General features: G+C 47.7%; 9 protein-coding genes and 1 non-coding gene across 12 annotated transcripts; 6 read left to right on the top strand and 4 right to left on the bottom strand.

Moving 5' to 3' along the window:
- The first annotated feature begins 27,094 nt into the window (after positions 1-27,094).
- LOC132083943 (cbp/p300-interacting transactivator 3) lies at positions 27,095-29,148 on the top strand. The gene has a single exon (XM_059488923.1). It carries the CDS (start codon positions 27,319-27,321, stop codon positions 27,934-27,936), a length of 618 nt encoding a protein of 205 aa, XP_059344906.1. The 5' UTR covers positions 27,095-27,318; the 3' UTR covers positions 27,937-29,148.
- A 10,113-nt stretch (positions 29,149-39,261) lies between these two features.
- STX12 (syntaxin 12) lies at positions 39,262-53,097 on the top strand. The gene is made up of 9 exons (XM_059488526.1): positions 39,262-39,419; positions 42,418-42,487; positions 44,214-44,313; positions 46,408-46,545; positions 47,583-47,626; positions 49,410-49,515; positions 49,936-50,008; positions 50,165-50,247; positions 51,659-53,097. Exons 1-9 carry the CDS (start codon positions 39,305-39,307, stop codon positions 51,746-51,748), a joined length of 819 nt encoding a protein of 272 aa, XP_059344509.1. The 5' UTR covers positions 39,262-39,304; the 3' UTR covers positions 51,749-53,097.
- A 2,114-nt stretch (positions 53,098-55,211) lies between these two features.
- On the top strand, positions 55,212-68,966 carry PPP1R8 (protein phosphatase 1 regulatory subunit 8). The gene is made up of 7 exons (XM_059488523.1): positions 55,212-55,291; positions 62,238-62,298; positions 64,420-64,573; positions 65,164-65,384; positions 66,178-66,322; positions 66,602-66,666; positions 68,413-68,966. Exons 1-7 carry the CDS (start codon positions 55,236-55,238, stop codon positions 68,764-68,766), a joined length of 1,056 nt encoding a protein of 351 aa, XP_059344506.1. The 5' UTR covers positions 55,212-55,235; the 3' UTR covers positions 68,767-68,966.
- On the top strand, positions 63,867-64,002 carry LOC132083961 (small Cajal body-specific RNA 1). The gene has a single exon (XR_009420020.1). It is a non-coding gene; the product is annotated as a small Cajal body-specific RNA 1 (non-coding RNA).
- Positions 68,967-71,148: 2,182 nt separating the features above from the next.
- LOC132083699 (acid sphingomyelinase-like phosphodiesterase 3b) lies at positions 71,149-75,222 on the bottom strand. The gene is made up of 6 exons (XM_059488524.1): positions 75,051-75,222; positions 74,729-74,872; positions 74,033-74,205; positions 73,722-73,902; positions 73,054-73,187; positions 71,149-72,074 (listed from the first exon to the last, which is right to left on the bottom strand). Exons 2-6 carry the CDS (start codon positions 74,850-74,852, stop codon positions 71,691-71,693), a joined length of 996 nt encoding a protein of 331 aa, XP_059344507.1. The 5' UTR covers positions 74,853-74,872; positions 75,051-75,222; the 3' UTR covers positions 71,149-71,690.
- LOC132083692 (acid sphingomyelinase-like phosphodiesterase 3b) lies at positions 74,849-76,809 on the bottom strand. Its single transcript, XM_059488514.1, has 2 exons — positions 76,517-76,809; positions 74,849-75,148 (listed from the first exon to the last, which is right to left on the bottom strand). Exons 1-2 carry the CDS (start codon positions 76,807-76,809, stop codon positions 75,040-75,042), a joined length of 402 nt encoding a protein of 133 aa, XP_059344497.1. The 3' UTR covers positions 74,849-75,039.
- A 576-nt stretch (positions 76,810-77,385) lies between these two features.
- On the top strand, positions 77,386-81,332 carry RPA2 (replication protein A2). Of its 2 annotated transcripts, none has more exons than XM_059488684.1 (9): positions 77,386-77,420; positions 77,529-77,641; positions 77,719-77,820; positions 77,892-78,005; positions 78,515-78,589; positions 79,310-79,423; positions 79,713-79,823; positions 79,908-80,002; positions 80,719-81,332. In XM_059488684.1, the coding sequence occupies exons 1-9, from the start codon at positions 77,405-77,407 to the stop codon at positions 80,801-80,803; spliced, it is 825 nt and encodes a 274-aa protein (XP_059344667.1). In that variant the 5' UTR covers positions 77,386-77,404; the 3' UTR covers positions 80,804-81,332. The 2 variants fall into 2 exon arrangements, with proteins under 2 accessions (XP_059344667.1, XP_059344668.1); XM_059488685.1 differs by having other exon boundaries at positions 77,387-77,420; positions 77,928-78,005.
- A 1,144-nt stretch (positions 81,333-82,476) lies between these two features.
- XKR8 (XK related 8) lies at positions 82,477-85,811 on the top strand. The gene is made up of 3 exons (XM_059488773.1): positions 82,477-82,914; positions 83,441-83,637; positions 84,778-85,811. The coding sequence occupies exons 1-3, from the start codon at positions 82,619-82,621 to the stop codon at positions 85,521-85,523; spliced, it is 1,239 nt and encodes a 412-aa protein (XP_059344756.1). The 5' UTR covers positions 82,477-82,618; the 3' UTR covers positions 85,524-85,811.
- A 911-nt stretch (positions 85,812-86,722) lies between these two features.
- On the bottom strand, positions 86,723-129,317 carry EYA3 (EYA transcriptional coactivator and phosphatase 3). 2 transcript variants are annotated; one of them, XM_059488725.1, is made up of 18 exons: positions 129,233-129,317; positions 118,563-118,660; positions 116,657-116,700; positions 114,585-114,664; positions 111,787-111,853; positions 110,885-111,027; positions 106,296-106,433; positions 100,975-101,057; positions 99,002-99,188; positions 97,697-97,836; positions 96,601-96,684; positions 95,948-96,037; positions 95,440-95,498; positions 93,951-94,108; positions 92,051-92,165; positions 91,588-91,709; positions 91,254-91,354; positions 86,723-89,890 (listed from the first exon to the last, which is right to left on the bottom strand). In XM_059488725.1, the coding sequence occupies exons 2-18, from the start codon at positions 118,593-118,595 to the stop codon at positions 89,810-89,812; spliced, it is 1,725 nt and encodes a 574-aa protein (XP_059344708.1). In that variant the 5' UTR covers positions 118,596-118,660; positions 129,233-129,317; the 3' UTR covers positions 86,723-89,809. The 2 variants fall into 2 exon arrangements, with proteins under 2 accessions (XP_059344708.1, XP_059344709.1); XM_059488726.1 differs by lacking the exon at positions 106,296-106,433.
- Positions 129,318-129,944: 627 nt separating this feature from the next.
- PTAFR (platelet activating factor receptor) lies at positions 129,945-136,821 on the bottom strand. Its single transcript, XM_059488927.1, has 2 exons — positions 136,298-136,821; positions 129,945-133,353 (listed from the first exon to the last, which is right to left on the bottom strand). Exon 2 carries the CDS (start codon positions 133,297-133,299, stop codon positions 132,232-132,234), a length of 1,068 nt encoding a protein of 355 aa, XP_059344910.1. The 5' UTR covers positions 133,300-133,353; positions 136,298-136,821; the 3' UTR covers positions 129,945-132,231.
- Between the last annotated feature and the right edge of the window lie 2,131 nt (positions 136,822-138,952).

Raw genomic sequence — 138,952 nt, 5'->3', positions numbered from 1 at the left:
TCCCGTGGGTTTTGCCTAACCCCACCACAGAGGGCTTGGAAATCTCCTTCTATCTTATCTCATGCACATGCACCAACTGGCTGGAGGAAAAAGCAGCAAAACAACCCAGCTGCCCGTGCTCCTGAGGCTGTTCCTAGCTTGGCAACCTGCATCCCACAGCAGCTCTGTGACCCCCCATTCCTCCCAAAATGCTGCATTTATTGGGGAAACTTGGAAAGAGAAAGGAACGTGGGGAGTGCATCTCATGGGGCTTGGTGCCCTGTGGTTCTGGGCCCTCTGAAGGCTGCACATCACAGCACCAGGAGTTGTAAATATGGCTTTATTTCTTGGAGGGAGGGAGGAGGATACACCCAGCATAGCAGAAATGTGACCTCTCCCTCCTGCACTCTGCCCTACTTGGAGACAGACAAGATTCATTCTAGTGACTCCTGCTTTCAGCTCCTTCTGACTCCCAGCTCCTTTTGCTCCTGTTCTGCAGCTCCTGCTGACTCCAAGCTCCTTCTCCTGCTCTCAGCTTCTACTGACTCCCTTCTTCTGCTCTGCAGCTCATTCTGACCCCCAGCTCCTTCTGCTCCTGTTGTCCAGCTCCTTCTGACTCCAGCTCCTTCTGCTCCTGTCCTCCAGCTCCTACTGACTCCTGCTTCTTCTTCTCCTGCTCTGCAGCTCCTTCTGTCTCCCAGCTCCTTTTGCTCCTTTTCTGCAGCTCTTACACTCTCCTTCTCCTGCTCTGCAGCTCATTCTGACCCCCAGCTCCTTCTGCTCCTGTTCTCCAGCTCCTACTGACTCCTGCTTCTTCTTCTCCTGCTCTGCAGCTCCTTCTGACCCCCAGCTCCTTCTTCTGCTCTCAGCTCCTACTGACCCCCAGCTCCTTCTTCTCCTGCTCTGCAGCTCCTTCTGACTCCTGCCCCTTCTCCTGCTCTGCATTTTCTCAGGCTGCCACACCAACACCCAGCAGTTCTGCACTGCCTGCTCATCCCCAGCTGCACAAGGCTGGCCTCAGAGGAGCTGTGAGATCCCTGCAGCTTTTAGCTCAACCACCTTCCAAACCACACAAGGATGAGCCCCACCACTGGGGATGGAGCAGGGCTCAGTCACGGGAGCTGCCAGATGGTTTTATGCTGGTTTCCAGGAAATGTTCTGGACAGTCAGGGTCCCTGAACCCCTTCAGAGGGGCAAAGACAGGAGCTTGAAGGGTGTCAGACACTTCCCACCCAGGACAGGTTGCTGATGACTGAGGGATTGAAAATTTTGGTTGAGGTGGGACCTGTCCCTGCCCTATGAGTGCTGTGCATTTCTGAAAACTCAAGATCAGTGAAAAAACCCATTTTCCTGCCCCTCACTGGTGCCTCTGCTTCCCAAAAGGACAGTGAAAAAAATCCCCATTTTCCTGTCCCTCACTTGGTACCTCTGCTTCCCAAATGGACAATGAAAATCCCCATTTTCCTGCACCTCACTGGTGCTTCTTCTTCCCAAAAGGACAGTGAAAAACCCCATTTTCCTGCCCCTCACTGGTGCCTCTGCCTCCCAAGAGGCTCCTGTCCCCTCCTGGCTTCACCTGATGAACAGCTGCCCCTTTCCTCTCTGCTCCTCAGCAGCACAAGGACAGCAGATGATTTGTAATAAAGGAATTAAGGACAACATTTTTGAGTGAGCCAGAGGGAATTCCCAATCCACAATCCACTGCTGTTCAGACCTGTTGCTTTCAAGCAGAAAAGTCCCTTCAGCAGCACCAGAACCGTGTCTGAGTGATGAAAAGAAGCCCTTTGCTTTGCCCAGGAGGGTCAGTCCCATCCACAGCTACACCCCAAGTTGTGTAAATGGGGTTCAACTGTGCCCAACTTGTGCCAAGTGCATTCAAAACCCACATGATAAAAGGTTTAGATGTCATGCTCTGCTGCATTACATCACATTAAGTCATGAGTTGCCACCCCCAAAGCAGCTGGGTCCTGGTGACTCAGTCGTTCAGGCTGAAATACTGTCCCCTGTCTCCAGACATTCATGTCTGGGTGACATCTGAACAACACATCATATTCTGTAATTCCCTCAGTAACTGCTTTCTAGGTGTAAAAATGAAATTTATGAAAATTTACTAGAAAATTATTTATTAGCACATGAGATAACATTGACACAGAGAATACCCATGATAAAAGTGGTGTCAGGGAGGGTCTCCACCACTGACCCCATCAATGAAACAGCACACACTCTCAGCCTCTGATACAGATGAAATTCTCTAAAATCTCAGGGAGACATCACATTTCAAGAATACTTTCTCAGAAATAAGAGGTCTTTCTGCCTCTGGCACTTGAAATTTCCTTCTGCAACAGCTCTCAGTGCTCCTGGCATTCACAGATGTGTCACTCCTTATTCTCAACTGGCATGAAACCATGGCACTGTTGTTGGGAAAACTCTTCTCTCAGAAGGGTCACTGCAATTTAAACCTAACTTTACCCCTGACTTTCCCATTTGCTACAACTGAGTATAAATAACTTCTGAAAATGTTTTATCATCAATTTTTGATTCTGGACACCCCATCTAAGCAGACTTTCCTGGCTGCTCCCCATCCAGGAGTGTTTGCATCCCTGCTGTTGGCTCTGGCCTGTGCATTGCTGCCCTCACAGGTGGGGTTACCTGTGGGCAGGTGAGAGTTGCTCATTTTTCACATGCTGCAGCAGAGCTGCCTGAGCACAGCCAAGCACCACTGGCGCTGCTGATGAGCTGGGAAAGAGTCACAAAGCTGATTATAGTCTGTCAGCTTCCCTAACCACTTCCAGCAATTAGATTTAAGGACTTTCTTACTAAATTTGCAGAAATTGCTTCCTTTCCCCCTGGTCCTCTGAGCAAAACGAGCAGAGATCCCAGACTGCCCACTTGCATTGTCAGGACAAACAGTCCCAATTACCCTGGTCAAACCACACTCCCAGACTGCTCAGACCCAGCACCAGCTCCCCAGGACCCTGACCTTTACAATAACCCAAAAAGAGAGAGCAGGGATATTTACCTTCCAGCCAGGTGCGTGTCATTCAGCAGCTGGAGCAGCCTCAGCTCACGGGCAGTGGGTCAGGGACTGCTTGGATCAATCCCAGCCAGCTCTGGGGATTTGTGGGCTCATTTATTCCCCTTTCTCCTCAACCCCATGCAGGCCTTCCAGCAATTTAAACCCCTCTAATTCTGCCAAGGCAGGCCCTGCCTCCCCAGCCCCTTCCCTTGCGCCAGGCACTGTCTCTGGCCACACAAACAGCTGATTTGGCCCGGCACAAAGCACATTTGCAAGGTTATTTTTCCCTGAATTAGCTCAGCCAGCACTGGCACAGGGGCAAGCAGGAGCCCTGGCAGGGTCATGGAAGCCTCCACTGAGATTAACTCCAGCCACGGAGGGAAATGGGTGCATGACAGAGAAGATCTGTGCAGGGGACAGTTCATCCCCTGCCTGCCACACTCAGTGTTCCTTCCCTTCCCCCTGTCCTTGGCATAGCACAAGCTGTACCTTTCCACTGCAGAACACTTTATTTTTTTTTTCCTCTTGCAAAGAAGCAGGCAGCCCTGTGACACCAGGCAGAGCTGTACCAGAGCCCTTGTTTCCCAGAGAGACAGACAAGCTGGAGAGTGCAATCCATGGTGTGTCCTTTGTACATCACACACAGGGAATGAAGACAGAGCTTCTAGAAACATTCCCAAATCACAGGGATGGCAGAAACCTACCCAGAGGCTGAGTGGATGAACAGGGACATGCACAGGAAGGAGTTTTGGGGACCTTTTGGGCTGGAGAGAATAGGTAGAAACCTAAAGGTCTGTCCTCCTGCTGTTTTCTCCCAAACAAAACTTCAAGGTTAACAAAGCTATCTCTCGGTTTCTTGCAAGCCAAGTGGGAGCCCAGGAGGGATTTCTCATGCTCTATTTTGCCATTATCTACTCTGCAAAGCAGAGGCAAAGGATGTCTGAGAAATGAGGCTGTGTGTGCAGGGCAGAGCAAGTGCTGCGCCCACCCAACAGAGAACTCGAACTGCAGCAGTTCCCATTATTTGCTTTTTACTGTTTTACTTAGCACACATGTTCAGCTGGCAGGAAAGCTCTCCTGTTATCACAGAGCAACTTCCCTCAGTGATGGGCTCAGAAAAGCTCCCATCCTCTGATCCAAACACAAGAAAACACTCACATTTTCCTTCTGTCTCTTCAGCTTTCCCTCAGAGGGAACTTGGTCAGTGGAAGAGTTCTGGATGGTTTCCTCATACCTCCCTGGCTCCTGTCCCCATCCTACACATTTTTCCCTATTCTCTATACAATTTTCCCTTTTTTCCCCTCTTCATGGGGAAGCACAATCAAGCTGGCATAGCCAAGACTGAATCCCCAGCACAGGAGCCTTCTCCCCATGCTGTGGAGCAGCTTTTGTCTCTCTGTGACACCTCCCCATGTTCCTTTGTCTTAGGAAATGCACTACTCACAATTTAGAAACATTCTGTCAACACATATCAATTTTGGCAGTTTTTCAATTTAAAAATCTGTCACCTGCCCCCCTCCCCTCCACCTCACCTGATCCCTGCTTCCATGTCAAGGCTGCTTTCTAGCTGTAAATACAATTCTGCCACTTCCAGTCAAACAAAAATATCCTCCATAGCCTCAAATTGGTTTAAAGATAATTTAGAGCATAATTTTTAAAAATTATGGGGAAATTAGCTTGGTGTGCTTTGCCATCTATTCTTGAGCCTGGAAAGGTTCATTTCTGTCCAAGCGCCTCCACCCAAGACCCTTTTTCCAAGGTGACAGCTGAGGCTCAGCCTGGCATCTGCTCTGCATGATCTTCCTTGGGGACCAGAGCTTGCATGAGTTCAGATTTTGTTTTCAGGTTGGGCCCTGGGGCTTCCCAAATGCAAAACCTCAGGCAAGTTCCTCTCACAATGGCATGCAACATCAGCTGGCTCCTTCCTTGTGACTCGGGCTCTGCCTGGTGTAGGAGAGCACTGAGCACACCCATGCAAATGTGCCAAACCTTAGACTGGAGATGAGATGTGCCTGGCAGGCTGAGGAAAGGGATTTTCTGCCCTGTGTGAGGCTACACCTGGGATATGGGGAGCTGTGGCCCCCAGTTCATGAGGAAACTGAGCAGAGCCAGGTCCCAGGAGCCTGGAGGAAGAGGCTGAGCCAGAACGGCAAAGAGAAGGGTGAGGGCAACCTAGCCTGGAAAGGGAGATCTTCATCCCATCCTCATCTCAGAATTTTTCAAAACTAAGACAGGCAGACACAGCCAGCTCAACCCAGTGCTGGGAATTGCCTGCTGTGGACAGCCCTGCTCCAAGTGTGAGGCTGGGCTGAAGTGTGGAATTTGCAGGCAACCGCAACAGGGGAAGAGATGAGAATCTTGACTCCATTTTCCAGAAGGCTGATTTATTATTTTATAGATATATATAATAGATAAATAATAGATATATAAATAATATATAATTAATAGATATATATTATATTAAAAGAAAATTATGTATTAAAACTACACTGAAAGAATAGAGAAATTATTTCATCAGAAGGCTTGAAAGGAATAGAAAGGATTGAGGAAGAATTGGATTGAAGAAAGGATTGATCGAAGAATTGAAAGAAATAGAAATAGAAATAGAAATAGAAATAGAAATAGAAATAGAAATAGAAATAGAAATATTATTAGAAATAGAAATATATAAACATATATATTTTTATATTTATTATATTTATACAATATATAAATATTTATATAAAATATACAAATATTTATATATTAATATCATATCATATAAAATATTTTAATATGTATATATAAATATGTCTATATTTATATATTTATTATAATGATAATAAAATCTTGTGGCTGCTCACAGCCTCAACACAGGTGGCTGTCATTGGTCATCAAGTAAAAACAATTTCACATGCTGGGTAAACAATTCTCCAGAACACATTCCAAAGCAGCAAAAGATGGAGAAGCTGAAGCTTCTCAGCTTCTCAGGAGGAAAGATCCTAATGAAAGGATTTTTCACAAAATATGTCTGTGACACTGAAGAGCTTCAGACATCTGCCACCAGCACTTGAGTGGTTCTGCAAGCCTCCTTCCCTGCTCTGAGCCACTCAGCCACCCCTGGCACTTGGCCTGTTCCTGCCTGGGTGCAATGTTTCCTTGAGGGCTCTCAGAGGCACCAGCAAGCCAAACCCTCTGCAGCCACCCTAAAAACCTCTCCAGGAGTGCCACCATTCAAAGCAGCATCCTCTGACCCAACACCCCTCAGGCAGACAAGGGCTGGGACAGCCCCAGCAGAGCCCTGAATGCTCACCTTGCTCCTCCTCCTCATCCTGCCTGGACTCCCAGGAAGCCCCCATGGCTTCTCCACATGCTGCTTTCTAGAAATGCTGAAATATCCAGTCCAACGTGGAGCATTGGGCCTGTGACCGTGTTCGCAGGGGTCTGAGGGTGAGGGAACAGATGAGGATCTGACTCCATGTTTCAGAAGGCTGATTTATTATTTTATGATATGTATTACATTAAAACTATACTAAAAGAATAGAAGAAAGGATTTCATCAGAAGGCTAGTTAAGAATAGAATAGGAAAGAATTATAACAAAGGCTTTTGGCTCTGACTCTCTGTCCAAGCCAGCTGACTGTGATTGGCCATTAATTAGAAACAACCACACGAAACCAATCAGATGCACCTGTTGCATTCCACAGCAGCAGATAACCATTGTTTGCATTTTGTTCCTGAGGCCTCCCAGCTTCTCAGGATGAAAAATCCTAAGGAAAGGATTTTCCATAAAAGATGTCTGTGACAAGCCCGGCTGCGCCACCTGGGCTGGACGGGAGCAGCCAGCCCTGCCTGGGGCTCGGGGGGGCCATGGCACAATGTGCCCCAATCCCTGCCCCCCAACACACACTGCCTGCACCCTGAGGTGCTGCTGCCTCCTCCTCAGCTTCCTCCTGACAGAGCCCACAGGAAGCACCGAGGTATTTATAGAGCCCTGAGAGCGCCGCGCACAAACTCGGGGAAAAACCTGCGCTCGGTCAAAAACAACCTCCTGCACCAGAGCTGCTGCCTCAGGACGTGTTCCCAGCACTCTGCTGGGCCCTCAGGCTCAGGAGAACCTAGAAGGAGGTTGTAGGACCTCTTTCACCACAGAGATGGGGTATGGAGCATTTCCAGGAGTATTTCTGATCTTCTCTGCTGTCTCCTCCCCATGTGTCTCCTTCCATCTCCCACCTTTTTAGTCATGTTCCTCCCTCTTCCATCTTTCTCTTCCTTTCTGCTCATGATCTGTGTGATCAGAGCTGCTCCCACCTGGCCACATGCACTGTAAATAACGGGGAATATGAGCAAGGAAAGCAACCAGCAAAACACAGAGGATTCTGCTGCACAGGACAAGAGAGCAAACCTGCTGCCCTGCATGGGGGAAGAAAAGCAGAAGAGTCAGAGCTGCTCACTGACATGTGCTCATCTCTCTATAAGTGGCTCAGAGTGCAAGGACCCCTTCCACCAGGAATTTCAAGATGTCAGAGTTTGACTTTCATCTCAATCTTTTGGAAACAAAACTTTGCATTCGTTATTTTAGAGAATTCCAAGTTTCCGTTTCTGTTCGGAGCCTGAGATCATTTTCTGCTGTCACAAGCAGCAGGAAAACATTGAGATTTCCAAATATCCACTTCAAAAGGAAACCTGGAAGTGTTTCATTCTGAAAGAGCTCTGAAATGGGTTCAATTACAGCCCTGAACTTTTCTTTCCTGAATGAATTCTGATTCACCTGGCCCAGTTCCATGACTTCTAAGTAAGTTTGTATAAACTGAGGCAACAGCAGCTCCAGGAAATTTTTCCCAGCCACTTCTGGCCCTAACATGAAGTCCACTTCCAAGCCCAGTAATGTTCATTTCCATCTGAGCTGTGTCCTGCAGTCAGCCTCTGGGCAGCCCAGGAGACACAATGGGTGATGATCTTCAAACATCTCACTGCAAGACCCCAGCAGTGATTTTGCTCCCCTTCTCTCAGTCCTGCAGCTAGCCAAGAGTGCCCAGCAAAGCTTTCCTGTGGCTGGGAGAGGCACAGAGCCAAGATTATCCATCCAGAGGGATGCAGGGGCACACAGAGCCCAGCTGGATGTGCTCAGAGCAGAGGGCCCTTGCAGGAGAAAAACTGAGATTATCCACCTCCCACTCCAGAGGGATGCAGGGGCACACAGAACCCTTGAAGGGCTGGATGTGCTCAGAGCAGAGGGCCCTTGCAGGAAATAAAATTCCTGGACCCTTCCCAAGATGTCCCTCTCCAGGGAAGCTGAGCCAGAGGTGCCCCACTGGCACTGGCTGGGCTGAATCAGGCTGCAAGTGCTGCTGGTACCTAAAAATCATCTCATGGAGCCAGTGCTGCCTCAGGCACAGGAAAGTAGAGCCTTGCTGCATTACTCAGCTGAGGGCAAAGTGGTTTTATTCCTTATTCCACTTCTTCCTTGCTCCTCCACTGGGAATGGGGAGTTGGCTCTCCCAGCTGGGCTGGAAATGGTCAGCAGGGACTGGGTCCCCTGAAGCCATGGGCCTTCCTGAGCTGCTCCACTGCAAGCAGACACATTTGTAAGGACAGGCAGGTTCTCATGTTTAACAAACCTGCTGTGGCTGAAAATTTAGTCCACCAGAAAAGTGTTCTTTGCTTATCTCTCCTGTGTCCTTGCTGCAGCAGCACAGGGAGAGCAGGAAACCCTGAGGCTCGTGCTGCTTCAGAGAAAGGAGGTGGCAGATGACACAGTCCATCTTCACTCTATTCCCTCATCCCATCCCACCCCATCCCATCCCACCCCATCCCATCCCACCCCATCCCAATATCCTATCCCATCCCATCTGTAGTTTCAGGCACACAAACAAGGAAATCTAGAAGAACTACATGAAATAGGATTTTACTTTACAGGCACAATGCATGAAATATATATATAAAATCTGTGTACAGCTCCATGTCCAGGACTTTTTTTGGATTTGCAGAACCCATTGTCATAACTGCCATGAGCTGTCAGTTCCAAAATACCAGTGGGGAACATGGAGAAGATTTTTGATGTGACAGAACTCAAACTGGCATGGATTTTGCCATTTTGCTAGTGCCATTCCTCAAAGCTGAGCCCACAGGGACTGGAAACAAACACACCACACACCCTCCTTTAGCCTGGTGCCCTTCTCTCTGTGTGTTTGTGTGTGTAAAACTCCTGCTTGCATCTGGAATGCAGAAGGTGAAGCACTGGAGAGCAGGAGCGGCTCCCATGAGCCCAGGTTGTGCTGGCAGGGTGCTGAGAAGATCCACCTTGGCCTGTAAACCATTCTCTCCCCACCCTCTCTGGGAGGCCCAGGCTGTGGCAGCACCTTGGAGACAACTTCTAACAGAGGAATATTTGCACATCTCTCTCTCCTGGAGCCAGGCCCAGCTGCCTGTAGTTTGTGGCCAGCAATTACCAACCTTGCAGCAGAAGACAGTGTTTGTTTAGGTGCTTGTGCTGTCAGGGCTGCAGCTTGCAAAGCCAGAGCTGGCAACGTGCTGGAAATCATCTCTGCTTGCAGCAAGAGCTGGTTACCTGCCAGGTGGGACTGTGCCAGGCTGCACTGCTCTGGGGACAGGGGCCATGGCATGGCATGGCATGGCATGGCATGGCTTCAGCAGAAGCTTCTGCACCTCAGGCCTTGCCTTGTGGAAGCCCAGAGCTCTGGGGATCAGTCCATGGGATCTGGCTGTGGGACAGTCCATGAGCCAGGCTGCTCCTATCTGTCACAGACATCTTTTATGGAAAATCCTTTCCTTAGGATTTTTCCCCCTGAGAAGCTGAGAGGCCTCAGGAACAGAATGCAAACATTGATTATCTGCTGCTGTGGAATGCAACAGGTGCATCTGTGATTGGTCTCATGTTGGTTGTTTCTAATTAATGGCCAATCACTCTGTCCAAGCCACAAACCTTTGTTATAATTCTTTCCTATTCTATTCTTAGCCAGCCTTCTGATGAAATCCTTTCTTCTATTCTTTTAGTATAGTTTTAATACCATATATATCATAAAATAATAAATCAGCCTTCTGAAACATGGAGTCAGATCCTCGTCTCTTCCCTCATCCTCACACCCCTGTGAACACCATCACACCTATCAAGGTTCAACAACCCCCAGGACACATGACCTTCTCAAAATGCAAGCAATGACAAGTTTTGGGTGGCACAGCTATCCACACAGACATTTTTTCCTGCCCACAAGGAAGCTGCTTCAGGATGCTCCACACGGCACCAAGCAGCTTGGTCCTCTCTTGGCCTGAGCTGTGAAACTGCACACAAGGAGCTGCAAAGGGCAAATGCTCCACCCTGGACACTCAGCACACCCTGACAGGCACCCTACAGACCACAGAACCTCATAGGCTGGATGTGGCATCACCTTGAGACTAGAAGGGACTTTGGATGAAGACAGCCCTGCCCTCCTGACAATGCTCAGCTATCCTTGCATTGTCCTCTTTTAAAGCTCTTACAAGATAAAGCGCTGTCTCCAAGGAGGAAGATCTTCCCTGAGTCTCACCTGAATCCTCCTCCCTGCAGCTGAAGCCTCTTAGAGGACCATGGCAGAAAGATCCATCCTCCACCTTCTCTGTGGATTTGGAGATTTCTCCTGCCCTCCTCTGCTGTCTGTTCTCCAGGGTAAACTTCAGCACCTCCAGCTCTCAGGGCTGTGCTGATGACTGCATGTCTCAAAACACTTTCCAGTCCAGGAGATCCATATCTCACTTTCCAAAGTGCTGGAGCTTCAGGAATTCCCTTCCTGAGGGCTTCCCCATTCACAGCCACCCTGTCAGATCTGCTCCTCTGTGCCAGGACAGCACTGAACCAGAAATGCCCACACATGTTTGGGGGTTCCAGCACAGTTTGGGCCAGGTTCATACCCAGAAGCTCCAGAACAGGGCTGACCCACTGGCCAAGGGTGAACTGTGAGAAAACCTCCAGCAGACATCCCTGCGCTCATTTCAGCTCCTGCTATCTTGCTGAAGGTTTCCTCAGCATCTGGCTGAGGCAGAGCACAGATCCAGGTGGAATGTTGTCCACTGGTGTTAGTGCAAAGCCCTGGAATGGCACAGGCTGCAGAAGCAGAGGGAACCAGGAGCTGGGTGTTTTCTGGTGCAGCAGGTGTGGCAGGTTGCTGCTATAGGACATGAAAGAACACAAGCTCACACCGCTGTTCTCAAGGTGAAGGAAAAGGGAAGTTTATTTTCTGACTCCAGCATTTATAGTTTTCCAAAAGTGACAGCAGATTGGAGGGTGACAGTGCCACCTCTCCAATGACACTGGACAGACCAACAGCCCATCAACTTTCTCCTCCTCCATAAAGGAATGCAAAACAATGAGTTATTTACAGAAAGTGTGTGAGAAAGTTTGCTACAAGAATGTCAACCTCAGAAGGCTTAGAAAATCTTTAAAAACCAGGGCGACAGCAGCTAACTGTGGCTGTGGGCTCTTGCAGGCAGGTTGGGAATGGTGGAGCCTGAGAATTCAAGAAGCTTTTGGACAACACTCTCAGGCACAGGGTGGGATTCTCTTGGTCCTCTCTTGGCCTGAATTTGTGATTCTTAGGCCTGTCCTGGGCAGGGCCAGGAGTTGGACTCGATGATGCTTGTGGGTCCCTTCCAGCTCAGGAGAATCTCTGATTCTAGAAGGGTTCTAGAAGAATCTCTGGTTCTAGGAAGGGCCAGGCAGCCCCTTGCAGCCGAGGCCCTGACTCTGCACTGCATTACCATGGCCTGCTTTGCAGCCCAGTTCCCCTTTCCTCTCTGTGAAAGGCTTCAGGTTTCTTCCTGTGATGGCTCGAGTTCGTTGTGAACCAGAACTGAGGCGTTGAGCTGGTCAAGCTGCTGGTTTCATTGCTCCTCAGAATAGCAGCTCCATTTCCTAAGCCTTATTTATAAACTGCTGCTGTTTGGGGTTTTTCTGACAAAGATAGTGAGCTCAGGAAATCAGCAGTGGTTTCTGTTATCTGGAGCACAGCCACACGAAAGAGGGAAGAGAGTGTCATGCTCCAGGAGCCTATTCATGGAAACCAGTATCTCACAGCTCTGCCCCTGGAGAGCCAGATATTTATAATCCCTCACACTTCCCCTTCCTGCTCCTCGCTGTCACCAGCTCCTAAACCTGCTCATGCTTTTCACCCCACAAAAGGACTGGCAGGGGAAGGCCAGCTCTCCCCACTTCCTGCACTTCCACGTGTAATTCACTGCTCACACATTGCACAGAACAGCACAGAACAGTTGCAGCACCTCAAGCTGACCTTCCCACCTACTGCTGTGCTTTGGCCTGGCCTTGGGAGTCCCATGGGGGCTAATGCAGCTCCCTAATGCAGGTTGCAAAGATAACAGGGAGACAGCAGCAGCACAACACTCCAAGGCATCCCCAAAGGTGCTTGGAAGCCCAAGGAGATGTCAAGACCTCCAAGGGGCAGTGTCCAGAAATTGCTGCACAAACTGCAGTTCAGAAAGCATGTGGAGTTACTGGAGCAGACAGGGCCAGAAAATGAAGGGGTTGGAGCATCTTCTACATCACGAGAGGCTGAGATGGGACCCTGCAGGTCCAAAAGGTGTCCAGTCCCTGTGGCACAGAGCTGATGAGGACAGAGGATCTCCTGGCCCAAGGGAGCAGCCCATGGATGTGATGGTGTTCACAGGGGTCTTGGGATGAGGGAAAAGACAAGGATCTGACTCCCTGTTTCAGAAGGCTTGATTTATTATTTTATTATTTATATTATATTATATTACATTACATTATATTATATTATATTACATTACATTATATTACATTATATTATATCACATTACATTACATTACATTATTTATATTATACATTATAATTATATATTATTTATATTATACATTATAATTATATATTATTTATTATTTTATTATATATATTACATTAAAACTATACTAAAATAATAGAAGAAAGAATTTCATCAGAAGGCTGGCTAAGAATAGAAAAAGAATGATAACAAAAGCTTGAGACAGTCTGGACAGCTGAACTGTGATTGGCCATTAATTAGAAACAACCACATGAGACCAATCACAGATGCACCTGTTGCATTCCACAGCAGCAGATAATCAATGTTTACATTTTGTTCCTGAGGCCTCTCAGCTTCTCAGGAGGAAAAAATCCTAAGGAAAGGATTTCTCGACAAATATCATGGCTACACATGGAGGCAAAGACAAGGCAGGGATGCCTCAGCAAGGTTTGTCAGGCTGGAAGATTTGAAGGCTCAGAGCAGGCTGCCTCTGCCTGTGAGACCTGTGCTCCCCGTCCTGCCCTCAGTGAGCAGGGCAGACCTCTGCCGTGATTCAGCCCTTGATCTGCAGGTTTGGAGCAGCTTTGTTCTGACACAATGCTCCGGCCAGACCACTCCAGGGTGCAGCCACAGACTTCACCACATCCCAGGTACAATATCTTGAGGCAGCTGCTCTGGGGACAACATTTGAGTAGAGAGAGAGAGCAGCAAGTGCTTTCACCAGAAAAGCCACCTGTGCACAGATCCCCTCACCTGCCTCATCCTTGTCCTTCCTTTCCCCCAGTATCACCTGGTCCAGCACACACCCAAAGCTCAGGGACCCAAATTCTGCAGAATCCAAAACATGGGCAGCACCTGCCACATTCCTGAGCAGTGACACTGGGTCACCTGTCCCAGCTCAGAGGCATTCCCCTGTGGCCATGGAGCACAGGCTGTGAAACACATGTCCCAATCTAGGTGAGGCCATGGAACACATGCATCCCCACGCTGTCCCCATGGATGGTGATCATTCCAGGAGTGCCTGCAGAGTCTGTGTGCTGTGTCACCTGCTCCCACACCTTGAGGAGGCAGCTGCATTGCTCATAGGACTTTGGGAAGGGGAATCTGAGCTGGGAATGCTGCAGAAACCTGTGCAGCTTGGATCAGCTATGTGGGGAGAGCAGCAGCAGCTCTCTGTCCCCCTGGGCTCATTTGCAGGGCCCACATCCATGATGGACCTTTCCAGTCCTCTTGAGTCCAAGCCCAGTCCAAATCCTCCTACCTGACAATATCCAGCTGAAAATGCCCAGAGGAGGTCCCAGACACTGCTGGGGCTGCACTGCCCTGCACAGTTTCTCCTCCTGGTTGCTCCAGCCCTGCTCCTCTTTGCTCAGCTCTGGGGGAGCTCAGCTCCTGAGGCACAAAGCCCTCTGAACCTTCTCATGGAGACTCTCTGAAGCACAGCTGGCAGGGGACTGAGGCCACCAAGGTGGAAGCTTAAAGCTGGTCCAGATTGCTCTCCAGGGTTGAGAGGGCCTCACATGATTAATGTGATTAATGTGACCAGATTAATGCCACATATCCATAGCAAGAAGAAGACCTTCCTTCCCAGCCCTTCTTCTCTGCTTATCAAGAGCTCCAGCACTAGATGAGGTCCTGTGTGAGATGCTGGAAGTCCCTAAAGCATCAGAAACCACAGCAGTGAGAAGGAAACTCGGCTGCCTGCAAAATGGCAGCCATGGAGCACAGTTCTGTGTGCTGTGTCCTCAGGACAGCACTAACACAGCCACCTCACCCCAAGCCAGGGGAATGCTTTCACAGTGCAGCACAACCAAGCCACAGCCAGGAGCACAGGAAGAGTTGTGGTGGCCCAAATCTCACCCAAAACCTCCAACTTTGTCCCAGGTGAGAGGTCTGTAACTCCACATCCCCCGGCCTTATACTGGAGTCTCCCAGGGACTGCAGATTTTTAATGTGGTTTTTCCCATTTCAGACCTTCAGCTTTTCCCTAAACTCATTTCATGCTCTCAACTTTACAGCCCAACCTTGCCAAGGCCAGATATGGCAGCACTTGTGGTCACTGGCATCAGTAAATGAGATATTTAAAGGATGTAAAGGATGTAAACACATGTAAAGGATGACAACACATGACTGGCACCATCTCATGTCTGCTGGTGCTTCAGGGAGACCTCAGTGACAGAATTTGAGTCTGGCCTTGGCCACTTCCTCACTGAGAATAACAGCAGAACCCCTTGAGACAACCATAGATTGTCTCCAACAGAGAACCATCATGTACAACCACAGATTCATAGATTCAGCAGCAGAGAGAGATGGATGGGGCAGGTGGAGGAGGGAGGGAGAGGAAAGAGGGAGAGGAAAGAGGGAGATGAGGGTAGGAGAGGAGGGAGAGATGCTGCTCCCAGCCCTCCTGCACCCCCATACCCACAGCACCAACTCTCCCAACACCATGCAGAGTGCGGAGCTGCAAACCTTCCCCAAGCCCACAGCATGGCCCTGGCAGCAGCAGGAGGGTTTCTCTCCCCACCTGACAGTCATCTACTTCCACCAGCTTGTTCCTTACACAACAGATGCCTTCAGCAGTCAGTGTTCCCAAAAAGGGCAGTTGAGTTTTAATCCTGACAATGGCAGCAGCAACACGAGCTGTTTTCCTGCCATCACACATGCCAATAACTCCCATGGATTTCAGTGGATAGCGGCCAGCAACGTGCATTTTTGGATAGCACACATTTCCAGTTTACTCCCAATAAATGAATAATTCACTTAAGCATCCAGACAATTTTCTTCCTGCAAAAAAAAACCTAAAAAGAAAACCTGTCCACATAAGACCTGGCCTTCTGTGGGCACAAACCCCTTTGTTTTGGCTGATTTCCACACGTGCTGCTCTGACACACTGCCCTGGTGACACGACAAGATCACCAAAGCCCAGGCAGGCAGCAGCAGCAGGGCTGCTCAGTGAGATAGGCACAGCTCTGCTTCTCCCACCACAAACACCAACAGATGTTTTCTGCTGTATTTCTAAGATCACAAGCAGCTCCTGCTCCCTCTCAGCTTTTACCGCGATAAAAAGGAGAATGCATGACGCAAGAAGAAAAAAAAATTGTTTCTTTATTTCTTCAGAGCAAAACAAATATTTTCATGGGACTGGTTTGCTATTATGCAAAAAGTTACCTATCAGTGAAATCCCTGGCTTAGCTGGCAGGTTTTTCTGCTTAATCTTGGTGTAAGAAGAAATGCTCCAAAAAGACATTGTTGGAAATGAAGGAAGCAGTGTCCCACCACAAGTACCTTCTCCTCAGACCTGTCTGCAGCCTGCCAAGGCTCTTCAGGCTCTGTCACCAGCCTGTTGCCAGCTCTTTCTCCTCTCTCTGTACCCAGCAGTTTCTCACACAGCAGTGACTCTGTCCTGTCCTACCCCAGCCCAGTGGTGACTCAGGGACCATCACCAGCCCAGAGCCTGAGCCAGGGGCCAGCAGAGCTCACCTGTGCTGCAGGAGAGCAAAACCCAGGGGTTTTTGTCCCAAAGCCCAGTGAAGGATATGGAGGAGAAGCAATATGAGGAGTAGCTGAGGTCACTTGACTTGTTCAGCTGGACCAGAGGAGAATGAAGGCAGAGCACACTGAGAGCTACTCAAAAGGGGCAGTGGAGGGGCAGCTCCCATCCCTGCTCTGGGACAGGGACAGCAGCCAGGGAACGGCTGGAGCTGGGCCAGGGCAGCTCAGGCTGGAGCTCAGGGCAAGGCTCTTCCCCCAGAGGGTGCTGGCACTGCCCAGGCTGCCCAGGCAATGGGCACGGCCCCGAGGCTGCCAGAGCTCCAGGGATGCCCAGGCTGGGCTTGCTGGGGGCTCTGGGCAGGGTTTGGCTTTGGCATTGATCATCCCTGTGGGTCCCTTCCAGCTCAGCACATTCCATGATTGTGTGAGAGTGAGGGATGGGGGAGATGAAGGATGGGGGAGAAATTTGGATATTGCTGCAGGGATGGCCAGGGTGGGGTTGTTGGGGGCTCTGGGCAGGACTCCATCATCCTTGGTCCCTTCCAGCTCAGAATATTCCATAATTCTACAACCCTACACCATTTCTATTCTCACTTTCCCTCAGCATCCTGAGCATGGCACTGGAACGATGACAGCAAATCCTAAAGGAAAAAGCCTCATGGATTATGGGGCACACAGATCCCAGCTGTGCCATGGCTTGTCTGCAGCCCAGTCCAGGGCACAGGCACTAAAACTGGGCATTCCAGCTTTTATTTCTATTTTCTGGGCAGGTCCTGGGGTTGGGCTCCATGATCCTTATGGGGTCCCTTCCATCTCAGGAAGGTTCTACAGTTCCATGAACAGCCTGCAGCCACCACGCACCAAACCCAGGCACACATGAGAGTCTGAAAGTCTCTGACAGCAAAGGCTGTGGTGCTTTGCCCCGGCTTTGGAGGAGCAGGACAGGTCCCCAGGCAACACCAGAGCTGTTCCAGGGGCAGGAGGAGCTGCTGGGGCTGCAGGCAGGCACAGGGCTGAGCTGGGATCCAGCCACCCAAACAGGCTCCCCACGCGGGACACTCTCCGCGCTCTGACGCCTGCGATGCCAATCAGGTGACAACAACACAATTTGTTTTCAGGAATACTGAGCCAGTGAATAACAAATATAGGAACCTGACAAACAGGTCCCAGCGACCTGGATCCCAGGCAGCTCTCCCAGGACAGAACTTTCAGTTGCCCTGAGTCACCAGCCCTGATCCTCCCCGGCCACGCGAAGCAGAGCTGTCAGCACCCAGCCCATTCACAAGCCTGCATCTTCCCAGGGCTTTGCTGTACTCCCTGCTCAACACCTGGACTCATAAATGGAGTGGAAAAGTACTTGGGGATCCTAATGCAGTCAGAGAGGGGCAGGTGTGACAGTGGATGTTACAGTCATGAGGGTCTAGAAATACCAGCAAGAGTTTTGTTGCTACATCAGCCCTGGAGTAACAACCACTGACAGCTCAAAAGGAGGTTGCATAACACGAAGGGAAGAGAAGGCAGATAAACAGCAACAGATATTCCTGTGATAATGAAAGAAACACCATTCTACAGCCCCCACAGAGACTGACCACCACAGCCCCGACTACCCCAACCTCCAAATGCAAGTCAGTTGCATGAGGCAACAGCAGAGCAGAGAAACGGCCACAGCTAATCTGCCCCAGCACAGCAGCAGGGCAGGAGCCTGCAGATAACAACAAATAACCCCAAACCTCTCTGGCTGCCTGCCCCAGAGAACAATGGGTCTCACAGAGGCAGCACTGGAGTGAGAAAGCCCCAGTGCTGTCCATCTCCACGGAGCCCACCACCACAGCAGGTCCTGGGAGGAGTGGGCATGGTAGGGGACCCAAGAAGAGGAAATCTTGACCCATGATGGGACAGGACACAGCAGGCTTCTTTCCAGAGGAACCACAGCCTGCTCTGTCCACCTGTGCCTCAAATCCAGCCTAAGGGAAATTGTGGTGACCAGGACACCCAGAAAGGCCATGCAGTGATGACCACAATGGGCAGTGATGGGAGCCAGGCCTTGGGCAAAGCCTCCTTACCCCAAAGCAGATCTGTGGGTCACTCACAGGAGAAGGGCTGACTCCTTGGCTTGCTTTAGGAGGGAAAGAACATGCTGGGGGCCTGGACAGGACAGCCATGGTGCTGAGGGCACTGTGCAGGAGCAGAGCCCCATGACCTGGGGAGTGGAACCTCCCTTGGACACCAGAGCCAGCTCATTCATTGTCTGGGGACCTGTCACAGACATCTTTTATGGAAAATAATTTCTTTAGGATTTTTCCTCCTGAGAAGCTGAGAGGCCTCAGGAACAAAATGTAAACAATTATTATCTGCTGCTGTGGAATGCAACAGGTGCATCTGTGATTGGTCTCATGTGGTTGTTTCTAATTAATGGCCAATCACAGTCAGCTGGCTCGGACAGAGAGCCGAACCACAAACCTTTGTTATCATTCTTTCCTATTCTATTCTTAGCTAGCCTTCTGATGAAACCTTTTCTTCTATTCTTTTAATATAGTTTCAATATAATATATATCATAAAATAATAAATCAGCCTTCTGAAACATGGAGTCAGATCCTCGTCTCTTCCCCAGTCTGAAAACCCCTGTGAACACCGTCACAGGGACCAGAGACTCCATACAGAAACATGGAAAACCCAGCTGGAAAGGAAGAACAGAAGTGGGAAACACCAACAGAGCACAGGCCTGTGCAGGGTGGTGGCTCAGCTGTGGCCACAGGGTCAGTGCCTCAGTTTCCCTGGCTGCAGCAAGCCACAGATCTGTGCTGGGGAGGGATGCCAGCACAGGGAAGGGTTGAGTGGTGACACGTGCACCACCCTGCTGAGGCACAAGCTGGTGGCACTGAGGGCCCTGTGGCATGTCACAGGCTGTGCTGGCAGACTGGTCTGGCAGGCTGCCTGTCCTGCCACGCTCACAGCAGCACCTGGAGGAGCCCTCTGGGCCGGGCTCAGGCTGCACATCCATGGCTGAGGGTGCTTGGGCTGCCAGCCCTCTCCACACAGGACAGATTTTCTGTTGTCAGACCCTATAGGGAGGTCTCTGAGGGCTTGAGGGGCAATAAGTGGAATCTCTGGGCAGGGATGGGACAGGGATGGGCTGGGGCTTAGGTACCACACACCTGTACTGGGTTTGGCTCTGCCACAGGACAAGAACCCCTCTGGGCCTTTGAGGCTGACGTGCAGCCCACGCCAGCCATGGTACAGGACATGGCACAGGCCTAAACCCAAAGCAGCTGGCCTGGAATAAGCCAGGATGCAGAGCAGGAGCTCAGCAAGTGCCAGCCCCACTCTGCAGGGCATCAGTGAGGAGAGCCCAGAGCCCGCTGCCCCTTCTGATGCCTGCCAGCATCCCAGCCCACAGGGACATCCAGGCAAGCACAAGGATTGCAGGAAATCGGGGACTCTTGAACAACTGACTAATATGATTAAGTAGAAGCTGTTTATTGTTCACATTATACATATATATTTATAGATTTTACAAACTACTAAGTGCACACTTCTTGATTGGTGCCTTTGTCTTGTTCACTCATTTTTGAGTATATGATTGGTTATAGTTATGTGTTTCATAATTTTCTGTTATTTAGTTCTTGTGGTCTTGATATTCAGTTTCTCAGCCTCTTCTTTCTTAATTTAGTACAATTTATGACTCCTGAACAACTGACTAATATGATTAAATAGAAGCCGTTTATTGTTTACATTTCACACACATATTTATAGATTGTACAAACTACTAAGTGCACACTTCTTGATTGGTGCCTTTGTCTTGTTCACTCATTTTCTGCCTGAATTTCTCAGAGTATATGATTGGTTATAGTTTAGATGTTTTGTAGTTTTCTGTTATTTAGTTCTTGTGGTCTTGGTATTCAGTTTCTCAGCCTCTCTTAATTTAGCACAATTTATGACTCTTGAACAACTGAGTAATATGATTAAGCAGAAGCTGTTTATTGTTTACATTACACACATATATTTATAGATTTTACAAACTACTAAGCACACACTTCTTGATTGGTGCCTTTCTCTTGTTCATTCATTTTCTGCCTGAATTTCTCAGAGTATATGATTGGTTATAGTTTAGATGTTTCATAGTTTTGTGTTATTTAGTTCTTGTCTTGATATTCGGTTCCTCAGCCTCTTCTTTCCTAATTTAGCACAATTTATGTTCTAACATCTTTGACAAATTTTTGAGGCTTAGATAATAAAATTAGAAGCAGGCTGGCTGGTGCACACCCCTGCAAATACATGCAAGAACAAGGGGGTGCTGAGCTTGCTCTGGTCACTGTCCAGGAGACCAGGAACCAGAAGCAGTGAGCAGAGCAGGAAGCAGCCCCAGAGGAAAGCAAACAAGAGAAAGCAATTGAGGAAGCTCGTGTGTCTCATTCATGTGCGCCTCAGCCAAAGTCCAAAGCAGGAGGCTCTTGCAAAGGACACTGGAAAAATTCCAGCGATGCTATCTGCCCCCACAGAGCAAGATTAGCCCAGAGGGGAAAAAAAAAAAAAAAAAAAAAAAAAGTTGTTTACAACCTGGGCAAGCCAGCTTGGTGGTTGGAGCACATACACGGGGCACTGGGATCAGCTGTGCTGCCACTCCTCAGCAGCACCAGCCCCTCCTGCCTGGCTCTGCCCCAGCCACCTTTGCACCCTTGGGTGGCCCTGGTGGGTGAGATGCTGCTGAGGGGCCACCGGGCCCACAGGAAGCCTGTGCAAGCAGATTGCACGCCTGCACGTTTGGCAGGCTCCCACAGGCTGCGAGGAAGCTCAGCCTTCCCATCCTCGGCGTCCCAGCAGGGTCATGGCTGGGGCTGCAGAGCAGTCCCTGCACCCAGTGGGGCTCTGAGGGCTCAATCCATCCTTTCCCCTCTCCCATGGGCTGTTTGCACCCCTTGGCCCTGCCTAGCAATGTCACTATAGGGCACGAAAGAACACAAGCTCACACTGCTGTTCTCAAGGTGAAGGAAAAGGGAAGTTTATTTTCTGACTCCAACATTTATAGTTTTCCAAGAGTGACAGTGGCAGTGCCACCTCTCCAACGACACTGGACAAACCAAGAGTCCATCAACTTTCTCCTCCTCCATAAAGGAATGCAAAACAATGAGTTATTTACAGAAAGTGTGTGAGAAAGTTCATTACAAGAATGTCAACATCAGAAAGCTTAGAAAAACTTAAAAAAACAAAGTAACATAGCACCTCCTGCTTTTCATGAAGTGTTTCCATCTAAATGCAGGAGAGAATCACAGGAGATTCTGCTCTCCTGGAGGAGCCTTTTAGCAGGCAGAAATCAGGGAGAGGAGATGCAGGGCTGCTGCTGGGTGTGGCTGTGCAGTTGCTGGTGCCCAGAGAGGAGCCACATCTGAGCTCTTTGCTTTTCCTCCTTAATATCTAGGCGTTTTTAAAATCCTAATGAAAAGCTTTTCCTGCTGCACACCCACAGCTGCTCTCAGAGAAATGAGAAATGGGAAAAGCCAGACTCATCCCCTCTCTCTCATCCAAGAGGCATTTGCTCAAGGAAGTTCCATGAGCCTGTTCCTGCCCCACATGAGCTGAGGGATGGCACAGCACCATGACTGTGCTGGGCAAAGTCCTTCCCTGCAATTCACCTCAGCTCCACAGACCATCACCAGGCAGGCAGTGTCTGGGGCACCTTCCCAGGCAGGAGATGTTGCTCTGCCCCACTCACAGCCCCCAGATCCACCACAGCTCCTTGCTGGGCCATGCTGGCACCCATGGCCCTGGTGGAACCACAGATTCCCCACACCCTGCCCAGTGAATGCTGGTTGTCACCTTAATTGGCCATGGCAGACCCATCTGGGGACAAGAAATAGGTGTGGGGTACCAGGGTGTCTCAAATAATTTGCTTTTGGCCAGTTCTCTTTGTCAGAGACATCTGTAAGTGTAACTTGGTATAAAGAAAATTAATATTTAATTAAACTTCTAAATCTTGGCTTGACATACCTATTTACCTTGACATACCTAGATTGACATACCTCTTTAAAGCCAAACTGAAGAAATTCCATCAGAATTTGCTCCTAGTTCAGTATTTATAGCACCATAGTCTCTGCTGGACTTCTCACCTCCAGAGCTGAGGTTTGCAAAGTGCCATGGTCCTTAAACAAATGAAAAATAAATGTATTGCACCTCCTTCTCATCTCCTGGTTGTCAATAAACAAATCTGCTGGGAAAGCATTAGATGTGCAGCAGAACTCCCTAAGATCCTTCCAGATCTGGTACAGAGACCTTCAGCAGTTGATGGTGAATATCTGATTAAAGTGGATGTCCCAAGAAATCAAACATTAGGTAGAAAAACTTTCAACCCCTTGGCAGTGCAGGGAGAGGCAGCAGAGGTGTCCCCAGGCAGGATTTGAAGGGGTCAGATGCACCAGGAAGGAAAAAGCAGACCCTGTGGGGTGGGCAGTGTGGGCCCTGGGACCCTCCAAGTCCATCAGATCTGTTTGGCCTTCCTCTCCCTGGCAGTGTGCTTTAATCAGATTGGTCTCTGGAGGGAGGATTTAAAGGATTTTACTGGTATAGTAAAGGAACATAAATCATATTCATTGTATCTGAAAAAAAAAATAAATAAACCTACTATTTATCTTAGAATAAGTAATTGTTGTGATCTACAGAAAAATAGGTCAAAGATCAGTATTGCCAAGGAGAACTTCTCAGATCATGCAGGGTGCCTGAGTTTATTTTGGATTCTCACAGCAAAAGAAAATGAGATAACACATGACATGGACCAAATCCATTGCATTTCCTCTGTAGCTTTCTTCCCAGGAGCCTGAGCCACCAGCAAGGAGCTGGTGAACCCTGCAAGATGAAAATCGTAGAGAAAGCACGTGGCAATGCTACCTCTCATCCCTGGGGAGCTCAGGGCAGGAATTTACCCCTGGAATTCCACTGGAGCTGCACAGTCAATGCATGAGATCAGGCATCAAACACGTGGAGGGGACACCTCACCTACACAAAATCATGGGGGCGCAGAGCTGTGGATCAGGCTGACTCCTAAGAGGGGAAAGAAAAGATTTGCAAAGTGCTGGTGGTCAGATCCCTGACCCCAACCACATGGATGCCCTGACCTGGGACAAAGACATCACCAAGGCAAACTGGTGCCACTGGAGCAACAACCTGACTAATTCCCAGCCTGGGTAATGCACCCTGATAACACAGGGCTGATGGTACCAGTACAGTAGAGACCTGGGTGTCTCAGTGTGGAGACAAATTCAGGAGAAAACACTCTGAAATGAGTGTTTCCTCTAAAGAGAAGGGTTCCAGTAATCTCTTTTTTTTTCAATGAGAAATGAATACCAGTGGGTGAAAGTGAAAAAAAAACCCAACAAAACTGTTTATTAACAAAAACAAAAAGCAAAGCGAAAAACAAAGGGGTGCCTCTAAGACACAGGAAAGGAATGAACAAATGCTAAATATCAAAATTTCAAAATCTTAACCCCCACCCTGGACTGTGTGGATGGCAGCTGCCCCCCTTTGTCTCAGGGAAAAGGGAGAACAGGAGCTCACACAGAGCTTGGGCAGAATAAATGGGAACATTGCTGGCGTGGGTCTCCTCACAGCAGGCAAAGCTGGTGGGTTCCAGTGTCCTTTCTCATGTTGGTTCAGATTCTCCAAGGTCTCAGGTTCAGGGTGGCAGCTGTCAGCTCCCCAGATAGACCAAAAAAAGGTAAAATAATCAAAGCTGAAACAGTTCAAGGACAAAAACCCAAAAGCTGCCAAGAGGATTCCCAATACAGCCTCCAGGCTAGGGGAAGGAAAAAAACCCAAAACTTCTTGCTTCAAGCTAGAAAAACTAATCCAGCAAAAGGAACAATGAAGTGTTCTGGTCCACACCACAGCCTGAGCACACTGGAGAGAAAGAGGATTTGAGCCAAACCACACAGGAGCCCAAGGCTCCTCACCTCACCCTGGTCCATCATAAAGCTACAGCAGCCATTCCTGGGCACAAAACAAACAATTATGGAATAAAGTATCACCATAAAATCACCCCACGACATTGGGAAGCCCCATGTCAGGAAGGCATGACTGACACACTGATGGAGGTGCTGATGTGGTGACTTCAATCAGGGCTCACTGACCAAGAGCCCTGGATCTGGCAGTTTATCTGCCTTCCCAGAAAGGCCAGCCTGTCCTTGGGCTGGTGACAGAGGGCAGGGCAGAGACACAAGCCTGGGGTTAGATGGGTCACACACAGTGTTTGTAAATAGGGCTGCAGAGGTTTGGGTCTTTAATCCTCAAGACCTGAGCACAGCAAGGACCCACTGGTTGTTCTGGGCCAAAAAGGGCAGAGAAGGATGCTAGCAGAACTGGTCACCTTCTCCCAGCTCTGCTCCCCAGCCAGCAGCTGGGGCAGTGTGAATTGCAGCACACTGTCTAAGCTTCTCCCTGTAAAATAAAATATTCCTGGTTCAAGGACAGGGAGCCCTGAGGACACAGAGCACAGGGAATTGGCACACACGTGGCAAACATGGAAGCTGTGGCTCTCTGCACACCTCTGCTCACTGCAATGCCTCCCACCATCCCATCCCCTGTGCCCTTCCCTTCCTGCAGGCACTGGCTCTTCTCAAACACCCCAGGTCATGTTGGGGAAATAGTTAGGGACAATGGCACAAAACTGGCACACAACTCCATTTCTGGTGAAATTCTTCTCAGGCTGGATGAGCAGCTGATTGGTGTTACCCTTGCAGGAGAAGGGGCATGAGCAAAGACAGAGATAGAGGGGACCTTCCCATTTGTGTTCAGCAAGAATGTTCTGTCATCTGCAGATGTGTTTCCAAAATGAAGAGCAATTTACCATCTTTGTGGTCTCCAGTAATGCAAATGCTGTAGAGAGCCCTTTCCCACCTCTTACTCCTGTCCAAGAATCCCTGCCCCTGCCCAGGTCTTGCAGGACACACCACACCTCTCCTCCAAGTGAGAGATGTTTTCATGGCTGGATGCCTCTGAAAAGACCAGGGCAGACACTCCCCTGGCATCTGTTCCTCACCTGGGTGTGCATCTCCATGTGAACTCGTAGGCAGGCAGGTCTATGTATGTGAGCGTGTGTTTATGAGTACCAAAAAGTCATTTGTCAAAATCTCTAGAGTTAAAAAACAATCATTACGTAATTATAATGAACAATTAACCAACTGATTCATCAGCTAGAGGCTCACCAACAACACCTGAAGCCTATCCCAGCCACCTAACCAGGCAGAAGGTGGCACAAACAAATGCAGCTCCCACAGTGTCCTGGAGATTTATGGCCCTGTGCTCTGTCCAGATAAGAGAAGACACTTTCCATTCCTGGCTGCTGGTGTCTTGGAGCTGAAGGCTCCCAGGTGTTCTCTGCTCTGAGCTGCTGGTTTAAAGTGTTTTGATAAGAAATATTCATTAAAAATAACCCTTTGGGTCAGTACCATTGCTCAGAACTCCCCTAAGGTGCCCATGCTGCCTGACTTAGACCTTTCCTCTGCTCACAGGTCTGTGAGTACCCTGAATATGCAGAACACTTAAAACTCCACAAATAACCTATTCCAAGCCAGCAGAAAAGTTTTGTCTGTCACCACCAGTGCCACGGTCTGTAATGCTGTGGTTAAGAGATGTCTGGGAGAGGACAGAAACAAAGAATGAAGTTGGGGAAGCAAGCTGAACTGTGTCATTCCGTGCCTTCCAAGCAGGTAACTATGCAACACTAATATAAGTTCCTTTTATAAGGAAGTCTCTCAGTTCCTTCAACAAAGCAGACAAGGAAGATCACTGCTGTTCTTTCATACTGGAATGCACCACGTCCTGAAGAGAGCACCAGAGCTGCTGTGCTCTACACCCATGGTGATATAATTTGGCTAGCAAAGCTCAGTGGGTGGGCACAGGAGACAGAGCCTGTGACAGTGTTCACAGGGGTCTGAGGATGAGGGAAGAGACGAGGATCTGACTCCATGTTTCAGAAGGCTGATCTATTATTTTATTATATATATTATATTAAGACTATACTAAAAGAATAGAAGAAAGGATTTCATCAGAAGGCTACCTAAGAATAGAAAAGGAAAGAATGATAACAAAAGCTTGTGTCTCAGACAGAGAGTCTGAGCCAGCTGACTGTGATCGGTCATTAATTAGAAACAACCACATGAGACCAATCACAGATGCACCTGTTGCATTCCACAGCAGCAGATAATCAATGTTTACATTTTGTTCCTGAGGCCTTTCAGCTTCTCAGGAGGACAAAATCCTAAGGAAAGGATTTTTCCAGAAAATATCAGGGCTACAAGAGCTCACCTCAGAGGTGACAAAGACACTGCTGCAGTTACACCAGCAAACCCCTGTGTGTACAACAGCCTCAGTACCACCTGTGTTTGGAAGCTTGGCGCATCCTTGCTAGGAAGATGCTTCTGAGCGAGTAACCAACCACGCAGGTGATGCCACAAGCTGTTCTCAGCCACGGGAGCACCTGACAAAGGTGCATAATTCAGAGCGAACAGGGAGCTCAGCACAAACCCCGCAGTGGCACTTGAGGCTCAGAGTGTCAGTGACTTGGGCAGTGGCACTGAGAGGAGGAAGGCAGCGGGGAGGTGACTGCAGAGAGCTGCTCGCAGTGCCAGAGGGATGCAGCGGCGGGACTATCGAGCTGTGCAGAGCCGGGACCGAGCCCGCCGCGCCTCCCTCCTTCCCGCCCGCGGGGCCGGGCCGCCCGCCCGCGCTCCAATGGGCGCCGGGGCCGCCCCCTCCGGCCGCGCTATAAGAGCGGGAGCGGAGCGCTCAGTCCCGGCCAGCCCAGCCCGCGGAGCTCGGCACGGCTCGGCACAGCCAGCGCTGCTGGAGACAGAGCCGGAGCGGCGGACACCGCGCAGCACAGCCCGGCTCCCGGCCGCGGCTCCCCCGCCAGCGGACCCGGCGGAGCGGCGCCTTCCCCCGGCAGCAGCAGCAGCAGCAGGAGGAGGTGGGAGCTCGCCGCGATCTTCTGTGGCAGCCGGCTCGGCGGGAGCGGGACGCGGAGCCGGCCCCGGGAGCCGTGGCCGAGCCGCTGTCATCTCCTGGGGACCCGGAGGCATGGCCGAGCACATGATGATGCCGATGAGCCACGGCGGCGCCGGGCTGCAGGGCTACCGCATGGGGGTGAGCGGGCTGCAGGGACCCCCGCAGCACGGGCAGCATGTGCTCAGGACGCTGCCCAGCGCCGCTCAGATGATGCCCTACGGAGGGGCTGGCATGGACGGGGCCATGAGGCCGAGGGCCAGCCTCAGCGGACAGATGGGCCACCACCAGATGCAGAACGCGATGATGTTCAATGGGCCGGGGCAGCAGCAGCAGCAGTACGTGGGGCCGGTGGGCACGCAGCAGCTCATGGCCAGCATGCACCTACAAAAACTCAACACCCAGTACCAGGGGCACCCGCTGGGCATGAGCAACGGGCCCATGGGAGCGGGGGGCCAGCAGTACAGAGTGGGGCCGGGCCAGCACCCGGGCATGCAGCACATGCCCTCACCGGCGCTGACTTTGAATGTTATGGACACTGACCTTATAGACGAGGAGGTCTTGACGTCCCTTGTCCTGGAACTGGGCTTGGACCGGATTCAGGAGCTGCCAGAGTTATTCTTGGGACAGAACGAGTTCGACTTCATTTCAGACTTTGTTAGCAAACAGCAACCCAGTGCCATCAGCTGCTGAGGGGCTTTGAGCTCCTCCTTGTGTCTTGGTGGTTTTGAGTTTGTTTCTAACTTTTCCCCACCTGCCATCCTCCTCCCTTCCCCTGCCTTGCCCTCTCCCGGATTCCTGCCCTCCCCAAAGGGACAATCATCGGACACTGGCTTGCAATGGATTGCTTTTCTCTTCTGTGTGTGTTTTTTTTTTTTTCTGTGTGGGAGTTTCTGGAGAGGGGGTTGGTGCGCCCCAAACAGAGAGCAGATCAAGAGCTCCTGCTGTAGAACTGCCTCTAAATGACATTAACAGGATTTCTGGCTTAAGTAGAAATAATGGACTTACGACTTTCCTCAACCAGGCTTGGAGCACAAGAAGCCATAGGCAGCTGGTAGCTGCATTTGCTCGTGGAATCCGTGGTGCCAGTGGAGTTGAAGGATCCTGAGAGAGAATTGTCTCCCTGGTGCATGGTTTGAACCAGTTTTCCCTTGCAACCGTGGGTGGGGTTAGTTATTTGTTGGGATGTTTTACTGTGACAGTAAATAGGTCTTCAGTCGTGTCTGTTCAGCTCGGGAAGGGGCACTTCCCCATAGCAGGCTTTTTTGCTAACTCGCAAAAATAAAGTATGCCTTGGGGAAGGGTGTGCGCGTTTGTGCCTAAATGTTCATCTCCGTGGAACTTCAGATCTCGGACCTGTACTGCTAATCAGCTGTAAAATTTACCAAGTGTTTGAGGTTGATTCAGGCATGAGGCTTAAAGCTGCAGTCGGGCTCCACTTTTTTCCACCTCTGAAACCAAATAAAGACCATGTAACTGTATATTTCAGTTCTAATCTTATTTATTTTCCTTTGATTATTTATTTGCAAGGGCTCCTTTTGTTATTTGGCTTTGGGACCGCTGGGAAAGATGCCTGGAGAGTACTGCAGCTTTAAGATGCTGGCTTTGGGCAAAGCGAGCCGGGGATAGTTTTCAAGCTGCTCTGCAGAATAGTCGCTTCAGCTCGAGGTGGTTATGCTGAACGCGCAGGACTCTAAATCCAACACCTCTGTGAATGTGATAAAGATGACTCGATTTCCAATTCCCTTGCTCGGAGAAGGTGAGATGCAGAAGGGGTTCTGTTTCCTGCGCTGGCTCCTGTTTCCAGCGCTCCGGTGACTCCGGGCTGCTGCTGCCCCCTGGTGCTGCCGGGCCCTGGGCGAGTCGGAATGTACGGATGGATTTGCAAATAAAAGCTGAAACATCTCCCGTGTGCATTTGTTCGGTGCCCGTGCGGTGTGAACCGCTGCGAGAGGCGTTGCCTTTGCTCCTGCTGGTGGGGCTGTAGGTCCTGTCACTTGTGTCCTGTCACTTGTGTGCCCCACCGGATACTCGAGTTGGAAGGATTGGGCTTCTAGTTCTAAGTCCTTGAAGTGTGGCTGGGCGGATGAGATGCTCCTTTTCCGTACTGAGGAGGAATTACAGATGTGGATGGTGTTGTTCTGTTACAGAATGGTTGCTTTTGCTGGCTGAGCCAGGTGATAGAATCATAGAGTGGTTGAAAAGGAGTTAAAAGATGTAGATTTAAAGGACTTTTATGGACTTAAAGATTATGAGTTGCTTGGACAAGTGGGTGGTGATTCCTTCCAGCACCTCTAACAGCTGAGTTGCAGCTCTCTGCTGTTTTCTATACCACAAAGGCTCTAAAAATCAAGACATCCATTGCTCTCCTACTCTTACAGGGCCTGGATTTTCCTTTATAAAAGGTTTCCAGCCAGTTTCTTTGCAGAGTTGAGGGACATACCCAAGCGTTCCTTTCCTGCCCTGTAGTAATGGGGCTGTGGATGCTGTTATTGCAATGGGTGAACCACTTTGAGCTGTCGGTGTCCCCTGGTCTTGTTCCTTGCACAACTCAAGACCAGTTGTTAAAGTCCTGTTCTTTTGGTGATTATGCCCATACAGTCTGGAGACCTGGTCAAAAAATAGCTGCTGGGGCTTTTGTTGAAGGTGGGAGAGCCCTGCTTAGGCTGTCCTCTCTGTGGCAATGGGCTGTTGGAGACCTGGGAGAACTTTGTTGTCTCTGTGTAGCTGCAGGTTGTAGGTAAGCAGTGAAGAGTTGGCAACCTCAGAATAAAAGTAATTCAACTGCAAGATAAGCATTTTCTAGGCTGTCAGTTCTTTTTGAGGGGGGTGTAAGCTCTGTGGTACACACCACAGTGACCTGCAGTGTCCCAGTTACAAGTGGGGAGCTGTGTCCACCCCACAGATGAGGACTATCAACTCAGCAATTTCTGCAGAGCTTCACCAGGAGCAGGTTTCTGTGTGATGAGCACTTTGCACCTGATGGCCAGAGGAACCTGTCTGTGCATCCTCTCTGAGGGCTCTGCCCTGGGAAAGGTGATGCTGATTTAAGTCAGAGTACAGGAACTGATAATACCAGAGATGTGGAGTGACTGGGGGTTCACAGTCAGGATTTTCTTGGGAGTCTGTCCCAGCAGGCTCAGTTGAGATTATTTCAATGCTTTTTCAGTATGTCACCCCAATTTCCCAAAAGACCCTGTTAACTGTGGTCAGTTTGTGATTTTCTAGAAAACCCAGGTCAAAACCACTTATTTCTGCTAGGGGCTTGTTTTTTTTTTTGTTTGTTTTTTTTTTTGTTTTTTTGTTTTGTTTTGTTTTTGTTTTTTTTTTTTTTGTCTGGGCTAGATTGGCCAAGTGCTGTGATCATTTCCTTTGTAAAGCTTTCTTAGTTCAGGTGCAGTTTGCCCCCTGCACCTTCGTGCTGCAGGCTCTGAAAGCCTTGTTCAGGCACACAGGACCTGTACAGATGCAGCTTGGACAGCTCAGCTCTCCCTCTGCACACAGCTGTGTGGTCTAGCAGGGTGACTGGCCCCACACTGCGAACAGAGGTGCCAGGTGGCACAATGGGACAGCCCAGCTACCTGGGTCTGCAGGTGAGGTCCTCAAAGGCCATCAAAAATATAGCAGGGCTGAGTTCTGCTTTTGCCAGGCAGCTGACACTGATCTCTGTGTCCCAGAGCAGGCAGGAGGGCAGCAGGGTGACCCCCAAAGCTCTGGTGGGGACTGAGAGGGAGGTTCTCAAACCCCACCCTGTCCCCTCACCTCGGCTGGATCCTCTGTAAATCTCCAAATAGGTTTTGTAGCTCTTTGTGTGGTGTCCAGGGCTTGAGGCAGCCTCTGGAGCATGAGTGTGAAAGCACAGAAAGACAAGGCCTTTTTCCACATGCCTGTCTCTGGCCACGTGCTCCTGGGGTGATGAAGTTTGTTGATAGCTCAGGGTGATGTAGAGTTGCAAAGGTGAAAGTCTGGTGCAGAATCTAACAGTGAGTGGCCAGGCAATAATATGAGCAATGCCTGGTAAATACAAAATAATGACTAGAAGTTTACCTCCTCCTTGACTTCACACAGTGCTGGGCTCTAAACTAGCCACACTCAGCAAAGATCTTACTGTGACAATTAATGTTTCTATGAAAAATCTCAGCTTGCTGTTCAGGACAAGCCAGACAAGCAAAAGAAATGAGAAGATGAATGAAAAGTAAAATCAAATGGTGAATGCCCTACAGAACCAACAGAGAATTCAGACCTATGATGATGAATTGTGAAAAATTCTAGTTTGTTTATAGAAAACTGATAATGGGAAAAAATTAGTAAAACTAGAAAAATGGGAGAGAAAGAAGAAATAACTGAAGCAAAGTAATGTTTCTCAAAAGAAGCCACAGAATAGCTTGGGACTCCTCAGTCAGGAAGAAGCTGGGCAACAGAATTTTATAATGTAAGTGAAAGGAGAAGGTGACAGGGGATTCTTTTTCCTTTGTGTGGTGGGAGATATCTGCTGATCTCTGCAAGTTTAGCAGAGGGTCAAACCTGAGTGAATAGAGGTGTTTCTGCAGGCAATGTGTAGCTCATTGAAGCTCTTTCTGACAGTATAGGAGCTACATGGACACTTGGGGGTACCTGAACATTTCTGTATGGCCAAAACCACTGACCTGTGGCTCAAAAGATCTCCTGAATCAAAGGTTCCTGACTCAGAAACAGGGGGATGTTTGTTTTGTTTTGGGGTTTTTTTTTTGGGGGGGGGGGTAATTTTTGTTGAGTTTTTTGTTTGGTTGGGTTTGTTTGCTTGCTTGTAATTCATAGACACATTTTCCTTCAGTGATGTCTTGTGCCAATAAAATCCACAGGGGAGAAATCAAGGTCTTTGTAAGAAGCTTAAGCTCTCTAAGCTCCTCTTCATTTTAAACCTGCCACCCCCTCACTTTGTTCTGTGTCCCCAAATTCCCAATCATTTCTTGTTCATCTTCTCCACATTAGTAATGATTTTGGAGCTCCTGAGATGTTCCCTCTTGAGAGTCTCCCTGTCCAAGAACCACTGTGTGTTGTAGATTGTGATCCCCTTTTTCTGCCCCGTTTCTAGCTTTATGGGATGGGGGAGGGAACAGCGCCGGTTTAAGCTCTAGATGGATGTGTCATGGATTTTGCCAATGCTATAATTAGGTCTGGTTGTTCTATATTTCAAACATCCATCACAGAACCACAGAAATATTTAGACTGGAAGGGACCTTTTGAGGTCACTCAGCCCAATCCCCTGCTCCAAGTAGGACTGCATTCAAAGGCAGGGCAGGCTGCCCAGGGCTTTGTCCAGGCAGATTTTGAAAACTTTAGGGGATGGGATTTATTTGGAGCCTTGTTTTAGTTTTAGGGCTCTGTTTCTTCATTTTTTTTTAACCTTGTATTGCTGGGTTTGCATTTGCCTCAAAAGTTTGGAGTGAGGAGCCCCATCTGCTCCTCTTCCTCATGGTGCCATCTTGGGACCTCAGTTTCTGCACCACTGTCTCCTCAAGTCTCTAGAGAAAAGCATGAGTTTCCTTGATCAGGGGGAAGTTTTGCTCTGTTTCTCTGCAGCACACTTCTGGGGATGGTTTGTTCCTACTCGAAACAGCCAAAGAATACAGTTTGTTCTTGTGACATCTTGACTTTGCCCATGAATCCTCTGGACTTCCACAGGGGTGAGGAAGAAAGGGGATTTTACAATTTACCTCACCCTAAAACTCCAAAACACAGTTACTAAGAAATATTCAAATAGCTTTCACATTCTTGGCTACAGAACTGTCACAGATGTGGTTTTCTCCTCTAGAAAACGGGAGATGTTCCTCATCAAACACTGACAACTTATAAAAATAAAACTATGGCTGTGCCTGAGGTCATCCTGTGCAGTTCCCAAAACAAGTCACATCCTCAAATACAAGCTGGCTGCTGAGGATACCCATCCCACAAACACTGGCACCTGCAGCAGAGTCCAGGGAATGCTCTGCACATCAGCTCCAGTCCTTCTTACAGGTGAGTCCCTCCCTATGTCCCAGCACTGCTCCTGGGGTACATGGCAAGAGGGAGGTGGCAGCTCCCAAGGAAAGCATGATTCCACCACCTCCAACTCCATCCCACTCTGCTTTTGGACAGCACTGAGCCCCTTGATTCTTGCCTGTTAGCATGAGCTCCCTGACAACCACACTGCCAGGGAAAAGGAGCAATTTGGATTCAAGAAGCCAATGGCAAAGATGAGACAGAGTGCCACAATGAGGCAGAATACTTTCAGATGAGGGGACCAGGCATGGCATCCCATGTACCAGGTCCTTTGTTGATCACAGCAGAAACCAGAGGTAAGTCTGGCTGTGTCAATGCCAGAAACATCTGTGTTGTTCCCTCTTCCAGATCCTCAAGTCATGATTAGGATATCTCTGAGATCCTACATGTGATTTGTTACTGCTGGACTGCTTCTGCAACAATAACTGAGAATCCTACTCAGTGGAGTATTCCCACTTTGCTGAACCCAAGTCCCTAGTGCAGCAGGGATTCCCAGGAACCTCCACATGTCCCTGCATGAATAGGGATTAAGAAAAGCAGCTCTTTGCCAAATCCAAGTGATATTCCAGAGAAGAAGCACTAAGCCTGTAGTAAAAGCTGTGCAAGTGGCTGCTTTCGCAAGCATCTGATCCCAGCCCAATTCCCAGATCAGCTTTGCCCTGAAGAAGAGGGAAAACAGGGATCTGCACCTCAGATCTTTGATAACATGCTGCTGTTTAGAAAGCTGGTTACACTGTGGTCCAATTCAGCAGTGTTTGATGCTGAGGGGCTCTTCTGGGGCATGTCATTGCTCAGTACATTACAACACTCCCCATTTTCAGATGCTGGTTACAGGCTGCCGTTAGGTTGCTTCATAATTGCTACACCAAGGTATGGATCAAGTCCTGCTTTTCCTGTTTCAACTGCAAATACAAAATTCAGTTGGTTGCAAGGCACTGTAGTGAGCTGAGGAAAGTTTTGACAAGCCAGCCAAGTCCTGTGTCTGTTGTATGTGTGCAGCTCAGAGGCAGTGGGACCTTTCCATGTGCAGGGGCTGTGCTGCATCCTGCAGCCTCCGGATGGATTATTATTTCCTTTCCAGATTTGCCAAAAATATCCCTGAGTTCACATTTCCAGGGAATTTTGCAAGTTCAGCCTGCTACAAACATTCATGACCTGCTCATGACCACTGAAATACCAGGGGGGTGAAGAGACCTCAATGCACCAGTTTTCTGATCTCCCACGCTGCTGGCTCTGATCCATGGTCCATCCTTGCTGCTTCAGCTGCAAAAAGCAGATTTCCCCATTTCTCCCTGCATGGCTGAAGAATTGTGTCTGCCCCATCCCTCTGCACAGGTCTGCCTTTCTTCAACAGCATAAAACAAACTCCAGAAGGGGACAGAGGGTTTTATTTAATTCTTTATTTCTCAGCCCCTGCGCCAGAGCCACAACCAAAAGCCATCACATCCCTACAGGTGGGACAACACAGGTAACACTGCAGAACTGTGAGCAGTGCCAAGAGCAAACCTGGTTTGTCAGGAGGGCACAGCTAGGTGAGGAAAGGAACAGTAATTTTAATAACTAAACAGAGGTGCAGCTTCCTCAGAATTTCTGGCAGGGTTCAAAAGAGGATCCCAGCGTCCCTGAAGGAAGAGGAGCACAGCACTGCCCACAGAGCCACTGGGGGAAAACACAAGGAGGGAGGGAGGGAGAGTGTTGCCCAGCATCCCAACACAAACTGGGTAAAATCCAAAGGAAGACAGCTCAGGGAGATGAGATTTGAAGGTGCCTGTTTCTCTCCTTTCACAGGTGTTGGGGAGGAATGGGTTAAAAGAAGAAGGCTGGTGAGGAGGATTGTAAATGCTCACTTGACCTTGCAGCTGGGAATAACCCTTGATAAAGCAGTGTAAGCAGCAGACCCGTGTTCCTTCAGCATGGACCAAGTCTGTGCACCTCTGCCTGGGTGTTGCTTTGGGGATCCCTGGGACAGCCCAGTAATGGCAATAAATTTGCTCTTTGTGCTTGAGCCACGGGTTTGTGGCTGTCCTTACTGCCTGCCTTTGCTGACTCACACAACAGAGAAGCAAAGCTAGCCAAGGCTCCAAGGCTGTGTTTTAGAGCTCTTGAAGCAGCCAAATCCCACCTCTGCTGTGTGTGGATTCAGTGAACACTGCACTGTTCAGAATCTTGGAAAGATAGAGCTACAATTGCTCCTGATTTCTGTCCTTGCACCACAGGGATCTGCCCCTTTGGACAAGCCCAGCTGTGTCACACATTAAAGGTATGATGGCACAAATGACCAATTTCTCCTGCAAAGCCTCTGTAAGAATTCAGAGCTAAAAGGAATTTAGGGCTGAATTAGGTACTCACTGGAGTTTGACTTTTCCAAAGAGTTACTACAAGCTGTTGGTGCTGGAGCGTGCCTCCAGCAGATGGGCAGCAAGACCTGCTCTGTTCACTCCTGTCTGAAGGATCTCTGAGTGAGCTCAAGGCAGCAAAAGAAAAGCTGCAAGAGTCCCTGCCCCCCTGCAAGGGAAGGCTCTGCACCGCAGGCTGTTTATAAATAGCCGGTTTCAGGAAAAGGCCCTTTCCGCTCTGGTGTCAGTACGCTGTAAAGAATAAACAGCTCTCAGGGCTGAAAAAAGCCCTCCTTATCTTGCCATGCAAAACCTGCCTCCATGTGCTCAGCCAGCTCCAGCATTTAGGGCGCAGCTGGGGTCCCCTCAGCCATGGGGAGGCAGGCAGGAGACCCTGAGTCACATCCTCCACAGGAATGTTTGTGGCAGTTTTGACGTGCTCACCAGGCAGAAGGCAGGCTCGTTAGCACAGGATGTGCAATCAGGGCCCTGTTTCTGGACTGCTGACCTGGGTTGTGCTCCAGAGGGGTTGAGCACACTGGCATAGTGCCCAGGGTGTGAGTGCACAGCCTCTCATTAAAGATCATCACCACACTTCCACAAATCACCTGGGCTGGACTGCTGGGTAAATACATGGTATCCCAGAGGAAAAACAGGTGAAGGCTGTGGCAGTGTGAGACTGGCAACAAGAGAGCTGGGAGCCATGGGAGGGAGCCTGCAGCTTGTGCTCTGAGCACTGGGCAGATCAGCCCAGCAGAGCCCCATGGAACTTCCTTATGGACTTGTCTGACTCAAAGTAGCTCTCAGACCTCCCTAGGGAAGACACACTTTCAGGAATCTTGGCACTTTCTGGAAAGCACACCCTAACTTTTCCTTTTGTCTTCATCCCTGGGAACCCAGGACTACTCTGATGCCCAGTGCAAAGGAGTTGGAAGGGACAGGAGAAGATTGCCTTTGGTAGGGATGGAGGGAAAGAACAGCCCTTTATGTAGCTGGGTCCATTCCCACTGCAGCATCTTGAAGCAGCTCTTTGGAGTAGCCAGGATAAAGCAGAAATGAGTATGGACAGAGTGTGATCAGCCTGTCCTCCTCACGCCAGCGTGGCTGTCCCCAAATGAGGCAGAGTGATTGCTCGGGGGCCATGGGTGGTGACCTCGCGCTGGAACGGGCACCGCTGCTCAGCCGTGGTGCCGATAGAGCCAGCGTGGGCAGGAGGGGTGCCCGGCACCCGGGGCCACCAAGGGCCACCCAGGGCCACCAAGGGCCCCTCGGGGACACCCGGGAACTCCCGCGGGGCGCGGCTGCCCCCTCGCGGCACTGGGCGAGAACCGCCGACCTGCCCGGGCCCGGGCTGCGGGAGCGGAGTGTGGGGAACGGGGAACGGGGAGAGAAGTGCGGGGTGCCAGGTTCTAGGTACTGAACTGGGTACGGAGCGCTGGATGTGGGGTGCTGAATGCGGGGTGTCTAGTGCGGGATGCGGATTGTGGGGTTTGGGGTGCCAGGTGCTGAGTGCGAGGTGTCAAGTGTTGGATGTGGGTTGTGGGATGCAGGGTTTGGGGTGCTGGGTGTGAGTTGCTGAGTGCAGGGTGCGGAGTGCTAAGTGCGAGGTGTCAAGCGCAGGATGCAGATTGTGGGGTTTGGGGTGCCAGGTGCTGAGTATTGAGTGCTGGGTGTGGGGTGCTGAGTGTGGGGTGTCAAGTGCGGGATATGGGTTGTGGGGAGTGGGGTTTGGGGTGCTGCTGAGTGCGGGGTGTCAAGTGCAGGTTGTGGGGAGCAGGGATTGGGGTACCAGGCGCTGGGTACTGAGTGCTTGGTGTGGGGTGCTGAGTGTGGGGTGTCAAGTGTGGGATGCAGGTTGTGGCGAGCGGGTTTGGGGTGCTGGGTGCGGAGTCTGGGGATGGAGTGCCAAGACCTGGGTGATGAGTGCTGAGGGTCCTGGGGTTCACAACACTGGGGTTCCTTCTCAGAAGCAGGTGCTGGCCCCATCCTTCCCACAGCCACGCTCTTTGCTCCAGAGATGCAGGGATGTGTGGGCTATGTGTAATGGTGATGATATCTTCACACTGTGCACCCTCAGAATACAGAGTGAGGAGCCAGAGCCCTGGGAATCCTCCTTGCTGAAGCAGAACACACTGCAAGCACAGCAGCACCATGGGGATTCCCTCAACAGCTACTACAATCACTTTAACTCCTCCTGCAAAACTCCTTTCCTCCTCTATGAGCTCCCTGTCCCATCTTCCCACTTCCATTTATGTCACAGGTTGGTATGAGCGTGACTCCCAGAGTGGCATTGGGGTGGGCAGACAGAGAAGTTTCCTTTCCAGGACCTCACCACCCTCACAGGGAAGAATTTCTTCCTAATATCCCATCTATCCCTGCCCTCTGACAGTGGGAAACCATTCCCCTTTCTCTTGTCCCTCCATCCCAAAAATCCCGCTCTAAATTTCCTGGAGCCCCTTCAGGCCCTGGAAGGCCACAATAAGATCACCCTGGAGCCTTCTCTTAATGCATTACACAAATTTCATCCATGGCCCTGCTCCATATTTACCATCATTTTGACCTGGTCTGGATGCTTCTGAAATCAGAAAATTTTTTTTTGTACCAAGCATTTCTTAAAGAAATATTTACACTCTAACTTTATGCACATATACACTGACTTCTTAAGATCTTACAGGGCAGGAGGCTCAGGAGGGATCACATCACTCTCTACAAATCCCCAAGAACAGGTTGTAGTGAGGTGGGTACTGGTCTCTTCTCTTGTGCCTGCAGTGAGAGGACAGGAGGAAATGGCCTTGAGCAGAGACAGTGGAGATTCATGTGAGATATCGGTAAAACCCTTTTGGCATTGGGCTGCTCAGGGAAATGGTGGAGCCACCAATCCTGGAGGTGTTCAAGAGGCAGGATATGGCACTGGGCGATGTTTTAGTGGTGGAGGGTGTGAAAAATGCCAATCACTTGTTTTTAAAATTTTACAAGTTTAATAGTAATAAAATGGTTATAAAAACAGTAATGCAATTAGAGTAATAATAATTTGGACAAATTGAATTAGGATAATATGAGACAATAGAGACAAAGAGTTATGGACGTCCGAGTACCTTTTTCTGGGCAGCAGGAGCCCGAAAAAGGACCCACATTAACAAAGGATTAACCCTTAAAAACAATAGTCCATTGCATATTCATACACTTTATACATGATGCATAAATTCCATTCAAATACAGGATTCTGTCTGGTCATCATCAACTTCTTCCTTCTAATTCTAACAGTGCCTTCAAGGTGGGAGGAAGTTAGTTTCTTCTGATAAGAAGGCAATAAATTCTTTTTCTCTGAAAGATTTAGGTGTCCTGTGGCTGCTATCTGGTGCGAGTACCTCATTCCTTTCCTAAAAAAAATCCCACTTACATAGTCCTTATTTTAACTACAAAATTTACCTTTTAATTACAAGACTACAATTATCATATCATTAAAATGTTAATACAGCACTACTAATCAATACATCAAAATACATATGGTAAATATCTGCCTAGAGCCATATAATAGGCACTTTTCACAAGCTCCAGGTTGCTCGCCCCTCACGCCTCTCCCCTCTCCCCTCACGCCGCCCGCGCTCCCAGCACGCCCCCATTGCGCAGGCGCGGCGGCCGCGCAGGCGCGGGGCGGGCGGGCGCTGTCAGCCGGCGGGGCCCGCGCTCGCTCCGGCCCGGCCATGTCGTACGGGCCGCTGGACCCGCGCGGCCCCGGGGCGCCGCCGCCGCCGCCCCGGGACTTCGGCGGCATCATCCAAACATGCAGCGGCAACGTGCAGCGCATCGCGCAGTACAGTGAGTGCGCGGCCGGGGAGGGATAGGGCGGTCCGGCCCGGCCCGGCAGCGCCCCGGGGCCGGTAGCGTGAGGGCGCGGTGGGAGCCGGGGCGGGCAGGGCACACCCGGGCCGGGCACACACAGCGGGCACCGGGCGCGGTGGTGCCAGCCCGGCTGCAGGGCGGGGTGAGCACTGCGGGCGCTCTCTGTTGCTGTCACCGAGCCTCCCCTTCCCCAAGGCACCGGCTCCGGTGCTGGCATCGGGTGCGCTCCGTGAGGGGCTCCGGGGGCAGCAGGAGCCCCGGTGTCACCGGGTGTGGGAGCAGCTGCTGCCCCAGGGAGCTCGGAACGTGCGGTTCCCCCTCGCAGTGTCCTGCTGCCAGCAGGATGTCCCTAAGGACACGGTGTGGCACTTTGTTGCCATTAGAGAAAGTTACCGTATTGTATGATAATCATAGAAATCTCAGAACTGAGAGCTGAATTGCTGCTCCTTAAAGCCGTCACATCCAGGAGAGTCTTTGATGTAATCCTTCCTAAGGATACAGGCTTTGCTAAAAATGTCATTAATTGTCCAGGTGCCCATGCTAGATCAATTGAACGTGTTGGTTCCTCAGAAAGCTCGTGACTTCTCTGATGATACAAAGCTATTTATGTTACTGAAAATGCTTTGCTCAGTCATGTTCACTTCTCCTTGGTATAGACATTGCTGAATTGTTTCAAAGTTTGCCAAATAGCATGGCTTCTTGAGGTTTTTCCCTTTTTTCCCCCTTTTATTTTTTTCCTTTACACTCCTTCTCTCTTCCTTCCACGGGATTTCTTTGAGCCTCCTGTTCTGAGCAGCTCAGCTTCTCTCTCTCGTGGGACAGGCTTCTGCTGTCTCATGACCTGCAGCCATCCTATCTGCATGCACTGCTATCTCAAGTTAAACAAATAGCCCTACAGTCTTACCGAGGTGGGTGGGAACACACAGAACATCTGACTTAGTGTTACAGTAGTTAACTTTATTACACACTGTATAAAAGCTTTCCTTTCAAGCCAGGAGAAGAAGATATATTGAAGCCTTAAGGCGGTCCTCATTTCTTCTCCTATGAGGAAAAGAGCAGGCAAACAGTGTGTACAGCTATTATTCACTTCTTTTGGGAGTCTGTGGAGTGAGCATTTCACACAAAATATACAGAAAACTGGTGGCCTGAGCTGGCAATACTATTGTTTGCTCAGGTGATGTAGCAGACTTGCAGCTGGAGGAGAGATTGAAGTGTTTAAAGAAATCTTAGCTGATAGATAGTGAGTATGTTGAAGGCTCTACAGCCTGAAATAAGGCTTGGAGATGGAAAGCTGTTTTCTGAGGGGCTCTGTGTGTTGGTACATACACACTATCCAAAGAATAAAGATCTCCAGCCTCTTCCTTTCATTTCCTAGACACTTCATTCTCATTTTGTGTAGACTGTGTGTGTTGCTGTTGGCTGAGATAAACTCAGCCAAGCAAACTGCTGAAGCTGGCTCAGGGCAGGACAGGCATTGCCTGGCCTGGAAATGGGGCTGGGCAAGAATCTCCCCATGCAGAGAGAAAAAAGGCACAGAATGTCTGGGCATTATGGCACAAATGCTGTTTGCCAAGTCCTCACAGCCACACACAGAGTGCAGTCCTGGTGCTGTTTGTCACCAGCTTGGCTTTGAATTTTTCTGACCTTCCTGTGTCTGACAGAGCTGTGAAATACGTGCACATTTGCTTGCTGGAAGCCAAGCTCAGTATATGAGGAGTTGCCAACCAATTCCTCATTGTATAACCTAACAGAAATCTGAAATTCTAGGTGAGAATACACTTGGTGGATATAAAAGGTAATTATTGATTAACTCATATTGCAGTCTTGTTGTAATCCATTGGACATCCCTTTAAAATAAGTGGCCATTGCAGGGATCTGATGCTTCTCCAGCAAGACATTTAATGAACTGCAGAGATTCCAGGCTGAAAGCAGAATTTTCACAGGAGGGTGTCTCTGAATTGGAGGAAACTCTTGTTAAAATCATGGCATAATTCAGTTCAATTCAGTTGCCTGTGGAGCTGTTTTAAGGTGATCCTCCTTGGTCTTGCCTCTCACTGCATGATGAACTAGCTGAGATTTCATGATTGATTTGGGACAATCAATCTTTGTGCTGCTGAGCCCAGCACTTCAGGAGTGATAAAATCTGTGCTGCTGCACAATGTAGTGGATCAGCTTCTTGATCTGTCAGAAAAGAATTCCAAAGTAGAGGGATTAGGGAGAGAAAATGTGCTTGCTTTTCAGGCAGGTTAATGGTTTGATGTGAATCATTGTGTGGTTTCATGATCATGAGTGCCTACACAAAGAAAATAGTGGGAAAACATCAGAGATAAGGGAGAAGGAGGTCTAAAATACCTCTCTGTGATTTCAAACTGTGAGGTGCACATTGCTGTCTGTTCTTGAAAGATTGTTTGTGCCAGTATTGTGAAAGCTTTGGGCTGTCATGAGCAGAAAAATTCAGGTCTGGGGCAGGGAGTTTTGGAACTAATAGCAACACTTGGCATTTTCTTTGTATTTTTTAACAGAGCAGTAATAATTGAAGTAACTTAAAAATAATGCAAAAATGGCTACACAGCATAATGAAATTTTTCTGCAGCAGTGATAGCCTAAAATGCTGAAATAGCAAAGCTGGTAGAAAGAGCTCTGTTAGTTGGTTTAAAAAGATTGAGGAAAAGGAATGCACTCATCCTCTCAGCAAATGAATTTTTCATCATATTTAGATGGAATTACCTGTGTTTCAGTTGTGGCTGTTGTCCTGTGTCCTGTCTCTGGGCCCATCCTCTTGCCATCCACCCATAAGATACTTGTATATATTTAAAGCAAAGAATATAATTGTTGCCTTACTAGGTTAAGTCAGATACTGAAACAAATTTAGCTTTTAGCTTTCTTTTGGGGGAAGCTAAAAGAATACATTCAAGAAGGAATAAAATGTTTGAACTTGTCTTACTAACTCATCTTGTGATCTCTTTATCTTCAGCTGCTCAAATAAAGAATTTAATGAGCCAGCTGGGAACCAAGCAGGATTCCAGCAAGCTTCAGGAAAATTTGTGAGTATTAAATGAGCAAACATTGATATAGATGTTCTCTCATTTCTGTCTGTGTTCTTAGGCATAGTGGGTTACTTGCTTTGGGAAGATGCTTTATTAGATAAATTTAATACAGTCCTACAAACCCAGAATTACTAACTGCATTAAGTAGTTTACTGGACAAATTAAGGTGTTTTCTGCAGGACTCTGGAGAAGCCATTCAAAACTGCTGGGTAGGGACAGTTCTTCCTATATTGTTCTTCTATATAATTTTTCAATATTTTCTTTTAAAAATAGTAGTACCTCACCACGCATTAGCATTAGCTGCCCTCTGAGGAAGAGTCATAACAGTTTCACACATGATTCACGAGAAATGAATGCCACACCAGTGTTTGGTGCTCACATGACACCAGTAAGGAAAAACAGGCAGGGAGCCCCATAACTGGAGACAAAGCAGCTGTAGTACAGATGGATTTAGTCAGTATATGGCAGACAAAATGTCACATTGTCATCTCAGAAGAATAATATGCCAGTGGGGGACAAAAAAGACATTTAAACAGCTGTAATTCAAACTGACCCCTGGAGAGACTGTACAGGCCTTCTCTGGGTCTGTGCATCTTTATAAACTCATGGAACATAAATAGCACTTTATGGAAATAATAATTTCTGAGGTCATAAATAAAACTTAAAAGTACATTCTTCCATGTGACAGCGCCTTGAATATCTGAATGCACAATTATCCTGGTTTTTATAATAGCAATTTTTCATAAGTTCATGATTGTAGTGAAAGATACACTGCATTTAAAGGATGAGATCAGAGTCCAATTGGGAGAGAAAGGGATTTGTTTCCTTGAGCTGCTCAGTTGACTCAATCTCTGTTTAATCAGTAGATTAAAGAATTAATCACTGGTGACCAAACAAATGCCTTCCCACTGAACGTCACTGCATAATCTCTCCTCTTTGGGGTGACAGTGGCTGCACCCCACAAATTGCCAAACCAACTTGCCAAAATGCATGGATGGTGGTTTTAGTTTACATAGACAGCTTATACAATAATGTGGCCTGAATGCCCTGATTTGTGTGTCCTTTGGGCCAAGAAAGTGACTTTCACTTAAGCATCTTGTACCAGTTGAATGCAAAAGAAATTGCTTCTGGTTTTAGTGTTTTTTCTTCCTAGTTTACAGTATAGGATTTATATAATTATATTAGATTCTTCACAACAACAGCTTCATATTGCAATGTTGTTGGAAAACATAAAGGCTTAAGGGAAAGCCTTGCAATTCCTGAAGCTGAATTGTTCCTTCTGATTACTGTTTTTCACTAAAATGGAGAATTTAATATCAGAGTCCCTGTATTTTTATCAAATGTACAATTTAAACAATGGAATTGGTGGTTGTCAAGTGGAGAGTTAGTTACTAATTGGTACCATAAGGAATTCACCCTAAAAGTGGGATTATGTTCTCTGAATAAAGTTGCTTCTCTCTTATGCTATTGGAGAAAAAGATATTTTTTAAGTTACTGAATTAGCAGGGAGCAAAGAAATTATTTTAATCTTATTCTAAAAATGTAGTCCAGAGTCAAGTTGATGTTAAAAAAAAAAGTACATCTCTGATCCTTTAGGTTGAAAAAAACCTCCTGTAAAGCTGTGTGACCCCAGAACCCCTATTTAGTCATCATTCTGGATATTAAATGCTCAGTGGCTGCTTTTTAGGTAGATCTTGTAACTGCTTTTGAATTTCTGTTCCAGACAACAGCTGCAGCACTCTGCAAACCGCCTGGCCAAAGAGACCAATGAATACCTGAAGGAGTTGGGGTCTCTGCCCCTTCCCCTGTCTGCTTCTGAACAGGTGGGCAGGCAGAGCTTTGGACATATTTCTAGATCACTCATTTCATGAAACTGGGTAAATCACAAAGCCTGAACTGCACAGCTGAAGACACAGCAGCTTTTTGCAATGAAGGATGATGGTGAAGTAGAGAAGCTCATTAAGCTGGCTCCATGTTTCCCAGGAGCAAATAGGTATAAAATTTCCCCACATGAGAATTAGAGGCCCTAAATGTTTGGGGAGAACACCATATGCAATTCTGGTTTTCTGAGTAAATTTCTGAAAAATAATCTTGTTTATAAAATGCCTGGTGTTGCAAGGTAGTGTTTTAGGATAAAAACTCAGAACAAAATGCCTTTCAGTATGAAATGTGAGCATGCCAGAAAGCTTTCCCTTTGCATGGGATTTATTAGTGATGGAGGGGGAGAAGCTGACTCACTGTGCTTATATTTGAGTAAAGCAAAATATGATGAGCAAAGATTATGATTTTCTCTTATCAAATAGTAGTTCCTGCTCTCTGTGGGAAAGGGAAGGGACAGTTCTCTGCTGCCAGTGTCAATTCACCACTGCCTGCTTTTGGGATGATCTGGACAACAACCAGCAGATGATGTCCTGGTCTAATTCTGTGTTGAAGGTTTATGTGCCAGTTGGAAGCATGGCTGTGCTTTGCTGGATTGTTCAGCAAATATTTTTCAGTTAATCTTCTGTGATGAACAAAATCCTGTCATGTGCATCTCACTGAATGCAGCCCAGGGAAAATTCAGTCAAAATCTGCAGAAGCTGGAATCAGCATGCTGAGGATCTGCTCTGCAAGAAGGGTTGTTGCTTCCAGAGGGTTCAGATGGAAGCCTCAGTGTATTATGAGGCTGCTAAGTGGCTTGTTATAGAAAAAAATATAATTGAAAATTGTTTTTTTTTTCCTTGAAATGATTGTTGAATTGGTACAAGCTCATTGCAGGATTGCAGTCCTGGAAATCCCACAATTTGAGCCAGCTGTTGCAAATCTCTCAATCAGAAAACATAAAAACTGACCTAATGTTGTCCTTGGGACAAGCTTTTCCACAACTTCTTATTTATCATTTGCTGGAATGTCACAGCACTCAAAGGAGATGTCATGTGGAAGCTAAATAAATTGACATTGTAAAATGAGGATGAAAAGGATTATTGCAACTAATGTATTTGGAAAAAAGATAACCTGAAATGGTTATCAGGACTAAGGATGTTATCTGATCTAAAAACAACTTAAAAATAATGTAAAATTGAAAATTTTGTACTGTGTGTGGCATGATTGGGAGAGACAGCTTAGGAGACTGGGACAGTGGGTGTTATCATTAGTTCTGGAAGTGTGGGGCTTCCTGTTTTTGTGATTTAGGTGGGAATTTGTGTGTATTCTGTTAAGTACTGTGAGGTTTGCTAAGTGAAGGAATGGAGGGAAAATGCATTGTAGGTAACTGAAAGATATGTAGTTAAATATGGTGAAGTATTGGAATGTAATTAGAATAAAAGTAATGATGTACTCAGATTTTAGAACTAGATTGAAATTGGAGAGCCTTGTTGCACAAAGCTGTCCTGCACTTGGCAAGGCATTGGTGTAAGGAATTAAAACATGGTTTTTGTTCTGACAACTGGCAAGGCAAGGCATGGAGCATTGGTGTAAGGAATTAAAACATGGTGGGTGTAAGGAATTAAAATATGGTGGGCTTTTTGTTCTGACCACAGGCACCAAAAAATCACTGAATACCAGTTCATTGTTATTGTTGTTATGATGATTTTTTAAAGAGTCTGACAGTCACTTTATGATAACTGAAAGGTCTGTAGTGAAATGTGGTGAATTACTGGAATGTATTTAGAATAAAAGTAATGGTGTACTCAGACTTTGGAACTAGAGGGAAATTGGAGAGCCTTGTTGTGCAAAGCTGTCCTGCAGTTGGCAAAGCATTGGTGTAAGGAATTAAAACATGGTGGATGTAAGGAATTAAAACACGGGTTTTGTTCTGACCACTGACACCAAAAGGTCACTGAATGCAGTTCATTGTTGCTGTTGGTTTTTTAAGAGTCTGGCAGTCACTTTGTCTGAATGGGAATGTCTGAACTCTTGTTTGTGTTTTGACTCCTCAGCGCCAGCAGAGGCTTCAGAAGGAACGATTAATGAATGACTTCTCCACAGCCTTAAACAATTTCCAGGCAGTACAGAGGCGAGTGTCAGAGAAGGAAAAAGAGACTGTAGCAAGGGCAAGAGCTGGCTCCCGTATTTCTGTGAGTATTGATGGGAATTTTGCAGTGATAAACTGAACTGTGAGTCTTCTGAGAGATCTTGTACTTGCCTTCTAACCTCATACCTGTTTGCTGGCACCTTACTGAGTGAAGCTCAGGCCTTGGTGCAGTAGTTTTCCATTCCAGATGTTGGAAGTAATTTCTTGTTTCAGTGTGCTCCAGTGGCAATGTAGAGGAGGGAAGGAATCCTGGTAAGTTGCAAATGTTGCAGAAGATGAGATGAGGAGTCAAAGCAAAGTATTGCAGGCTGCTCTTCACTTCATATCAGCCCTATGCTATGAAATTTAAGACTTCAGAATGAAGCTTACCATACCTTAAATTATATCCCAAATCTCACACTGTGTTGCTTTATATTCTTATCATTTCTGTCCTGCTAATATCTCCAGTGTATGTTCACTGTTATGTTTTGACAAACCCCTGTGGCTCCTAAGAATTCATAATAAAATGGCCAATGAAAGCTTTTATCTCCTCTTGCCTCAGGGCTTTCTGCTAGGTATGCATTCTGAATTTCTGCAAGGGAACACATTTATCCATTGAATTAAATTATGCTCTTTAATTTTTGCTTCCTAATTTCTGCAAGGGAACACATTTATCCATTGAATTATGCTCTTAAATTTTGGTTCCTAACTTCTACAAGGGAACACATTTATCCATTGAATTATGCTCTTAAATTTTTGCTTCCTAATTTCTGCAAGGGAACACATTTATCCATTGAATTATGCTCTTAAATTTTTGCTTCATGTTGGGGAAGGAGGTTACAAACATTGACAGCTGATCCAAGAACATGGACTGGCTGCTTTTGATCATTCAGTTGCCTCTGATTTGCAATCTAAAAATTAAATCTAAAGATGAAACTAAAATTAATCTTACATAACCTGAGTTATATCTGAGGGCTGCAGTGACAGTGGCATTCTCCAAGAACTCTCTGGACAGGATGTGCCTTGGACTTGAAGATACTGCTGGTGACTTTGTGCATGGTCCTGGTGGTGTGACAGTGGTGACTCATTTGTCTCTTCCAGGCTGATGAGCGGTTCAGAGAAGAGCAGCTCGTTTCCTTTGATAGGTAATAACTTCTTGTACTCTCGAGGTTTTCACTGCACCTAACTAAAGTTTTTATGGTGTGATATATTATTGTAACTTGGGCCAGGCTCTGCTGGCTGAATGCAAAGCAAAAAGAATTGAAAAGCAACTCTTACAGCACATTTACCATGTAAAATCTGCATATGACAGTATTTTACCCTCCTGAAGTACAGATTGTGTGATTGCTACCCTGAGGGGAACAGTAGTGCCCTTGGGATGTGGCAGCTGGAGCTCCTGGAGTTCTGGCCTGTAAACACAAGATTACCAGACAGGATTTCACTCACTCTCTTTCCACAGAGAGCTGCATATTTATATCATGGGTTTGGATGTTCTCTAGCAGCCCAGTTGGAGCTACAGCAGAATAGCAGATGAGGCTGCCTAAAATTCAGAAGTCCTGGGCATTGTGCACTGGCAAACTAATCCTGGAATGTGCACAAGACAGCATTGCTGTCACCTGTCAGACAGCTGTACTGCTTCTGCAGTGACAGTGTGCCTGTGATGGCTTTGTAAATGTTACATCAGTTCTGCATGTGGTAAAGAGAGCCTGAGCCCCTCCAGAAGTATCTGTGATTAATCTCTCAACTGGGCTGAAATCTGTTGGCCCTGTCTGTGTAAATCCTTTCTTGCTTACCTGTCTCATCCTCCCTCTGCAAAGTGCCCTTCATCTGCTTGGTGTGTGTCCCTTCCTTAGCTCTGGGCTTTCCCTCTGAGCCAGGGCTGAAACCCCAGGTGTTCATTATGCAGGTGCTGGGGTGGCTTTGAAGGCCTTAAAAAGGCCCCCTAAGTGGGACCCAGAGATAAGAGATGATGGCACACAGCAGCTATTCCACAGTAAAGCTGTTCTTGTGTGCCATGTGTCAGAAACTTCTGCTTTTGAGATCTGCAAACCCTGTGGTCATCTCAGAGCTGAAGTACTGGAATGGCCAGCTGTGTCTGACCTATTCATGGAGTTTATTTTCATTTCTTTAGGCACTTTTAAGACTTTAAAACTTACTGTTTAGTGTTGTAGCAAACACTGGACTGATAGAATGTTTTCTGGCACACTTCTCTATTGAAAAGATGGAGATGTTGCCCTGGAAGAACATTCTAAGCTGAACATAGAGGTGGCTTTGTATTATAGATGCTGGCTCCACTCTAATTGATGTAACTTCTGCAGCAGTTGTGAAGAACCAGCTCATCAGGAGAGAGGTAGACTGGGATGCAGAGTTACTTGAGTTTTAATATCTCTTGTGGTGTGTAATTTAATTCAAAGTTCCTACTAGACTAATGAATTAAAATACTAAAACACTTTAGTCTTATCTCCAAATGCCAGATAGGCAAGAGTCCTTGAATCCAGATGCTTTTCAGGTGTTCTTCTGTTCTGTTAATGTGCTTGCAGGCTGCTCTCTATCAGAACTTTCACCCTGATTTCTCCCTTTTGGAGAGATGGTAAGAAGCAGGGAAGGTACAAGTATTTTTTTTAGAAAGCAGAACTTAAATAGGCAATTTCTTCTAAAATGCTGTAGGTAACTGTTATTTTCTAGAACAGAGTGTGCTATGCATGGAACTGCTTTCCAGTGCCTTCCCACTGCCTGATCTGTCCCTTTTTTCAATTGCTCCAGTTTGTGACTGTTATCACAAATTAGTCCTGTCCTTGTACACAGTGACAGGGCCAAGAACCTGGGGTTGTTCTGTAGAAAACTCTTCAACTTGAACTCATTTTGCCATAAAATGCAGCATGGAAGTACCTGTGCTCAGAGAGACACTGACTTTCCCTCTCTTTGCAGTGGTGAAGATTGGAATCAGATGCAGTCTCAGGAAGATGATGTGGCAATAACTGAACAGGACCTTGAACTCATTAAAGAACGAGAAACTGCAATCAGGCAATTAGAGGTGACCAGTCAGTCCTGCACAGTTAACAGCACTGGGAGATAAATTAAAGGATCATTAATGGGATGGGCTGAGGAGAGCTGATGGTGGAGGAATAGAGTTCTTCCTAGAGAGGATTGATGCCAAGATAATCTGAAGGAGTTTTATTTTCCCTTAGTGTTGACTCCATCAGATATGGCAGGAGCAACTCATGTCACAGTGTTCATGCTGTGCTAATTGTTGGTGTGACAAAACAAATATTCAGTAGCTGGAGCATTGTAGGCTCCCATGTTAATCCCAACTTGCACAGGTGGTGACATCAAGTCAGTGAATGCTGGTGCCTATTCTGACCCTTTGAGTGATGGTCAGAAGAGGTACTAAGAGTGAGGATTAGAAAATATTGTACCCAGTGTTCATTGTAACTTGTGAAACTGTTGTCTCCAGGCAGACATTTTGGATGTCAATCAGATATTTAAGGATTTAGCCATGATGATTCATGACCAAGGAGATATGATTGGTAAGTGCATTTGGATAATAAATTTTTTTCTTGATTCAGTTACATGGATTAAATTTTTCAGTATTTTGCAGTAAAAGTATTGTATTTCTGGCTGTAATTTTGAAACACTGAAGCTCTGAAATATTTTGCAATGAATTCCCCCTTTTTTTTCCATAGATAGCATAGAGGCAAATGTGGAAAGTGCAGAAGTCCATGTGGAAAGAGCCAGTGAGCAGTTACAGAGAGCTGCCTATTATCAGGTAAATTCTGTGTGCTTGCTTGATTGTCAGTGTATGGTTGAGCACTAATGAAACAGGCAGAGCAAGACACTGAGGACTGCAGCACACCAGACTAGTTATTAAAACCAGCTCATGCAAGCTGGCACTGATTCAAAATTGCCTGCAAGGAGTACATAAAGCACTTGAGCCAAAAACATGGTATTGAAATTGGTATTGAAATCCACATTCTACTTGAGAGTAAAAGAGTAGAAATAGAGTCTGGCCATTCCCACTCTGCAAGCCTAAGTGTTTACCTGTCTTTGTTGTTGTTAGGAGTTAGTAGAAAAACAAGAACAAATTCTGATATTGTATCTAACTTGTAAATATATTAGCCAGGACTCTGGCATACAAAAATCTATGCCCAGATTTGGGTAACTTCTGGTGACCAGAATTTGCAACACTCCTGTCCAGCTGCTGAGTTTCTGTCCCATAGTCTGTTCTCCCTGTCCCAATCCCAGATAAAATCTCTTGCAGTGGCTCTCATTGCTGAATGGTAGCCAGTGTTCTCTGTAGGTTCCTTTCTGTAGGTTCCAGTGTTTTCTGTAGGTTCCTTTCACCATCCTTATCCCTTTAGATCCACCTTCTGTGAAGAGGTAAGGGCTCTGCTTTAGTCAGTCCCATTACTGCTGAGACTTACAAGAAAATATTGGACTCTTCCAAGCTGTTAAGTGGGAGCTACTGGAGGGCAATAAAACTCCAATGCTGTTGAGTTCAAGGCTGGGAATGTTGGTTTTACCATCTGGCAGCATGTAGTAGAATTCTCTCTCTCCATGGCTCCCTTGCCAAAGTTCTGAGGTATTTATAAATCTAAGTTTGGGAGCTGTTGGACATGTTTTGCATGTGGGTTTTTTTCTGGATGGAGAAAGAAGTGGTTATATATAGCTACCCTCAAATCCTTAGATGCCAAGTTAAAAATATTTGGTGTAAATGGATGGACTATAGTTTCCTGTGATGAATAAAGTGAGGAAAGCTGTGAAATCCAAGTTTATTAACTACACATGAAATCATTTAAACTGTAGAAATGCAACAAGTGGCCAAGGGGAGATTGTATGTGAGAACTGCTTAGGAGTTTGATTAGGAAAAAATCTAAATAGTTAGAAAGATTTGGCCTTCTCTGAGGCTTGTATTTTCCTTAAGAGAAGCAAAACCTGTCACATTTTGACTTAACTGCATCTCTTAGACCACTGCACTCCTAAAATTAAAAACATTCACCTGTAGAATCGTGGAGTTTAAGGAACATGTAAAAGTATTCAGACTGCACTGGTTGCTGCTCTCAAATAACTGTGGGGGTACCAAGTGCTCCTGTTGACCCAAGTCAGTAACATGAATGGTAGCCTTGCTTTTTCCTCAAGTGTTCCTGGTGTCAGTGGCTTCTTTTCTCTTCTCTTATTAGAAGAAATCCCGTAAGAAGATCTGTATCCTGATTCTTGGCCTTGCTGTGGTCTGTATAATCATAGGACTCCTTATCTGGAAGACAACATGAAATCTTCCCATGGGACCCAGTGTCACAGCTGAGGTTTTTTCTGTCAGAGCAAACAGGCTGACTTAGTCTCGGAGATGAATTGACCACCCTGAGAGAGCACAAGTTGGAACTGCTTCTAATAATAGATATTAGCAACTAATGTGCAGATAACTAGTATATGGAATTAGTGAACCATGGAGACAGTATTTATCAGTTTATATACAGATTATATTGTTTTATGTAACTAAAATCTCGTGGTTTTGCTTTCTGTAATGTGTTCTTCCCTGTCCCAGCTGTATGCTGAAGTGTGATCAATAATTGGAGATGTCTTGTTTTTGACAAAGTCACACAAGTTCAACTTTTTGTGTGTGTAGGTAACTTTGTTGGACTGGAATGAGAATGGCATTCAAAGACAGCCCACCACCAAGTCACATTATGTAAATCCAGCAGTTTCTAAAGTCTCCAGTATCTGCCCCATGGTTTTATTGTCTCCAAGTGGCTGTGGTTCTAGATTCTCTTGAAGAAAAGGATGTTGTCACAGATTTGAGAGGCAAGGAGGGTATGTGTGGATGATGATTTGAACCTCTACATGCTGGTCAGTTTAGCCTTGAGACTCTAACAGTGTAGTTTCATTTTTTGGGGTGTGGTTGGGGTTGTTTTTTTCACAAAATGCATCACTTGAGGACAGAATGTTCTTTGACTTAGAATCTAACAGTGCAATCTCCTTAGACAAACTAGCTGATCGCTTGCTAGTGGACAAATAAATCTCTTCCAATGCTGACTCAAGCACTAAATATAAAAGGTTTAGCTGCTCACTCCCAACTTTTCAGAAGCTTCCAGGGGGAAAAACACTTAAAAATGAGGAAGTGGGCACCTAAGTTTACAAGCTAGTAAGATTAGTGAAGAGTTTTAGCAGAAATCTTGATTCTGAAGTGCTCTTGAAGCTCACTTGTGGTGTTCTAGTAAATATTATGTGTGGCTTGTGAACATTTGGTATTTTCAATTCTTTATGAAATAGAAAGTGCAGAAACTGGCTGAGTGAAGTGCTGGGATTTTCAGGCTGGGGATGTGTGTGCACATGACAAGGATTGCTGGTTCCAGCTCACAGGGTTGGGCAGAACAAGCAGGCACTCCCCACTCCAATGCAGCTCTGAACTGACATGCACTGAGGGAACAGTAATCTGTCCAAAGCCCAGTGGGGGTGGGAAATGCAGCATACTGACCCATTTTGTATTTAATCCTTCTTCCATGTCTCGTCTGTAATAAAGTAAACGTGAAAGCTGGGAAGGGAGTTCTCCCCATTGCACAGTGGTTTGCACTATTGCGCCGCCATTCCATCCAATAATCATCAATAAACACTTTTAAAAGCCTCTCTCTGAGCTCATTTCTCTTGCAAAGGTGTGTTTGCAGTTCCCTCTCTTGTAGCCATGATATTTTATGAAAAATGCTTTGCTAGGATTAGTCTCATGTGGTTGTTTTTAATTAATGGCCAATCACAGCCCAGCTGTATTGGACTCTGGTCAGTCACAAGATTTTATCATTCCATTCCTTTCTTTCCTTGCTAGCCTTCTGATGAAATCCTTTCTTCTATTCTTTTAGTCTAGTTTTAATATATCATTTAATATAGTATATATCATAAAATAATAAATCAGCCTTCTGAAACATGGAGTCAAGATTCTCATCTCTTCCCATGTCAGGACTGCCTGCAAATTCCCACACCAAGTGGAGTAGAGGAGTTTACATCAGCAAATAGTGTTTCCTGCAGTTTTAGTTCTGTGCTCCCTGATTTTTCAGAATGAAACTCCCTGAAAACACAAAATCCATTTCACAAGAACACACACAATAGTTCTGTGCAGAGTCCTGTACAATAGCTGATCCCAGAAAAATGAATCTCATACCACAGAGCAGCATTGGGGCAGCTCTCACTATTTGTCTTTTGCTAGAACTTAGAGCTGTTGGTGAGCCTGTATGATAAAATCTGACTTGAAACCAAGGGAACTCTGTGTCCTGCTCCTTTTTTAAAGTTTTCCTAGGAAATGGCAGGAGCTATTGATTTGTGCATGCCTGCTGCCAGGTGTCGCATTGCCATTTAAGAACAGAAGCACTTAGTTTTGTTTGTTTGTTTAGGTCACCAGACCTAAACAGGAGCATTATTTGTAGGCTCCATCCTTCTTCTTGCTGTTTTATTCCTCTGGAAACTGGAATTGAGGGTACAGGGAGCTGAGCTCAGGGTTTCTGTAACTTCTTGACTCCTTTCTCCTCTCTGCACATCATGGTTCATGGCAGTAGAACTGGTGGTTTTAACACTCTTGATTAATGAAACTCCCATGGCTGTTGCTGCAGTGTCCTGGTGTCACTATGAGACACTTCAACATTTATAGGTTTCTAAAAGTGACAGTGGATTGGAGGGTGACAGTGCCACCTCTCCAATGACACTGGGCAAACCAACAGCCCATCAGATTTCTCCTCCTCCAGAAAAGAATGCAAAACAACGAGTTATTCACAGAAAGTGTGGGAGAAAGTTCGTTACAAGAATGTCAACATCAAAAGGCTTAGAAAATCTTAAAAAATCAGGGTGACACATCCTGGCTCTCGGATGCGTGTCCAACCCCCTCCGGGAGTTTCTGGAAGCGTTCTGGGGAGCGAGCGTGCCGTGAGAGCCGGGAAGGGAGCGCGCTGTGCAGGCCGGGCACAGCCCCGGGCACAGCCCCGGGCAGCTGCGGCGGCCGGGCCGAGCCGGGAGCGCTCGTACCGGGCCGTGCCCGGGGCTCTGCTCGGACAGAGGCGCTGTCCCCGCGTTCCAGTGTCAGTACTGGCTCTGTCCCAGGGTGGGTACCGGGGCTGTCCTCGCGTTCCAGGGTCGGTACCGGCGCTGTCCTAGGGTCGGTACCGGAGGTGTCCCCGCGTTCCAGAGGCAGTACCGAGGCTGTCCCCGCGTTCGAGTGTCGGTACCGCCGCTGTCCCAGTGTCAGTACTGCCGCTGTCCCAGGGCGGTACCGGGTCTGTCCCCGCGTTCCAGTGTCGGTACCGCCGGTGTCCCAGGGTCGGTACCGGGTCTGTCCCCGCGTTCCAGTGTCGGTACCGGCACTGTCCCAGGGTCGGTACCGCCGCTGTCCCAGGGTCGGTACCGGGTCTGTCCCCGCATTCCAGTGTCGGTACCGCCGGTGTCCCAGGGTCGGTACCGGTGCTGTCCCAGGGTCGGTACCGGGTCTGTCCCCGCGTTCCAGTGTCGGTACCGGCGCTGTCCCAGGGTCGGTACCGGGTCTGTCCCCGCGTTCCAGTGTCGGTACCGGCGCTGTCCCAGGGTCGGTACCGGCGCTGTCCCAGGTCGGTACCGGGTCTGTCCGCAGCTCCCGCGCCGGGTCCGCTCGGGGGCGGGGCCAGCCATGTGTGGGCGGGGCATCACCAGGCCCCGCCCCTGCGTTGGCGCGCGGGGCAGGCCGGGACCGGCGCGCGCCGCTCCGCGCTCCCAGGGTGCCCCGCGGCGGCTGAATGGGGCAGAGCCAAGATGGCGGCGAGCGCGGCCCCGGCGGGCGGCGGGTCCCTGTTCGAGTGCCCGAGCTGGTGAGCGGCCGCGCGGGGCCCGGGGCGGGAGGGGCGCGGGGCTGCGCTCCCCGGGCCCGCACCGCGCTGCCCGGCCCGGCCCGGCGGGCTCCGGGCGCGGCCCTCGGGGCCGCCAGCGACAGCGCCGCGGGGGGCGCGGGGCCTCCCTGGGGTGCCGAGGCTTTTCCTCAGAGCTCAGGCAGAATCCGGGCTGTGGGAGGAATGAAATATCCTGCTCGGGGCGTGTGTGCGGTACGGGAAATCTGACAGCTTGAAATAGACCGGGGTTTTTGTTAGCTTGAGTTCAGGAGTCGGGCTGGGTGCTGCAGAAACGGCATCGCGACCGTCCCTGGGCTGGGTTAGAGGTGGAAGGGAGCCCTGGAAATGCCCTGGATCTCCTGCGGGAGCACAGCCTGGCAGCGGGGTGCCCTTGTTGGTTTGTTCTGTGCTTGGATCATCGCTGAAGAGATCCGGCCTCTCCTGCCTTCTTTGGGTGCTGGAGCGGTGGGATGGGTACAGGAGCACTGGGATAGGATGGGATGGGATGGGTACCAGGATGGGTATAGGAACACTAGGATGGGTACCAGGGTGGGTATAGGAACACTAGGATGGGTACCAGGATGGGTATAGGAACACTAGGAAGGGTACCAGGATGGGTACAGCAGCGCTGAGATGGGTACAGGAGCCCTAGGATGGGTACAGAAACACTGGAACACTAGGAGGGGTACCAGGATGGGTACCAGAGCACTGGGATAGGTACAGGAGCACTGGCATGGGATGGGTACAGCAGCACTGGGAAGGGTACAGGAGCACTAGAATGGGTACAAGAGCACTGGGATGGGCACTGTGGTATTTTAAATCACACAAGCAGCCCACAGCACCCGAGAGCTGGAGCTGTGTGGCCCAGCCCTGCCTGTCCCTGCAGAGCCCAGGCTGTCCCTGCTCACCCAGCTGTGCTGTAGCTCTCAGAGCTTTGTGGCAGTGCTCATGTGTTTCATTTAGAGCTGGTTTTTAGGTGCCTGCATTAGTTGGTAAAGCCATTCCACCTTCTCATGGAGGAGAATTCCTCATATATTGTAGGGTCTTATTTGTGCTGAACATACACAGTAATAAACATAATAAACAATAAACATCTCCATGAGACAGGGTGGTGTTCCATGGGATGATGACACAATGAACCAGATAAAGCCAAAGATTGTTCTGGATATTCAGCTTGAAATTTGAAATATAATTTTTTTTCCCCCTAATGTTTTTATACTACAGTGATCACAATATCCATTATATTCCATGGTAAATTGGAATAACTTGTACCTTTGAAAGCTGTCGATGGAGGAGCTGGGGAAGCACAGCTTGTAAAATGCTCAGTCTCGGTGCCTTCCATGCTATTGCAGATGAGTTCCTAAAGGAATCCCATCTGGAGGAGAGAATGTAACACCTGGAACTGTGAGGGCTCTTCAGGTGCCTGGTTTGTGTCTGTGGCAGGGTCTGACAGAGTTTCCCTGTGTCCCTGCCCTGGTTTGGTTCTGAAGCACAGTCTGTTGTGCTGGGTGAGAAATGAGGTGGGATCTGGGAGATGATCCAGACCCAGGGGTCAGGGGGGCATGTTTGGGTGCCTGGTTCTGTTCTCTTCTCACATTTTAAAGATTTTTTGTCATTCACTTCTTGCAACCTGAATGCCCTTTTACAGTCATATTCCAAAATGGTTCTTGGGTACAGCAAAGTTCCTGTCTGGGCTCTTTCCTTGTACATTGTAAGGAAACTTTTTATTTTCTCTTGGACTCTGTTGTGTGTTTGCACATTGTAATGCTTTTAGGGACCATTTTTGTGTATTTATAGCTGTGAAGTAAAATTTGATTTTGTCCAATTGGCACATGCAGACCTGGCAGCTAACACCAGTGAAAGCTTTGTGGTTTTCTTTAATGCTGCTTTTGAAACCCAAAAGAGGAAAAATAAAGAAGTGAGCCAGCAGGAAGGCAGCCTGGAGAGCTCCCAGCCACAGTGTTTGTGTTCTGAGCACTGAACCCAAAATGGGAAGTGCTGGGTGATGCTGGTGGTGATAACCATGCTGGAGTGAGGAGCTCTGCCAGGTGCATTCATTTATTTATTTCTGGTTATTTTTCTGTAGATATATTTCATGCTAAAGCTCTGGATGCCTTCTGCTGACATCTGCTGGTCTTGCAGCTCATGGCTTTAAAGTATTTGTTCCTTTCAGAGCCAAGCAAAGAGTGCTCAGGTGTGATGTGGAACAAAGAATGCTCAGGTGTGATGTGGAACCAGAGAGTGCTCAGGTGTGATGTGGAACAAAGAGTGCTCAGGTGTGATGTGGAACAAAGAGTGCTCAGGTGTGATGTGGAACCAGTCTGAGCTTTCCCAGGTGGGATTCTCCAGGCTGGAGCTGCTTTGCAGGAGCAAGATTGGAGAAATACTGGTGTTATTCAAAGTTCTGATTTAAGAGGATGTACAAATACCCTGCAGGAAGCCTGGTCTGACACAAGCACCAGAAATTCTCCTGTGCAGGCAGCATTGCAGGGCTGCATTCCAAGAGTTCTGGGTGACCAAGAGCATGGAGTTGTAGAGTTTTCACAGTCAGAGCAGATTCTTCTGTAGTGAATTATCTTCAGTCTCCTCAACCTCTAAATCAAAAAATCAAAAATCACAGTCTTTACCTTTAAAATCAAAATCACAGTTTTTACCTGTCTATTTATGTTCCTGCTTCTAAGGAAAGCTGGCTGAGACCTGTGAGCACCAATCACATGAGAAATGCATCTTAGATATAATCCAAAGGAGTAGCATTTTTTCCTTCCCCATGCTTTTGATGTTTGCCTCTATCATTTTACTTCTTCCATAATTTGGCTAGTACCTGAATACCCCATTTCCAGAAAAGACTTCTGCTCTGAAATTCCCAGTTTTGATTTAATTGTGGCTCTGATTTAGTTTTTGTGCTGTTATAGGTTGTTTCTTCATAATCCATACACTATTTATTCTCTCTTTCCTTGTGTTTCCAGCAGCTAAGCTTAAAACAGATTAAAACTTTGGCACCTTGCAGGTGCCAGAACATGTTTGTGCATGTGCTGGAACTCCTGTGTGCATTAGCCAACATTTGGGGTGTGCATTTCCAGTTGGCATAAAGAGGGTGCCAATACTTCCTGTAGTTAAAATTTACCCATTCCATGAGATCAGAAAATGGCTTTAGATAACAATTAGATATCTTAGTTTGATTACGAGCTTTGCAAACCCTCTGAGCTGGCTTTAGGTGGTAAAAGTGATTTCTCTGAGGTACAGATGTTATCTGGTGTGTGGTTTTGAAGGGATCAGATGTTTAGTGGGTACTGCCTGCCTGTCCTTTTGTCCTGGTGTCACTTGTGTTTGGAATTGTGACTCTCTTTGGAATTTGGAGTTCTTTACTCTCTTTGACACCTCAGTAGTGGGGATGTCAGATTTGTCCTGGAATGGACATACATTAGAAATAGTTTATTTGAAGACAGAAACTGTTTCTCTTTAGTTTCTTTGCCCAAGAACTGCTGTTCCTGGTGATGCTTTTACACAGATTTCTCTGCTCCAGAGTTCTGCAAATTCCACCCTGTCCTTGAAGTTGGACATGAAGGTGTGTACATGAGTCACAGAGGCCAAGATTTTTAGGAAGTGGCTAAATTTAGGTTCTGAGTCACATTTAACCTAAATAATTGACCTAATTCTAAACTAACACAATAGAATTATGGCTGTGCTGTCTGTGTCCTTAATAGCAACAATTCCAAATTTCTTGTGGTGATTTACATCAGTCAGACTGCTGAGTTTCAGCTGGATTTGGACATTATAACTCTGCTGGCATGTCAGCATTGAATCTGCTCTGTGGAAGAGTTCCTGATTTGTAAAACCTCAGTTCTCTTACTTGGCACATTCCAAAGTGTAAATGGCCTTGTCCTTCTTTTCCAAAATGCTTTATCTTTGTACAGAGACATGGCCTGGCCTGTGGAGCATGAGGTGGACAAAGCAAAGAAACACAATTTTCTGTTTCTAGTAGAGAAGAAAGATTTCTTTGCTTGTAGATATTTAAATCTTTTAAAAACCTGTGCTGGTTTTGTTCAGTGCTATCCCTTGTAAATATTTAACTGCTGATCATTGTAAGACAGTTGATGTCTCCTGTACAAATCCATATGTGGGGAAATCCCAAGCTGGGAATGCTCCTGTTCTCCTTGCCAGTCAGCCTGTTAATTCTCTGTTAATTCTCCTGAATCCTGGAACTCTCTCCCAGGAATTTCAGGATTCAGGAGGCAGGCAGAGCATCCTGGGTCTCAATAAAACTCATTCACCTATTGCCCACCACATTCAGTGCATCTGCAGTTATCAAAAATCAGTTCTTTTCAGGTCACTTGCAGGATGCTGCCCAGGGGAGGCACTGGGGACTGATGCACCATCTGCAAGGTACAGAAGAAATTGCTTTTTTCTCATTTTCAAGCACAAGCTCTTGTGCTGGAGCCAAGCTGTGATAGGAGAGCACTGACCTTGGGCAGTGCTGAGGGCTCTCTGTGTTCTGTATTCAGGACAATCTGCTGACCTCAAGTAATTCTTCACCCTCCAGAACAGTGCAGGAAAATTAGTTTAGTGGATATTTTAGCACATAGTGGAATTAGTTTAGTGGAAAAGGACTTTTTAAAATTGGACATAAAATGGGGAAAAACTGGTTTGCTGTAACAACATAAGTCCAGCTTTCTAACAAACTTTCCTCTGGGAGATTTGTGCAAGAGATTTCCTTTCATGTTTTACTCCTTGATGGTGCAGAACATGTGAAAGGTGACTGATACTTCCAAATCCAGGCATTACTTCTGATCTTTGGTGGCTTTGGAACCAATTAGTTTTAATATAAAACTGAGCAATCTTTCTACTTTTTTTCATTAAATGATTTTTCAGGTATCTGACTTGGGCAGCCTGAACTGTGCCATTGACTTAAAATGTTCCAAAGGAGTTTTCTATCAGAAATTACTTCTGTGAATTTGTTTTCATGGTGTCATAATCAGTATTTACAACCTTCCTGTGTTTGCAGGAATAGGTAGATGAGGGAAATACTGCCTACAAAGGATTCTCTGCAGTCCAAAGAAGCCAGAGAATAGGTAGATTTTTCTAGCACTTTAATTCACAGCTGAAGGCGCTGCCTTGTGATACTGAGTTTGGTTTATCTGTTGAAAATAAGGTTGAAGGTAGAGGCAGAATAAAAATAAAAACAAGAATGAAACTGAAAATAGAGGGAGTAATGAAAAAGCAGAGCAAAACATGAGCATCAGACAGGATCCAGCTGTGCTGGAGCTCCTGGGGATTCTCTATGACCTGACAGGTACAGGGAGGAGGTGCTAAAATGTGTTAGGACAGGCTGAGTATCCAGGAACAGATCACTGAAAAGAAAAGCAGAGGCCAGACTGGGTAAGAAGGAGCTTGTAGAGTAAATTTGTTGAAAGGTTTATCTGTTTGGAAAGAAAAAAAAAAATGGGGAAGTGGCTGATGTTTGATCAGAGTAAGGCTGGTGTGTGAAAATGACCAAAAGTTGGGTTGCAGAGTAAGCAGAACTTGGCAATTTCAGAGGAATGGGAGAAGAGAAGTTTTCCAGTGCTCAGAGGCAGAAAGAGGGAACACTGAGAAGTGGACAGGAATCCATGGAAGGAACCTGTGTTCCAGTGAGAGCTGAGCACTGGGATGTGCAGGGAGCACAGGAGCAGCTCAGGGGAGCCTGGCTGGAAGTTTCTTGAGCAGCACCTCAGAGGAGGAGCTTCCCTGGCTGTGCTGAGGGACTCCAGCTCATCACACAGGCTGTGTCCCACCTTTGGAGCATTTCTGCTCACTGCTCTGTCCCCCACATCACCAAAATCCCATTGCACTGCTCAAGTCACCACTTGTGCTGGAGTTCAGCATCCTCTGCTTTTGCTGCTGCTGTTTGTTCATCCAAAACAATAGGAGTCAGAATTAACCATATCCTTGTTAGGGTGGTAAATCCACAGTGTTTGAGAAGGGCCTGACAAGAAAACTTGTGAAAGTCCCAAGTGGTCAGTTCAGAATGGGCCAGAGAGATGTGGGCAGGCTGGTGTGATGGATGGGAAACAAGAAAGGAAAATGCCTGGCAAAGAAATGAAGTAGAAATAACAGGAGATTGTGTTCTTACATGGAATTATTGAGGGGAGCTGACCTTGCAACACAGAAAAACCAATAAATGTAAGGCACACCCCAGAAATGTGAACATCTGCATTTAACCCCTTCAGACAACTTCAGCTACCAGTGACCTTTCTTTCTTCTCCAGCCACGCTGAGAACATCTCTGCCATTGTCACTGTTCCCTGAGGAATGGGAACATGATCTCTGCACAGAACCAGATCCAGGTCACTGCTGCTGCCTGCAAAGCTGCTCCAGCAGCAGAGATGTTACCTGTGAGGAACTCCTAGAGATGCAGATCCTGAGATATGTGAGCAGAAAAGATCCTTTGGTGCCAAGAGCTGAGGGATCCTGTGTGCTGCTGTGGCACAGCAGCAGCCTGGCTTGGGGCACTGTAGGTGCCCAGTTTGTTCCTGCTGGCCCATGGGTTCAGCCCTTGCTGTGCTCTGCTGAGGGGTAGAGATGTGCTGTTTTGAGGGTGACATGGGATAACAGAGCTCCTTAACCTGCCCCCATCTCTGGTTGTTGGTCTCACACCATGTGCTCTCAGGATTTGCTCTGTTTATTGTGAAAATCAAATTATTTTTACCAGGAGAGGTAAAGCTTGAGATGTTTCATGTCCTGTTACCTTCACTCTTACCATAAAATATTCTTGGTTTATGTGTTGTCAGAAGGAATCTGCAATAAGGAAAAGAAAATTATGGGATTTTCGTCTTTTCCCCAAAATAATTCTGCTTACGTTTGTGTAGGTTTGGTCTGTAACTCAAGCAGCTCTAATGCTAATAAAATTTTTATTAAATGTTTTGATACTATATTTTTCCTTTATTTTCCAGGGCAGGGAAACCACCACCTGGCTTACATCTGGATGTAGTCAAAGGAGACAAACTCATTGAGGTATGGAATTAGGGTTTGATGGATTTGGTGTATCAGCAGCAGAACATTCCCCATCATTTTCCACACTTATTCATAAGTATTTCCTTTCCCTCATGTATTCATTATCTTCAAATCAGTATTTTTTTTCTCTGAAACAATAATGAAGTGATTTTCCCTTGCCTGTGCAAGGCAGCCTCATGCCATGCAGGGCTCCCATCAGTTAAACCTCTTCCCCTTGTACTGCTTGTTTGACAAACCTGTCTGCTCAGTTTATTTTTTAGTTTGCATTACAGTCAGATTAACCAGGCATTCTCTATTTTGCAAGAGTTCTGCTCTGTCCTACAGCATGAAATACAGTTTGATTTGATTTTTCCTCCCACATTCAGGATCTGTGAGCAGTGTTGTGATCAGCACAGATACAGCAAGTTATTTTTATTACAGCACCTCATTCTCTGTTTCATATTTTGTCTTACATCACACTGAAAGTAATAAATAAAGAAAAGTCTCTTTCCCATTGTTGACAGAGAGAAACCCAAACCAGTGAATGTATTTCAGTGTGGAGAGACTCCTAACTTGAAGCTGACTGGAACAGAAATATTTCTGGGTGTAGTGGTTTGATACAAATACCAGGCACCCACAAAAGTCATTCACTTATCCTGCTACAGTTGGACAGAGGAGAGGGGGAAAATTAAAGAGGGGCTCATTAGTTGAGATAAGGATTGGGAGAAAAAAAACACTCTGAGGGCAAAACAGATTCAAATTTAAAGGTATAAAGTAAATGTATTGTTCACAGAGTAAGAGGAGGCTAACAAGAAATAAAATAAGCCTTTAAAACACCTTTTTTTCCCTCCAGCTGTGGGGGTTTTGGTCAGTTCATCACTTGAGATCTCTTTGCTCAGGGAGAGAATTCTTTTCTCTGCTGTGCCATGGGGTCCCTCCCAGGGGCAAAAACTCTTCCCAGAACTGCTGTGGTGAGGGTCACTCATCCATGGGGTGCAGTTTAAGGCTGGGCTGCTCTAGTTTGGAAGCAAAGGCCCTTTCTCCATTTGGGTCTCCAGTGGATCACAGCTGTCTCTGGCATCCACCTGCTCCAGTGTGAGCCCTTTTCCCACGGGCTGTGGGTGAATTTCTGCCTCCCCCATGGATCCCCACAGGCTGTGGGTGAATTTCTGCCTCCCCCATGGATCCCCACAGGCTGTGGGTGGATCTCTGCCTCCCCCATGGATTCACGGATTTCAGGGACTGTTTCACCCTGGTCTCACCACAGCCTGCAGAGGAATCTCAGCTCTGGCACCTGGAGCAGCTCCTCCCTGTCCCTCTCCCCTGCCCTTGGTGCCACCATGGTGTTTTCCCTCACATGTTTTCCTCAGCTCCTCCTCTGTCTAAAAGGAAGAACTGCTGCTGGTAGGTACCATTGCCACTAATTTAAATATTATTGCAAGATCCTCTAGCACCGAGCCAACAGCACTTGGATGTGATCCTGTGTTTATTTCCCTGCTCAATACAGGTGGCAGAGAGTTTTTCACTTTTATCTTTCCTGGTAGGCAGCAGTAACCAAGGGGGAGCATTGTTAAATCCTGGGGGTTGTTGAGCACTTGATACTAACCGAGCCATCAGTGTCCCTGTGATTGCTGGGTCTGCAAAGTGCTACAGCAAAACAAGCCATGCAGTGTTTAAGCTCAGTGTGTGAAGAAAGACACTGGGTTATAGCTCAGAGGCACAGAACATTTTAGAAATGTTGTCTTGAATTAAAGGCAATAAAATTCTCTTATTTGTTGCAGTAACTTCCATGAATTTGTGTCTTTGCAAAATCTCTTGGAAGCATTCCCCAGGCAGGGCAGTATTGTTTGCAAATGAAAACTTACAGGATGCTTTTGGTTTCAGTTGTTGGCAAGAATGAGAAAGGGTTTGATCAGTTTTTATGGTAACTGAAATTGTGAGGTAACTGCTTGCAGAGCTATCAGTGTTTGTGGAGCACACTTGAGTTTATTTTAGCAGTGCCAGACTAAACTGAAATATTGATGAGCTGTTGATGCTTTGTCTTGAATTTGCTCTATTTATTCACCTTCTTGAATTTTTTTCAGGAAGTTCCAAAAGATTCTAGGAGTCTAATATGCTTCTCTGTTTGATATTCTACCTCAGAAACTCATCATTGATGAGAAGAAATACTATCTCTTTGGGAGAAATCCTGATCTGTGTGACTTTACCATTGACCACCAGTCTTGCTCTCGAGTCCATGCTGCCTTGGTCTATCACAAACATCTCAAGAGGGTTTTCCTCATAGATCTGAACAGCAGTAAGTAGTGTGGCATTTAACCAGACAGAAGAGCTGTACTTCAGTGCTTAAACATTCTGAATCTCAGACATTTTTTCCCTTTCCATTGTTGTCTGCACTGTGGGCAAATGGATATCATTTGAATTTGCATCATAGGGAAAGACAAGGGTTAGGGCAAAGGAGTGTTTGCTGCAGTCAGCCTACAGCTGCCTCACTGAGTGTTTCAAACATTTCTGACTTGTAAGAGGCCAAAGGAGATGAGGAAAGTGTCTTGACCTTCCCATCACAATTTTAGTGAAGCCTTGTCTTCTCAGGGTGATTTCCCAAGGTCTAAAACCTGTCAGGTGTTTTTTTACACTGTCCAGACAGTACATTGGGACCTGCAGGAATACAGAAAGTAAAAGGTGTTTGTAGTTTATTTCCAGTGATTTTTTGAGGACTTCTGGTGTGTGTTATCTCAGTTTGTGACATGGTGGATCTACACAGCTGATGCTTTCAGCAGTACCTCAGTGCCTTGTACCTTGGAACAAATGTTACCATATCTGAGATTCTCAGACTTGAACTGGAGCAGCTCAAGCTCAGCAGCCTATTTTGCATTTTGCTGTCCCCAGCACATGGCACATTCTTGGGCCACATCCGTTTGGAAGCTCACAAGCCCCAGCAGATCCCCATCGACTCCACGGTTTCCTTCGGCGCCTCCACGCGCGCCTACACCCTGAGAGAGAAGCCCCAGACTCTGCCCTCAGCAGTGAAGGGGGATGAGAAGATGGGGGGTGAGGATGAGGAGCTCAAGGGTTTGCTGGGGCTGCCAGAGGAGGAGACAGAACTGGATGTGAGTATTTGTCACCGTGGTATATTCTGAAAAATCCCATAAATGGGATTTCTTCTCCTGGGAAGCTTTAGCTTCTCCCTGTTTTGCTGCTTTGGAATGTGATTTGGAGATTGGTCATTAAATTAAAACAATTCACATGTTGGATAAACAATCATGGTCCAGCTGTGTTGAGGCTCTGAGAAGTCATGAGCTTTTATTATTCATTCTTATCAAGCCTTCTGATGTAATCTTTTTCTTTAGTATAGTTTCAGTATAGCATAATATAATGTAATATAATGTAATATAGTGTGATATGATATGATGTGACATATGATATATAATATAATATAATATAATATAATATAATATAATATAATATAATATAATATAATATAATATAATATAATATAATATAATATAATATAATATAATATAATATAATGCAATGCAATGCAATTGCAATATAATACAATACAATATAATATAATGCAATGCAATACAATACAATATAATACAATACAATGCAATATAATACAATATAATACAATATATATTCTCATCTCTCACCTCGTCCTGGGGACCCTCACAAACACCACAAGTATGATGGCACACTGCCTTGGTGGCATTTCCAGCAAGGACAGCATTCCCTGCTTGTTTGCTTAGCCATGGAATCATTTAGGTTGGAAAAGACCTTTAAGATCATCAGGTCCATAAATCTAACGCTGAAGTTGAAACTAAACAATGTCCTGTGGTCTTCTGGTGTGCACAGTCATGGGATTAAATCAGACTTCATTTATTTCTATATTTGCTGCAGAATCTGACAGAGTTTAACACAGCCCACAACAAAAGGATCTCCACACTGACCATTGAGGAGGGGAACCTGGACATCCAGAGGCCAAAGCGAAAGCGGAAGAACTCCAGAGTGACGTTCAGTGATGATGATGAGATCATCAATCCAGGTAAGGAGCTGGCTGTCCTCAGGTTTGAGGTGAAGTCCCTAAGGTCCTATGAGAGGTCTTTTACCTAATTGAGGAGGGAAACTTCAGGGCTTTTTTTTTTTAAGGAGACAAAAAATAATTTGGTCACTCCATCAACAGGGGGCACATTCCTACATTACCCCACAGAGGTTGTTTTTCCCATATACACACTGAAGATATCACAGGTTGTGCTCACTGAAGGCATCATCTCTGGTTGTGCTCACAGGTTGTGCTCACAGTCATCCCTGTTTTTCTTTGCAGAGGACGTGGACCCATCTGTGGGGCGGTTCAGGAACATGGTACAGACAGCAGTGGTCCCTGTTAAGGTATGGGGTGACTCCTGATTTTCTCATTAGCACATTACTTTGATGATCTCACTTTATGATTTATGAATTGCACATTAGAAACAGTGCTCCCACGTGGGAGGTGTTTCATTGCTAGGCAGAAGTGATGTCTGTGTTTCACAGTTGTCTTTTTTAGCAAATTTGAGCATTTCCCTTTGAACCCAGCTTTGGCTTTTTTCTTTAATAGCACATGGGATCAGTGGTGATTTTTTTTTCCTCCCAAAAAGAAAACTTTCTAGAAATCTAGTGCATTAGTTCCAGGTGTCAGATAAAACTGTGGGAAATGTGGAAAATAGAAGGGAAAAATGAGAGTCTGTTTATTTTAATACCGTTTTGATGTTTCCTACATTTTTGTACTAGAACAAGCAGGTTCAGGCTTTGCTCCAAGATGAGTGTTCTAATTAATTGGAATATGCAAGGAAAAAGAAAGATCTTCAGAGCTTCAGAGCAGCTAAGCACTGTGTAACAGCAATTTCACTTGTTGCTGGTATAGACTAAATAACATCATGTGGAGAAGGATGATATTCCATAAACCCAGACTGCAGAAGATTCCAGTGATCAGGAGCAAAATTACCCAAGTGATTTAGAAGTTGCAGTTTCTTCCTGTAGGGGAGGGAAAGTTTGTGTTATAATGCTCTCAGGCACAGGGTGGGACTTGGGGTGTCATGTGCAGGGCCAGGAGTTGGACTCAGTGAGCTTTGTGGGTCTGTTCCAACCCAGAACATTCTGTGACCCACTCAGTCTTTGTTCAGAATGAGCTCCAGACTGGCAGGAGTGGAAAGGAGGTGAAGAGGTGCTCAGACTTCATCTGAGTTACACCTGAGTGTCAGCTTGTGTCTCCCTTCTGCACTGTGCACCTCAAAGAGTTTATTGTAGTGGTTTTCAAGGGAACCCAGAGCAAACCTTGTAGGACGAAGATTGGGATGTGGTCTGTTGGCACTTTGTATGTGGCATTTTTAGGGGAAAACTATTGGAATATTACTAATATAGCTGGACAAAACATGCCTGAGCTTGTCTGGCCCTTGGTGCTGAACCAAACAGCAGCACTGTGGTGTTTCACCCCACAGACACTTTGGGCTGGCTGGGTGTGTGGTGTTTCACCCCACAGACACTTTTGGCTGGCTGGGTGCTGCAGTTGGGCCCGTGGGGACAAGTCCAGGCCTGCAGGAGCTCTGGTGGTGCTGGGATGGAGCTTCCCCCCATAACAGGGGCTGCTCCTCAGGTTTCCCTCTGGCAGAGAAGCTTTAAGGCGCTGGTGAAGGAAAGGAGTTGGTTCTGATGGAGGGTTTGGATGCAGAGCTTTATTCTGGCCCACAGGCCTCTGAATGCAGCACCAGCTCCAACAGAACTCCCTGAGCCCGTGGGTGCTGCTCCTTTGAACCCGGGGAGAGGGGCAGGGAAGGGGCAGGGAGCCACCAAGCAGGGACAGGAGGGGAGGGACAAAGGGACAAAGGACACCTGGATGGCCCAATGCCCCCAGGGGTAGAGGGCATCCTTTGGATCTGCCAATCACTCAATGCCTTCTGGAATGCCAGGAGTGACAGACAGTGCTGGGAGGGGAAAGGAGAGGGGACTGACACACCTGGGAGGCAATCATCAGGGGAGGGACCCGAGGTTCTGGGGTAAGCCCTGAAATCACAGCACAACAGAAAACAGTCTTGGCCCCCAGTTCAGGCAGGTTGAGGGTTCCATGCACTGTGGGTGACTCTCCAACTGCTCTGCCTGCAGAAGAAGCGCCTGGAGAACGCGGGCTCGCTGCCCACGGACGAGTCGGCGTCGCGGCGCATGCAGAGCTTCCCCTACAGCGGGGGGCTCTACGGGGGGCTGCCCCCCACCCACAGCGAGGCCGGCTCGCAGCCCCACAGCGTGCACGGCACCGCGCTCATCGGGGGGCTGCCCATGCCCTACCCCAACCTCGCCCCCGATGTGGACTTGACTCCAGTTGTGCCCTCCACAGTGAACATGAACCCAGCTCCCAACCCCGCCGTCTTCAACCCCGAAGCTGTGAATGAACCCAAGAAGAAGAAATACGCCAAGGAGGCCTGGCCGGGCAAGAAGCCGACCCCGTCCCTGCTGATCTGAGCTGGGCTGAGGGAGGGCAGGAGTCACAACTCCAGAAACTTTTCATGTGCGGTATCGTCTTTTTAAACTTTCGGTGTCCTAACAGATGTAATACCAAGATTGGAGGAGTGAAATATCCTTTAAAGATCTGTCTTCAAATGTTTTTATATGTCTGTTATAAAAAAAAAAAAATACAGCTCCCGTTTCCTTTTGAACCAAAACCCCTACAGCCTTTTCTTAGCCACACTGTCCCAGAGGTGTTTGTGCTGAGTTTGGATCCACAAGTCAAAGGGGCAGTCACACAATTTCATTGTCACTTCTGGCATGACCCTGCAGGTCCGTGTATTTCAGTGCTGGGCTCGCTGTGCTGACACTGTTCCTGCTGGACATTCTCACAGCAGGGCAGCTCTGTCAAGAGGAAATGTTTGTGGGGCCAAGCCTCGCAGAATCCCATTGGAAGGAGTTGTAAAACTTGCAGAATATAGGTCAGCTTTTATTTTTTATATTTTCAAAACCCCACCAATGTGGGGCATTGTCTTTTTTATTATTATTATTATTTTTAGTTTGGCTACAGCTTGTTTTGATTTCCACATAAAACACTAGATCACCCCATGAGCTGTGAGTTGAGATGGATAAGCAGGGAAGCAGCTGGGCTCCTCAGCTTTGTTCCAGTGCTGCAGGATGGGGTCTGTGGGATGGATACAGGGTGCAAACATCCAACAGGATCAGGCACTGTGCCACGGTGACTCCCCTGGATAGCTCAGGGTGAAGTTATCACAGTGGAGTTTCTTTTAGACTTGGTGGTCCCTGTAACTTAAAAAGTTTCATTTTTTACTTGCAAATGGAACTTTTCAGTTTAGATATATGAGGTTCATCAAGACAGAAAGCTGGGGGGACTGGCATGTTCCACACACACTAATATTTTAGCTGCTGGGAGCTGCAGGTGAGAATTGAGTGCTACTGAGAGCCAGAATAGGAATTCTCAGTGGACTTGGGTTGTTGCTCAAGCCCTTTAGTTCCTTGGGTTTATATCGAGTTTTATCTGAAAATTATTCACATACTCAGACATATTGTGGCTGTACTTTATGCAAGGTAAGGCCAGAGCTTTATTATTCTTATGTTTATTCTGGATTTTTGCACACACTCTAATGCAGTTCAACTCCAAGTCACATTCCTTTGCTGTTTGGGGGATCCAGGAAATATGCACTGAAATGAGAGCATGCACCTGGCTCAGTGTGTGCAGGACTGCAGCTACCTGGGGAGGTGGTGCCAGGTTGTTGGGGCAGGATGGTGCTGGATCAGTGCTGTGCTCCAGGGGGATGGGATGTTGGATCAGTGCTGTGTTCCAGGGAGATGGGATGTTGGCTCAGTGCTGTGCTCCAGGGAGATGGGATGCTGGATGCACCAGACCCATTTCAGGCAGATGCCCCACAATCTGAGTTCTGCTCTGCAGTGATTGCTTCTATCATGTCCCTGAGGTGCCAGCAGGCAGCTGCCCAGCTCACAGAGCCAGGCTTTAGAGACTGCTCTGTTCCCTCCCCACTCCATCACATCCAGCTCAGACTGTTCCTTGTGTGGATTCACACCTGCTCCATGATCCAGCTGTGCTGCTCTGTGTTTAAGTTGCCATTGATGGTTCTGCTGTTGGGCATTTGTTCTGCTTCCCAGTGCTCCCACAATAACTCAGAATCTTCCTCTTTAGTCTGGCCTCTAAGATTTTCATTTCCCAGCCAGTTGCTTTCTGAAGGCAACTCTTTAGAGTAAGACTAGTCAGGACAAAAAAAAAGTTGAGCAGGTTTCCTTCTTTTTCTTTTGGGTTTTTATTTTTTATTTTATTTCAGGGCAAGAGGGGTGGGTTGGGGGGGGTTAGGATTTGTTTTGCAAGATTTTTCTTGACAAGGAAAACTTCACTGCTCGTTTTTTAAAGCTCTTCTCCTCTCAGACTCTGAACCAGCTCTTATTATTTCAGAGCTTAGGGGCCACAGCTGGCCACGAGGGGACAGGAACATCGAGGGGCTTTGTACAGACATTTGTACACTTGTGTAATATGTAATAGGCCTTTTCACACTTCTGTTGAGCTTTTTACCTGTAACCTTTACTATGTTGTAAATTAAATGCAGATTTTGCCAGGTTGGAGAGTGTAGTGTGTTCGTTGCAGTGTGTGCTGGTACAGCTGAGCCTGCCTGTGGTGCTGTGGCTCAGGGGAGGATCCTGCCCTGGCAAAGTGCCCTTTTCCCTGCAGGCCTTGGCCTTGGGCTGCCTCAGGCTGCAGCTCCTAAAGCTGCTCCAGCTGCTTTGCTTGTGAGCTGCTGTGCTGCCTCGTGCTGCACTTGGGTACACAAGGACACTTGGCATTGGATTTTGAACAGTGGCTGCTTTTATTTGAGTCAAGTTTTATCTGGTTGTGGCATAATCCTCTTTGGAAGTTGTACTCAGAGCCCAGCTCTGCTGCTCCTCTGGCAGTGAGGCCTTGGGCAGCCTCAGGCACCATCCCCTGTCACTGATCTGCAGCCTGCCCTGGGCTGTCACCCCAGCCCAGCTCGCTTTGCTCAACAGCCACAGCCAGACTTCCTGAGTCACCAGCTGTGGCTTCCAGAAGTGTGTGCCACAATAAGGAATGCTGGCAGCAGCCTCTGGAACACGTGGCAGCTCCCTACCCTCACCCTTGCCAGTTCATGTCCACAGGGAGGCCTGGGCTTCATCTGATTTGTGAGGCTGCCCCAGCAGTCCCAGCAGAGGGGAGACACTCCTTGTTGCACAATAAGGCTCTCAAAAACATTGCTCTTCACACTTCTCTAGAAAATTTCAAATCAGCATCACAAGGCTTTTAGTAAACATTGACGATTTTGTCCTGCTTTCCAAGCAAGTTCTCAATGCCCAAACCACCAATTCCCATGCAGTGTAGTGTAATCTTGTGCCTTCCTTCTTTTCTCTTGCTCTTGCCATCACAGCACTTGCTGAGGATGGAGCAATCCTAAGAAAATGCAGAAAACCAAAAGCCAGACACTGCTGGCAGCAGAGGCAGAGCTGTTGGTTTTCACACACTCATCATACTTTGTAAAATCCATTTCCCTGATGGCACACAGGTGATCCACACGGCATTCCTGCTGGCACAGCTCCAGGTCATACCTGGCAGAGTTCAGCTCATAGTACAGCTGCAGGTACTGGGGGTCCCTGGAGATCTTCTCCAGCACTCTGTGCATGGAGCCTGCAGAGCCATCAGGGACCTGGAAGGCCTCTGTGAGCCTGTACTCCTCCTCCCACTCTGGGAACTCTGCTGAGCCCATCGTGTTGGCACGAGTCAGGTTCAAGTAGTAAGTCACCATATCCTGAGGGAGAGAAAAACAGAACTGGGGAGACACCAGGACAAGATTGGCCCTGGGTGAGACACTGGGTCAGGCTTGGCCCCCTCCCCAAGGGCCCAGCTGCCCTGGATGGGGCTTCCTACCCAGAGGGGCACCTGGGGACCCTCCAGAACCACCCCAAACAGAGCCTGTTCCCTAAGGGATAAAAGAAACAGGGTGGCTTTGCTCTGCTTGACTTTGACCTCCAAACACCAGAAGCTCTGAGCCTGGCCTGTTCAGACATCTGTCAGTTGCTATCAGCACTGCCCAGCAGCAGAAGCAAGAGATACCAGAGTGTTACTGAGCAGTGTTAGCTTCTCAACTGAACAAACAAGAATCAAGTTTTTCACAGCTGTTCTCAGCCTCTTGCCCTTTTTCCCTCTGCTTCACTGACTCCCCAGCCTTGCACAGCATATGGTAGCATTCACTTCTATGCTATAAACACATAAACAGATCAACTATAGAGCTTCATCCAGTACAAAGGAGGGCACAAGCACCTGTCCTCCACCTCTGGGCAAACAAGAGATGGGAAACAGAAGCTGCCCCTACAATTCACCTCAATTCAGAGCGACACAAATAATTTTTCAGGTGGTTTAAATGTTTTGGAGGGGGTCTGACAAGTCTGTTATTACTCAAAGAGTACTTCTGTGATCCATATTATCTGAGGAGCAAAGCAAGTGTCAAATGAAACTCATTAAGGACATGAAGAGCACCACAAAAACTGACCCTGCCCAGGGGAACTCATCCCAGCAGGACGCACTGGCTGCCAGGGCCAAGCTTTGACTCACTGATGCTCCAACTAAATCTTTGTGCCAGACATGAGGCTGAAATGTCCTGGGTCAGAGTCCTGTCCCACACACCACTCAGCCCCTGTGCCCTGAGAAGTCCTGAAAAGCCTGTTCTGACTACAGGGGGAATTAAAGTTGTGCCAGAGCTGCAGTGTGGTGCACACAGGGTCCCTTACCAAGACCTGCAGGGTGTCCTGATCATAGTGAACCACACGAATGGCAGGGTTGTTGGCTCCATTGCTCACTCCAGGCAATGTTGTTTTCCAGGGAGTCACTCCAGGGGCCAGGAACATGACATTGATTGGAGCACCTTCACAGAAATGCAAAGCAAGCTATGATGGAGACCATGGCTCATCCCACACCCTGTCCCCATCACAGATTGCACTGCTGACAGCACCTTTGTCCCCACTCCCTGTACCACCCCACACACACAGATTACAATGGAACAACACTGGGGACTGAGCACGGGGCTGCTGCAGCCAGCAATGGGCTCTCCAATGCAGTGAGGGTGGCCAGGGAACCACACTCAGCAAAGGTGTTCACCCACAGCACCCCACACACACACACAGATCAGCACTGCTCTCCAGCAATGCCCAAACCCCTCAGGAGAGAACAGGCAAGAAGCTGCCAGGCATTGAGGGGAAACAACAATATCTGAGGGTGAATAGGAGGGACAGGGGTAGAGATGAGAACCACTGCTGCCTTTTATTGCCCAAAGCATGTCAGATGTTTTTCCTGGCTTCTTAGCTGCTTTCAGCCAACAGCCACTAAAAACTCTCATGGACAGTGACTCTGAGAGCTGTCAGAGCAGTCACACAAGCATTTGGGTGGCCAGAGCAGGTACCTGTGTGGCTGTAGAACATCCTAAAGCTGTCAGTGTGATGGTGCCCAAAGAACTGGGCAGCAATCACCCTGTGGTGCCTCTGCACAATGCCCAGGTAGCGCTGGTTGAAGTTCCTCCTGAACCAGGGCTTGCCCCGTGTCTTCTCAAAGAAGCCAGGAGGGACATGGCCCACAATGTAAACCTGCAGAAACAAAGCTGCCCTGAGCACAGAGCCCACACCAGCCACGGAGCACCAGCAGCCAGAGGAGCAGAGCAGGAGGAGCCTCCAGGCTGGGGAGAAGCCCAGGGTGTTGATTCAGTGTTTTTAATACCATTTCATCTGCTCTGGAGGCGTTGGTCAGAGTTTCTTCCAGCCACTGGAACTGCCCCCCAGGGTCCTCCTCAGCAGCTGTCTCATCGTTCTGGTCATAGTAGAGGTTGGTGTTGAGGACAACCACCCGTCCCCTCATCCCTGGGCCGGGCAGCTTCTCACTGTAGAAAGCTCCTTAAAAATGCAACCAAAGGGGGAAGAGCTGGAGAACTGCTCACACTGGTGGCTGTGATCCCAGATCCCTTTATTTCCACCTCTCTCTGCTCTCCTCAGCAGCAGCCACAGCAGGGTCACTGCCTGGGACAGTGCCCTGAGCACTCCAGGATGGGGTTTGGAGTGACTCCTCCCTGTGTGTCTCTCCCAGTGAAGGGAGACCTGAATGGGCACAATGGGCAGCTCTGGAGAGCCCCAGCACCAGCTGCTGCCTTTAAAGATAATTTTCCTCCCTCTGCAGATCACCACTCTGTGTTCTTTCCAGTAACTTGACAATGGCAGAAGAGACTAAAGTATAAAATAACTTCTCCTCTTGCAAGCAGAGCTCCAAGACAGAAACCAGCATTAAATTGGACCCTACCTCTGCAAATCCTCTATGAATGCTGCAGCTCTGAGCAGAGAAGCAAGGAAAATTGGTCATGGTATTCTCCTACCCCTCCTCATATCCCCAGCATGCTCTAAACACATGCCAGTGGTGCCAGACCTGTTCTGAAGAGAGGAAGGGAGGCATCACTCAGCCAGGGCTGCCACAGCTCTGCTGTTTGGTTGTAGATCCTGTGCTCCTTCCCAGGAAACTGATTCTTGGGGTGGAAGTCATGATTGCCCATGGCTGCATAGACCTTGGCACCTGTGGGCAGAGCCAAGGAGGCACAGGAGAGCTCAGGGCTGCAGGGGCACAGGGAGAGAGGTCCAAACAAGTCCCTTCTGTGCCCTTCCCTGTGCCAATCCTCTCATTTCTCCATCCCTGTTAATCCTTCCCATGAGTCTCTATGCCCCTCTCCCCTTCTCATCCCCTCAAATCCTACCTGGAAATGTCTCTCTTATCAGAGAAGTCAGATTTGCTATTATGTACAGAACCTTTTCTTCTCCCAGCTGCTCGTTGGGGACATGGGGAGTGTCATCTCTACAAAAAGAGAAGCAGCACAGTCACTGTCTGGGACTAACAGGGCCTGTGCTTGCAGCAATGAGCAAGGCAGAGAAACTTGCCAATTCCTCTCTGAGCCTCCTAGAAGAGAAAATTTAAGGTTTTGGGTGCAGAAGTCAGTGCTATGTTGCCTGGCCAAGATGCTGAGGGAGTTTCTAGAAATTGCTCACAGGGAAAATGAGCTCCACTCCAAACTTGAGTGTTCAGCAACACTCTCAGGGACTCACAGGGTGGGGTTGTTGGGTGTCTGTGCAGGGCCAGGATTGGAATCCATGATCCTTGTGGGTCCCTTCCAGCTGAGGATACTCTTTGATTCCAGGATTCACTTCACCTTAAAACCCCTGTGCACCCTGCTTTGAGGTGTGGCACAGGCACTAAAGCTGCCTGCAAACACTGCAAGGGTCAGCACTTTGCAATCCGAGGGCATCTCATCTGCAATGGTGGAGCAGAGCTGTTTGCACACCATAAAACAAGGAAATGCCTCCAGTAAAGCAGCAGTCCAGGGCTGCTCCATGTCTGTGCTTGCATTAACATGCTTATGGCATTTGTGGATGATGCTGGGCTGTCCACTGGAGAGAAAGAACATTCAAAATCATGTCAGAGGACTGGGGAAAATTGCTTGAGGGAAAAAGAATACTCAAATTAAGTTCACAAGAACCAATAACTGTGTTTAAATAGGAACAGGCATCTGCAGGGACAGAAAATGAAAACATGGGACAGGCAACAGCCCTGCAAACTGGAACTGGAGATTACAGCAAGTTGAGGCTGCACTATCAGAAGAATCATATACACGATAACCATGCAGAATAAAGCTTTTACCATCTGTATGTGCTAGGGGCACAAAGGACAGGGGGATAGGACAGGGGACCCACCCCTGGAAACCACACCAGGAGAGAACATCCTCCACTGGGGAGGCTCCTCTGACTCCTAAAGCAGGACTGTCCCTTCCTGAACCAGGTCTGCAGGTGCCTCATCGCAGCCAGAGAACTGCTGCAGGCTGGTTTACCGTGCTCTGTTCGCACTGCTCTGACCGGCAGGGCTGGATGCACGGACACACAGCCCCTTCCCCCGGGCACTCCGGGTGCTCGGACTCACCGTGGGATCACACAGAATGCACCAAGAATGGACAATGAGCTGGGATCCTTTTGTCACCTCGCTGCCACGAGTGTCTTGCCAGTGTCGAGCGCCCTCGCTGGGGCTGTGCTTTCTTCCAAACCCGTTTTGCATTACAAGGCATATTTGTGCCCTCTCCTTTCCAAAGCGCATGGAAAGAGCCCGGCCACCCACACCACGAGCCCGTACGGGCTGCACCGCCCTTGTCCCGCCCAGCCCCGGTGTCCCTCTCACCCGGTCCAGAGCACGAAGTCGGGCGCGGGCAGGCGGGCGCGCATGGCCCGGGCGGCCGAGCGGAGCAGGCTCCAGGGCGCATCGCACACGTAGCTGCCCCACGGCCCGGCGGGCTCGGCCCGACCGCCGCCCGAGGGGCACGGCCGGCCCGCTGCCGCCGCCGCCTCGTACTCCGGGTCCCAGTGCAGGTCCGTGAGGTGCCAGAACCGCCCGGAGCCAGCACTCATACCGGGCAGGGCCACGGCCAGCAGGCACAGCCAGAGCAGCACCAGGAGCTGGCCCGGGGGCGCCATGGCAGAGACCGCTGCCCTCACCTGTGCCCGGCCCTCCCCTGTGCCCGGCCCCGCCCCTGGGCCCGCCCCTGGGCCCGCCCCTCATGAATGCCAGGCCGGGCAGCGCCCGCTCTCAAAATGGCGGCGGCGGCTTCCCCGCGGCCTCTTCCTATTGGACAGAGCTGGAAGACGGAGAGACGCGATTGGCTGCCGGCCGGCAGAGCGGCCCGCGGGCTGCATGGCAGGCACCGCCGCCCTCACCTGGGCCCGACCCTCACCTGGGGTCGGCCCCGCCCCTGGGCCCCGCCAGCAGCTGCGACACGGTGCAGGGCACGATGTTCTGCGAGCGGCTCCGCTGCGAGGGCCGGAGGGGCCGTCAGAGCCGGCCCCTGGGCCCCGCCCCTTGGCTCCGCCCTTTCATCTATGCTAGGCTTGGCAGTGCCCGCTCTCAAAATGGCGGCGGCAGCTTCCGTGCGACCTCCTCCTATTGGACGGAGCCGGAAAGCGGAGGAACGCGATTGGCTGCGGGCCGGCAGAGCGGCGCTCCCGGATTGGGCGGCAGGCAGCAGCGCGCGGGCCGGCGCGCGGGTGGCGGCGGCAGTCCCGGAGCGGCGCCATGTGGAGCGGGCACGGTGCGCGGGGCCGGGGGCCGCGGGGCCGCTCCCCGTGATGGCGGCAGCGCTGGGGACGGGGGCTGTGTCCCCGCCACCGCGTCACGGTCCTTCTCTCTCCCCCCTTAGGGAACTTCGATGGCGGGTACGGCAGCATGGGCGGCGCGGGGCTCCCGGGCGGATACACGCAGTCCCCGGGCGGGTTCGGGTCGCCCGCCGGCGGCCAGGCGGAGAAGAAGCAGGTAGGGCGGGCGGGGGCCGCGGGTCGGGCCTGGGGCCGGGCCTGATCCGGCTCTGACGGCCCCTCCGGCCCTCGCAGCGGAGCCGCTCGCAGAACATCGTGCCCTGCACCGTGTCGCAGCTGCTGGCGGCCGAGCAGGTGGACGAGACCTTCCGAATCTGCGACGTGGAGATCTCGCAGGTGAGCACCGGAACGGCCCCGCGGGGCCCACCGGCACCGGCCCGAGTGTGACCCTTCCCCTTCCGCCGCAGGTCACCCTGGTGGGCATCGTGCGGCACGCCGAGAAGGCGCCCACCAACATCCTCTACAAGGTGGACGACATGACAGCAGCCCCCATGGACGTCAGGCAGTGGGTTGATACTGATGTAAGCGTTGGATTTGCTATCAGCAGGCTTCTTTAGCAGCTTTGGGGAGCAGTGGGGGGAGAAAAGCTTTTTCTTTTTCTCCCCACTTTGGGGAAAGTGGGTGGGGAATTATACAGTGTCTGGACTGGAAGGAACCTGTAAGGATCATTGATCAACTCAATTCTCAACTCCCTACTTCTCACGAAGCTTTTTGAGGACAGAAGGTGTGGCTTTTCTGGAAGGTATTTCAGGGATAACATGTCCCTGAAATCCAAAGGAGATGCTGCTGTAGCAGAGGTCCCTGGTGGTGTATATGACTGTCTGCCTGTTTAGTGTAGCTGAGTTCAGCTGAACAGTTTTGGGAGGGTAATCACTCAGGAAGTTCAGCTGATTTACTGCAAGTTTAGCGTGACGTAGGAATGCACATTGTTTGTCCTTGCTTGAGATGAGCCTGCTTTGCTAAGCTGCTTATTGTGACAATTGAGAAATGGAAACAGGAAACAGCAAACCTGTTGTTCCCTCTCTGTTAGGAGGCAGGAGGTGAGAATGTTGTGGTGCCTCCAGGAACTTATGTCAAAGTAGCTGGTCACCTTCGGTCCTTCCAGGTAAGGTAATGGTACCCGTGTGTGAGTCTTGCAGGACTCTTAGCACTTCCCGTAGCACATGTGGTGTAAATACTCAAATAATGGTGTATGTGCATTAAGGCAAGGTGCAGTTAATCCCCAGCTGGTTAGAGGAGTGATTCTGTCTCCATTGTCTTTCAGAATCACATCCCTCCCCATGGCTTGCTTGCTCCCAGTGGGATGGGGGGAATCAGGAGGGTCAAAGTGAGAAATGAGTTCAGATAAAAGCAGTTTAATAAGTAAAGCAAAACAAGGAATTCATTCCACACTTCCCATGGGCAAGCAGGTGTGCCTCTTCCTCCTTCTTTGATCAGTTTTGTAGCTGAGCATGATGACACTGGCTGGTGTGGGTTCTCCTGTGGGGCATGGGAGTCCCAGCTGTTTCCCCTCACAGCTCCTTGTCCCTCCCAGTTTAATACTGGTGGAGCTGTGTGAGGAGCAGGAAAGCCCTTGGCCCTGTGCAAGGGTTGGTGAGCAATGACTAAAAACCAGCCCGTGCTACTGTACCCCAGCCAAAAGCAGCACAAGATGTAGCTCAGAAGGTTTAGGATGAGCTGCATGCACAGAAGTTGTCTCCCCACTGCTGTCCCACACTCCTGGAGGAAATGGCTGGGTTGCCTGTTAGGCATCTTCATGTTCTTGTGCTGTAAATTGCTTCCTTTGTTTTGTGTTTGTTTGTGGTTTTTTTTTTTCCTCTGAAAGAATAAGAAGAGCTTGGTAGCATTTAAGATCATGCCTCTGGAAAATATGAATGAGTTCACCACACACATACTGGAAATTGTCAATGCACACATGATCCTCAGAAAAAATCTCATGGTATGTACAAAGACCCTGATTCCATCATGGCCCTTCCTGGGTGAGTGGTGATCTCCCAAAGAGGGACCTTTCACTGGGAAAATTCCCTCATTGTGGGGCTGGAGAGTTTAAAGCTGGGCAACACTGAAGGTGTAACAGGAGTCCTGGCTTCCTTGGAGAGAGATTGTATTGCAATCTGCTTCCATAAGAAGCTATTTTTACTTACTGGCTTAGAAATAACAGTGAGTCTTTAACTCTGCAGGCTTGGGCAGCCTGGCTAACCACAGCACTTTTATTCTCCTAATTCCAGTCAGCATCAAGAGTGCCACAGTCGTTTTCCTCCGCTGGCATCAGTGACATGGGGGGCTATGGAGGAGGTGGCAGCCTGCCAGTGAACGGGCTCACAGCACACCAGAGCCAGGTGGGTGCCAGCAGCTCCTCTGGGAGCACAGCACTGCCACCAGAGCTCCTCTGATGTGAGCTGCTGTGCTTCTTGCTCATCCAGGTGCTGAACTTGATCAAAAGCTGCCATGTCCCAGAGGGGATGAGTCTGCAAGACTTGAAGCTCCAGCTCCACGGTTTGAGTATGTCAACCATCAAGTAAGTGTGTAGAAATGAAGGATGCTGTGGGAATCCAGGCAGTCCTTCCAGAGGCAGAGAGAACAGTGGACAAGCCCTGACACTCACCTGTGAGTCAGGGTGGGTAATTCAGGTGATCCCAGCAGCACAGGAGCCAGAGCTTTTGAAAGATTCACTGTCCTGAGTGAGCTGTTACCAGTTGCTTTGCTCCTTGTTTTCAAAACAAGCTGTTTATCAGTTCAATGGCAATGTATTGCAGTCCCTCAGTAGCATTTCTCCTGTTCAAAGTCTACCTTGCTCTTTGAACACTGATAAAAATCTAGGAATAGTTTGTTCTATTCTACTTCACTGTCTCTTATAACATCTTCTTGAGACTTCCAAAAGTTGTCATTACCTTCTATGACCTTTGTGTGTTCTGTCCCCTCTGGAGCAGGGGACAGAACAGTGCCCCTGTTCATTACCCTTCTGGTTGGTACTGCTTAGGAAGAGCAGAGTGGTGACTCAAGCAGAGTCTGAGCTTCAGGGGGAGCACATTGCCATAGCTTTGGAGAAACTTCTTGTGTCACTTACACTGCCCACAGGACAGAGACACCAAGAGCTTCCCTGGGCAGCTGCCAGGAGGGAACTGTGGGGATGGGGTCTGTAAATGGGAATTCTGGAAATCAGAAAGGTGGTGACTTACCTCCCTTTGCTAACTAATTGCAAATTAGTTACTAGGTGTGGGGTTTTTCTTCAAGGCAAGCTGTGGAGTTCCTCAGCAGCGAGGGACACATCTACTCCACGGTGGATGATGATCACTACAAGTCAACAGATGCTGAGTAAAGTTCCTTCCTCTGCCTTTAGTTCCAAGCAAATGTTTGTCCATATTTCAAGATCCCTTGCTGAGCTCTGTTACATGAAGGTGAGCTTTGCTCTTTGTGGCAAGTCCTGGTTATGGGTGAATGCCAGCTCCTTGGAATTCAAGGATGAGCAGGACGTCTGTGATTGTGGTAATTGGACCTGATTCTATGCTGTGACCATGTGACTGAAAGTATAAACAGACATGGGAAAACTGAACTCAAAGCTTCAGAGCTTTCACTTTGTTTTGGCTCCTTAGAGAGTGCCTGGTAGAAAGAAGAGCCTCTTTATTATTTGTCTTTTATTTCTAGAGCTGTTTCTCCTAACTCAGCTTCCATTCCATTTTCTTCACAAAGTGGGTAGCCAAGAGTAATCTTCCACTGATGTACAGCAATCATGAGAAGATATTTTTATTTTTTAGTTTGTGCATTTAAGTCTATATTTGTACTAGAGCTGATCTTGTTAACTAGAGCTTTTGAACTTTTCCAATAAAATGTTAACTTGGGGCACCTTGCATTGTTTGTGACTCTAGAGGCTTCTCTGCCTTGAAGAAGAAAACTGCTTGACAAAACCTGGGGATAAAAGCACAGCTCATACTTTCAGTTTAACAATTGTTATTTTTTCCTTAGCTTTTTACTTTTGAAGGTTCAAACTGAAGTGAATGTCTGGCCAGTGAGGAATTAAATAATTGTAGAAGACAACATGTATCAGTGTTTCAAATAGGGCCAGAACCATTTCTGCCACCAGAACAGCTGCTCTGCTCTGCAGTGCAGTGCTGACCTGTCCTTTTACTGCAGCTTGATAAATGCCCAGGGACATGGAGCCTGCTGGAACAGCAGTGTGTGCACATAGGGCACAGTTCAGAGGGCTCACAGTCTGGTGAGCTTTGGGTGTTCAGGAGCTCCAAGGATAGGGCAGAGTTTCTGTTGCCTAGGTCTCACAAAGGGACTGGCAAAGGCAGTTTCTTGAGGCCACATCCGTGGGGCTGGCAGGGAGACCCAGGGGCTCTGCTCTATTCTGCCAGGAGTTCTTGCTGGTGCCAATCCCAATATCCTGCTTGGGTTCAGTGGCCCAGCTGCAGCCCGTGGTGCACCTCTGTGGCTGAATCATGCAGCAGGTGTGTAACAGGTGAACCTTTGGCTACGGCATTCAGCATACATAGAAGCCAAAAGTAGTGTAATTTCCTTTTTGTAGGAGGTGTGCTGGTTAGGAAGAAAATCCCTGAGGGATTTTGGAAGTGAAGATGAATGGAATTGCTTATCAGGAGAGCAGTTGTGCAATTGGATAAAGGGCTGGGGACAGGACTGCTACGGCGGCGGGAACGGAGCTGGGGCGGTCACACAACCCGGGGCGGACACACGGCCCGAGGTGGGGCTGCCCGGGGGGGACACGGCCCGGGGCTGCCGGTCCGGGGCGGATACACGGACCGGGAGGATCTGCCCGCCACGGTCACAGCCCAGAGTGGGGCTGCCGGTCCCACACCCCGAGGCCGTCCCACGGCCCGGGGCTGCCGATCTGGGGCGGTTCCACAGCCCGGGGCAGAGCTGCCGATCCGGGGCGGTCCCACAGCCTGAGGTGGAGCTGTCGGTCCCACAGCCCGGGACGGACACACAGCTCAGGGCGTTCACAGCCCGGGTGGAGCTGTCCGGGGCGGTCACACAGCCCGGGGTAGAGCTGCCGATCCGGGGCGGTCCCGCAGCCCAGGGCGGTCCCACAGCCCGGGGCGGGCCCCGTCCCGGGGTGAGTCCGGCCCGTGCCGGCGCCGCCACCGCCGGTTCCGGGCCGGGCTGCGGGACCCCGATGTCTCCCCGAACAGCCCCGCCGCGCTTCGGGCCGCTGCAGTTGGCGCTGGCGGCGGCGGGCACGGCGGCGGCCACCCTGGACGTGTTCATGGACGGCTGGGTGGCGGCGCAGTACGCGCGGCACGGCCACCCCGGCTGGGCCGCGCTGTCGCTGGCGCTGCTCGCCGCCGCCTCAGCCGCCGCCCAGGCCTGCAGCTGGCTCTGGCTGCGCTCCGACCCGCCCGCCCTGCGCCCCGCCGTGCCCGTGCTGCTGCTCGCCGCCCTGCACCTCCTACAGCTCGGCTTCTTCTTCAGGTACGGCAGCCCCGCACCGAGTTTCCCGCCCGCCGCCGGACTCCGCTCCGCCCCGGCCCCTCCCGGCAGCCGGGGATGGGGGTGAGCGGAGCCTCGGCTGTCGGCAGGGCCAGCAGGCTCCAGCACTGAGCCCGGGCCGGAGCCGGATGAGGAGTGTCGGTGGAGCGAGGGAAGTTTCCCTCGGGCTCTGCTCTGTGTCCCGGGGCTGGTACCGCTGCCCTCCGGACAAACGGAGCAGCGCCCCGAAACCTCGTCACGGCCTCGGCACTTGAGGGGAGCAGCGAGGCCGAGCCGGGATAGGGAATAATCCAAGGAGATCGATGCTCTGTTTTTCACACTTGCATCGTGTGGCTGCTGTGGTGTGTGATTTGGGCAGGGGGAAGGAGGGGTTTGGACACAAATCAGTGGGTTTGTGGCCCTGTCAGGGTTTTTTTTTGCCCTGTCAGGAGTTTGCTGAGCAAATTCAGGGCAGCGTGGGGACCAAGGTGTGCCCTGCGTGCCCCTCACCACAGACTGGTCCCCACAGGTGCCTCTATGCTCTGAAGGTGGGCTGGAGGGTGTGCTGGGCCAGGGCAGAGGAGGAGGATGAGCAGAGACACCTAGCCTTCATCTCGCACGACATCAGCATGCTGCGTCTCTTCGAGACCTTCCTGGAGAACACGCCGCAGCTCACCCTGCTCCTCTACATTGTCCTGCGGACCAACAAGGCTGAGATCTCCCAAGGTGAGGGACTGGGGCCAAGGGGGTACAGGCTTGGATCTGGCGGATCAGAGAGGCTTGTCCAGGGGCTGGAGGACCCAGCAAAACAGCTGCAGAGTCATTCTGCTGCTGTGTCACTCCTTCCTTTGACGTGTCACACTATAGGGTAGACCCCTGTCCTACGCTCACATGCCCCAATGAACCATGCTGGGCTTGGGGTGGGGGTTTTAAGCTGTGGGACCACTGTGGTCATTCTCTTATCTGCCCCAGGAGAGGCTGAGGGTCAGGTGAGGAATCAGGCACATTCTGGGGAGTAGGGAGGTGCTGATGTTGGTAGGGGTGAAGCACACACTGAGCAGGGGCTGTGGTGCCCTTCCCAGGGTGGGGAGCAGGTGTCACTGCAGGGAAATGGGGAGCCCAACAGGAGAGCCAGCACTCACCTGCCTGTGTGGGCTGAAGGCTTCCATGCCTGTCAGATGGGCTCTGCAGAGCTGTTCAATCCCAGCATTTCTTCCTCATCTTCTGAGCAAGGCCAGGCACCAGTGTCCTTGTCCTCAGGGAGAGCAGAATGCCAGGGGACAGATGCAGGTGCTGATGCTCTGACCTTGGCAGCAGCTGCTTTATGAGCTGGGGGAAAACTCATTTTAGCAGTGGTGGGCAGGGAGAAGAGGTTTGAGCCTCCTCCCTTGAGCTGGGCCACCCCTTGGTCCCCCCTCAGCATTTTCACTGTGGTGATGTTCACAGGGGTCCCAGGACGAGGGAGGGATGAGAATCTTGACTCCATGTTGCAGAAGGCTGATTTATTATTTTACCATATATATTATATTAAAAGAAAAGGGTATACTAAAACTGTACTAAAAGAATGGAAGAAAGGATTTCATCAGAAGAAGGGAAGGGAAGGGAAGGGAAGGGAAGGGAAGGGAAGGGAAGGGAAGGGAAGGATCTTGTGACTGACCAGAGAGTCCAAGACAGCTGACTGTGATTGGCCATTAATTAAAAACAGCCACATGAGACCAATCAAAGATGCCCCTGTTGATTCCACAGCAGCACATAATTATTATTTACATTTAGTTTCTGAAGTCTCTCGGCTTCTCAGGAGAAAAAATCCTAGCAAAGGATTTTTCAGAAAATGTATCTGTGACATTTTCACCTGTGTGTTCACAGGCCTGGGGATGGTCACGGCGTTCCTGTGTGTGTCCTGGTCTCTGCTGGATTACCACCAGTCCCTGCGCTCCTTCCTGCAGGATAAGTACGAGCTGAGCCGGAGCTCCTCCATCGTTTACTTCCTCTGGAACCTCTTCCTCATCTGCCCCCGCATCCTGGCGCTGGCGCTCTTCGCCCTGCTCTGGCCCTACGGCATGGCTGTGCACTTCTCCCTGCTGTGGCTGGCCATGTTCCTGTGGGTCAGCCTGCAGGGCACAGACTTCATGGAGTCACCGGGCTCTGAGCAGCTTTACCGGGCCATGGTGGCCGTGATCCTCTACTTCAGCTGGTTCAACGTGGCGCACGGCAGGACGCTGCACCGCAGCATCATCTACCACGGCTTCATGCTGGTGGACAGCACCCTGCTGGGCCTGGCCTGGCTCTGGGGCCGGGCTCCTGAGGAGGAGGAGGAGCACTCATACCTCATCCCCGTGGTGTCTGCAGCCCTGCCCTGCTACCTGCTGGGGCTGGGGCTCAGGGTCACCTACTACAAGTGGCTGCACCCCAACGTGCGGGTGCGGCGGGAGGGCAGATACGATGAGGTGGATGCCAATGGAGGGGGTGATGGGGTGGAGTTTCGCTCGTTTTTGGAACCAGACCTGGTCAACAGGCGGATGCAGTGGCTGGCCCAGAGCCACTTCTCCTTGTCCCAGCCAGAACAGCAGCACTTCCTGAATGGAGATGCTGCTGTGGAGTCTGCTGTGTGAGGGCAGCTCCTCTAAAGGGACATGAGGGGGGAGGTGGACATGTTGGTGTGCCCCTGGTTGTGCCCCCAGGCTGTTGTTTTGGACAGCTGGAGGGAGCTGGCAGAGACCAGGGGTGGTGTGCAAACACCCAGTGAGTCCCATGGCACTCAGCATGGCTCCCATGGCTGTACCCTCGGGGAAAGCCAGTGTGGGGGTTCAGCACATTGTAGCATCTGGCTGCACTGCTCTGTCTAGTTTTCTTGTTATTTATTTGTAGCTTTTTCAAAAAAAAAAGAAAAATTAAAACAAGAGCACTGGTTTATTTTCTCTGTGCCTCTCCTGTGCCTGCTCCTGCCAGTGCTGTGCTGGGATATGGGTGGTGGGGCAGGGAGCATCTGTTTCTTCCATGGTTGTGGCTATCTGACCTTTCTGTTTCCAGCCAGGCTTTTCCTCCTTGTGTTATTTTAGGCTTTAAGGTCAAAGCTCACCTGTTATCAGTGTGCTCAGGGAGGGATGGGGAAGGAGGGCTGTGCTGGGAGGAGTGGCTGCAGGGTGGCTCAGAGCTTGGACACCTCATGCTGCCCTGGCTGCCGTTCCCACCACCACAGCCTGGGCAGGACTCCCAAGGCCACAGCATTGCTCAGCCATTGGTGGCTGTTGGTGTGGTCAGTGTGCTCAGCAGTGGGCTCAGTGTGTGCCAGCTCCTGGGCACAGACACCCAGCACTCCCCAGCTGGGGCTGCCTCCACCCAGCTCAGTGCCCAAACCCAGAGCAGCCCCTGCCCTTTGCTGTTGCCCAGCTGGCAGCTGGGGCACATCCTGCCTGCCCACAGCACCTTTGGCTCCTTCCCCCATCTCCATCACATCCCTCCCAGGAGGAAACTCCATACCAGGGAAGGCATCTGGATGCAGCTGGAGGAGCAGCTGAAGGCATCTGCTCACAGCTGTTTCACAGCTGCTCCTGTGAGCAGCTCAGCCTGCCCAAGGCTAGCAGCACAGGGTGGGAGAGGGGCGTTGCCTTGTGCAAATGAAAATGGGAAGGGAATGTTTTGTGCAGGAAAACACCTCAGCAGGGCCCAGGAGCACGTGGCTCCCCAGCACTCCCCAGGATCATGGGGGCTCTGGTGGCTGCACTGTGGCCTGTGGCACCCTGAGTGCTCCTGGTGCTGCCAGACCTGGTTTGAGCTGTCACAGGGGCAGAGAACAGGCTGAAGCACTGACTATAGAAAATAAAGACTTTATTTATTTTTCCAGTTCACAGGACAGTTCCCATCACAGACCATGAACAGGCAAAGGCCCCACAGGCAGCAGCACCTGAGCTCACCCTCACAGCAGAGCAACAGAGGTGCTGTGGGCTCCAGGGTCCTACTGCTTCCCACCAGGGCCAGCACAGACATCTCCCCAAGGGCTCTTGGAGGCAACAAATATTAGTGGATGAGGTGGTTTTTAAAGCCTCTGTGGCTGTGTTGAAGCTGAAGGGGAAGCCAGCAGCACCCAGGTGAGCTCAGGTGCTCTGAGCCTGCAGGCTCACTGTCCTTCAGGTGTTCAGGTTTGCTCTCCCATTACCCCCGACCTGACTGTAGCTGAACTGGTGACAGAGACAGGAGAAAATCAATGCTTGGACAGAGATGCTGTTCTTGCCTCAAAAGAGACAGGAAAAGGATTAAATTCAGCCAGTAGAGGAAAAAATAAAATAGCCAGGTCACCCCTTTATTAACAAACACAGAAATGTACCATCAACCTCCTGTTATAAAAGTACTTTACATACATTCAAGGAAACATCATATAAATACCAGTATGAAATGTCAGTGGCTGCGAGTTCCACACTCAGCTAAAATTTTAGCAACATCTTAAAATTTCCTTAAAACATTTGAAGTAAACAAACACAAAGCACAGCCAGCTGCCAGGCAGCTCAGGCCTGCAGGTGCAGCACCTGCTGCCAGTGCCTGGGCAAACCCAGCCCCTCTCCAGCACAGCTCTGCTTCCCATGGCAGCAAAGCTCGTGGGCTGCTCGGCTGTGCTGGTGGTGGGAGGTTAAGGCACAGGTTTTAATCCCAAATTCAGCCAGCTGGAGTATGAGATATGCTCCCAACAGGCTGCTGCACAGGCTGGGACAGCTCCCCAACCTGCTTACAGGAGACCTTTGGATGGGCTGAGGGATGTTCAGCATCAGCACAGACCCTTCTGTGACGGAGTCCTGATCCTCTGGTGACATTCCCAGCCCTGGCAGCAATGAAGCTGCTCCTCAGCACAGCTCTGGCACTTCACAGGGACCCCAGAGGAACTGGAGCTGCCTCAGCTGCCTTGAACAGGTGCAAACACACCTTGGCTCTCCACTTGGTGCAGACAGAGAACACCCCTGGGTGCTGCTCCCCTTCCCAAACTGCTGAGCACTCCCAGCACAGCCTGTTTGCCCCCTGGGCAGCCCAGCCCCCTCTGCTGAGCTGCCCAGTGACACCCAGAGCAGATCCCTCAGATTTTCCTCATGGATGAGCAGCTCCCACACAGACAGCATGTTCCTGCTGCAGAGCTCCTGGGGAAATACACACACCCTGTATCCACCTGGCAAGGAGTTGAACAGAAAACAGATCGCTCCTGACTCCAGTGACCACCCTGGAGAAAGAGAATCGCCTTTGATTCCAATTTAATTAATCTAAAAAACCCAAAAAACAAACCCAAAGGGAAAGTGGAGCTGGTTCCATGTGAAATAAACCTCCCAGGTCCAGTTCCTGAGCACGAGGTATCCAAACCCTGGCTCCAGGCACCTTCTGCCCCGTGGGCACTGGAGCTGGCCCAGGATGCCCCCAGGGCACAGCAGAGTCTGTGCAGAGCTGGCCCAGCAGCTCCCTCTGCACTGATGGAAATTAACCCTCGGTAATTAAAGCCATGAAAGGAATGCAGCAAACACACCCTGCCTGTGTGGGCACAGCAGATGGGTCAGTGTCCTCCTGCAGTGACAGACCTCCAGCCCAGTCTCCCAATGACTGATGACCACGATCTGGAGGGGTCAGGTCTGGCTCTGCAGGAGCAGCAGCAGCAGATTCTGGGGCACAGCACACTCCTGTCCTCAGGGCTGATCTGGTGCCATCAGAGTAGATGGGGGAGACCCCCAAACACAGCCTGAGCTGGCACAAAACCAGCCCAGCCCTTGCTGGCTGTTCCTGCCCAGGGCAGCTCCAGGTCACTGACTCCAGCCTCTGCTCTTGGACAGCTGCAGAAAAATCAGCATCACCATCACCATCCCTCCCAAGTGCTCCATGCTGCCAAGTCACAGTGTCTTAGAAAATTAAGTCCCTCTTAACAAGGCATTTTGTTTGTCACTATGTAGTTAGGCTAATGCAAAGAATATAAGAAAATTGAATCTGATTCTACTCAAAGGAACTTACAAATAGGGTCAGGAACACAGAGGTGAAGGTTATACCACAGCCAGAGCCTTCTCTGCAACATTCATGAGGATTTAGGAATTAGATTATTCCTAGTCCAGGTGAGGACTCTGTTCACATCTGAGCAGTCTGCACCAGTCTGCTGTACCTGATGTTCACAGGCAATTTCATTTTTCTTTGCAGGGAACATCTGTGGGATCTACAGTCCAAAGGCTGAAATCCAGTGATCTCCTGCTGGCTAAAATGGCTTCTGCACACACTGACTAGAAGCCACTGGGATCAATTCAGAACACCAACACTTGCCTCTACAAGGAACCACATATTCCAGAAGCATTCCCTTACCTTTATATTTTCCAGTAATCCCACACTGAGGAAATAACATAAGGACATTGTAATAAATTAACTGTTTTGAACACCCAGGGAAGGAGACAGGACACATTTTACAGCAATAGAGGTATTTTTGACATTTTCATTAATATTTCCTATGAAAAAAACCCACAGCTCTTCAGCTTTGCAAAACAAGGGAGGTTTAAGCTCTGCCATCAGAGTTTTCCTATAAAAATAAATTTTTGCGTTTACTTGGGTTCTACAACTAAGCTGAATAGAAAGAAGAAGGCTCTTACACATAAATCTGCTGTTTTATGGCCCCTCCCTCTGGAGGCCAGAGGCATTCAGCTGGCTCTGTAAGTCCCTTCTGCACACAAGCTCTAGCTCTGCTGAGTCTAGGGCTTCCTCACAGGACACCTTGCACTTGGCAGGGCCTGTGCTCCCAAGAACAACCTGCTGTCATATTCCACTGTACAGTTTGCATTAGGTATGTTTTCTTCATCAAGCTGAAAGGTGAGTCCCCAAACATGTGAGATTTCTGTCCCCCAGGAATGGAGAGGGCTGGCAGGAGCTGCAGTTGTGTCTTTGCTCCAGCTTCTTACAGGAAGTCCAACTCAAGGGCTTGGTGAAGGGACACGAGGTCAGCGTGGTTTGTGATCCTCCAGAATGGCATGTTGTGCTGTGAAGAGAGAGGACAGCCAGGTTCATGCAGGGATTCCCAGCTGAGGTGGAAGCATGCAGGGCTGTGCAGTGTGGTGGTTCTGAGCTCACCACTCTCAGGACACACCTCAGCCACGTGCACATCTGGATCTGGAGCCACAGCTGTGTGTGACAGGCACCAGCACTGACTGTCAGCTGCTCACCATGGAAACCTTGGCTGTGAGCTGCTGCTGCAGCCAGGAATGCCTGTGCAGGGCTGACAGCTCTGGCACAGGGCACAAGGTGTGAAGCCTGCAGAGTCAAGGTCCTGACAGTCATCTTTGCACTCACTACTAATTAACACAACTGAACAACCCATTCAGGCCTGTCCAAACCAATCAATCTCTTTGCTCCTTGTTTGTAATCAGCCTAATGGCAGGTGCTGTACTGATCTGCTGCTGTTCCTGAGCCCTGACTCCTCCACACTCCTGAGGAACTGCAACATCCTGACAGTCACAGGCTATGATCAGCATACAGAACCACAGAATCATCAAAGGTGGAAGGGACATCCAAAATTGTCACCATGATACTTTCTGAAAAATGCTTTTTGCCCAGGATTTTCTCCTGGGAAACTGAGAGGCCTCAGAAAAGAATGAAAACAATAATTATCTGATTGCTTGGGAATGTGATCTGGAGATCATTTACCAACAGGTGCACCTTTGATTGGTTCCATGTGAATTGTTTTTAATTAATGACCAATCACCAGCTGTGTCAGACTCTGAGGAGTCAGTCATGAGTTAAGCCTTCTGATGTATCCCTCCTCTTTCCTTGGTATAGGAATGGAATGGAATGGAATGGAATGGAATGGAATGGAATGGAATGGAATGGAATGGAATGGAATGGAATGGAATGGAATGGAATGGAATGGAATGGAATGGAATAGAATAGAATAGAATAGAATAGAATAGAATAGAATAGAATAGAATAGAATAGAATAGAATAGAATAGAATAGAATAGAATAGAATAGAATAGAATAGAATAGAATATCAGCCTTCTGAGAACATGCAGTCAAATTCTCATCTCTCACCTCGTCCTGGGGACCTCACAACACCACACAAGATCACTGAGTCCAACATGCTACATCTAACATGCTATACAAAGACACTGCTGACAGGAACAGTGTCATATGCAATCCTAAACAGTAAAAGAGAAACTTTAAACACTCAGGAGCCAGAAAACTGCCCATCATGACACAATGAAAGATCTCTTGCATCAAAGGCAAACTTTGCTCCTGGCTGCCCTGGCCTGAGGAGCTCAGCTTAGGAGGAGAGTCCTTGCAGGGAAGCCTGGCAGGAGTTCCCTTTGCACTGCCCCAGCTCTGCAGTCACACTGTCACACCCACCTGCTTGGCTGCCACCTCCTCGTCACGGCCGTCTCCGATCACCACGTACGTCACCTTCTTCCCAAACCGTGACACAATCCTCTCAAAGCAGCTCTCCTTACCTGCCAAAGACAATCCTCCTGTAGGGAACCTCAGGCACACAGAAACAGAGCCTCAACAGCTCCCTTCCTCCCAGTGCAGAAACACTTCTGGTCTTACTGGGCAGGGACAGCACCCAGTTCAGCTCCCGAGGCCACACGGGGCTCCTCAGCTGCAGAAATGGCATTTCCCCTTGTCCAGATCCCAGCTAACCCTCAGCAGATGGCACCATGCCAGACTTGGCACACTCCCTTACCTATTTTTGTAGCACTATAAATATTTTCAATGGGAAACACCTCGCCCAATCCGTACAGAAGAACTTTGGCAAGAGCTGGCATCAGCTGGGTGGTTGTGATCAGGATGTTCTCACAGTTTTTTCTGAAAAAAGAAAAACACACTTGTAACAGCACATCTACAGGCAGGGGTGCCAGGACTGCTCCAGGCAGTCTGATCAGCTCCCCAGGTGCCAGGTGCTTTGCTGTCCTGCTTTCAGGAGGCATTTTAGGACAAGGTTTTGCAATTTTTGCTTGTTTGCTTCTGGCAGAATTCCCTGCCAGAAAAACCATTTGGTGAGCATGGGGACCTTGCTAATTACAGGTGTTGCAGCAGAGACACAGGTGAACTTCTTGCCCTCAGACAGGGGCAGTGCCCAGCACAGTGCTGCACCTCAGGGCCAGAAAGGGCTGAGAAAGCCTCACATGCACTTGCAGGTTCCATACCTGGACTGGATGAGCAGCAGGGATTTTAATGCAGTTTCCAGCCAGGAATCTGTCAGCACTTCTATGTCAGTCCTCAGTCTCTGCAGAGCTTCCCTCTTCTGTGGGCTGAGCAGGCCTGCAAGGTGAGGAACACGTGTTTGCCTGGCAAGTGTGACACAGGCAGGGCTCTGCAATAAATAACACGACTGCCTGCAACAGATAACTGCCTGCTCTGCAATAAATAACACAACTGAAGCCTCTGGGAGCTGGACTGTCTCAAAGCAATGAAAGAAACCAGCTCCCAGTGACACGAATGAGCCCAGAACTGACTTATCTGCAATTATTTCAGAGCATTTTTCAGGACACAGACAAAGGCATTTCTCTTGTACAAAGCACTTGCAGCAGCAGGGGTCCAAGGCCACAGAGCAGGGGAAGGAAATCCTACAGTTTCCCTCTCTGACTTTCTGCTTTTCAAGGACCTTTTCCACTTTAAGCCCTTATATATATCTTTTATTTTTTAACTACCCCCCTTATTTTATTCCCATGCTTGTAATTGCTTTTAGATATAATTTTCTTCAAGCCTCCAGTTTTGAATTAAAAGCAGACAGAAGTGGAGACTATTTCTGGGAGCCTGCACATCTCTCCAATCTCCATCCCTGATGTTTGAGCCCCCCTCACTCCATCTTTCTGCTACACTGAGGCCACAGAGGGACCCACAGCAGGCTGCACTGACAGCTGCTTCATCATGCAGCTTCCCACAGGTCCTGAAAAGCTCTGTATCCATGTTTCCCACAAGCAAAATATGAAATCATGATCTGATCCCCACTACAAGAAATCAGGTAACTGCAGCACACTGAACTGCAGACCTGGCAGATTTTTAAGACTGAAAGCTGTAGCTGTGAACACCAGGTTTCTAGAAAATATGTCCAAAAAAAAACCCCATTTATCAAGGTTTTTGTGTAGGCAAAGGGTACCCAAGCCCACAACCAACCAGGCCAAGCCACCCTACCAGGTGAGCAACCTTCCTTTTCTGGGGATGGCAATGCCAAGATTCAGACTAAACAGAAAATTCATCTCCATTTGCTCACTGTGGTTTGCATGATTACGACTGCTTTGGAGTTGAAAGGGAAGTGAAACTAGAAGGCTTTAAGTGACTCTGTGGAGAGAGAGTAGAGAAGTGATATCAAACTGTGGGCCCGACAGCCCAGGGGTTACCACTGTATTTCCTCACAATGGCATGAGCAAAGGGAGACCTTGTGGAGACATGAATGAGAGCTCCTGAGCAGCAGGGTAAATTCAGGCCACAGCTGAGCAGAGTGCCAGGCAACCTTTCACACCCAATTAGCAAAGGGACACTATCTGCACCAAACCTTTGCCTCAAGCACTGAATGCCCATCCTTATCTCCATGATAAATCACAGCCTGCACTGAAGAAATGTGGAGAGTATTATTAATAATTGGTTAGCTGAGAAAGGCCACGCTGAAATAATGCCACTGGTTAAGCTGAAGGAGAAAAGTCAGAAGTCAGCAAGCTGAAAGGAAAGGTCAGCAGTGACCTTGCTGCAACATGAGGAAAGGGAGTAGAGATTAGTCCTGAATATATCCTGAGAATATGTGAAAAGTATCAAAAGTAGAACCATAGGAATGCAGAAGTAGGCGTAGATGCTGATATGTAACTGACCAATCCTGAGCTCAACTTTTGCAATATGTATGAAGCTCATTATGAACTGTATTTAACCCGCCGTACTGATCAATAAAATTGGGCCTGTGATGATCAAATTGATGTCTGGGTCTCCTTCCGTCGACACACTGCTCATGGGAATTTGATCCCAGTTAGCACCAGGAGAATGCTTTACTCCTCACGTCACACATGAAGAGTGGAGTCTGGCCCCACCTCACACCCTCAGTGCAGTGCCACTCACCTCCCACGTTGGTTTTGTATTTGTTGTAGATCTCGCGCACCCGGCGGTAGCGAAAGGCCAATTTCCTCATCCAGTCCACGCCCTGCACTCCCACCGAGGAGCTGTGGTTGGCAGTGCTGCCCGAGCCACTGAACCCATCCGTGGAGAAGTTGTAGTTGCTGTTGCAGGAAAGCAGATGTGTTAGCTGTGTCATTGATTATTTTCTGAAAAATACCTTTGCCAGGATTTTTCTCCTGAGAAGCCTCAGAAACAAAATGGAAACAATAATGATCTGATTGCTTGGAATGTGGTTTGCTTACCAACAGGTGCATCTTTGTGGATTGTTTACACTTGATGACCAATCATGGTCCAGCTGTGTCTTGTCATTTATTATTCATTCTTTTATAGCTTTCTGATGTCTCCTTTCTTCTATTCTTTTAGTATAGTTTTAGTTTATCATTTTCTTTTAATATAATATATATAATAAAATAATAAATCAGCCTTCTGAAACATGGAGTCAAGATTCTCATCTCTTCCCTCATCCTTGGGACCCTCACACCCACATTGGGTGTGCCACAGCAGCAGAAGCACTGAGGCATTTCTGGTGAGGCTGCTGATGGCAGCAGCTGGAGAACAGCTCAGAGAGGAGCTGGGCACCTGGGGAGCAGAGCCTGGCTCCTGTGGGAATGCTCACACCCAGCTACATCTGCTGATACAACTGATACAACTCCTTTCACAGCCTTCACTACAAAACCTTCCTTTACTCTTTGGCTGCTCACTCCTCTGCCATAACAGAGCATCCTTCCCACTGACCCCTTCCCCATCCTGCAGCAATAACCCCAGCAGATCTTCCAAACACAGCATCCATGTCCTTCCATCACAGCTGCAGCTCCACAAGCAGATGAGCTTCACCAGTTTATAACTGCAGAAAGCAAGTCCTGCTTCACCACTTTTCCTGTATTTCTCTCTCCCTGACAGACCTTTCTCAGACTTTTTCATGAGCCACTTCAGCTCAGTAAAAAACCTTCCTCCCCCTGCTTGATAGTGAGCACCATAAGCTCTCAGAGGGATGCAAACCACAGGGGGACTTCCAAAGGTCAAGATCATGGAATCACAGGGTGGTTCAGGTTGGACTGGATCTTCAAGATCATCTCATTCTAAACCTCTGCCATAGGCAGGGACTTTTTCCACTAATCTAATTAGAGTAACCATTAGATTAGGTTACTAATCTAATGCTGTCATCATGAGATCTAAAGTGCTGATTCTCCATTCCTCACTTGTCACTGAGCACTGAGCAGCATTCAACAGTGGACAATGTAAGTCACAATATCATTTCAAAACTCTTAATGCTTTGTAGGTCTTCAAAGAAATACCCCCCAGCAAACAAACACTGTGCCAGGTTTCATTCCTAGCACAATGCTGAGCTCCATCCCTGAACCCCATCTGCATTTGAAGTCTTCACAAAACCTGAGTACATCAGCAATAAATTTCCTGCATTCATCAGTACAACCTTAGATCCTGGCCATTGTCATCAGATGCCACATCTTCTATGTGTACCTGGTCACACTCCTGTCAAAGACAAAAAAACCCAAAAATAAAGTCATGTTGTGGTAATCCAGAAACACAATGACATTTACAGATCAAAGAAACTGGGATAGAAACCAATCCCTTCACACTTCCCAACTGCAACAAGCCATGCCACAGTGCCAAGTGCTCACCCAGAAATGCAAATCCAGGATGGATCAGACCTCACTCTTTTTATTTGTACATGGTCAAGCAAAAACCCAGCAGAAACTGAGAGAGCTCCTGGCACTGGAAGGCTGCAGAATTCCTCTCAGCTAAGAGTGCCCCCCTGATTTGGCTGTGCTTACTTTTAGTATATAATTTTATATATAAGAGTATGTAAGAGTACATATATAAAGTACATAAGAGGCTCTGAAGCACAGAGCTCTCACAGACTGAGGTGTAATTCTGACATGGTAATGTGGAGTTCTGCCTTTCAAACATTTGCCACGTACCTCCAAGTCATTGAAAAACAAGTGAGTATCAGCAACTTCAAAAATCATCTCCTCCATGGACAGACCTGAGCCAATCACTAGAGTTGGATCCTGGGAAAACACAAAAAGAAAATGTAAATGCACTGTGAATACAGGCAGGAGGGAATTGTCATAAATCTCTCATCAGTTAAATTGCACAGAGTTTCTACTGTATATCAAACCTGGCATAATTCCAGCTACCTTAATGGTGTTAACTGCAATTTCCCTAGTAGTTTAAACAACTCAATTAAAAAACAAAAAAAACCAAACACTTCAGTGCCCCACAGGAGAGACTGATAGATTTTCACAGTCAGCACATACAAAACATTCAAAAATCTACAATGTTTTTTGGCAGAGAAAAACCACTTCTTTCCCCTATGTGCAAGGACCTCAGTTTTTCCCAGTGAGGATGAAATCAGTTTGACAGACTTGCACTGTAAGAAGGGACATGTTGCTGATGTCCATGTCCTAGCTCTGTATAAAGCCAAATTTAGTTCCTTCCCTGCCCCAAACTGCCAACAACTTAAAAGCACCACCACAGAGAGTTTAAAAAAACCTAAACTATTTCTTCTCCAAAGACTAACATTTAATTCTGTATGACAGAAATATTTCTTCCATGGAAAATTCAGTATTACCTTGCCATATTTTTGAGCATAGGACCCTGTGAGAAGGGAATGGAAGATGATGATGGTCTCATCCAGGTCCCAGAGAAACACCCTCTGCAGAAAGAGCAACAGGAGGTTAGAGCTGAGAGATTCCAGGCACTGAACTGCAATAAAGGAACAAGTTTTAATTTTGTGCTTAGCTGCAGTATGCTCTAACAGGTATGAACAATTGTAATCCTAGAGACTGAACACATTCAATTCTTCAGTTTACTGCAGGGCAGTTTATTTATAAGCACACATTCAGGCTATGGCTGTTTTCGTCAAACTATTTCAAAAGCTTCTCTTGCTTTTATAGTTATGAAAGTAAAGCTTAGAGTGCTAATGAATTTTAGAGTCCTGCTGAGGTGAAGTGTATTTCCTGTGATCTGGAGAGCACCAGTGCATGCCCTTGGTGTTTGTCAGAGAAACCTCCGTTATAAATAAGGCACTGGGCTGCCATGAGGAATGGCAGAGCTTTGGTACAGAGGGACTTTGAGAGCTGGGACAACATGTGGGGTGGAAAACCCCCTCACACTGGTTCTGAAGGAGCTGGAGGGCAAATTGGACACCAGGACAAGCCAGCAGCACTCTCTCCCTGTGGAGCAGGTGACTTTCCTGCTGGAGTGTGCCATGTGTGCCAGAAAGGAGGTGATGTCTCAACCTGTTTGGCACTGGGAAGGTCACTCCAGACTGCATCCCTGGTCCCAGGGATCTGTGAGGAAATGAGAGTTGCCAGCAAAATGTTATTGAGATGGTCAGCAGCCCACAGGAAATTGGGATGGCTTCTCTCAGCAAGAGGAGACTAAGGGACATCCAGCAGGAGACCACAACTGAAAGGGAACTGCAAAGGAGACAAATTCTTTTCAGTAGTGGCAAATGGAAAATTGCTGTGGAAGAAGAAGGGGAAATTTGCAGCATGGAAGATTCCAAGTGGAGACAGACAAGCTCCTTTCCTGGGTGGATGTGGCAGTGCTGGGACACATCACTAGGAACAGGATCTCGCTCTCTAGGTACAGGATCTTCAGCCCTGGAGGCTCTCATGGCTCAGGCAGGCAAAGCCACAGCCCCAGTGCTGGGGACTATTTACCTCCAGTTCACTGTCCTGGGAGGAGGAGGTATCTGCTTTCCTCTTCCCTCTGTTCTTTCCAGGGATGTTTTTTCTTGCTTGCTCATCTAACTCTTTACTTGCTGTTGCTCTTGGTAGCAAAGGACTTGTGGATGCATCTCCTGGAAGAAAGAAATCACACAGCTCTCATCTCCTTGTGTCTCAAAACAAACACCAATGCAGCAAAAGCTAAGATGTAACTTTACTATGTGGATGCAGTAATAGTTGAACCTTGACTAGAACATAAACCATTGTCACTGACATTTTTTCATAAAAATCCTTTCTTTAGGATTTTCCCTCTTCTGGGAAGCTGAGGCCCCAAAAAGAAAATGTAAACAATTCTTATCTGCTGCTGTGGAATGTAACAGGTGCACCTGTGATTGGTCCATGTTGCTTGTGTACAATTAAGGGCCAATTAAAAGACAAGCCTTTCTGTGGGACAGATCAGAGAGAGCTCCTTTGTTATTGATTCTGATTTCTATTCTTAGCTTAGCAGCTTCTGAACTTTTCTCTCTACTCCTTTTAGTATAGTCTTAATGTATTATATATAATAAAATAATAAATCCAGCCTTCTGATCATGAAGCCAAGATTCTCGTCTATCTCTCTCACCCTGAGGAACCCTTGCAAAGCCCTGTAACAAACCATGATTTCTTCATCCCATCATTTCAAAACAGCTCTGTCTCCTCAATTCAGTCCCCTAGAACTGAGCTATTGCAACAGCTACTGCCTGCAGAGCAAAGCCAGAGCAGAGCAGTCATTTCACTACTCTATTACTGGAGTTCCACTACTGAAACTACTCTGTTACTCAACTATGTCTATTTTATTTAATAGAAAGTTGAATATAAAAGAGTAACAGTGATGTTGGCCCTGGAGACACAGCCTTGACCATGACCAAGCAGGATGGCCATAAGTGACAGGGAGATGGGATGGAGCCTGTTCTGATACTGCTAAGAACACAATTCCTAGGGACAGAGGACACAGAGGATATCACCTCCTGCATCTTTCTCTCTTGCAGCCAGGTGTTCAGAGTGCTCCCTCTCCCTGGGGCACACAGAGCAGTGCTAGGAGTCCTGCAATGGCAGCAGTAGAAGGTTTCTGATACCTCAGTTTGGCTGGCCCACCACAATACTTTCCACACCAGAAAGGTCTCAGAAAGATTCTGCCAAGGAAGGCAAGTGTCCCACTGGGCCCAGCATGGCAGGATGCTGCAGGTACCCTCTGGAGATGTTTCCCCACACCTGCCCCCTGCAGTGTTCAGCAGAGGGATTCCACAGCCCCAGCCTCACCAGAGGAAGGTCTCTGCACTGCCCCAGCTGGCACCAGGGCATTTGGTTTCTCCTCTGGGAACGTGGTGGTGGTGGCCAGGGCCAGGCTCTCTGTGCTGCTGTCTGCTGGTGGCACCACTCCAAAGCCTGAGCTTGGGTAGCAGGTCTGGTACTGGCTCTGGCCAAGGATGGTGTAGGTAGGATATTCCTGTTGGGGAAAAGAGTCAGTGATGGTAGGATACCTCATTCAGAAAAGACTCTGAACCTCTGACTTCTGTATTAGAAATTCCTGTCACAGACACATTTTATGAAAAATCCTTACCTTAGGATCTTTTCTCCTGAGGAGCTGAGAGACCTCAGAAATTAAATGTAAACATTGATTATCTGCTGCTGTGGAATGCAACAGGTGCATCTGTGATTGGTCTCATGTGGTTGTTTCTAATTAATGGCCAATCACAGTCCAGCTGGCTCGGACTCTCTGGTCAGTCACAAGATTTTATTATCATTCCATTCCTTTCCTTTCAAGCCTTCTGACGAAATCCTGTCTTCTATTCTTTTAGTACAGTTTTAATATAATTATATATATAGTCTTGCATTGAATAGATTTTAAATATATATTATATATTATATATTATTTTTATATAATATTTTATATAGTTTTAATATAATTATATAGATAATAAAATAATAAATCAGCCTTCTGAAACATGGAGTCAAGATTCTCATCTCTTCCCTCATCCTGGGACCCCTGTGAACTCCACCACAATATCCTGTCCAAGAAAAATCCCAGCAAGAGCACAGGCTGACTTTATGCTGTTTCATTCTGCATATGAAGACATTCCCAAAAAGGGCTGACAGCTCTGGCTGCCCAGTGGCTCCTGCAGAGGACACCAGTGATCACAGGGCCATTCCTCTGCTTCCAGTGGCTGCAAAAATTAATTCATAATGACTGAAGTGACAGTAACAGGGGAGTTGAGTGGATGCCAAGACATCAGTGCACTCTGTGCTCTGGAATGTGTGGTTTTGTCTTGCATTTGACAGTGACAGAAAGTGACCTTGGGCCTTGCTGAGGGCACAACTACAGGATAAATGGCCCTTACTCATGTGCTGACTTCATCAAGCAATAATTCTGCATGCTGGAAGGCATCCATTTATGAAAAGTACTTAATTCATTTATGAGACTGCTCAGCACCTGGGGCTGTGCTTGAGGATTTCACCTTCTGCTACTGACAGTAAAAAAAGCAAATGTGTCATCACAGTCCTCTCCTGATTCCCCTGAAGAGCAGCCTGGGTTTGTGAACCAGGTACCTTAGTCTGAAATACTAGAAGAAAATATTTTTTTTCCCTTACAGTTCCAAACAAGTTAATGTTTAAAAAGCAACAGCATAAGCACAGAGGGATTTCTGTGCATCCATTGCATTTTCCACATTTCCTGTATTCTCTTTCTGAAAAGCTGGACACTGAAGGCTTCCTCTGTACAACCAAGTGCTCAGAATGCTGTTAACCATCCACAGAGGAAAAAGGCAGGGAGAAATGGTCTTTGTTAGCTTGCAGGGATTCTCACTTTGTTCTAGTCTACCATCAGAATGCACACCCTACTTTATTGGTTGGGCTTGTTTCGGTACAACTTCATTTCCTATTCTTGCTGAGAACAAAGGTGTCAAGAAAACACCCAACTCTAATCCTCCCTGCAGGTTTAAAACAGCTGAATTGGTTCTTCCCCTCCACCCCTCTTGTAGAGATCTCAGTTTTAGGACTCACCTCACAATCTGCAGATGAGACAACAGCTCTGAACAGATGGAGTGAGTTTGTTGCAAAGGCCAAAGGGAGAAGCATCATGGTCAAAGAGACAGCAGGAGTGATTTGGTGATTTGAGTTACACACTGAGCCCCACAGCTCCAGTACCACAAGTGACATTTCCATGATAATTTTGATAAACTTGTTAAACAAAGGTAAATGAGATGGTGCATATAAATTTACCAAGGAGGTTTTACCTGTGAGATGCTGGCTACTGCTGATGTGGAAATATTGACAACAGTTGAGGATGTAGAGACTGGACTGGCATTGGTAGTTGATGCTGTAAAATTGAGAATTATTGCATTAAATATTCTAGAAAAGCACAAGAAATGAGAAGTTGTGAAATAAATACTTACTAGGCAAATGTGCAAGCAGCACTCTGCTACCAACACCCAGAAAAGGACTGGGGTGTGTTTTGACACCAGACACATTTCAGTTGGGTTTACAGGAAAGAAGAGCAAGTACATCTTTAAAACCAGTCCTTTCCAATGGGTCTAAAACCTTTTCCCTCCATGGTTGCTAAGCAATTGATGTAGAATTAAAAAGGTTTTACATATTTGATAAGATAACAGTCCCATTCTGATGATCAATCAGTAGCAGATGAAAATGAACCAGACTAGATCAAGAAAAAGGACATGAATCTGTTTAAATCAGTTCTGTTTAAAGAAAAGCATCAAACTTATCATTTTTAGTCTAATTAGATTTAAAATTTAAGGAAACATTAAGAAGTTTCATATAGTAGAAACAGAGTGTTTCCTGGTGGAGAAAACAGCATCTCTCTCAACCTCCCTGTGTCTAGAAATGCTTTTTGGAAGTGACTTTGTGAAATAATCTGTCAACAGCTCACAGGATGAGTTCTTAGGGATGTGTAATTGTTGGCACCAACTTGAAGATGTTTCCTAAGCTTTGTGTCACTGCATTCAGCTCTCTCAAAACACAGAAGAGGCTGCTAGAGCAGCACTTGGGAACACCAATGGTTTAGCAGTTTTTGGGGGATTACAGACACAGGGCCACTCCATTAAACATTCCCCAACATGGGATTTTGGACTCACAAGAATAACAACAAATAATAAAACCAGCAGGAACAAAACCAGAATGTACAAAACCAGATGCCACCAAGAACTATTTTCTAAACCACCTTCCTCTGCACACAAATAAAACCAAAAAATCACTTTTAGATGCTTATATAGACTTGCAGAAATTCACAGTATCCCTACCTTACCATGACTCTGAGAAAACCCCTTATTTTCTGCAAACACCACCACACAAAATTCACCCCAAGAACTCAAACTTCTGAAGGAGTCAATCTTGCTCCCCCAGGAAAACAGACCCACCATGAACTCTTAATGAGTGTATGTTGTGCTATGGCAAGCACCAATACTACCTGGTGCCTCCAGGAAAGAGGAATGCATCCAAAATACACCTCAAAAAAGTTAAGGAAACAAAAGAAACAGATCTGAAAAGATGTGTAGAAATACACAGGATTTACAAGAGATAAGAAATATGAAGGGTGATGTCACAGATACATTTTATGAAAAATCCTTTCCTTGGGATTTTTTCCTCCTGAGAAGCTGGGAGGCCTCAGGAACAAAATGTAAACATTGATTATCTGCTGCTGTGGGATGCAACAGGTGCATCTGTGATTGGTCTCATGTGGTTGTTTCTAATTAATGGCCAATCACAGTCAGCTGGCTCGGACTCTCTGTCCAAGACACAAACCTTTGTTATTCCTTTTTTTTTCTATTCTTAGCCAGCCTTCTGATGAAATCCTTTCTTCTATCCTTTCAGTATAGTTTTAATATAATTTATATTATAAAATAATAAATCAGCCTTCTGAAACATGGAGTCAGATCCTCGTCTCTTCCCTCATCCTAACACCCCGGTGAACATTGTCACAGGGTGACATCTCTGTGGAAGCAGAAACAAAGGGAAGTAATCAGCCCCAGAAACATTTAGAAAAAGGCAAAATTGCTGCACTGAACAGCAATAATGGCAGTGAAGACACTCAAGGACCTGCAGCAGCTCCACAGGCATTGAAGCCCAGTTGTGTGAGCCCAGGAACCTGCCACAAACACTCATGAACAACTGCTCAAAATCAGGAGCAGTTTCCAAATAAAGCTCCTTCCAATTAATTACACATTATGGAAACTATCAAGGCTGTATCACCTTAAAAAAAGGCTCCTTCCTAGATCCCTGTGAAGCCCAGCTCTGTAGAAAAGACCTGGTGAACCAACCTGCAGCCAGAGCAGAGCAACTCTCTGGAAGACAAACTGTTACACCACTGCTCTCAAGACTGTTATGGAGAGGAAACAGAAAGTGATTCTTATCTGTAATGCTCTGCACAGGCTGCTTCTCCACTCAGATTGATTACAGAAGTGAAGAAATGAGAAAAAAGCTTTGGCATTCCCTCACATGGACTTCATTGTTTATTTTAACTCTGGTCTCCCTCCAACAGGTCTTTTTAATAATCCTGTATCTAAATATTGCTTCATATCAGATTTTTTTCAAACAGTTCCCACCACATGGATGAACCAATTCTTCCTGCACTGTGGGCCACTTCATTTTACCTGTGAATGGGTCAGAACTATGCAAAAATATTTGGCAAAGATTTGCTAAACATGACCTCAAGGGCTGAAGTTTAAAGACCAGCAAACACAAGTACTGCATTAAAGATGCCATGACTTTTTCCTTTCTTTATCCCTCACTTCAGACCTCATCCTCAGACATTACATCCCTGCCTCTACCTTACTAATCCCAATCTGCTTTGCTTCAATCATTTTCAAAGAGGCAAAGCCAGAACCATGCACTGAAATTCCCCTCCAGTGGGTCAGCACCATTGTACAGCTGTGTCTCACCCTGATTTGAGTGGAGAGAAAAGAGAGATATTCCAGGGATTATTATTGAGATATCCCAGGGATTACTATTGAAACAACTCTGTCCATCCTTTCAACACCTCCCTGGCACCAGCCCCTGTACTGGCCTGAACCCTTGGTGAGCTGCTTGAGAAGGAAATAGAGCAAATTTGAAAAAGGAAAAGTTTCCTGCAAGTCTGCAACAAGTTTTTCCAAAAAGCAACAGCATTTGCACCATTGGAGTGACTTTTGCACACTTTGGGGTGACTTGTGCACACTTTCAGAGAGCAGCCTGCAGGGAAATTTCTCACATCACACATTCTCCCAGCAGCACAGATTCAAATCCTTCTCCTGTGTGAAACTCTGACAAAGCTGGGGTTGAGCAGTTTGCAGAAGAGAAAACTCCAGGAGACCTGAGAGCCCCTTCCAGCATCCAGAGGGGCTCAGAGAGAGCTGGAGAACTTTGGACAAGGGATGGAGTGACAGGAAAAGGGGGAATGGCTTCCCACTGCCAGAGGACAGGGTTAGATGGGACATTGAGAAGGAATTCTTGGCTGTGGGGACGCCCAGAGCAGCTGTGGCTGCCCCTGGATCCCTGGCAGTGCCCAAGGCCAGGCTGGACAGGGCTTGGAGCAGCCTGGGATAATGAAAGTGTCCCTGCCATGGCAGAGGGGTTGGAAGGGGATCATCTTTAAGGTCCCTTCCACCCAAACAAGTCAGTGATTTTATAATTCTACAGAGCGAGGCCTGGCATGGGTCTGTCCCCTCAGCACCCCCAGGGATCCACCAGCCCTTCATGGGACATCACTGGGAAATCTTGTGTAGCACCATCCCTGAGCCCTGGCAACTCCAGCTGGTCTGTGAGAATCAGTGAATCATTCTGTTGGGGGAAGGAGGGTTATGCTGGACAAAAGGGAGTATTTCCAGTATTGCTTTCCTTTTATTTAACTCACTGAATTCCAGAGTGGTTTGCTCAAGATGCACAAAGTTGTTTTCCCTCAATCAATGAATAAAACTCTGGTCCTGCTGCTTCTGGAGCCCGTGTGCACTCAAAAAAATGATCAGTTAATTGCAGCAAACAATTCATGAATGCAGTTATGCATGAGAAAAATAAATTAAGGATAAATACTACACCTGGCCATTGACTGCCTCAATAATGCAAGCTGTGCAAGGACCATGACACACCCACAACTTTCCTCTGTGAGAGACATGCTAAAACCCATTCACTGCTGATTTTAACAATTATCCTCCTTTTCTTGGCTCTCATGAGACCACATCTGGTTGTGGCATTCAGTTTGGCCCTTCAAGCACAAGAAACATGTTGATAAAATTCAGTAGGTCTGCTAAAGAGACACCAAACCAGCCAGGGATCTGGAGAATGTGCCCTGCAAGGGGCATTTCAGGGGACAGGGACTGTCCAGCCAGGAGAGGAGGTGGCTTTGGGGACCTGATGCAGCCTGCTGGTACCTGCAGGGACATTAGTGAGAGGACAGACACAAGCTCTTTTTGCAGGTGTGCAGCAGCAGCAGCAGGAGAGAAATGGTCAGAACATGGAAAAGTGAAAGCTCTGAGTCAACAAAATAAAAAAAAAAAAAATCATCATCATGAGTCAGATTCTGGAACTGGCAAAATTTCCAACATTGGAGGTTTTGGAGATGTAACTAGATAAAGCTCTGAGAAATCTGATTCTGAATTCTGTATCAACTACTCTTTGAGCAGGAAGCTGAACTAAAAACTTCCTCAAGTCCCTGAATTTTTTGTGAAAATATTCCACAAGGCATAGATTACAAATTCCTGAAATGCTTTATAAAATTTCCAGAGAAAGAGACAAATTTTCATCATTTGTCACCAAAACATAAATAGCAAATTCCAGCCTAAAGAAGTATCAATTTGTAGATATGTGTCATAAGCAACAATATCCCATTATTCAGTTATCTGGCACATTCACTGCTGTGGAAGCTGATGAAATTCAGCACCTGCCTTCTTAGATGTGGCACTTGCAGCAATTATAACATTTTAATGGTAGTTCTATACATAAATGGCAAATTCCAGCCTAAAGAAGAGGTATCAATTTGTAGATGTGTGCCATAAGCAACAATATTCCATTATTCAGCTATCTGGCACATTCACTCCTAAAAACTGCTGTGGAAGCTGGTGAAATTCAGCACCTGCCTTCTTAGATGTGGCAATTCCAGCAATTATAATATTTGACTGGTAGTTCTGTACTGAGAAATTCACTTCCTAGCAGATCTACCAACCTGTGTCTGTGACATTCCAGAGCCATCTACCTCCAGAAGGAATTAAAAACAAATGTTTAAAAATCTCACTGCAGTCAGCACATTTCCTGCCATCAATCTAAAGACCACAAACAAAGAGAAATGCAAGAGCACTCCCAATAAAGCATGCAGGAACACAACATGGAGTCTCTTTCCCCTTCCCATCTGCTCTTCACCCTGTTCAGCCCAGCAGCATGGCACCAACGAGCCAGCCTGGTGCACACACAGGGGGGAGCAAACACAACCCCACAAACACACAGGCACAAAGAGAAAAGAGGCAAAGCATCCAGAAGCATGCACAAACCAAGGACAAGCGTGCAGGCCTCTCTAGTTTGGTATCTGGACTCAGTTAGGTGGAGAGAGATGCAGATAAAAACCATGCCAAGTTACCTTCAATGGAATAAGAATAATGTGCTGGGCTGGGCTGGCTTGTGGTTAACCCTGTAGTGCAGGTAAGAACACTGTGCTGACTTGCAGATGGAGTCTGAATTAAACCACTTTCAGGTTTCATACCTGGCCACAGTGCACCTGAATCAGATAAATTGGACCAGTTACAAACAAATATGCTGGGACCAAACAGCATGCTCCTACCTCAGATTAAGATTGTTGCTCATCACAAAAGCAAGTAACAAATGACACATGGAAAATGTTTAATTTTGGCAGTAGTAAGCACTGACTGTCAGGCTGTGCAGGGATTAGAGCTGGTGACAAAATGGCTGAAAAAGAGAAAATTAAAAGCACCAAGGAGATTAATTTGCAAAGCTTTTAACTAAAATCTGTTTGTGTCACTGAGATTCAGTGCCCATGCAGATAAAGGACCTGCCACTGGCTGTGACTTTGTGCTGAGCTGCACAGCACTGCAAGGGACACCAGCTGTGACAGAGAGGCCAAAGCTGGGATCTGTGAAGGCCAAGCTCAACTCCACTACTTCACTGGGCTTTGGGATGAATATTTTAAACCAAGCCACAAGTCAGTAATTTTCCTAGACTGACAACAACAAATATAGAGCTAAAAAATTAATTTAAAATCTGAATGTTTCTTCCAGACTTCCTGTTGTTTGGGAATGCTTTTGTAAGAACCCTGGGCACAGCACAGAGAGCTGAGTGACTGCAATTATGTGCACAGGGCACACCAAGCATGTGGCTCAGCTTGGGTGCTGTGTAAGGTGAGGTCTCTGCACTGATGGGTGCCAAAGTGCCCAACTGAGGCTGCTCAGCTCAGACCTTGCTCTTCAGGGCTCTTCAGGCTTTCATTTGAGTGTCTCCAAATCTACAGCCAAAGTCAAAGACAGTTCTCCCTGGCCCTGGTTAGGAAGCAGAAATATTTTGAGAGAATCTACTTACAAACAAGCAGGAGTGTGCAAAGCAGAGGGACAAAGGAGGTTTGGAGCTAGACAGAGGTCAGGGCCATCAGAAAGAGCACCCTCCTTTTTAAACAGCCTGAAAACAGTACCAAGGCTACAGAAGCCACCTGCAGCCCTTCACCCACTCCAGCAGGACTGAGCCATGGGCTGTGAGCTCCAGTTTCTTACCTACATGACATGGGAGAGACTCCATCAAGCTGGACATGAGCAGCAGCTCCAGGAGGTCACTCCATGCTGCAGCTTTGTCAGAATTAAATTCTGCAATGGCCCTTTGATTTATTTACATATCTGATCCCAAACTGACACCTATCAGTCAACTTCAATCACTCCCCTCTGCACAGTCACCCCAGGGTTTGACTCTTTGACTCTCAAGTTGTGTCTTTGTTAAGGTTTCAAGCCTCCAGAACCTCAATAATTAGCAAACAAAAAGGAAAGGCTGATTTAAGAAAGACTGTGGAAACTCCAGAACAAAACATATGTGAAAAGGATCCTCCAAGGAGAGTGGGAGTAGCTGTGTTTGTTTAGCCTGGAAAGGCAGTGCCACCATCCCAAATGGCTGAGCAGTTCTCACAGGGGACAGGAACCAGAAGCTCCTTAGGGCACAAGACAGAGGGACAAGGAGCAGTCAGCAGCACAATGTGATGGTCACACAACATGCAGAAGTGCCAAAGAACCTGAGAGTGAAACACAAACCCACCCAGGGAGTGGCAGCAGGGCAGACACACACAGAGGTGCTGGCAGTGCTGGCTGGGGGATTCAGGAAATGGGCTGAGGCATCTTTAGCCCCTGCCTTCCCTGTCTTGCTGTTACAGACATGTCTTTTATATTTTCTACACCCAGGCACACTCCTGGGCTGGTGGCAAATGTCCTGCAGGACAGCATGATAAACTAGCAGAGCCTCAAGGATGATGGAGGAGAAGCTGTGAGAGGAGGAATGAGACTCTTCCATGTCCAGGGGCAGCACTGTGTGTCACAGAATGTCCCAGCACACATCTACAGACATGGAAAGGCCCCACACAGGACATCCCAGCACTTGTAGGTTTTTCTTGAGTTAATGTAAACCATCACATCCATGGTGCTTCTAATACCAGCTTGCAGCTGTGCAGCCTGGATGTCACCACTCTTATTTTAATGTTTCTTTAATAAAATCTCTCCAGGCCACAGGGGCATCCCATGCAGAACAATGCACTGAGCACCAAGAGAGGTGACAAATCAGCAAGAGCACAGGTTATCCCTTCTCTAAAAGAGAATCCTGACTTTAGCCACCTCCAGACTGTGCTGGTGTTTGCCAGCTTGCCTGAATTTCATGCTGGTTTGTCCCACTTAGAGAAGCCTTGGTGCCTTCTTTCTGGCATAGAAACAAATACAAGGTAGAAAGACACACCAAGCTCTGTAAAAGCCTCTGGTGCTGGTAAATCCAAGTTGTTGGCCCTCACTTGCTCACTGGAGATTTTGTGAGCAGAATTTCCAGAATTCCCTCTGCAGTATGCATGTTCAATACTCTACCTTCTACCTCTCCATCACACTGTGCAAGGTCCATCTTCTCAGCATGACCCAGCAGGTACCACTCCACTATGATTTCCATTACTGGAAATGACTTTTAACATCTTCCTAACACTAAAAATTCAGGTGTTTAACAACAGACCTAAAATCAACACCAGACATTTCAGTAACTGATGACATTTTGGATATTTTACAGATGAAAGCTCCTTTGAAATCAATAGAAAATGCAGATCTCCTTCCAGGTGTTCAGAAGAATTTCTAGTGTTACATTTAGAGTAGGATATTAAAGCAGCTGAGTACCCCTGCACTCCAGAGCATTTGGATTTTAAAAAATGAACACTCCCCCCAAATACAGCCACCACTACTGCAACCAGCAAAACATCACACACAATACTCTAACAAAACCCCTACACCTTCCCTCCCTCCTTTCAGAATTCTAGAAGTCTAAACCACTGTTTTAAACAACTTCACTGGAGCACTCCACATATTTACAAATATTTGTCTTTAAAAACACCAACATGTGACACATTAAAACACACAACAGCACACAAGGCAGCCTCAGTGCACCATGCACAACACACAATCAAAAAACACCAAATAAATGAAGCCAAGGAAACCATCAGGCACTCAAAAAACAGCAAAAACCAGTGCAACAAGGCACTGAAACCAAAGTGCAGGCACCCAGTGAGGAGGAGTATGTTCCAGCAACCATCAGTAATTACAGTATTAGCAATTTAACTTGTGTTTAACAAAGCCAAGTCTGGATTTATTATCTTTCCTACACCATCTTTCAAATCTATAATGACAAATCAATTGTTTTGTAACCTTTACAAAAGCCCGTGTTTTGTCAGCAGCTAACAAAAGCCAGAAATGCTGTTTTTATTCAAAGACATCTAATTCTTTAACTAAAGAAAAATTCATGTTTACACACATCAAGGTACCAAGATTTTAGCATTACAGATAAATCTGCAAGAGGCTCAGTGCATATTGTGCAGTACAACCACAAGCCTCTGAGACATATTTAGAATCACAGACTGGTAAAAATTGGAAAAGACCTTTAGGATCATCAAGTCCAACCATAAATCCAACACCACCATGTCCTCTGCAAGGGGTGGTGACCCCAGCACTGCCACAGGGGGCTCCCCCAGTTCCCTGCATGGTGCTGTGATGCTCCCCCCTCTCACCAGTGTTCCCTGCTAAAGGATAAAACAGCCTCTGCTCCCTTCCATTCTTTGGGAGCTGCATTTGCAGAGACTGGAATAGTTACTAAAAGGGCTCAGTTATTAGAGCAAATTAAGGAAATTATTTGCCTAGTAAACTTGGAGACATTTTAGCATGAGCTCTCATTTGGTGAAAGATGAAATTAAAATGTCTTAATTGTGGATAACAACAAAGGAAGGAGAAGGAAGGAGAAGGAAGGAGAAGGAAGGAGAAGGAGAAGAAAGGAGAAGGAAGGAGAAGAAAGGAGAAGGAAGGAGAAGGAAGGAGAAGAAAGGAGAAGAAAGGAGAAGAAAGGAGAAGAAAGGAGAAGAAAGGAGAAGAAAGGAGAAGAAAGGAGAAGAAAGGAGAAGAAAGGAGAAGAAAGGAGAAGAAAGGAGAAGAAAGGAGAAGAAAGGAGAAGAAAGGAGAAGAAAGGAGAAGAAAGGAGAAGAAAGGAGAAGAAAGGAGAAGAAAGGAGAAGAAAGGAGAAGAAAGGAGAAGAAAGGAGAAGAAAGGAGAAGAAAGGAGAAGAAAGGAGAAGAAAGGAGAAGGAAGGAGAAGAAAGGAGAAGAAAGGAGAAGAAAAAGGAGTTGTAGTATGGGGTGTTGTGTCATTTCACTAAGAAGGAAACTGCACAAACACAGCTATACCACAACTAGAGACAATTATTATCCCAAACCAAGAATCATATGGCAAACTTCAGGGGGAGATCCAAAGTAACAGCTTTGTAAAAAATCTTATTTTTGAAGTTGAAGCCCCATCAAGAGATCAGTGCCCACCTACAATTTAAGCTATGTGCTCTCCTACAAACTCTTCTCTCCAACACACCTGGTTAAGCTTAACATTGGCTTTTTACTGAGACATTAAACAGCAACTACAGGCACAGAGAAATCTTTGAGAAGTGACTTTTTACCGAAAGGAGGTAGTCCATAGGTCTGGGTGGTCTGGGGGTAGATGGTGTAGGGCTGGGACTGCTGTAGTGCTTGGTACTGAGGCTGAGCAGGGTAAGGGCTCATTGTTTCTGACACTGGTACAGAGAGGATATGTGCATATGGCCTTGGGGAAAAGAGAGAACAAAAGTCAGAAAGAACTGGTTACATTATGTAGCTTTCAGCCTTCAAACCAGAAGACACATTCAATAATTGCTCCAGAAAGGAGAAATCACTCAGACTGACACGTCAGTGCAACAAGCTCCTTGTGCTTCCCAAGGCAGGCTCCCGAGTTTGCAGATGCTGCCTGCAGTGACAGCAGGGAAAATCCCTCCTCCACAGTGCCAGAGATCCAGGACTGGGAGGGCAGGGTGGGCTGGGAGGGACACATCCCCATTCCAACAGCCATGAGTGGTCAGTCCCACTAATCATGCCACCCTGAAGCTGCTGTAATCCAGCAGCACCTGCAAGAACCAGGGGGACACACACAGAAACTACACAAAAACAAGCAGCAGGGGTTAAAGCCCATCCTGCTCCAACAGGAAGAACTACAAAGATCCCTAAACACAGTGAATGATGAGAAAATTTCATATTCCCCTTATATTTATTTATTTTCAATTTGTTTATTTGACAAATATCATGTGCATTATTCACCAAGATTATAATGTTGATTACTTGAAGGGCTTAATTTATCTTTGTGGGGCTTCCATTTATTGTTTTTAAAACAGTCACTAAAGCTAAAGGGTGAATTCTGTAAATTCAGTGTCTTCAGCAATGAGTATCTGCTGCCAGTTGTGGGATTTACTGCACTAGAGAAATGCATAAAGATACAAAAAATACTTCAGAGAGAAGAATTACAGAACTCAGTAACAATTTCTTGACTTACTTTGCAGAATACATTTGTGAGGTATAATCACTTGATGACCTTGGGATATAATCAGTGCATGTCATAACTGAAAAACAAATAGTTTGTGTAATTACAGAGGTGCTTTCAAAACCCAACAAATAAAGACAAATATCAATACTCATGGTACATTTTAGTCAACACACTGTATTTACAAAGAGTTTCAGTGCCTTGAATATCTGTTTCAAAGCAAATTCTCAAAAAAACACTGTTAAGCTGGCACAAAAATGTTTTGCCAGCTCACAGCAGGTAGATCAGTCAGTCACACTATTCCTCCCTCTTTCTCTTTATCAGCTCATACCATAATTTTTTGCAACTGTCATAAAAAAACCTTTGATTTCAGTCCTCCCCAAAACCCTGCATATTTGTCAAAGGGGCTTCATCTGCACCAAGTGTAACATTTCTGTGTCCTGGAGCAGAGACCAAAGATCTGTTTTGTCCAGCTTTCCTCTTCCCCTAGGTATGCTGGAGCCATGCATGGACAGAGAAGAGTCTTTCCTGCAAAAAGGAACAGCTCCAGCTCAATGAACTTAATCACAAATATCCAGGGAAGCACAGCTGCAGTGCACAAGGCTCAGAGATGCCTCTAAAATAAGCTGGCACTTACATTTAACCAGATTTTTCTGCTTCAATAAATCCACAGCAATTGCACTCTGAAGCTGGTAAGACAGTGGCTCAGCTGGCAACCCAGAGAGGAAATATTTCAGATGTTCTCAGTCAGCACAGCTCTGGTTCACCTTGTGTGAGATTACTCTGTTTTACAGCACTCCAGGCTGGGCTGGAGATGGGGGCTTGGGCTCCTATGGCTTCATCCAAGAGCCAGTAAACACCCTTGGATCACATCAGCTGATTAAATACTCAGCTGTCCATCAGAAAGCAATGATGGGCAGGAGCCCAGCCCAGAATTTGTCCCTGTGCAGCATCTCAGGCAGGAGCCCAGCACAGAATTTGTCCCTGTGCAGCATCTCTGGTAGGAGCCCAGCACAGAATTTGGCCCCAGTAGCCTCTGTGGTAGGAGCCCAGCACAGAATTTGGCCCCTGCAGCATCTCAGGCAGGAGCCCAGCACAGAATTTGGCCCCTGTAGGCTCTCAGGCAGGAGCCCAGCACAGAATTTGGCCCCTGTAGCCTCTGTGGTAGGAGCCCAGCACAGATTTTGGCCCCTGTAGGCTCTCTGGCAGGAGCCCAGCACAGAATTTGGCCCCTGCAGCCTCTCTGGCACCATCCCAGTGCAGCAAGTGCTGTGGCTGCATCTGCAAGCACATGGGTTTATCAGCTCAGATCTACAAGCACCCTACCCAAACCCTCAGCAAACACAGCTGCACTGCTGTGGATCCAGCTGATTCCCCTCTGAAAGCAAAGCACCCAGGCTTGCCCAGGAGCTAATCCAGGCTAACTGTGTAACCCCAGGTGCCCTGCTCCTCCATACCTACCACAAGAGAGCACATTTTCCCTCTGGAGTGACTCAATAACAGCCTCCAAAACAGGGTCATGGACAACAGCATCCTCTGCCCCAATAATGTGCTCAAAAAAGTTGGGATTTCCATATTGGACCTGCATTATTGCTCCTGTATGACCACCTAGTAAACTCTCCTGAGTTACACTGAGGAAAGCAAGACACTGCCACAAGCAGCTCTAACCCCAATGTGCATTCTGCCACCTCAAAAACCTTCTCTTTGTGTGATCTGAACACAAGCAGCTGAGAAGTACAAACCACCAACCACATGTGCTGAACCTCCCAAATGATCCATGAATCACCTTCCTCTGCTCCTCAGTGTTTGCCTTTGCTCACAGTGTGAGCCCATGTAGCTCAAGGATACAACAGGAAACACAAACTGGGAACTTTTGGACCTCAAGGCTTTCCTCTAACACTTGTCAGTTCCCACATGTTGAGGATTTGTAGGGTTTTTTTTTAAGAAAGTCAATATTCATCTGAATAGTTATGTAGTAATGATATTTCTAGAATTTGTATTTATTAAACTGCATACAAAGAATTAGGCAATGGTGTAAAAAACCAAAAAATCCCACTATAAATTGCATGCAATTTCTAGGATTTGTAAATGGCTTATCCAGTTAAGCAGCAGGTTTTGCAGGATGAAATTTCTCGTAACTCCTGCAACACCACAGGATTGATTAAAATAGCAATGATTAAATCAATTACAGTGGGAAGTTACACCTTACACACTTTCAGCTAAGATGAGCTGGCTTAGACTTCAAAATATGTATTGGCAGTCAAAGGTATTCCACAGAGGAATCTGACTTTCCTAATAACTTCCAACCCTCTTTTTCCAAGACTCCACTTTTCACTTAGTATGCAACCTTTGTATTCCCTGCCTGTTTCCTCTCTGTTTATCTCCTAAGAGCTTTCTGCAGACATTCAATACAATTCAGAGTCTAAGATGAGGTGTATGGCATATTGCTACAAAGGGCCCAACCAGCTGTGTAGAGATAATGATTTATAAAACATGTTTACAACAGGCATTACAACTGATATGGACTCAACCCTCAAGAAGAATCATGTCTAAGGCAGATAAGACACAGCAGTGCTCAAAAGCACCCAACAGCCAGCTGAGGGGCAGGGACAGAAAAATATTTGTTAGAAACAGATATTTCCTTACCATCAGGCATTAACACTTCGTAAACACCACAGCAAATGTTCACTTTACAACTGATAGTGAGAGCAGGCTAAGGATTACAAGGAGGAGACAAAGCTTGTGGTGGATGGAGCATGGTACCAGGGAAAGACATGAGGAAAGACAATGGGAGAACTCCAGATACTCACTCTCACTAGACATGGGAAGGTTTGAACCAAGGTTTGAAGATTCAGTTTTCTGCTCACTGACTTCTGTGCTGCTCACATGACTGCCAGGACAACAAAGGTTCAGTGTTAGCATTATGAATCTAAAATTAACATCCTTGGCCATCATAACCCCTGGGTTCAACCCTTCTGACCAAGGCAAACTAACTCTTCACAAAACCCAGCCCTGTGCTCTTTGCTATTTCAGGCAGAGATTCTGAGAGAGAGAGATCTGCAACTGGAATCAGACCTCAAACTATGGGGTTTGAGTGGAGGGGTTTGTTAGAGGGGGGACTGCAGGGTGGTTTCTGTGAGAAACACCTCTTGGCATCTCCATTCCATGTCCCCAGGCTGCAGCAGCCAAGGAGGAGCTGCCAGCAGCGCTGTGTGACCCTGCTGTCACAGCTCCCTGCCATGGCCATTGCCTCACTGCTGCATTTGTCCCTGAGGAGCAGTGCTGAAACATCCTTCAACTGGGGGTCACTTCTGCACTTAAATATTTGCAGGTTGCTGGATTATTCTGGATTTGTCTCACATTGTTTCAGTTCCATGTTGATGTTGCTTTGTTCACGTACAGAGTAGGAAGTACAGATAATTTCTGAATGAAACTGTTTCTTCCTTGATTATTGCCTTCCAGGCTTTAGTTTTATTATTGCTAGCTCTGCAACACGGATTTTTATGAGGTTTTGAGCCATCTGTGTGCTGTTGTGATATTTTGAAATTGCAGTTTCTCAAGGTGAAGGAGCCAAAGGAACTGCACCTTGTAGCTCAGGTGTGCACCAAGCAAGGTGCTCTCTGCCTCCCTCCATCACCTGACTCCATTCAGCATCCCAACAAAAAAACAACTGCACAATTTTGTGTTGGATGAGCAAATTAAATTCTCAGGAAGAGCCTAAAGTGTGTGAGCTGGGCTACATAGGGATCAGGAGGCTGTATGAGAAATAAATCCAAATCTTGCAACACCTTTCTCCACCCATCCCTGCTTTCTGGGCTCAACTAAACTGATTTTTTCTCCCTCCTTCCCCTCCTGCAGTGCAGAGAAAAGGGAGAAACAGGTTCAATAAGTTCTTTTAAACTAATCCATTGGTCAAACTTAAAATCATGTATAGCTTTATAAAAATATGGACAGATTATTTAAACAGAATATGTAATCAAGTTAGAAATGCAACTTTATCCCAGCCCCCTCTTCTGTTTTTAATTACTGGATGTCCACAATTTTAAAATCCAAGGATGTTTACACTCAAATCTTGAGCTCCCTGTGCCCATAGGGAAGGTGTGGGTGTGCTGAAGCAGGGTGACACAGAGGGAGAAGGGAGATCCCCCCAACATGCTCAGACCTCTGGTTTCCCAAGAGAGGGAAAACCCTCCCTAGGATCTGATTTCTCTGACTTGGATGGGCCAGAAAGGGAGCTGGTGTGATGAGATCAAAATTCTGATTTTGAGAATACAGAACATGACCACTCCTGCAGAAATGATGTTTCTTCCTTGCTCTTACTGGAATGGTAGAGACTCCAAAATGAAATCTTTGCTCACTGAATTTGCTGCTACTCAGAGAAGCAGAATCAATCCTAATATAACTATTCTAAGTAGTAATAATAATAATAGTTAATTCCTAAATACAATACCCATCAAAAAGCATCTACTGAGGCTAAAAGTACTATCACACAAGAGCTTTAAATAGGAGAGGCTACAGTTCAAGAGTTTCATTTCTCAAAGCAGTTATCCACAGAGTTTCACTAAGAATAGTAGTACAGATATTACTAAAATATCCTGAGTCTCATCAAATTAAATGCATGTTATTTCAGTCTCATTCTGTGAAAGACAGATGTGATGATGCCATTCTCTTTGTGACCACATTTATAAAACCTTTATACCACAAGGCTAGTTAATTATTTTTTATTGGGAACTTAATCAAAATTATACCAAATCCAAATACAACTTTATTTTCCATACCTCTGTAAAAAAATCAAGAGGCAAATTTCTAAAATGAAAGTTTTATAATTGTGAAAGACCATAAAGAACTGTTCCACACTAAAATCAAATTTAAAACCCCATACCTCAGGCTCTGGTCTCTGGATTCCTGCATCTTGGCTTTTTTCACCTGCAAAGACAAAAATGTTCAGAGCTACAACTAACACAGGCTGGAGGGTTCACAGTGGTGGTTAAATGTCCTGCACCCCAGAACTTACCAGTGTAACCATGGGCTCTTCATCTCAAAACAAGCTTTTTCCTAATTAGAAAACAAGGGCTAACACTGGATTTGTATAGCAGAGTTACTGAATAACTACTCATGTTAGTTACAGGTGCTGAGATATAAAGCCACAAAAATGGCCGGTAAGGGAAATTTTGTGGAAATTGAATAAAACAAGTCATAAATTTTAAGAAAATCTTATTCTGCACAGGTTCAGCACAAACTTTGCTCTTTCCCCCCTATATTTTAATATTGCATAGAGATAGGAACATGAATTCTTTTTCTGTAACAAATTAGGAGTTTTGACTCCTGACTAAAAGCAATACAGCACTTTTTCTCATTTTGGAGGTGCCAGCTGGATCCTGTTCCTGTACAGGCTATTACACCACTGACAGCACTGGCCTGAACACAAATTTGGTTTCTGCAGGCTACAAGCATTACTGTGAAGCTCTCAGAAGGATGCCAGGGTGAGTTTCTCCTGCAAGAACATGCCATGACTGCCTCACTCATTCATTAGGATCCATTTAGTCTCATAATCTGTCACAGAATGACTGACTGGTATCACTGGTATTCTAAAAAGAAATTACCAAGAAAATCTTTAGCTGAATATTACAGCAGAATCTGTTTAAAGGACACACCACCGAAAATTAGCTGCACCCTCTCTCTCATGCCCTAAAGGATAAAGACAGTTTTCATTATATTAGGATGTATTTAGAGAGATTTCCTTTTATAATACAGGCAATTCATCTTTAAATAGCTGGAGTATAAACTATATGGTTTTGCTGCTTAGTTTCACATTTTGTGGATATTACTGAAGCCCATCATCTGCAGCTTGTGGCAAGCCAGGTTCTGAATAATTTTACATTTCTAATTCATTTGATATTGTTCCTATGTCATAAAATTGCATAAATTACATTACAATGTATTTTCTAACTAGTTTAACTGAAGAATATTAAACTCTCACATTAAAAAGGCATCAAAATCTTTTCAATTAAAACACACCCAAGTGCCCTCAAGCACATTATTCTGTTTCTGTGTGCATTTGACAAGGTATCCAAGATTACAAGCATCACTCCCATTACAACTTGGCAATTTCTTGTTGAGTTTGTGCCAGGTTTATTTTGGGAACAGAACGTTAATACAAACATTTCTGCTTAATTCCTATGCTACTACGCTTTAGATACACAGTTTAATTAATCTCATACTGTATTAAAAAATCTCCACCAACACTTCCATGCTGTGTTAATATCAGTTATTGATAATGCAAAGACTGTTGGAAATATTTCACATACATGTAGCAACTTTAACCTTCAGACATGCTCCCCAACCTACTGCTACATCAGTCATTTAAAAATGCCTTCCACTTGTGGAAACAATGAATCACAGGATCTTTTCAAGATCTCAAGCATAAAAAGAATTAAACACTATACACTCTAATACCCAGCATGCTGAATTTGTCCCTAAAATAGTGAATTTTATTTTCTCTACAACAGGCTTAGGGTAAGTCTGGTTTTCTGAGTAATCTTTTTGCATAGAAACATCATAAAGTTCAAGAACTTATAACTACTCCTTTCTTACTACTGCCTGTATAATTATAGTAAATTAAATGTACAGCACATTTTACGAATGACAAAATGCTTTTTGTCCTCTGGATAAATACACTAAGTCTAAGCCTTCTTTTCCAATATTAGTTAAAATAACTGTATACCAAAATTGTGAGATCAGTAATTTGTTTTAGATTTTCATTTTCAGCCTTTTTAAAATATACTTACTGGTTGCTCGGGTAAGTCTTGTGGCTCTTCCATGGGTGTTACTATTATTTTAATGCTCAAATGATTCAAATTGTTTGTTCCTCAGCAGTCTTCAAGCCCTGTTGAGAAAAGGTGTTCATGGCTTTATGTACTTTTTGGGGGCTTATCATGTAGGCTATCAGAGAATATTAATTGTTATGTACTCCTCCCCTAAAACTCATGGGGCCATCTCCCAAATAAAATACAAAATTCATATATGGAAAGATTTCATAAACAAGGGATTTAGCTTTAAGCTTTTTAGATAGAGATTTTTCATGCACATGGTACATTTCTACATCATTTGCTCGGACCACGTTGACTGCAGAAGCTCACACACTAATCAGACACGTGCACCATGATTTTAAAGACAGTTTAAATGATCAAGTCTGGTCTACTAGGTCAGTAAACAGCACGATTCAATCTAACCTGTTTTTATTTAGAACATTTATATAACAATCAAAAAAAAAAATCAGGACAAGACTGTACACCTAAATGCATTTACACACAGTGCTGTTCCCCACCACATTCACAAAGCAAGTTCATTATTTCAGCTGCACCTTTCAAAAAGAGAAGTTTGATGAAATTTTAGAAAAGAATTTTTATTTTGGAAGCACTTAGAGAGAGATGTTATATACATCAAAAAGCTGCTGCTTTCCAGGGGCTTAAAATCATGAAAAAGAAATTTTGCATAATATTCTCACAACCTGATAAATTTTTGCAATTTGCTGGGCAAAAGAGAAAGGCCTGTGTCCTCCTGGCTTCACCTGATGTGTACAAGCAGTATGAGCTGTGTTTTTGCTCTTTCTGCAGCTCATTTTGGAGCCTCTTTATTAAACCAACCCCAACCTCTTCAGAGCAGCTTTCCCTGAGCTGCCTCCTCTGCCACACACTCACACAGCACAACTGCAGGGGACTGCAGAAATTAGACAAAACGCTGCAAAACTCTTAGTGGGTTGGAGGAGTTAAATCCAGAGACTTTCTGTGCTGAGGTACAACCTATTCCTGCCTCTGCAGAAATGTGAAAGTGCTTTTTTGCACACCACTCCTTCCTCCAGGACCTTCTATTCACCCACCCTGCCCGGAGTATTCGGGCACCTCCTGCCCAGAGTATTCAGGCACCTCCAAACCAGGGGATTACCCCCACACAGAGGGACTGAACTGGTTTACAAAAACAACTTTGTGGTGCCCTGAAAACCAGGGCTGTGTCCCCTCCCTGGTTCCTGCCAGACCTACTGACCTGGCAGCACGTGCAGCCTGCCCACAGCGCGGCCCCACGTGCCAGCCCCGGGGATGTGTGCAGCCTGCAATAATTCATTAACCACGAAAACACAAAAGGTTTCTCCCTCATTTCAGGGCAGGTCTTACGTGCCACGGTGTGTTTTATGTGGCAGGATTACATTTCATTGAGGGTTTGAGGATTTTGCAAGGCTGCCACCCCTAATCAAAGCTACTTACCCTTATTGCCTGGACTCGAATTCAATTAGTCTTTTCCATAATTCAGGTTCTTTGGAAATGACCCTATTCACAACACAAAGCACTACTGTCACACTTCCAGTTTTTCCTCCACTAGTTTCTATCTGTTTTATTTTAAATATAAATCTTATTTATTTTTTGTAGAAATAAAAGAAAAATTAGGACTGAAGAGAAACTCTGCCACTTAGAGGTTATACAAGGGAGTACAAAATACAGTGGCCAAGAGCAAGAAGATTTGAAATTTATTCCTGTCCCTCATCCTTTACTTCTGTTATTTAAGACTTTTTTGCTGTGTAATTTCATAGAAGAATCCCAAACTAAACTCTTCAGTATGGAAAAACATTTTGCATTCCACTGATCCATACAGCAGTAACTTCCCATGCCATGCTTTGCTTAAAAGCTGTGAGCAGTTCTGTAATTTTGGTTTTCAGAAGGATTTAAATAATTACAAAGACAAAAAGATTCTCAGAGTCCCACTGGAATATCTTACATGTGTGAGGAAAGCACTCTTTCCAAATAAGCTGGGCATCTTGTAGCACCTGGAAGCAGATGATTGAACCAAAGCAAGTGCTCAGAAGGCAGAACTTGAAGTGAGAAGTGAGAACAGAAGTGAGAATTCCAAGTGAAACTTGGCCTAGGGTGTCTTTGTGCCTTCCCTGTACCTGCAGAAACGGCAGCAGGGGCAGAGGGTGACACCTCACACTCCAGGTGTGCTGTGGTTGCACAGAGCAAGCAGGGGGAAATGGAGGCACTGAGCTGAGAACAAGAGGTGAGGGCATCCTTCCCCCTGCCAGGGCCAGCTGCAGCAGTGCTAAATAACAGGGAGGAAAAAAAGGGAGAGCTCCTGCTTCTCCTGAGCTCCTGCTTCTCCTGACCTTCTGCCTCTCCCAGCCTCCTGCACCCCACTCCTGCCTGACTCCCACTCCCTCCTTCCTGGCCTCCACAGGCTGGTGAGGTTGGACAGCAGTCTGGATGTAGGATCTGCCAAGGGAAGAGAAAGAAAAGAAAAACCAGAGAGACCCAAGCAGAGTCTTTCTGCTGAGCTGATGACAGAAAGATCAGCTCTGGCCCTGCCCAGCCCTGATCCAGGGGAGCCAGCAGGGTGAGGGTCAGGAAAAACACACAAACACAGCACAGGATGTCCCTTTTCAGCCACAGCAAATGAAACCATAATTTTAGCATCTACTTTGATGAAGCAGAGACATGGCAGTGATAAATATCCAACAGCCTTTTCACCTGCAGCACCCACCCAGTCACCAGGGTCTCACACAGAGCAGGCACACATCTCCCTGCGGCTGGGCACACATAATCCTTGGGGCATGGCAGGGCAGGACCCTCTCCCTGCCTCCCTCCTCCTGCACTGAGGCTGAGTGAAGCTGCTGGCAGCTCCAAGGCTGAAACCACCAGCAGGATCCTGCTCCTGCCCCATTCATGTCCCTAAGAGCCCCCTCCAGCACAGCTCATCCCCAGCCCTTGGTGGGTACATGGCCCAGGGCCCCAAACCCCTCCAGGTGCTCTTGGACACCTCCTCAGCCAGTGCGAGAGCCCTGAACCACCCAGAGCTTGGATTTCCCAAAAATCAAACCCAGCACCTTGAACCTGCTCAGCCTGAGCTGCCTCAGAGGAGCACACTGAGCCAGCAGCTCACCAGCAACAAAGATGATTTTTAAAAACTGAAAACACACAAGGCTGATTTTTGTTGGGGTTTTTTGGGGGATGTTCTTGGCTGTTTTGGCTTCTTTTGCAAATCAAATCTCAAAATTAGATTTTTAACTCATATAAAACTCAAGCTAACTGCACTTCAGGTAAGCTTTATTCTTTTTTTACACATTACTACAGAACATTTTTAAACCCTAAGTGAACACAACAGCAGAGGTATCAAAGGTTCAGGAGGTGAGAATGCTTCTGTGGGCCACTGGGTTTGTGAATGAGAAAAACAGCACAAAATGGAAGCAAGTGTGCAAGAAGCCATTAAGAGCTCCTGCAATGAAAGAAACATTCAGAAAAATGAGTCCATTGTTCTGCTTCTGGAAACCAGCAAAGTACCACACTTTTTTTGCTTTATGGGATGATTTTTGTTAATTACCTGATGAAAACTATTCTGTAATATGTGAATTAAACACCAGGTTTTATTTGATCTAGACTTGCTTGGAATAACCACCCTGTTTAATGCCAACTTGCATGGAATACCAACAATGCAAAATAATAAGAATTGGGTTTGTGTGTCATTTCATTTTGTTTGCTCAATTTAAGGAGCCACATTATCCAAACTTCAAACCAGAAGGCCTCAGAGCAGAGGTATGGGCTGCAGAATCCTTCTCTGCTCTGCACATCTTCATGCCAAAAACTTTCAGCTTATGATTTTCAAGCCCATCTGCCTTGGCTTTGAATATAAAGTTTCATGCAGGCAACAGTTCTCCCAAGCTGCAAATAATTAAAGTCAGGATGCTGTGATAAAACCAACATGCAGTAATTATACTGATTAGAAAAAAAGCTAATAACTATGGTTTTGTATTACTTGAAAAAAGTCACTATTTCCCTAGGAACAAAGTTTTGATTGGAGTAATGAAATTACATCTATTAAACAGTGCTGGAATAAAATCATAGGATCATTTATTTTGGAAAAGACCTCCAAGATCATTAGGTCCAACCAATGCCCAGCACTGCCAAGGCCACCACTAACCCATGTCCCCAAGTGCCTTGTCTTTAAACCCCTCAAGGGATGGTGACTCCAGCTCTGCCCTGGGCAGCTGTGACAGGGCTGGACATTCCTTTCAGGGAAGAAATTTTCCCAAATATCCAATGTAAACCTTCCCTGGCACAGCTTGAGGCCATTTTCTCTTGTCCTGTCCCTTGGCCCCTGGGGGCAGAGCCTGACCCCACCTGGCTCCATCCTTGGTCAGGGAGTTGTGGGGAGCAAGAAGATCCTCCCAAGCCTCCTCTTCTCCAGGCTGAGCCACACCAGCTGCTCCTCATCACATCTGTGCTTCAGCCTCTTCCCCAGCTCTGCTCCCTTCTCTGAACATGCTGCAGCCCTTCAATATCTCTATTGTAGTGAGGGGCCCAAAACTGAACCCAAAAGAGAGGGAAATCACTTCCCTATTCCTTGACACACCTTTTTTCACACAGGATGCCCTTGGCATTTCTGGCCACCTACCCACATGCTGGTTCATGTTCAGCAGCTGCCAACCAGCACCCTCAGGTCCCTTCCCACCACTTTCCTCCCAGCCTGGAGTGTTCCATGGGATTGTTGTGCTTAGGATGCACTCCATTCCCTTGCCCAGAACATTCAGAAAGATATTAAGCAGGACTGGTCCCAATCCTGAACCCTGGAGAACTCCAGCAGTGGCCAGCCCCACAGGGATGTAGCTCCATTCCCCTTCACCCTCTGGGCCCAGCCATATCAAAGTTTTAAACCCAGCAAAGAGTTTAAACCCAACCTGCCCAAGCCCTGAGCAGCCACTTTCTCCAGGAGAAATGGAGTTAAAGGGTTTGCTAAGGTTCAGGTAGAGACATCCACCTTGTAGAAGGAGATCAGGTTGGTCAGGCAGGATCTGCCTCTCCTAAACACTGGGACTGACCCCTGGAAGAGCCACATGATGCCATGGGAGATGGTTTGCTCTACAGTCTTCCTCCCCACTGAGGCTGCAGTCCCCAGATCCATTTTCTGACCCTCCTTCTAGATGGGCATTGCACTTGTAAGCATCCAGTCAAGTGGGATTTTCCTGGTTAGCCAGGGAGGCTGGGAAATGATGAAAGGTGGCTCAGTGAGCATTTTCCAGCTCCTTCAGTGCCCTTGACTGGATCCTACATGGCCCCAGAGACTTGTCTAAGTGGTGTAGTCTGTATTTATAGAAACATTTTTATTGTTTTTTACAGCAATGGCTGTAATGTTTTGTGCAAGTTTTCTGTACAAGTCACCTTTGCAGTTATTTGCACTCCTTAGTTGTTCAATGAACAGCAGCACAAATACATGGATTAGGCAGCAGAACACTGTAGTGTTGCCATATTTTCTGGTGGGGTATCTCATGACAATGTGCATTACACACACAGAACCAGAGCATGCAGCCAAAACAACCCAAAACATCACCCAAATGGAGCAGAGCTGTTCCTCACAATGTTTTTTTTTTCCACTCTGTGCCACTCACCACACAACAGCTCCTGACAGAGGAGCAGAGCTTGGCACAGTGCAGCATGGCAGATCTACCCCCTTTTCTTTTTTTAGGTTTAATTAGAATACCCAAATAAAAACAAAAGCAGAACAGACACATATTGACATCACCACAATGCAGCAGAGCTCACAGCAAACACTGATACTCCACTCTTGGCTCTTCTCATCCTCCACACACACCCACGTGCCCCTGGGTACAACACACACAGGTATCAGCAAAATACTGTGACAACCAGACAAATAAACCCTTGTGATGAGTGCTGCTGGGTGAGTCCCTGCTCCTTCCCTTCTTTATCAGCCAGGAAATTTCAGAATTAAACACTGTAAAAAAAGGAAGGCATTTTGCATGCCCTATTTCTGAAGGTATGGATGGTCATGACAAGCCTCCAAATGCTGTCGTAATGTAGGAGTAAAAAATCATTATTTGATTAAAATTTCATGACTTAAAATAGAAAAAAAAAAAAAAACCACAACGAGAAAATAACTGAACTCAAACATGGAAATACAAATCTAGTTTTCTCCTAAGCAATGCCTGTTCACTGACAGAAGGTTCCCCATGATTTTTAGATCCTTGAAGGGTTATCAGTGCTCTGAGAGTGCAGCTCACTCTGCCTGACCCATGACACATGCTTGTTATCCCAGTTCTTATGCAATGCTTTTTCAATTCGATTTTGAAACACAGCAGGGAAAATTTTAATGAGGAAAAGAACTGTTTTCACAAAAGGAAGATTTGGAAAGAACAACTTCATCCTCAAGGAAAACAACTCCCACTGAGCCCAGAAATCATGTGGCAACTCCTGCTGGACAGAGCCAACACACATCACTCACAGGGCAGGAGAACAGGACTGCTGCTACCTTTCAGTGACAGAACCAAAGCACAGAGATTTACAGAAACATCAGCCAAACAAAACAATTGATTTCCTCCTCTCTTCCTCAGAATACAACCTGCAGTGAGACCAAACAGATTTTCCCCTGAAGACCACACAGAGTGTGAAATCTCACAGCCCATATACATTTTTGTGTTTCTGGAAATAATTAAACAGGTCACAAACTTCTAGAGCTGCAGTCCTAGACAGTAAAAAAAAAAAATAAAAAATGCTGTTTGACTTTCATGGTTTTAAAAACAAACATCCCAGCAGCAGGACACACTGCCCTTAATTCCTAAAAGCCACTTCAGACATATCCTAATAGATCAGGACACTTCCTGAACAAAAGACTGAACTTTTTAAACTTCTCTCAGTCAGACAGCAAATCTGCATCACATTAACCACAAAAAGGAATTATTGACATTATGCAGCTCCAAATTCCATTTTCAATAAAAGATTTGACTCATACATCTCAAAAAGTCACACAGCTAGCACCAGAGGCTACCATGAAAATGCACCTATACTTGTGTTACAGGAACTTTTCAGAACTCAACTGTACTCAGAGGTCCCAGAAGAAGTGAAGATGACCAGTAACAAAATAAACAGCCAGCTCACAGTTTGTCCAGAAGGCTGATCTGATCTGTGCAGTGCTGTGGGGACCCTGAAGAGGCAATGTTTGATCATCAAGGACAGATTCCCCAAGCACAAGAGCCCAGTCCAGCCCAAGAGGCAAGAGAATGAGCAAATGCAGGGCAAGGACAGTTTGGCTGGACAAATTCTGACTAAGCTCAAAAAGAAAGAATCTGAGAGGTCAAGCAAACTAGTATGAGACTGACTTGAAAAATCCCAGAAATGGAATTACACATAACAGTGCATTCTGTACAGAAATAGGAACCATCACCCAAGGTTTAAAGCTGCCACCTGCTTCATGTGAAGTTCCAGCTGGTGACTCTAAGGGAAACAGCACTGTCAGTATTCAAACACAACCAAGAAACATTTCAAGACACAGCAGGAAGCTCCTGGGATGCAAGAACAGTGCTCTGGTCAAGGCTTAACTCATGAGAGACTCATCTGCTGCAGAACTGAACCTCTGAAATTAGGCTAGACATACCCTTAACCCCAAATAAAAATCCATTTAAGAGATGGAAAGAGTCCCCATGACAATACTGTATTATTTTTTCTAAATACAAGGCTTGTTTTGTGGTTAGCTTGTTGAGTTAAGGCCTGATGGGTGACACCTGGAACAGACAGGGCAGTGACTGCTGTGAACCACAGGGACACCATACCCTGAAGAGGCTGCTGTGCCCTGCTGTGCCACAGCACTCTCCTAAACATCATGTGGGGTATCAGGAGCAGATCCCAGCCCTTGCAACATCACCTTCACTGAGGCTCTGCAGGCAGCTGCAAGGAGAAAGAAAGGATTTGAAGTTACTCCCTCAGGTACTGGAGTGCCTCCAGTCATGGCATCTGCACAAACTATCCCAGAACCACTGCTAGAGAGGAGACACCAGAGAATACTGCTGGAGAGATGCTGGCTTGCAGCCCTTTAAACAAGTAGAGGGAAAAAAAAAAATCTAGACAAATCAGGATGAAATAAAGGAAGTAAATTAAGGGTATGAAAAAGACCTTCCTCAATGTATAATGCTGGTCATGGTACAGGGGTAAAAACCACCCCCAAGTTCCTGTAAGAAGATGCTGTCTGGAGATGGGTGGTCTGTAGAAACTGCTTGGTGCAACAACATACATAAAATACCAGCTGTTAAGTCCTGACACAATTCCATTTCAGGCTCAAAAGTTTCCACACCTCTCCATCCTGGCAGCTCCTTCTCCAATCACAGAGTTTTGCAGACCCAGTGAAAGTTTTATCAAGTATCTGTTTTCTAAGAGAAGATTTCAGGGGAAAAGAGCAGAGACTTGTCAAGAGGGGGAAAAAATAACCCTAATTCTGCTCACTGAGAGTACAGGCATGGAGCTACTCACATCCCAAAATTCTCTGCTTTATGCCTCGAGTACCTTGTGTGTAGCATGGCTTGCACACAGGCCCACACTACTTACCTGACTTTAATTTCAATTAAAGTATTTCAGTATATTTTATCTATTTATTATAGCCATCTATAACCACCTTTTGGTACAAAGAAGTTAGGAAATGGTACATTAATGTACTGTAGAGGGCTCTAACTCATTCATACAGCACATGGAAACCCATGGAAAATGTCAGAGGACATTTATAGTGTCCTCTGACATATTCAACTCAAAATTCATTCATCTGGAGATTTCCAGGGCAAACCTTTGAGAAGTTGCAAATACTTCCAAAGTCACCAATTACTTGGGAATTCCTACAGCTATTGCCTACATCCATGAGTGTTTTTCAAACAAATTATATAAAAAGCAACAATTTTTCAATCAGATGTGCTGCACAACCCAACAATACACAGTTCCCCAGGTAACATAACTGCTGCTGAGGGAAGAGCTGAGGGGGAGACAAAAGCTGCAGGCAAACACTGCAGGAATTGCAGCTTGGAAACTGCAAGACCTCGAGCTCAGGATGTTTCAAAGAGAGCAGGGAGAATGCACCAGCAGATCAGTGCTTGTGTGGCAAAAGCTGGATGGAGAACCCTAGAGTAAGAGGGATCGCACCATGAGGTGACAAGGAAAATCCCTCAAAACACAGTAGGTTCAGCCCAACCAGCCTGTAGGTTTGCAGGCTGAGAAAACCACTAAGTTCATGTATTTTTAAAAGTAACTTATTATGAAACCACTGACTTCAGGCACATGAATTGTGATTCTTAATCAAACATACCTTAATCAGCTTCCAGAGTTTAAGGTAATGCACAACGGACAAAACTGAAGGAAACCAAACAAGTGGCAGATAAGATTTTTATGATTATCATTATCCTCATCAGTATGTTGCCTGTTAATTACCAGTTGGAGGTTACTGCACTACAGATTAGGTGCATCACAGAAACAGAGCCAGCTCCATTCTGAAAGCAAACTCCACCGCGACTCTTTGTTTGATGCTCTATCAGAAGGGCTACAGTGATGTTCCATCAAGGACTAGCTCTAGTCTGGAATCCATTCAGCCACACCAGGCAGCACAGCAACCAATCTAACAAGGCATTCTGTGCTGGACTTGGCTGTACATAAAGCTCCAACAACTCTGCACAGCATTCCCAGAACCAGGAACATCCAGCAGAGCCCACCTGGATCCAACCTCGCTTGTGAAGCCTAAGCCCAGCCCAAACATCCTATTAGAGTGTACAGGCTCCAGCATAAGCATTAAACCCAGCCAGGAGCGATGCAGGTGTGCTGAACCGTGCCTGGGGAAGCCGGCACAGCCCGTGCCCGGTACCGGGAGCTGCGGTCCCTCCTGTGGCCATCTCCCGAGCCCCGGGCAGCGCTGGGGCCGGCTCTGGGTCCCCTGTCCGCTCCTCAGTGCCTGGGTGAGCTCAGAGAGCCCGGCAGTGCCCCGGGGCCGGCTCTGGGTCCCCTGTCCGCTCCTCAGTGCCTGGCGAGCCCAGAGAGCCCGGCAGTGCCCCGGGGCCGGCTCTGGGTCCCCTGTCCGCTCCTCAGTGCCTGGGTGAGCCCAGGGAGCCGGGCAGTGCCCCGGGGCCGGCTCTGGGTCCCCTGTCCGCTCCTCAGTGCCTGGGTGAGCCCAGAGAGCCGGGCAGCGCTGGGGCCGGCTCTGGGTCCCCTGTCCGCTCCTCAGTGCCTGGGCGAGCCCAGAGAGCCCGGCAGTGCCCCGGGGCCGGCTCTGGGTCCCCTGTCCGCTCCTCAGTGCCTGGGTGAGCCCAGGGAGCCGGGCAGTGCCCCCTGCCCCTCCTGCCTTTCTCCCGGCCCTTCCGCGCACCAGCAGCGGCGAAAGAGCCGGGACAGCCGGGCTCGGGGGCGGCCAGGCAAGGTCCAGCCCCGGAGCAGGTCCAGCCCCGGAGCAGGTCCAGCCCTGGAGCAGGTCCAGCCCCGCGCCGCCGGTGCTGCCGCGGCCGCTCGGGCCCGTGCTCCGGCGGAGCAGGGGCAGGAACGCACGCTGAGCACACGCGTCGGCCTCGCCGCCCGCGGCCCCGCAGACGCCGGTTCGCCGGTGCCAGCCCGAGCCCGCGAACAGCACCGGGGGCTCCGTACGGAGGGCCCGAGCAGGTTCTTACCAAGAGACGGCTCCGGAGCCGGGCCCGGGGCCCGCAGCGGACATGGCAGCGGCGCCCGCGCTCCCCGCCCGCCGCCGGAACAGAGCGCGGCGCCGGCAGTGGCGTCACTGCCCGCCCGCCGGGGCGGGGCCGCCGCCGTGGGGGAGCCGAGCCCGTGTGGGTCTGGGCGCTGTGGCGGCCTCACTCTTGGAGAAAACGGAAAATATTTTTTGTGAAGTCGCTCTCATTCACTGTCCCAAGTGTATTTAAATAGAGGGGAGCCAGGCTGGGTGTCACCAAAGCTGCTCAATCACCGCCCTCAGCCGGGCAGGGCAGAGCAAACACAACGAAAGGCTCTGGGGGCGAGAGCAGGGTAGGAGGGATCTCTCACCCAGCACCGCTACGGCGGACATGGCCCGGCTGAGGGAATCCGTTTAATTTATTGCGAGATAAATCAGAGTAGAGTAACGAGAAATAAACCCACATCTTAACCCCCCCAGCCCTCCGGGCAGGAGATCTCTCACCCAGCACTAGTACGGCAGACATGGCCCGGCTGAGGGAATCAGTTTAATTTATTGCGAGATAAATCAGAGCAGAGTAACCAGAAATAAACCCATATCTTAATCCCCCAGCCCTCCGGGCTCCCGGACTCGGTATTCCCGATTCTCTCCCTCCTCCCCACAGCGTTACAGAAAGATGAGAAAGTGGGAAAAGTTAAAGGGCAAAAAACCACTTTTTTTTTGGGAACGCACTTTATTTAAAAGATCTTTTGAGGATCCATTTCATTGCAAGGTAAAGCAGAGTAATGCAACATTGCAGTAAGAACAAGAAAGTATTTCCAGGAACAGAAGTAGCAGCTTAGCCTGTATTTTAGAAATGCATTTTTACAGAATAATTAGCATAACATCTCCTGAAGTGGCCCTGGGGCTTTTCTCTCTGCTTATCCTTTTCCTCAGATGCAAGTTTATGTTTGTTCCCTGAGCCCACAGTGCTTGCTGTGGAATAAAGCCTGTTACGTACCCGTGGTAAAGAGCTGAACTGTAAACTCCCACAAGCTTTCCAAGAACTAGTGGAAGATCATGCCAGCTTTCCATGTAAAAATATTTTCCATTTCCTCCAAGAGTTGCCAAGCTCCATCCATCAGGGCTTTAAGGTCTGTGAAATGAGAGCTCCACTATTGCTGAGAGCCAAGGGGGAAGGCAGGTCCTCCCCTCTGCCAGCTGTGAGAGCTCCTCATCCAAAATGTGCTCGCAGAACAGTGCAGAAACAGAGGCAGATTCTCATTTTCAAATTACAGCAATTGCTCCCTTGCTGTGTGCTGTGGCTCTGCAGATTCAGAGTGCATCTTTGAAGGTGTCTGAGGAGCATGAGGTACTGGCAAATGTTTATTTTGGGTGGCTATTACTGGAGCAGAGCCCAGGACTAGGAGGGAGATGCACTCTTATTGTGATCAGACTCTGGCACTGGGCCTGGAGTGCAGGGCTGGCCCTGGCAATGGCCTTAGAAAAATAAACATTTTAATTCTTTTCCTTACTGGAACAAAGAGGGACAAAAGCTGCCTGAGGAGCTCCAGAGGATACATCTGAAGGACCTGTATCTCCGCTGGCAAAGCAGTACAAATATTGGTCCTGTCTTTGGAAGGGCTTGAGTTTATCTCTCCTGTTCTTAGGCAGGAATGGGAGGGCTGCTGTCCTGCACATGAACAATTGGTGTCACAGGTCAGATACACTGCTCCTGTCATCAACAGACCAGGACATTTAGGGAACCAACAACTGTTGTGAAAACAAGTAAGTTCCCTTCCCTGCACAATTTCCTGTGCCAGATTGAGCAATTTGGGTTAGAAAAGGAACCCCAAGTGTCTCATGACTGGTAACAGAACTCAGCACCCATGGAAAACCACTTTGCCCTGGGCGTGGAGTGTGTGAATTATTTCTCTGTCAAGTGTCCTGACCTAACACTTCACTTGCTGTAGATCAAGAACTAGTCAGCTTCAACAGGATGGAGGAAAAAATAATGTAATGGCTCTAATCCTAAATTAAATAAATAAGTAGAAAGATACAGAAGCATTTTAAGCTTTTTTTTCTCCTTATCGTAATGCCCATGCTGACAGTAGCCCTCTGTTATCTGGAGCCTCCTGAGCAAGACTGGGTGTCTGCAGTCAGTCAGAAATTACTGAACTGAGTGCACAGGCCACTGGCTGGCCAGTTCTGCTTTCACACAGGAAGCCAGGGCAGACCATAGTGTCCTTTGGCAATAATGCTGATCTGGTGGAGGGAGGGGGGAGGTAAGCTAGGGACTGCCAATTTCTCTTCCTTTCCTTCCCTTCCCTACTTTACTGACCCAAGATTTGCAAGTAAAGATTCATAATAGCTGCTCCCAGACATCTGTTTGGGTCCCAGCAGACCGTGTGAGCTGCTAAGAAGGAATGAAGGGATCAGAGGTGCAGATCTCTTTGACAGCAGCTGAGGAATTCCATGGACTATGTCCCTTACAGCCACTCAAGAGCTTCATTAGCTCAGACTCTCTTCACCAGACCATGTAAGCTGCTTAGAAGAGCCCCCTGATGGCACTCAGAGCTCCATCTGTTCTTCCAGGTATTTCAGAAGTCCCTCACAGCTCTGATACTGGATCCACTGTGAGAGCTGGGCAGGCGGAGGAGCAGGTTGGTGCTGTCTGGACTGACACAGTGGGTAATTTTGGTACACTCAGCTTCTAGCTGCTCACTGCAGAGGCTCAGTGACACATTTTTTTTCATGTTAAAGCAGTCATCTGAGCTGTTCTCAGTGCCCATGAGAGAGAACACCAGCCTGGACACAAGGAGCTTTGCTGCCAAATTACTGCAGGTTCCAGTTCTGCCCTTTGCATGTGACAGAAGAACTGAGCATCCATTCTTCTGTCTAATGGGAAAAAGAAAATGTAAAATCCTGATCCTCTGTTGTGTCCCTTGGTACCTCTTCTTGAGAAAAGATGAGTGAATAATTCCCACCTCTCCATGTGCAATCAGAAAACACCAAGTGGCCCTAACAGATCCTGATGCCATCCTCTTGGTGAACAGTGCCCTCAATGATTGTATCAGTCGTTTGCCTGGAGCATTTGCGGCTCCCTCTCATGCTTTTCAGGTTTTCTGAAACGTGCTTCTGGAACTTCTTGGTGAGGAAGCAGTAGATGATCGGGTCCAGCACACAGTTGGTGCTCAAGAGGCACAAAGTCACCTGGTGAGCATCGTTGAGCTGCTGGCGCAGCTGACAGTTCTCCTTCTGCCACTGCTCCAGGACAGTCAGGGTCCAGGGCAGGTGCACGATGTGGTGGGGCACAAAGCTGATGATGAACACGGCCAGCACCATGCACACCATCCACAGGGCCCTCTGCTTGACGTGAGCGCTCTTCCGTGGGCGCACTGACTTGGAGAACAGGGTCCTGATGATGACAACGTTCCAACCTAGTATTAAAAGGAAAATGATGTAGAAGAGGATGCAGATGATGACATGAATGGCAAGAACAGCTGAAACACCGCCCGTGGTGTCGTAGCGCTCAAAGCACCGCGTGAAATTCTTGGAGTCCACCTCCTCTGGAATAGTATTATTCTCAAAAAGATAATACAAAGAGCTGCCCACTATTATGATCCAGATAGCTGCTGATAAGTAGATCCCTCTTCTCTGAGTGGTCAGCTGAGCAGCTTTAATAGGATTAGTCACAGCTTGGTAACGGTTGTATGTGATGACCATCAGAAAGGCAACAGAAGTGTAGGTATTAACAAAAAAAAACCAGCCAGCCACGTTACAGAGGAACTCAGGCATGATCCAGTCTCCATGGTTGTGGTAGTAAACAATCCACATTGGCATTGTAATTAAGAAGAGCAAGTCAGCTACTGTCAGGTTCACCATGAAAATCTTGATTTCATTGAGTTTCTTGGTGGGGTAAATACGGCTGAAAATCCAGAGAACGTAGCAGTTGGCAACAAAGCCTAGAATGAAAATAATGCTGTAGAAAACAGTGAAGAGGCTGTAGCGGAACTCAGAGTCTATGTGGCATGCAATGTAGAAATCAGCACTGCCTTCTGCACCTCCTTTGCCTTTTCCAGACATCATGGTGCTGAGTGGCCACGTCTGCAGCTCAGTTTCCTGACACAGTTTTCTTCTTACCTAAAAATAGACATCAGAAATCAAGATGATTGTTTTGGCACCATTGCTAAACCAAACCCCACCTTTCTTTATCAGTTGTCTATGACCATAGGAGTTCTGCTGATGCCTTGGTTCCAGCCAGACACCTGCCTTGTCTTCTCTTCAATCCCATTTCCACAGCATACAAACCTCTGTGTCTTCATCCAGCATTGTTTGCTGCAGTGAGATCTCAGATTACTCATCTCTAATCTTAAAATACTTTTCTGCATGGAAGTTCTTAGATAAAAGTAATCTGTTACACTTCCCTGTCTCAAACTTAATCTTTTACTAGAATCAGGCGTGTTTTCTATGACTAATCCTCTCCCTGCATGTGGTTCTTCTTTCTTCCTCTGCCACCTCCCCCATGCCCCTACTTCTCACCACAGTTCCTGATACTTTTTATCTTCTTTACGCTTGTTTTTAAAGGATTCCGGATGTGAAACAGTACGTGATAAAAACCTCTCCCAGAACCCCAGAAGAGTTGGGGTTGGAAAAGGCCTTGGGAGATCACCTGACCGGCCCCTGCTGACGCACATTTACCCGGAGCAGATCGTGGAGGAGGGCATCCAGGCAGGATCTGAATAACTGCAGGGAAGGAGAACCCACAGCTTCTGTGGGCAGCCTGTTCCAGGGCTTTGTTACCCTCGCAGATAAGAAGTTTTTCTCATATTCAGTTGGGACTTTCAGTTTATGCCTGGAATGGGCACCACCGTGTCCTGCTGCTGGGCACCACTGAAGAGTCTGGCCCTGTCCCCCTGACCCTCCCTGCAGACACAGACAGACAGACAGGGATGAGGGCCCCTCTCAGACATCTCTTCTCAAGGCTGAGCAGCCCCAGCACCCTCAGCCTTTCCTCACCAGAGAGATGCTCCAGTCCCTTCATCATCTCTGCAGCCTCCACTGGACCCGCTCCAGGAGCTCCATGGCTTCCTTGGGGGCTTTAATTATGCACTGAGGAGCCCAGAAGTGGCCACTGCACTCCAGATGTGCTGAGTAGAGGGGCAGGATCACTTTCCTCACCTGCTGCTCCTGAGAGTGCCCTCCTGCCTCACAACGTTCTGGATCCTCCCCAGCAGCAGGCAGTGCCAGGAACCCCCATCCCATCCTCTGTGGGCTGGGTCCCCCCCGGGTGTCCTTGGGCTGTTGTTCCTCATTTGCACATTCACACGTTTGCAATTTTCCTCTGCAAATGAGGAAGTCAGCTGGAGCTGGAGTTTGCTCTCCCTTTTTCTGCAGAATTGCAACCTCAGTGCTGCTCTCCAGCCCTTAGGAGAGGAAGGCAACACTCATCTTCCTGAGGGTGCTGTCCTTCCTCACCCCTGCCAGGTCCCCTAAGGACACAACAATTTCAAGATTTGGACCTTCCCAGGCAGCTGCATTGTGGGCACTGCTGAGCTCCAGGTGTCCCTAAGCTCAGTCTGAGCAGAATGGACACAGAGCTGGCGGAGCTGGGAGCTGACCCCAGATGACACATGCATTTCTCCTCATTCACCTTGATCTCTGCCACCCTTCCAAGAGCCCCCTGACCTCTAAAGAGCAGTAGATTATTCAGGTGGGCTTTGTCACAGGGAGTGTAATGTTTGATACACTAGTCTGACATTGGAATAAGGAATAAAAACCTGAGAAGTCCTAATTACCTAAGATCATTAGAGAACTCTTTTTTTTCTTTCTTTTTTTTTTCAAATATGTGCCATAAACTCACACTGCTGTGACTATCTGCAACACCAGCAAATAGTTCTGATGCTTAGGACTGGAATCTTTGCCATTAAAGGTGATCTATTTCTGTGGCACTAGACCTGAGTATACCAAGAGTGGAGGGAAAAAAACCAGGTAATGCATCTCTCTAGCAGGATTCATGAGAAGTGCTTACATCAATACATTGGCACAGCTGCTGTTCACAAAATCCCTTCAGACAGTTCCCCAGGGCACTGTCCACCCACACCTCCATTTCTGGCTCTGCACAATGACATGGTGGCCACCAAACTTTGCCCAGGAGCTCTGGTGAACTTTACTGTGTGCAGACTGCACAGCAGCTGCCAGATTTAGCAGATGGGGTGGAAGGGAGAGTGAACATGCATGTCCCTTCACAGCAGGGTTGTGCACAGAAGCTTGAGCCACAGGGAGGGCTGTGCTCTGAAATGAAGGGGTGAATGTGAGAACCAGCTCTGTGACTGCTTCCAGTCTCTGCAATCTCTGGCAAAGGTGGTCTGTGGGAGATGGCAGTGCCTTCTCCTGGCCCCAGCACCACCAGAGCTCAGCTATCTTTGCATTAGAGGCTGTGCTGTGCCAGGGTCCTGCAGGGAATCCCAGGAGAGATGTCCTGTCCTTCTCAAGAGCCAAGTGAGATCTTGTACAGAGCACAGCCAGGAGGGAGCACAGCACCATTCCCCAGGAATTTACCTCCTCAGCCTGAGGAAGCCAGGCTGATGTCTCTGGACATTTGTGGCTGCCCTGAGCCCTGGAGTGCTCTGTGGGGGCTCTCAGCCTGTCCTGCTGGGGCAGTTCCCCTTTCTCTGGAGCCTGTTTGAGCCTGTGCCAGCAGAGAGGCGAGCAGGGCAGGCTCTGGGGGCTGTGGGTGCTGCTCCCTGCTGCAGCAGCAGCCTGTGCTGCCTGGCCAAACCCCCTGAGACCTCCAGCCCGAGGCAGTGCCTTGTCCTCAGTCCCCCAGCCAGTAATTCCAGCTGGTTTGCACCATCAGCTGCACTGGATGCAGGGCTGAGGGTGGAATTAAGCAGCAGGGTCAGGGCACGTGCTGATCCTGCTCCTGGTCTGCAGACCCTGCCATGGGCTGTGCCCTCCCAGTCAGGATTTACTGGCTTATAGATGCAAGCAAGCTTTGCCATCAGCAATAATAGATTCCAAGAGGAATAATACTAATAAATTATTAATAAGTATGAATAATACTAATAAAGTATCTTCTGCTTACCAGAGTTGAAAAAAATTCAGCACAATAGGTCCATCTTCAGCCTTAGCAGCAGAGAGGGTTTCACTGAGGATGCTTGGATGTCTCCCAGATGTTATTTTCCCTGCCCTGGGGCTGGACAGTCTCTGCACTGGCAGCTCTTTAGAGCAGGGCACCAGAATGGGAGCAACTGTAGCATGACTGCAGAGTCACTAGAGGAGAGGAAATGTTGACATCACCAAGGAAATGAGAAATAAAATAGGCTGTAGAGGAAAGGCAATTAGGCGCAGCAAAAGTCTGGAGAGTCCTTAAGGCTTTTTCCTCAGAGTATCTCTGCTTCTGATGATCCTGAAAGAGGGCAAAATTGGGATTTTCCTCTAAATACAGAATAAGAATCCACTCTGTGTCCCCAGTTAGATTTGGGAATAGACAACTTTTTGAGCCTCTTTCTCCCAAACAGATGACTGGCAGAAGAGCTTCCACTTAATAATTTCCAAGAAAGGGACAGGAAACTCCTGGACAGGTTCATTTGGACATATGTTCATATGTTCATATATGGACATATGGACAGGTTCATATATGGACCTATGAACAGTTCATATATGGACTTATGGAAAGGTTCATTTCCTAGCCCTCTCCTTCACACTTGTGTTGGAACTAATTCAGGAGTTCCACCATCCCAAGTCTCCCTTTACTTCAGGGATATTTAGCAGACAGAGACACCAGAGCAGGGCAGATTGTTACCTGTCCCATCCACCATCACATGATGGCCACTGTTACCTGAGGCAGCCTGAAGCTCACTCAGCATAGTAATTCAGAGACACCAGTGGTGAGCACAGCTCTGAAGGTGTGCACAGCTCTGAAGGTGTGCACCCAGGTGCCAGGCAGGGCCCAGGATCCCCAGGGAGCTCCAGCCAGGCTGGAGATGTGCAAGGGCTCTGCAAACTGCAGGACAATCCATGTCCTGCTGCTCTGAACCCCTCTCAGGGGGAGCTCCAAGCCAACCAGAAGTCCATGGACACCACAACTGGCACCACAGCACAGGGTGGCCAAGGTATTTGGAAGCTCCCTGGGCAGAGAGGAACCCCTGCAATGTGAGGGAGCCCCAGAGCACCTGCAGCACACGGGATGGAAGCCTTGGCAGGGTGGGCTGCACGGGGGGCTGGCATGTGGAGCAAGGGACAGCCAAGCTCTGTCTGTCAGCCACATGAGGGTGAGCTGAGGCTCCTGCAGTGATGCCCCAGAGCTGTGCTGGGATGGAAGCTGCAGCCATCTCCCTCCCTCTGCCACCAGACCTCCTCCCTCCTTTCCCCTTCCATCAGCTGCTGTAAAGATGAAGGAATCTGACCCTTGAGGGATGAGACAGAGCCCCAGCTCTGCCCTTTAAGCTGCTCCTGGGGTTTTAAACTTAAATCCAAACAAGATCCAACCACAGAGGTTGGCTGACAGCCAGTCCAAGTCTCTGGGGAGAGCAGCCAGCAATGTCAGGGCCAAGGGGAATGTTTGCAGGGGATGTAGCAACACTTGACAAGTCTTGGTTCACTGTCCTGCCACAACCCAGCCCTTAGAGGAAATGAAAGCCCGGGGGGTTTTGAGCTGGGGAGGAACCTTCAAAAGTCTCCATCCTTCCTCTGCTCAGCCATGGCCATTCTTAATCAGCAGATCCCTTTGCCCCCATACAGTGCCCAGCGCCAGCTCCTCCCTTTGACTCCCTTCCCACCTGGGAACCTCTTTCCCTGCTCTCCTGGCCCTGCTGCCAATTGCTGAGCACTCCAATATTGAGATGCATTTTGCCAGGGGGGCTGGGCTCGTTCAGCACTCCTGGCACTCTGGCTGCCCTGTGCTTGATAATATTTCCTGTTCTTCCTGTCTAGGGAATGCACACACCAGCTGACAGCTCTGACAGCTATGCAAGTGTAGAGAAAAAAACCCATCTTGAAAATGCCTTTACTTTCATCAAGCCAACTTGCAACCTAATAAAAAACAAATAAACTTCTCTTCCTCTGATTCCCATAGATGCTGCTAAGGAGCAGTGATCATCCTTCAGGTTGTTGTACATGCTGGATCCCAGAGCAGCTGTTCCAAATTCCACTCTCTGGGGAAAACCCCACACAGGCTGAGCAGAGAGCAGTGGCTGTTCCCCCTGGGTCTGGCACCCAGCCATGGCAGATGCCCAGTGCCTCCTGTAAGCCCCACCTGCCTCTGGCACATGCCCTTGAGGTCATTTCCTTCTTAGATGCAGCCTGGTAGCAATAACTCACTTTGGAAAACCACATGTACATTTCACAGGGATCAGAAACTCTTGGTTTTATAAGCAAATATCCAGAGATTTCTTCCCAAGAGCAAGCTACACTGCGTAGGCAGAGCAGAGCTTTCCAAGGAGTGCAAATGGAGGAGCAGCACTTCAGCTGATGGGTCTGTGACAGCAGCAAACAAGGACAAGATGAAACTCCAACATGCAGCTCGTGACAGCACCAGCCCCTAGCACACAGGTGAGCTCGATCCCTGCTGGTTCCAGTCCCCAGGACACATTCTTGAGTACCAGGACGGGTCTTTGAAAAAGCATGAAATTCTTTTGGAGCTGCAGCACACACTCAGCTGGTGCTGTGTTACTGTCTGTGAGTTCCCATGAGTTCCCACTACTCACTGAACACTCTGCAGAATTTTCTTTTGCTTGTT

This window comes from Ammospiza nelsoni, chromosome 25, assembly GCF_027579445.1.
Source record: "Ammospiza nelsoni isolate bAmmNel1 chromosome 25, bAmmNel1.pri, whole genome shotgun sequence".
Lineage (NCBI taxonomy): Eukaryota > Metazoa > Chordata > Aves > Passeriformes > Passerellidae > Ammospiza > Ammospiza nelsoni.
Note: the sequence above shows the minus strand (reverse complement) of the source record. Positions and strands in the feature narration are given on the sequence as shown.

What these genes read in the sequence shown, in the direction of transcription:
- LOC132083943 (XM_059488923.1), top strand. Translation starts at nt 27,319, where the DNA reads ATGGCCGAGCACATGATGATGCCGATGAGCCACGGCGGCGCCGGGCTG.
- STX12 (XM_059488526.1), top strand. Translation starts at nt 39,305, where the DNA reads ATGTCGTACGGGCCGCTGGACCCGCGCGGCCCCGGGGCGCCGCCGCCG. An exon ending in AGCAAGCTTCAGGAAAATTT is followed by an intron (nt 42,488 to 44,213) that starts GTGAGTATTAAA and finishes TTTCTGTTCCAG; the next exon opens with ACAACAGCTGCAGCACTCTG. An exon ending in GAGCTGGCTCCCGTATTTCT is followed by an intron (nt 46,546 to 47,582) that starts GTGAGTATTGAT and finishes TGTCTCTTCCAG; the next exon opens with GCTGATGAGCGGTTCAGAGA.
- PPP1R8 (XM_059488523.1), top strand. Translation starts at nt 55,236, where the DNA reads ATGGCGGCGAGCGCGGCCCCGGCGGGCGGCGGGTCCCTGTTCGAGTGC. An exon ending in AAGGAGACAAACTCATTGAG is followed by an intron (nt 62,299 to 64,419) that starts GTATGGAATTAG and finishes ATTCTACCTCAG; the next exon opens with AAACTCATCATTGATGAGAA. An exon ending in CAGCAGTGGTCCCTGTTAAG is followed by an intron (nt 66,667 to 68,412) that starts GTATGGGGTGAC and finishes CTCTGCCTGCAG; the next exon opens with AAGAAGCGCCTGGAGAACGC.
- LOC132083699 (XM_059488524.1), bottom strand. Translation starts at nt 74,852, where the DNA reads ATGGGCAATCATGACTTCCACCCCAAGAATCAGTTTCCTGGGAAGGAG. An exon ending in GATGTTCTACAGCCACACAG is followed by an intron (nt 73,188 to 73,721) that starts GTACCTGCTCTG and finishes ATTTCTGTGAAG; the next exon opens with GTGCTCCAATCAATGTCATG. An exon ending in AGGACACCCTGCAGGTCTTG is followed by an intron (nt 72,075 to 73,053) that starts GTAAGGGACCCT and finishes TCTCTCCCTCAG; the next exon opens with GATATGGTGACTTACTACTT.
- LOC132083692 (XM_059488514.1), bottom strand. Translation starts at nt 76,809, where the DNA reads ATGGCGCCCCCGGGCCAGCTCCTGGTGCTGCTCTGGCTGTGCCTGCTG. An exon ending in GACTTCGTGCTCTGGACCGG is followed by an intron (nt 75,149 to 76,516) that starts GTGAGAGGGACA and finishes CTCTTTTTGTAG; the next exon opens with AGATGACACTCCCCATGTCC.
- RPA2 (XM_059488684.1), top strand. An exon ending in GGCAGTGGGTTGATACTGAT is followed by an intron (nt 78,006 to 78,514) that starts GTAAGCGTTGGA and finishes CCTCTCTGTTAG; the next exon opens with GAGGCAGGAGGTGAGAATGT. An exon ending in TTGAGTATGTCAACCATCAA is followed by an intron (nt 80,003 to 80,718) that starts GTAAGTGTGTAG and finishes TTTTTCTTCAAG; the next exon opens with GCAAGCTGTGGAGTTCCTCA.
- XKR8 (XM_059488773.1), top strand. Translation starts at nt 82,619, where the DNA reads ATGTCTCCCCGAACAGCCCCGCCGCGCTTCGGGCCGCTGCAGTTGGCG. An exon ending in CAGCTCGGCTTCTTCTTCAG is followed by an intron (nt 82,915 to 83,440) that starts GTACGGCAGCCC and finishes TGGTCCCCACAG; the next exon opens with GTGCCTCTATGCTCTGAAGG. An exon ending in CAAGGCTGAGATCTCCCAAG is followed by an intron (nt 83,638 to 84,777) that starts GTGAGGGACTGG and finishes GTGTGTTCACAG; the next exon opens with GCCTGGGGATGGTCACGGCG.
- EYA3 (XM_059488725.1), bottom strand. Translation starts at nt 118,595, where the DNA reads ATGGAAGAGCCACAAGACTTACCCGAGCAACCA. An exon ending in CCTTCCCATGTCTAGTGAGA is followed by an intron (nt 111,854 to 114,584) that starts GTGAGTATCTGG and finishes TTTGTTTTTCAG; the next exon opens with TTATGACATGCACTGATTAT. An exon ending in ATGCTCAAAAATATGGCAAG is followed by an intron (nt 96,038 to 96,600) that starts GTAATACTGAAT and finishes GTGTTTTCCCAG; the next exon opens with GATCCAACTCTAGTGATTGG.
- PTAFR (XM_059488927.1), bottom strand. Translation starts at nt 133,299, where the DNA reads ATGATGTCTGGAAAAGGCAAAGGAGGTGCAGAAGGCAGTGCTGATTTC.